This window comes from Pelodiscus sinensis, chromosome 7 (genome assembly GCF_049634645.1).
Source record: "Pelodiscus sinensis isolate JC-2024 chromosome 7, ASM4963464v1, whole genome shotgun sequence".
NCBI lineage: Eukaryota > Metazoa > Chordata > Testudines > Trionychidae > Pelodiscus > Pelodiscus sinensis.
The window spans coordinates 31,586,381-31,730,559 of NC_134717.1; the positions used below are offsets into that span (position 1 = coordinate 31,586,381).

General features: G+C 43.3%; 2 protein-coding genes across 2 annotated transcripts in view; both read right to left on the minus strand.

Moving 5' to 3' along the window:
- Positions 1 to 22,089, minus strand: part of CYTIP (cytohesin 1 interacting protein) — a 23,891-nt gene extending 1,802 nt beyond the window's left edge. Inside the window, exons 1-8 of the mRNA XM_006125667.4 lie at positions 21,820 to 22,089; positions 16,955 to 17,004; positions 16,481 to 16,535; positions 8,477 to 8,579; positions 8,237 to 8,330; positions 7,254 to 7,323; positions 939 to 1,005; positions 1 to 238 (exon numbers count right to left, since the gene is read on the minus strand). The exon at positions 1 to 238 is cut by the window's left edge and continues 1,802 nt beyond it. Of these exons, the coding sequence (XP_006125729.1) occupies positions 1 to 238; positions 939 to 1,005; positions 7,254 to 7,323; positions 8,237 to 8,330; positions 8,477 to 8,579; positions 16,481 to 16,535; positions 16,955 to 17,004; positions 21,820 to 21,990 (848 nt within the window). The 5' untranslated portion in view covers positions 21,991 to 22,089. The remainder of the gene's footprint in view (positions 239 to 938; positions 1,006 to 7,253; positions 7,324 to 8,236; positions 8,331 to 8,476; positions 8,580 to 16,480; positions 16,536 to 16,954; positions 17,005 to 21,819) is intronic.
- Positions 22,090 to 47,151: 25,062 nt separating this feature from the next.
- ACVR1C (activin A receptor type 1C) lies at positions 47,152 to 103,459 on the minus strand. The gene is made up of 9 exons (XM_014574864.3): positions 103,299 to 103,459; positions 84,754 to 84,984; positions 62,000 to 62,245; positions 58,018 to 58,248; positions 56,904 to 57,071; positions 55,934 to 56,090; positions 54,241 to 54,365; positions 53,039 to 53,169; positions 47,152 to 52,162 (listed from the first exon to the last, which is right to left on the minus strand). The coding sequence occupies exons 1-9, from the start codon at positions 103,345 to 103,347 to the stop codon at positions 52,037 to 52,039; spliced, it is 1,464 nt and encodes a 487-aa protein (XP_014430350.2). The 5' UTR covers positions 103,348 to 103,459; the 3' UTR covers positions 47,152 to 52,036.
- Between the last annotated feature and the right edge of the window lie 40,720 nt (positions 103,460 to 144,179).

A 144,179-nucleotide genomic window follows, 5' to 3' on the forward strand; every position in this document is an offset into this window, starting at 1 on the left:
TCGTCATCTGTGCTCGACTGCCGGCTCAGACACTCGTGAGGAGAATCCTCAAATACGCAGGTCTGGTAGAAGCTATCCTCACTGTCCACTGTCATTGAGCTCAGCTGGCTTCTACAGCTGCTTTCGCTGGAGAACCGGGGTTTAAATGGGAAGGCAGGCTTTGGTGAAGCACAGCTACCAAATAAATTGGACTCTTCTGATTCCAGGGCGTCAACAAGAGAATTGTCATTCACCTCCCCTGGAAAAGAGATATAAAAGAAAGTAGCATTAACCAGTGCAAATCACATAAATACTAGAATATGGGAAGTGTGTGTTTCAAAGATAATCTACAATTTTGTAATCTGAACATCCTGAAATATCATTGGAGAGATACATTACTGGTAATTCACACTTATTGAAGAGAGCACATCATCCATTTTATTTTGTCTCTTCTAGATTTCCCAGCCCTTCTCTATTCTTTCTTGCTGGCATAGAAGCCTTTTTCCCAGCCAGGTTGATGGGAAAGAGCCCCATAAATTTATAATGTCAGCTTACAATACTGATCTATCAGGTCCAATATCCTGCCTTAACCAGCGGCCAATAAGGTGTATTAGCTGTGTAACTTCCCACTCAATAAACAGAAAAAAGTTGATCCTTGGGTCAGCCAGTGAGGAAGAGAGGAGAAAAGGATATAACCAATGCCTACTTCTGTTTTCTAGAATTCATACAAATGACCTTTTGTTCTGGGCCAGCCAAGGAGACAGGCATCCCCATTCATTAGTCCTTCAAACTGTTTTCCCAGTTGCCACCCAGTACCTTCATTAATACAGAAAAAGAAGCCAAACAAAATCAGACTCAAGCAAACAGCTGCTTTCAACTGAGCACATAGCATTTCTGCAGAAGAAGCTGTGACAGTCATGAAACGTAGTGCGGTTTTCTAACAGGAAATCAAAACTTACCATGCAGCAAGCGTTGTTCCTGTAATTGCAGAGATCGGAACTCCACCCATTTTTCCTGCAAAGTTTGCTGTGAAGGGTAAATTGTGAATGATGATTAGCACTAACTTGCACAATGTAAACCGTGTTTAGAGAAATAGTATATTCAGAAAAACTGCAGCTTAGTTCTAGGAAGCAGGTATGTTCTCTTACCAGTAGTATTAACAGAGCCTGCTTGAAAATTAGTAAGTTTCTCCCAGAAACAAATTATTCTGTTAATTTTTATTTGACTTTTGCTGATGCACCTAACACATGCTATTATGGAGTGCCAGCTGGTTCTGTAATGTAGACAGAACACAACTAGTTATTGGAAGCCAGGTTCACCTCTATCAAGAAGAGAATGAAAAAGTTCAGAGGCATCTACTATATTTTTTGAGAGAGTTGGTGTGTCTGCTTGTCTGTCTGTATCCATCCATCTATCTGACAGAGTTCATTTGTTCAAGAATTCCTTCTAAATGGTAAGAGCTAGGACCTCCAAATTTGGTATACAGCTTCCTCTTACCCTAACTTAAAGCAAGGAAAGGGTTTGGTTGTGCCAGGACAATGGGATGTGCCTGGAATTCAAATGTATTTCATAAAACGGAAAGGGAGAAATCTGGAAGGAGGGACGGTTACACTCTAGAATGACAATAGAGGGAGGCATCAAGGGTCCAGAGATGGGCACTGCAGTGGAGAGGGGTGGAGAAAGGGACAACTATCTACTATATATTTCAGAGAGTTTGTCTGTTTGTTTGTCTGTCCCCCAGCTGGGTGACATGCACTCCTCTCCTAGCTGTGTCCACTGGAGCTGCATTGGCCATGGAGAGGTGCTTTTCTCCTGGCCCCAAAAGACTGGGCTGAGAGAGGGCTGGGACTGTCCTCTTTCTGCATGGCAGCCTTCATATTTAACACCTCGTCCCCAACCCCATCCCAGAACAATTATTCAAATGAAGAAAAACAAAATGTATTTGAGTTAAAGACTCGAGCAAAGCTAGGTAAATCTTCTGGTGATACTATAATTATGAGTACTGCACCAATATTTGAATACTATCTGCACATCCCTTAGTAGAAGCAAATAGCATCTTTGACAAAAGCCATAACTGTATTGCAATAACTATGTAATAATCACTGGCAAGAGTAATATCAAGTTAAACTTATTTGCCAAAAGAGAGGCTGGGAGATAAAGTAGCTTGTTATTTGGGGTAAGATGATTTGCAGAATTTCCGGAACTGATTGTTGTATTAAAATCACCAGTCATGCCACATCACAAGCTTTTGGGCATTGTTGTCTGAATATTGAAAAATGCCCCCCCCCCCCCCAGTACATCAGAAGCCTAACACATTTAAAAATCTTGTCTTGTTAAGAGACCGAGTAGGAGCCGATCTTGTCTAGAAATCTGTCCCCAGTTGTGCATGCTGACCTCTTGAAAACAAGGCTCACATATTTCTTTGGCTTGTTTTGCAATGACCAATGGTATGGATCTCAACAGCACAACCTGACCATTTTGATGCCTATAATGGCATTACACCCTGATGTTACTCAACATTTCTCTTCCTCACTGATGCATGTTTATCTAGACACAGCTCAAATGCAGATACATGTTTTAATTAAAGCAGTAAAACCTGTAACATTTTCCTATCAGGTGGATGCACAGGGCTAGCTGCAATGATATAAATGAATTTTTAGTGCACCTAAAAACAGGTAGCTAGATACACCATTTCCTGATTTGCAGAAGCTTGATATTGAATACAAATGCAAACTTTTGCCAACACTATGTGTGTGCAGGCATTTGTGTGGATTGTTGCCTCTGCAACTTGTTTCAAGAGCAGTCACATTAGATGACCTCTTCCCTTGTTAATTACTAGAGCTGAGTGGTTAACTCATTTTTTTGATTTCATGGCTTGATCAAAAAAACGAAACAAAATAAAATGAGTTTCAGGTACCTATGAAGCAGAAAATTGTAAGATTTTCTTGCTGCAGTAAAAGAAACTGTGAGAAAAAAGTATTTGGAAATGTTAGCAGCTTCTAACAAGCACTACTGAGCTTTTGCAAATGGTGGTTTTCAGAGGCCAATAATTTGGTCAAATTTGGGAGAATTCTCATAAGAGCAGCAAAAGACACCTTTTGATAGTTATCTCAGATGACCTAAGATTTTCCTTATTCTAATCATCACCATCAGCACACCAGACACCCTCTAATTACAGCTTCTGGCACCTTCTTGAAATGTGAAAGCACTTGTTTGGTATAAAAGATGTGCATCCATCAGTTGTTGCCAAGATGCTAGCTAGACTTCTCTTCAGTTTGTTGGCCCATAGAGTTAGACACATCTGGATGACAATGTATTTACATGTTTGGTCCCTAGTACTGAACAAATAACTTTTTTACAAATGTGGCAGTTTATGTCAAAAACTAAAACAATTCTTAAGCTCTAAATGTGCTGCTTCTGTTTGCAATGTACAGTGAAACCTTTGTTATCCGGCACTCTGTTAACAAGAAAACTTTGTTAACCAGCATTTTCCCCAGCCACAATACTGTCACGTCTTCAAGCGCACAGGCCTGGCTCGATTTACCAAGATTGGCTTAACAGTTTTTTATTTAAGAAGTACTAAAATAGAAATGTGAGACCAACTGCCTCACACTACAAAACTACCAATATTAAAAACTTGGTTTTTACTATTATTGTCCATTGTTTTTCCCTAGGTTGATGGGACCTTCAGATAACTGGAATTTTTAGATAACCGGAACACCCTAATCTCCACGCGTGCAAAATAACACAGGTTTTACTGTAGTTGTGTTGGTCCCAAGATATTAGAAAGAAAAGATGGGTGAGCTGATAAATCATTTTACCTCACCCACTTGTTCTCTCTAATTCTGTTTGTAATTACGCTTTGGAGAGTGATCTTACCATTATAACCACACAGATATGAAAAGAGTGGGCCAGGCCCACGTTCTCACAATACTTTGATCTATGACAACTATTTTGTGAGCTAGCGGTTTTGTACTTCTGGGAAACTAGAGTTGGTACAATTAACTCCCTTCTTCAAAAGAGGGCATACAGTTAGAGATGCACCAATCTTGCTCTACCTGTGACTTAGCTTAGAGATCCTGAGTTTTGTGCTGGGGGGCTTATGGGATATTCAAAATGACCAGAACCACTAGTACCATAATAAAGCACTTCAATATGGTCTGCACTGCAGCAAGAGAATCAGCCATTTTGGAAAGAGAGGACCACTTTAATTGAATTGAGGACAGGGGCAGAAAGAGGGGGATGTGATTAGTTTCTGAATCTGGGGGAGGAAAGAAGAGATAAGAATTTTATATTTAACAAATCCACTTAAGTTTGGCTGCTCAGAAACAAGTTGGAGATGTTTTAAATCCCTCATGGTGAAGTAGCTCTGTTCCACCTGCTATTTGTTGAATCAAAATGTACACAGGTATATTGCAAAGCACATTAACTTTATTATGTTTTCCTTAGGCTCAGATGCTTTTCAAAGCTATTAAAAGAGAGAGTGAGTAAGCGCGTGCAATCATCAGACAGTTTATCCCAATCTGTACAACTAAAAGCAATGAAATCTGTAGTGGTACTAGTGACTGTCAATATAATAACCAAAGACTGCAGTCTCATTTAATCACAGCAATTAAATGTCTGGCTTATTTCTGGACTATATGGCAGTGGCTACTTGCATACTTAGCTAATTTAATCACAGTTGGTGCTGCCATTCTGAGATCTAACTCAGGTGGTAGCTTCATGTGATGTTAGCAGCATGGCTGGGCATGTGTAGTTCCCCCATCTCCTCTACTTGCCTAAATTTCCTAACACTGATGGATGGGGCAAAACATGGAATCTTGCATAAAAGCACCACAATACAGAAAGGAACTTAGTCTCCTAGACAACATTTCAAAAAAGCACCAGATAAATATTATTATTATTATTAGAGTCACTGAATTATAGTAGCATCCTGAGGAGCCAAAGGAGAGTGAGGCACAGTCTCAGCCTTTATAGTCTAATAATGAGAAAGGAGAAATGGAGGTGCAGAGACTTGCGCAAGAACACAAGGCAAACCTGTTGCAGAGCAGGAAACTTCCAGTCTAATATCTTGTTCACTAGACTATCATGCTCTGAGAAACCCAAAGCAAACCCAACTTGCTGTAATTCATTGGGAGGTTAGATGTATTTTAGTAGTTTTATACAGACATTTTCTACAACCCACTTCTGGGATACTTTAAAAACTTTACTAAAACTAACCAGTTTAAATTACAAACACTTTAAAGGCTAAGTACTTTCATTGGCTAGAGTAAGTGGGCACCATCCGGTCTCAGTTACACTACAGTGGGAGGGTCCCACTGAAGTCATTAGTTTCACAGATGTAAGTGAGAGGTGAATCAGGTCCAGCATTATTGAAAAGAAAAGAAAAATAGTAAAGAGAATGGGTCAGATTCTGCTCTCAACTACACCAATCTCAACTTCAGATATGCTGACACGAGTGAATTGTTTGGCTACACCACATAGGTGTCTTAATTGGATCCACTTGATGACTTAACTTGATGCATAGGGTATAGCTACATTGCTGTTAAAAACCTGCCGCTGGCCCATGTCAACTGACTTTCCAGGCTTGGGCTGCAGGTCTGTTTAACTGTGGTGTGAGATGTTCTGACTCAAATTGCAGCCTGAGCTCTGACTCTCCCATATCACAGGGCCCTAGAGCCCAAGCTTCAGCCTGAACTGAAACGTCTATACTGCAGGTAAAGAGCCGCATCACCCAAGAGCCACAACTCCAAATCAACTGGCACAGGCCAATGCTCAACCCTGCCACAGCTCACTCAGCTGGAGTCAGATGTACTCATGTTGGATTAATTCTAACTCACTTTTATAGCACCACATTCTTGTGATGGAGGGTTTGGCAATAGGTTTCATCTAAACAGAGTCACGGTTGTAAAGGGCCCTGAGGCCTTTAGCTATGAAATGACAGCATTGCCACATGGTTGATGCTGGAGCAGCAAAGGGTACTGTGGTGATTAAAGGATCCTACACCTACCTACCAGTTGGTTTCAAAAACTTAATCAAGACCATTTCTCATAGGTGATTATAGATTGTGTCATAATATCTAGCACTTGCCCATTACTGACACAGCAGAGATTATTATAGGTTTGCAGAAATAGACATAATTCTCTCTTCAAGATATTCTAGGGGCTTATATGGCCCTAATCACCCTCGTATTTGAGTGCCTTTACAAAAGCCCTGTGAGGTAGGGAAGTGCTATTAGCTGCATTTTTCAGTTAGGCACCTGTAAGAGTGACTAAGTGACTTGCCTAAGATACACACATGTCTGTGGCAAAGCACTGCATTGAACCCCAGTTCCCCAAGTGGCAGCATTATGCCCAAACCACAGTCAATCCTTCTTATCTATAAATCTTGAAATCATCATTTGACAGCGTTGGGCTATCTTGAGTCAGCAAAAGTTCCTCAATTCTACTCCTTGCACATATTGAGCAAAATCCTGAGCTGGATAACCTGTTGGCAGATGATGGGATGAGACCCTGGGTACTTTGGGGTTCCCCTTGTGAAGAAACACTTTCTTCTCAAAGAGGTTCTCTGACAGCACTCCTGGTACCATTGCTGGCAGTAGAACTAACAAGGTCAAAGACGCAGGAAATGAACTAGGCTCTCAGCACTGGAGGCAGGAAGGTTGGATGCATTTTGGCAGGGCAATGCGAGAGATTGCATTTACATTGCCCTTTCTGCAGGTAAATATATGACATACAGGCTGTGTCTAGACTGGCAAGTTTTTCCGCAAAATCATCTGCTTTTGCAGAAAAACTTGCCAGCTGTCTACATTGGCCGCTTGAATTTCAGGAAAAGCACTGACGATCTCATGTAAGATCATCAGTGCTTTTCCGGAAATACCATGCTGCTCCCGTTCGGGCAAAAGTATTTTTCCAAAAGACTTTTGCGCAAAAGGGCTAGTGTAGACAGCACAGTACTGTTTTCCGAAAAAAAGCCCCGATCGCGAAAATGGCGAACGGGGCTTTTTTGCAGAAAAGCGCGTCTAGATTGGCCACGGACGCTTTTCCGCAAAACGTGCTTTTGCAGAAAAGCATCCTGCCAATCTAGATGTGCTTTTCCGAAAATGCTTTTAATGGAAAACTTTTTCGTTAAAAGCATTTCTGAAAAATCATGCCAGTCTAGATGTAGCCACATTGTCTGGAGGTAAATATGTTACTTCAGTTCAATCTGGCACCCTTTACATACAACATATTTACATGACACATACTGCACTTAATAATCACCTACTCAATTACCTTCAGTAACTGCAGCTTGGTTTCAAGTTCCATTCTCCTGACTATACTGGCTCCATTCACAGTCTCTAATCTGTAAAGAGCAAATGTTTTCATGACTGAAATGTAAGAAGACCATTTAAGCATGTATGAGTGTTACATTATTACTAGTAGTTAATGTTTGTACTGCAGTAACATGCAGAGGAGCAGTAGGTATATTAGGAGCCCTAAAGGGCTTTAAAACCTAAAAAGTAAGTGAAATATAGAGGATGGGCAAGGGAAATGCAAGTTACGATATATTAGCTCTGTTGAATTGGCTATCTTAAAGAGTGATGTGTTTCCTGTGTTACAGAGGAGTTGAACCACTGTGGAAATTTCCAAATACAGGAGTGTGGAGAAGCAGGAGAGGATGAAGAGACAGTACTTGACCAACACCCAAAGAATAGTAAATATAAAATGGTGGACCATAGGCCCAACTAGTCCATGGAAGTAGGTGTAACAGTCTTGACCAGCTGGTGCTCCTATATGCTTTATATCAACAACAAGCAAGAGAACTAACACTACTTACTGCAAAGATCAAAGTGTGTGGAATATAGAGAGATTGAGGGAGGTCTTGTAATAGCCTGAGAATTCTTCCAGTGTATCATCATTCTATAAATGTATTTGACAAACAGCTTTGTGCTGATCTACTGCAAGAACCTGCCTATCTCAATAGTGTTTGCAGGAGCAGAGTTCAATTCTAATTCAGGCAATTGCATTCTGCATATTTGATGGGAGATGGTAACTCTGCACTTTTTATCCTAAACTGTTGAAGTTGCTATTGTGTTCCTGCCTGGAGGCAGAACAGCAGTGAATCTTATTTCATTAGCAGAATTCGATTTAATCTTTTTGCCTTAACATCAGAAACAGCAAACTGCACATTGGAAAACAAGTAAACATTTCTTCTTTTGCTCATAGTGTGATAAAGGATTAAATTAAAATGTTTGAGGGGGAACACTTTTAGTTACCTTAAATAATTCCCTGAAGATTTTATTAAATCCACCATTTGCTTGTGACTGAAACCTTCAGTGCTCACTCCATTGATATTGGCTAGGATATCACCTGGTAAATTTAAATACAAGTAAAATGAACATCTCAGATACACACTATTCTTTGCACCATCTCTAAAACAAAAACTAAATGAGACACAAATAAATGGGAAAATAAACAAACAGAACTACAAATCTTATGAAAACATGAAGAGTTACCTGTTTGAAGGCCTGAAAGGTGGGCAGGACTTTTTTCTTGTATTTTGCAGACAAAAGTGCATACTTCCAAGGAGCAAGCATTTTGGGGTTGTAATTTACGTGTCTATAAATATCAAATTGACAGTGTTACTAATATAAAAACTTCAAAATCAATTTTAAAAAGTTAAACACTGCCTTGCAGCCTTGTCAGTTCCCTATAAATGTTCATCTTATGTTCAGTGTTTTCTTATTTTTGTATTACATATTCCATAATATTTTATTGTTTTTGCTATTATCATGAATTAGAAGTAAGGAAGCCTGTAACTTTAGGAATAGAATATATTGTCCTTAGAACAAAAATGTGTGGAAACAAAAAAAAAAAGGATTAATGAATTATTGTTGTCCATTTTATTTACAACTAACCAATTAGCCCGGTATAAGATGGAATTTTCAGGTCTCTCCTTCACGTCGGTCTTCTCTGTTGAGCCTCCGGTCTCTCACTCCGTCTCTCTCTCTCTCCTCCTCCTACCGCCTCTCCCTCTCTCTCTCTGAGCTCTCCTCAACCTTCTGCCACTCTCTTTCTCTTCTCCTCCCCCTCCTGCCTCTCACTTGGGGGACCACGGAGCCCAAACGGTCACTTGCGCCACTTACTCCTACGCAGCGGCCTGGCTGAGTGGCACAGAAGCCAGCCAAGTGCCACAGCGGGAGGCGAAGGGGGGCGGGGAGATGACATTCATGGCCAGGGGGCGGGGTCTGGAGCTGCTGTCAGGCTTTACATCACTGCCCCCCCCCTCCTCCTGCCATGGTGCTCAGCTGACTTCTGCACCGCTCAGCCAGGCCGCCATAGGGGAGCAGGGGGAGCAAGCAGAGCAAGTGGCCGTTTGGGCCCCGCACTCCCCATGCAGCACAGGATACCTAGAGGGAACATCCAGCATTTCAGCAACAGCGCCACCCAGGGGGAACAGCCAGAATTTAAGCATTACAGACTCACAGACATTGGGCTACTATATATATGATAGGTACTATTCCTATGCCACATAGCCCTAAACCAAGATAGCTATTAAACAGTTAAAAGATTATGAGCCTATTTATACGTTGACAAGAGTAACTTTCTGATTTTAGACAATGTGGACATAGATTATTCTCTTGTTCATACAACAAGCTACCATCTTGCAGGATCCAGTTATAACATGGTAGAGTCAGACACCGCCTGGGAATATGGATTTTAAAAGTTTGGACCCATCTATGCTACCATATTTGAAATGTCATTTTAACCATCAGGTAAAGGGACAAGAGGCTATATCCGCGATGACTGAGAAGCAAAGAAAATTGAACTTACTCTAGTACTAAGTCATTTTTATGATGTAAAACCTTTGAGTCCCAAGGCACAATGTTGTGTCCACACCCGCTCAAGAAAAAAATAGCTGCCTCTATTTTTTGCTTTGAAGTGAATATTTATTACTTCTAAGAAAAAAGCAATCAAAATATATCATCTTCCAAAGACATAAGAAATAACCAATCCTGTTGGTTGCCAGTTAATCTCAACATTTAACAATACCTTCCTACCGCAATTCAGGACTAGGACTGTGCAAAACATTAATAGTGAAACAATGATACTACCACTCACAGTTACCACATCCGTGTAAGGAAAACTATTGACTTTGAAATCTTTAAACATCACATCCACCATAATCTCTTCACTGCTGAGAGGACAACCATACAGTCCCCGAAGTCTTAACCACCAGAGGTTGATCAAAGCAGCAGACAAAGGGGGCACCGACGTAATCCTCAACCATGATGACAACATAAATGAGATCAGTTGACAACTCTCTGGCATTATCTACTATAAAGAACTCAGAGATGACCACCCACCACAATTTACCCATGAACTTAAGGATATCATCAAATCCTACCCCAAACAACTCCACCAGTAACTCTAAAAACTCATTCTCCAAAATCTTATCCCGAAGACCTCCCACATGCTTCCCAAGATATACAAGCAAGGGAGAATAGGCAGAGCTGTCTTACCTGGCCATAGCACTCTTACTGAAGGAATATCAGGACTCAAAAAACTATCTTCAAAACAACTCACCACATGAAGAGCGCAACTGACTTCCTTCACAAACTATGCAACATTAATACCGTCAGAGCAATGTCCTGCCACCACGGATGCCACTCCCCCATACAGCAACATCCCTCCATTTTGTCATCATTGCCTACTTCAAAAATATTTACAAGACAATGGACTACCCTCAGATATCCACCTCAAGGATATCACCAAATTCATCAATTTTATCCTCACCCGTAACAATTTTACATTCAACAACAAACATTTTGTCTCAACCATGGTAATTAGGATAGCTCCCCAATATGCCAACCTCTTAATGGGCCACCTTGAAGAAGAATTTTTGGACAAATGAACCACAAAACCAGTGATATACCTGAAATTCATAGCGGATATTTTCATCTTTTGGACTGACTGTTTAAACTCTCTTATAGATTTCCAGCACAAATTCAACTACCACCACCCATCCACTGCCATCTCTCTGAAACACTCCCACACTAACATCAACTTTCTGGACCACAATCTTCTTCAACCATGGACTCCCATAGACAACCATAGACAAGAAACCCAAGAATCACCACCTCTACTCTCACAGTTACCTTTCCACCTCAAACACATCAAGAAATCTTATCAACAGCCAGGTACTCAGATACAGCAAAGTAGGCTTTGGGGAGAAAGCCCAGGATACTCTTAAGCACTCTTAAAATTGTCTTTACCAAACAAGGACACTCCACCAGGGAAATAGATCATATCATGGAACACACCACCCAAATACCCCAGAGAACTTGCTTCTATACAGAAATAAAAACCCCTCTGACCAAATAGCTCTAGCTGTCACCTGCTAGCCTGTGCTGGAACCCAATCATCAAGCAATTAGTACCCATACACCATGAGGACCCTATCCTGAAAGAAATGTTTCCTGAACATCCACTTCAGTCCTTCAAACAACCCCCAACCTTTCCAAGTTCACCATCAGGAACAATTTCCTCACAGACCAGGATACGCTAACGCAGAGCAGCACCAGACCCTGTTAGAACAACAGATACAAAACCTGCAAACATATCTCCACTGTTGTGATGATCAACAGCCCCCATTCGACACATTTCAAGATTCATGGGCCCTACACATACTTATGACAACACATAGTTTGTTTCACCCAGTGCACTAAATTCCTCAATAACAATATGGATGATGCCAGACAATCAATACTCTCGCAAATGAACTCGTCCAGAAAAATGACAAAATACCCTATCAGCTGTGGGTGAGCACTTTTCACAAAACAATCGCCATTTTTTACCTATCCGTCCTCAATTTCAAAGGAAACCTGCACAACACTTTCAAAGGATGAGTCTGGGACCTTACTTTCATGACCCCTCTAGACACTAGAAATTGACTGAAGAGACATACTGGATTTATGGTTTATTACAACATGTAACCTACTAAGCCACCTTCTGTCTGTATTATGACTGCAGAAGCATTAATAGGCTACTGTCTTGAATGGTCCCTTACAATATGGGTCAACCTCTTATGCAAAACAACCCTCAGTCCTGGCAACCCCCAACACCAAAGTTGGTCCAATAAAAGATATTATCTCCCCTGCTTTGTCTCTCTAATAGTGAAATGAAAACATCCAAAACCCACTCAGTTCTTACTTTCATTACAACCTTAAAATTCTTAGAAGATTCCCAATTTCTAATAACATGGATTTCTTAAGCAAACCTGGCATGAGTTTCTAGCAAACAGGCTGATTTAAGGAAATCATGCAACTCGCTGATTTCAATGCTAGGTACAACTTAATGCTTTCAGCTAAACCCAATATGTGAAATGAAACTCAGGGATTTCAGAATCACACCAACAGATGCTAATTCACACTTCCCTACCAGACTGAAAGTTTATACCAGCCTGAGTAATATTATCTAGATATTTAGGCCTCAATCTTGCACACCTGTATACACACTAGTAACTTGTTAGGCATGTGCATAGATCCATGATAGCAGTATTCGTTGTTGTAACCAATTACAACAGACTGAGGCCATAAATGAGAAGTACTGGTAGAACCAGTAAAATCTTTCTGGTCAGAAACTTAGTGCACCCACTTATTCCCCTGAGTCCCCTGCAAATGGCAGCAGAGAGATTCGCAGAGTCTTATTCAGAGGTGCCTCAACTCATACTGTAATAATGAAATAATTACATTGAATCAATGTAAAGCCTTCAGGCCAGATTTTTGTTTAAGTTGCTTAGGAGTTGCTCCAGGCAGCATTGCAAAGCCTACGAGTAGGTCTACACTGTAGCTGGAGATGTCATTTCCATGTCGGGCAGAAATACCCATGATAGCTCTAATCAAGCGATTGCGCTAAAAATAGAAACATAGCTGCTGTGGTAGGACAGACCAGCCACGCTGAGTACCATAGATCTGAAACCTGGGGTACATACTCGGGGAGGGCGGAGTTAATCTATCCTGCCACTCGTGCCACCATAGCTACACTTCTCTTTTTAGCGTGCTAGTTGAATCAGAACTAGGGCTAGCTTGGCTGTAGCCACCTGCACTGGAGCTCCTTACATCTTCAGTTCCAGTTCAGACATTCCCTAACTAACACAGGAACAGGGGTGCTGGGACGGGGGCTGAGGGGCAAACGGTCCCATCACTTTTCCAGCCAGTAAAAAGTGGCAGGACTTTTAAAGGTGAGCAACCAGGGGGAAAAGGCAGAAAGGAGCAGGCCCACTGACAAGGGATGGCAAAGGGGGCAACTTCCCTGGGGCCTGGCAATACAATGGGGCCTGGAGCTCCTGACCGCCACTACTGCAGCAGCAAGGGCAGCTGGATCCCTGGACCTTTTAAATCGCTGCCAGAGCTCTGCACAGTGCGCTCTGGGCAGCACTGAGGGCTGCCTAGCCCCAGCCCTGCCCCTTGCACTGAAATCTCTGCCCATTCCAGGGATGCAGAGGACAGCTCCTCCACACCTTGCCCTGAGGGCTGGGGAAGCTATCAGCCCCACAGGAGAGGAGCAAGTGGGGGGGGGGGGTCTGTGGTAAGGGTGTTGCAGGGGCAGAACCTCAGGGAAAAGAGACAGCATAGGGGATGGCCACGATTCAGTTGCCATGAACTCCCCCACCATCTTTGCTTAAGCTCCTAAGTCTCACGTGTAGAAGTAATTTAGTCTTTTAGGAGCCTGCATCCTATTGAATGTCAATAGGATTTAGACTTCCTAAGAGCCCAAATCAATTCTTAAAATGGGAGTTGAGTGGTGCAATGGCAAGTGGAGTAACAGCTAAATACCACTGAAATGAAAATCTGGTGCTAAGCCAACCTATTTCCATACCCAACAGATACAGAAACTAGCTTTTCATAGGCCAACCTTTCAAGTGAGATACTCACACACAATGTAGATCAGGAAGAAGCTATGCCAAGAATAATTATTTTTAATCTGAATGCCACAAATAACAAAAAGCTCCCATTGGTTCATAGAAAAGAACAGTAACTGACAATTATCTTCACTTCTAAAGGCTATCTGCTACTCCTGCCTTCAATACTTATTAGTCACAGAACTACATCATGATGCTTCTCCTAATAAACTAATTTGGCTGAAAATATTATTTTATCTGTGTGTCTGGAAATATGGGAAATGCTTCAAAGATGCACAACAGCAGCACTGTTGGTGGTTCCATTTCCATGTATTGCAAGAGGGAAACCAACTCTTTATTTCCTAAAATAAGCTTAAATGTCTTATGCTTCTTTAAGAATATTCCTAAATGTATTATTTATATACTCTGCTAAAAACATCTCTCTCTTATCTCACATCATTAGCATCAATGATATATTTTAAAGTTATAACCATGCCACACATAGTAATTATGCAAAATGATAAATGGGCACAGATAAAGGCTACTAGTATATAAACAAATAGAGTATAAATATGTGCGTGTTTAGAATGGAAATGTAGTATGAGGAAGTATTCTATATTATTTGCGCAATCAGTTTGCATCAGTTTTTTATTCTAGTGATCTGGGTCTAAGCATTAGTCAGCTGAAAAAGAAATAGAAAAGATGTATAACTCCCAAAATACATAAAAGAAAACTGCAAAGGTCTGCTTCTGGAATCCTAGGTTTAAGTGGGACTAATCATGTAAGGATTACCTCTGGGTATGTCTACACTACAGCACTAATTCGAACTAACTTAATTCAAATTAGTTAATTGGAACTAAGCTAATTCAAACTAGTGCATCTAGACCTAAAAACTATTCAAATTAGTCGGCAGACAGGCTACTGGGTTAGATGGGCCTTTGGTCTGACCCAGTACGGCCATTCTTATGTTCTTATGTTCTAAGCTCAGGACTCAGGGTCGGGGGTCTCACTGGACCACCTTGATTTTCATGCAAGCCTGCTCCTGGGTTCGTATGTGGCCTTTGGTGGCCAGGCTGGCAGCTATCCCGCCCTAGATGGCCACTTTCCTATGCCTAGTGCGGAGGTCGTGGACGTTGGAGGCCTCCCCCCAAACCTGGATGAGGTCCACGATCTCCGCACCCGCCTCTTGTGGCCCCAGGCAGATTCCTGGGAGCCGCCAGCCTGGTCCCTGGAAGAGGCAGAGGGCTGGGTGTCAGCGGGTGGCTGGCTCGTGCCGTGCCAGGTGCAGGGTCTGCTGGCTAGGTGCTGGCAGGCTTGCACCTGGCACAAGCACCGTAGCCAGACCGTGCCCCTTTAAGGGCTCCGGGGCCGGGAGCAGGGCAGAAGAGTTTCCCTGGTTTGGTCCAGAGAGGCCACCAGGGCAAGCTGGGAAGGGCTAGCTTCTCACTAGTTCGAACTAAGTGGCTACACAGCCCTTAATTTGAACTACTTAATTCGAACTCGGCATTAGTCCTCATAGAATGAGGTTTACCTAGTTCAAATTAAGTTCGAACTAGCGATTTGTATGTGTAGCGCCTATTAAAGTTAATTCGAACTAACGGCTGTTAGTTAGAATTAACTTTGTAGTGTAGACATATCCTCTGTGACTAAAGGTGGCAGGATCAAGCTCTTGACTTATGAGTCATAAGTCATTTTATTTTATTTTTTTATTATTTGATGTTTCTATATTGACTCCCATATGTATGTCTCGCCCTCTCTATACATATAAACAGAGAGAAAGATATGCACATGCACACATTACAAATATCTATATACACAGAGTTACCTTTTAATGCAATTTACTTAAAAATAAAATCATAAGCTTAAATTCAATTATGATTCTTATTTTTAAATGTCATATTTCCTCTGTACATTTACTTCCAATAATAAATGTACTTAAAGTCTGAAAAAATATTTTTAAAGATAGTACAGTGAAGAGTATGTGTGTGTTATCTTCTAATAATGCACTCAAACATTTATGTTCTATACTTGTTCTTTAATTCTTCCAAGTTTGCACTGAGCTCTGTATAAAGAACTTTTTGCTGTTTCTCCTCAATTTGCATGAAAACATCCCAAACAAGTTAGATACACATATCAAGACTATAGAGAAGTGATCCCTGAATTGGGTAACATGAGTATCTAGTTAGCAGCATTAACCTAAAGTACTTTCAAACCATTAATTCTCATAATATCACTGCGAGTCAGGTAAGTGTCAAATTTACCCATTTTTCAGATGGATAAGCTTTAGGACAATATAAGTTATATGATTTGCCCAAAGTTACTTGAGAATTTAATGATGGGAATTGTTATCAGGAACCTACTTGCTTTCTAGCCCTGTGTTCTAATCAGTTGACAATACCCACTCCTTTTTGCCAACAAGGTGCCTGCAAATTTTGGATCTGGATTCAGATTTAAATCTCTCTGAAGTTTAGAAGATCAGAGGTTTTGGTCGGTGTTTTCCATTTGTAAACCCTTTAAAATCCATTACATTCTGGGCCCATCACTTCAACTCATCACAAACACAGAGCTATCATAGTCAGCGGATTAGATTATCTGTATTCACAGTACTGAACTCTCACCTCAATTTCAAATCCAAATGTTTCATTATCTTCTTTGACAATAGCAAGAAGCCGTCTGTAAAAAAAACAAAAACATAAATCTGCATATAAAGAACACAGCACCACATTTGTGTGGGGCGGGTGGTTATTTATTACTCAGAAATGCAAAATGCTGTTATTTATCCAACTGTGACATACCAGCCCTACCAACAGTCTCGATTCATAGCATGTATATTTACAGAGAGTCATAAATCTCAGGAGCCTTTCTTCTCAGAATTCAAATTACTTCTTAAACACACCTGCTTTACACTGCTCGCTAGCTACTATGTATGAATGACTCACCATTCTCTGCCTGGCATCTGCTTTGTACCTACTCTTGCTGTTAAGATGAAGCTCTTCATGGAGTCATTTTGTGTTTTGTATTTTTACTATTTATACATCTAAAACACAATATAAATCAGAGCAATTATTACAGTAAAGCCCAAATCTCTTTACCTTTGTGCTCCAGAAGAGTCACCGAAGGAACTTGATCTGGTTAAAGCAAGCTGGAAACAGAAATTAAAGATTGCCATTGTCAATAGATCTATACAGTGAACAACATCAACAAGTTAATAGAAAACAACATCAGAGAGACAATTCCTTGAATCTTTATGTCTTAGTGAATTTCTGTTCCCAAGAGAATTATTTTGGCAATGTTGCTGTCACATGAGCATTGTGTGAAAAAAAACAGGTGTGGGGTGGGTAAAAACAGGAACAGAAGAAAGTGAAGTGTTTGCATGACTTTTCAAGTGCATATATCTGCTAAAGGTGTTCTCTTGATGTCTCAGCAAGGGGCAAATTATACCTCCACTTACACCAGCTTGGCACCCTGAGCACTATAGGAGGACAGAAGATGTTACTGCTGCCTGACCATCCTTGGTGTTCCCTCTGGTATAGAAGCAGGTGCAAAGAGCTTAAGGGATGTGGTGAGTCAACTCATTTCACATTCACTCACTCCAGCCATTCCTGACCAATTTGGGGACAGCATTGGCTGCATGTAGGTCCCTTATTAAAGGAGAGAGTTTGCAAGCACGTTGCACCCCTGCCACCTTTCCCAGGCAGTCCTCATTGTATGGGTGCTGCATTTTAGTTGATGCCTTAAAAAGTCAGTATAAGCCTCACATTAGTTTAGTCCTAAAACTATATTGGGTAAGAGGAGACAAAAAAGGGGTAAGATCTAGATTTCCCAGTCAAGGCCTTTTGTACCACCATCCGTCAGTTGGCACTTGGGCGGTCTGCTCTTCGTGTATGAATTCAGCAGCAATGTTCAGCATTCTCCATAGATCTGTTAAAAACATAAATCTCTCTGATCTTCCACACCATTCCCAGTCTCTGTGCCATTTCCAAATGAAATGATGAGAGAAGAAACGAGTCTCAGAGAAATTCGGTAGATTGCATAGTGCTGTACCAGTCAATAGCAAAGACACTTTTGACACTACATCTCCTCACTAATAAACACACAGAGGCAAGTGGGAGCAAATTAGATAGGAGATTTCATTTTGTTAAGTCTCCAGGTCCATAGCAATGGAACTAGATGACAGAAAGGTAAACTATAAACAAACTGGATTTAATTTGAAATAAAAGTTTTAATTAAAACAGTATATGTGGTCCATCTGATAAAAAAGACAACTACAGAACATCAGTTTTAGAAGGTAAATATAAGATTGTAAACCAATTCCCATTCCTCTTCAAATCCATCTTTTCAATGCCAGCTGGCTATGTCTAATCAATATCCATCAGTATATAAACCCGTCTGCTTTCTAGGACTGATTTTCCATTTCACGTGCAACATTCAGTAGTTTTACATGTCATTCATCATACATTGTTTTAATATTGATTTGTCAGAGAAAGTCATTGGTACGGAGCAATATTTCCAAGTGGGAGAGGATCAATGTTCCCTCTAATCTTTTCCATCTATGTGCAGAATAATTTTTTTTATGTGCACCACTAGTAGAAATAAAAAACCTAGAGAGGGTGCTCTGCTAATCAGCTGGGCAGCATTTTTATCTTTCCTGAGTGGATGCATAAGTGCACACCTTTCAGAGAATCCTGGTGTGGTTGTCACTTAGTATGATCTCTTCAGACTGTTTGATACAAAGTGGAAATACTACATAGTTTCTGAGACTACCATGGGAAAACACTGGGGACATTTGGGACCAGATATACCATTATGTGACTCCAATTTGATGACATTGTAAAATATTCAATAGTCCTACACTGGAAAATTGCAATGAATCGAGCAATATTAAAAACAACAACAACAAACACTTTCCAGTATCTGTATAGCCAAATGTCAGGCACGATCCTGCTGCTAATAGGATAAAGATGAACCCCATTAATAAATTGTTACCAATTGCCAGCAAAAGAATGAGGTAACTCACAGCATACTTTTGTACTATGGAAGGGCACCTAAGACCATAGTGTAACTTGGTTAAGCGATGACTATGATACCTGGCAAAGAGTTTGAAGGCTATAAACACAGTGGAAGGCATTGTTTAGGGGAATGAAAGCAGTTGTAATTGAAAGTAACGGGGTGAGTCTATGAAGTGTGAAAATTGAAGCTTAATGTCATTTTGAGAGAGAGACCGGTTTGACTATGGATCCCACATTGCCCTCACCATTCCACCACAGGGCTTTAAACTGGAAAATGTAGTAAGGAAAACCCTGCTCTGGTCAGGTAGCTGAAGTGTGTCCTATGATTCTATAGCATCTTTTGTTAATATAAGAATGTGTATGTTGTGGCACTTTCAGGTGGGAGGAATGACTCTCACTGTTCACTGATATTGTTGAAACTGTCCTGCTGTGTACTATGGAAAATGTACAAGTTGATCGATGTCTGAGATATGCAGGTTTGAACACCCACGCTCTACAGTCAGGCACAATCTAAATCTACGTGTGACCCAAAATCCACAGGCCCCGGACATGCTGTCTTACCCCTAAGAGGCTCAAGGTATGCATCAATGCATTATTTGGGGCAGTGTTGGAAGGCATATAATGCTCATGAATCACTCAGCATGTTTTTCAGAACACTTGGGAACCCTTCGGTCTGAATTAGGAGGCATTCCAAGGGCAGAAAAGGCTACCAGCAGGGCTGGTTCCAGGGTTGGGAGAGCAACTGCCAAGGCATGCTGAACTGCTGTGTCACTCAGTTCTTATTCTCTTTTTCCTGTGGGGGAAGGGAGAGAAGGCTGGTGCTGAAAATATTTTCCATCCTGTCCAGCAAAATGGGTAGGGCTGCTCCTGGGCATAGGTTGTTATAATCAGAGTTAATATTATAATTATTATTTATATAGTGTCAAAAGTCTATTTTAATAGCACTAATACTTTACACCTCAGTGGCTTCTTCCATCTGAGGACATGACAGTTTTTACAAACATTAACACTTAACACCCTGTGAAAAGAAGAGCTCTGTGTGAACTTGGATGTTTTTCTCACCGACATAAGTTGGTCCGCTAAAAGGGGGTGTTAACTCACCCAGAGAGAAACACTAGTTGAACAATCCTTGTTTTACAAATGGGGAAACTGAGGCAGTGATGATTAATTGACCAGGTTCACACAAGAACCAGCTGAATCAGTAGTAGGACTCAAAGGCTACATCTATACTACCAGGTTATTTCAAAATAACTCCCGAAATAACTATTTTGAAATAAGCTTCTTCTTCTTCGCTAGCAGGAGTTATTATTTTGAAATAAGAGATTTGGTAGTGTGGACACTTGCCTTGTTATTTTGAAATAACATGAATAATCTTCATGAACGGTGGATTACAATAGTGTACATGCATTCACAATGCCAGAAAACCATACCTTGATATTCCAGACAGGTAAAAAGTATTTAAGAAATCAGGAAGGATTCTGAAAAGGGCTAACATTAATTTTAAGCAAAAATTCTTGCCAGTATGTAGATTACAAATGAGGAACTACTGACCTGTATCACTAAAATGTCTGTGGATTGCATGTTAATGTAATAAAACCTACCACACAGACTTCAGTGGGATAAAACTGTGTCCCATCATAAAACAACCATCTCCATACAAATCTTATTTCAGAAACATGTATTTGTTTTGGGGAAAGAATGTTAGAGATACTTAAACTGTAGGTTGTTTGTAAGAGTTAAATATGCACATAACTCTAAACTCATCTACTTCTCTAACGTATCCATCAGATATGTAATTCTTTGCATAGGGCGGTTCTCCTAAGATACATGTGTTACAATTTATTTTTAACAATCATTTGTTAAATCGCTTCTCAGCCATTCTTGTAAATGTTATCTCTAAATCACACACAATTGCCATTGAAAACCAGAGGAAACTATGAAGTTGTAACTGAAGAATCAACAATATTTCACAGAAATACATTAATCTGTCTAGTTCTGCTTTATCTTCTCCAGGATTGTGCAAAGAGAAGGATTAAGTGAATGCTTAAGTACACAATCACTATGTACAAATTCTTTGAGAATAATTTTGTGTTAATGCGTCTTATGTACTTTCAATTTAGATTGCTAGCTATCACCTGTAAGTGCTTATTTGCCAGTTCACAACAATAGCGAGACTAGAAATAGGTCTTTGTTAAAAACCAATTGCAAACAACAGAAATCTGTCAAGTTCTGAAGAAAGAAAAGAAAAAACAAAGAATATTGTATTGAGAAAAGTCAAATTAAAATCACTCTGAGCAAAATTCTTCAACCCAGATGAACGCACAACTAACGAGAAGTGCTTTCAATCAGAGATGTAGGAGGCAGTTCACGAGGGAACCAAAAAGCCCAAGCATTCTATTATACCAAAGTAAGATAAAGTAAACTATTTGAAACATCCAGAAATCAAGTCTTCTCAATACAATTGTAAACTGAGAACAATGCCTAATGCAGCTCACTTTATGTTCTGATTAGTGTGGCCAGATGTCCTGATTTTAAAGGGACAGTTCTGTTATTCGGGGATTTGTCTTATACAGGCACCTTATTATTCCCTGTCCTGTTTTTTTAAACATGCTGTCTGGTCACCCTAGTTTTAAGTTGCCCTAGATTTTTAATTCATCCTGTGCATAAATTCAGGGTAGGAAACTTGCCATATTAGTATTTTGCTTTAAAGGTTTTAATCACAACTCAAGGAAAGATGCTGGATCATATTCCCCCTAGCATAATTCCATTGAATGTATTAAAGTTAAACCAAGGTTGAATGTGGCCTGCTATATTCTACAATAAACCTGTACAAATCACATGTTGATAACCTTGTAGCTTTCACTTGAAAACAATAAAAAACACAGAAAAATAATTATCTGTTCTGTGAAAAATTAGTCTTCCCCCAATATTAAAAGCTGAAAACATACCTGTTTACGTCCTCTAGGTAACGTCCCCACTGTGTTCGCCAGAATCTGAACTCTTCTATTATCCATTTGGGGACTGCACATTGGTTCCAAGTGAGGTGTGTAACTTGGACTGACACTGTAGCCCACAAAATTGGCATTGCAATTTTGCTGAATGAGCTTTTTTAAAGACATGTCAGATGAAGGGCACAGAGACTAGCATTTCTAACTAACATTGCTTGGCTGAGGAAACTAAAACTATAACCTCCTCTCCAAGCAATCAAAAGTAACAAACAGAAAGGGAGCCCATGTGACTTGTGGTTTAGGTGCATGTTACATAAATCTCTTGCAGATCACCAACGTTACTCAATTTTTTTTAGCTCATGGGAGAGTTAGGAGGTGTGTTTTGCAATTAAAGAAAGCTGCTTGTTTTCCCACTCCTGGATACAAGCAGAACCCACATCATGCAGCTTTTATGTTCTAAGATGGCTTGTATTTAAAAGATCATCTTGCTTTAAAAACATCCCTAATTTTGATATATTAATTCTTACATTTGCTCTGTCTCCCTTCATATCCTTTAAATTATCGCTGACATAGAAAAAATGTTTTTTGCCTAATAATGACTTCACTGGAGGGTTAGGGATGTCGGCAGGAATTAGAGGGACCAAATGGAAAGTATTACCTGCAAGCTCCCTTGGGAGCTTGCAGGTAATACTGCTTGGGGCTGCTCTTAAAAGACTAAATGCATTTTGCTGTTAATCCATTAATTATCAGCAAATTCTGTTCTGAGAAGAAAAATCAACCTAATTCCAGAGAAGCAGGAAGGTGATACCAGGCAGCTCATAGTCAGCCATGAGGGAAGGCAGAGGATCCCAGGCAGTTCACAGTCAGACCAGGGCCATGGCTGGAGGACAGTTAGGTATTTCACAGCTGCTGGTCAGTGGGGCCTCAGAAAAATGACAACACCAGACTTGTCATTTGTCTTTTAAGCCAACTGTGCCAATTGGTCCTCCAGCATGTGGGCTCAAATGGACCATAGCTGATAAAGGAAGTACGGAGCTACCAAAGGCAGGGGTGTTGGAACAATTTATATAGTGGGGTGCTAAGAGCCACTGAACCATTCTTTAAACCCTTCATAGGATGGAAACCACTAAAAGCCAGGGAGTGTAGCAGCACCCTCAATACCTCTAATTCCAGCACCTCTCAGAAGGCTTCATCACTTACAACATCCACACATCTGTCACTACATACACGGCAGTGTCACAAAATTTCAAACACCATGTTGCAAACAACTGACCAAACTCTCTCCCCTCATCTGACTCCCTTGTGCCTCTCTCGTGAGGTACAAGGGCATGACAGTAGTTATTTGTGGACAGACGAGAATTCTCCTGTTAAAGAGGACCTCCCAGATAATGGGAATTCAGAGCAGACCTGGGAACACCATCCACTTTTACATAGGCCGCCACACAGGGGGCTGGTTTTTGTAAATATCCATAGCTTGAAGATGTAATTTTATAACTGGATCCTTTTCCTTGCACAGTTTTCCTTGTTATTGTTCTAGCAGCAAGTGGAAACATTTGAATAGGTCAAAGTAGATTGGGGTTTTCTGTTTTGATTTTTGTTCTCTTGGGGTTTTTTTAAACTTCCCAGGGCATCTTTTCTGTTTGATTCTCTATTCTATGGATAATCCAATAGCCCACAATGTCTCAGAAGGATGACACAAATAGGCCAGGGACAAGCAATAACATTTCATAAACCCAAATTTGAGATAGGGAAGATTTCACTGGTCTACAGTTAGTTCAAGGGGAAAAAGGGAATAGAATACAGAAACTTTCCAAACAACATAGAAACCAACACACACACACACACAAAATCAGCTCTTTGTGTTTCTTACAGTTCCTGTCTAGAAGTTAACATTACCTCTTTCAGACTTCAGTAAAACAGAAAGATGGAGTGTGAAAATGAAAATACAAGTAAAGCACTTTGTCCTGAGATGCATGCCAGGTCCACCAGCCTCACCTCCTTTGACCCTCAACACTGAAAATGTGTGTGAGAGAGAACAAGGAATTATCCATGCTTCACCAGACTTCAGAAGATGATTATCGCAGGAAATCCTATCTAGCCTGCCAGCCCAGAATTGCTGCTCTGCCAAGAATGCCATTTTCTGATGTCCAAAACCTGTCTCTGGGGGAGCCTAGATGATCTGATGGAAGATCTGATCTGAAATACACTTCATTTTTGATCAGTGTATGAAGATGAATATTTGACTAATCGACAAATGTCAAACAAGCATTAAAGTCATCAGGATTTGGCCTGTATAGTGGTTAATACTAGCATGTTCTTGAGATCTTCAACAGAAGATTCAGGGCTTCACTCCTGCTTTGGGCTGGGGGCTGCATTCAATAACCTCCTGAGGTCTCTTCCAGCTCTAGGATTCTATGATTCACTCTGTGTCAGAATCTCAGAAGTTACATTATTTTTTCCTCAACATGTCCTACCTGTTTGTCTTTAAAAAGCTATATGCACTTTGAAATCACTGACCACCAAAAGGTTTTTAAGGTGGTTTTTTTAACTCCCAAAAGGAAAATCCAGCACATAAAATGACAGGGATCATGGGCCACATAGAAAATGCGTAGTGGTGAGTTTAGTGCAAAAAAGTTTAGAGAACGCTGCCAAAACTTTAAGCTGAGGAAAAAGTTACAGATGCTAATTCCTCTTATCTTCTGCTAGCTACATGTATTTTCAGTGCCCTGGTTAGTGTCTGTATTATGCTGGGGGGATATGATACAGTGTTTTGATTTACATGTGTTTTGTACTTCCCTTTTACTTGTCCAGTTTTAGTAAAATGCTCTGAGGAAGTAGAGTGAGAGCACAATCTCTCAAAAAAGATCACTGACTCTAAAGGGTGCATGGTGGAGATCACAGCAGCCATGTAGTCATTTGTAAGCCGATACTGCTCCCTTTATCATCCCAAAAACTAGAAAGAGAAAACAAAAGTTCAAAGTCAGTAACAATGCATTCAGGAAGTGGTGAACGGGGCCCTCCTTTCTAAAATATAAAGCAAGTACAATGCAATTCCTAGCACAATTCATTTTTCTTTCTTAGCTGCCATTAATCTCTTTTTAGCTGTACTAAGTCCATTTTCCCTGAGTTACTGAACTCAGCCGTTTCAAGTGTCTAGTTAAAGGGGCATGGGGAAAAAGCTTCATGTGCCTTAGCTCTGGTTTCCTGTACAACTGTGAATCAACAGACAACTGGCCACAAACACCAAAGTGTGAAGAGTAATAAGAGCGTCATCACATCTTTGCACGGCAGCATGTATGTGAGTTCTTCAAGCTACTCGAACACAGTGGTTCTCACAACCTGTGGTCTGCAGACCCCACAGACATCCATGAACTTTATCTAAGGTGGGATGAGGAACCTTTTTGGGTTGAGAGCTGTTGACCCACAGAAAAATTAGTCGAGCGGGAGCCAGTGGGGGCTGGAGTTCCAGTGAGCACCCCCCAATGTTGGGGGATGGGGAGAGGAGCCCAGAACCCTGGGGGCTGGAACCAGACAAACTGGGGACTGCATCTGGCCCTTGGGCCTTATGTTCCCTTCTCCTGATCTAAGGAGTCAGTGAAAGAGGGTCCACAAATGGAAGAAAGTTGAGAGGCCCTGCTCTAACAGCTAGTCATGGAAAGAAACATCTATTTCACAGAGTCACAATTAGGGTTGCTAGGGAATATCCTTAGTCTAATTTTTTAAAAATAATATGGGGCTTGATGTCCTATGACTTTAGGACAAGCCCATAGTGCTCTGCAATAGTAGTGCAGAACACGGTGGGTTATAGATGTAAGCAGGCACTGAACTGCTGCTTGCTATCAGCCAGCTAAAAGGAGGGAGCTGCCCTGGGGTAGGTGTGCCCACTACAATTAACTGTTAACTGTTGATATGTAAATACAGCTCATGCCAGGATAGGGAGGGACTACGAGGTGTGGCTATGTAAATCCCATTTAGCCAGGGCTGATGGAGGATCAGTGTTGGAATGGAATGTGTTATATTGTAAATAATTTGGGGCTGTTGTGGGGTCACAAATCATGCTACCCTAAATGTGGGAACTGTAAAACATGCCATCAGTGCTTGCAGCAGAGACACCACCATCATTGAAAGAGGTCTCCGAGGAACAAGTCTCCCCCCTTCCAGAGTTGAGAGGCCTGAGCTGGGGGGAAGGGTTAAAGGGCTTGAGTCAGCCTGCGTCAGGTGTGAGTGTAAGACTGGCCCAATCTGCCCCTTTCCCCCTTTGTTTTAAGGACAGAGCTAAAGCAGACTCTATGAGGAGTCTTTTTGCTGGTCCAGTGGAAGCTGGAATCCTTTGCTAGTCCAGATGGTGGCTAAAGAGTTGAAATCACTGGTTTGGCTGGGAGTGAGACCCATTACAGCTAGTGAAGCAGCGACGGCCACCAGAGTGGCTGGTGGGAATCACTGACCCGTGGTGTGGCGTGGCCGGTAGGAGTGGCGGCAGGTGAGGAGCGGCGACCAGCAGCATGGTGCAGCTGGTAGGAGTGGTGGCAGGCGGTGTGGAGCGGCAGCAGGCGAGGAACGGTGGCAGGCGAGGAGTGGTGACCAGCGGCATGGTGCAGCTGATAGGAGCAGCAGCAGGTGAGGAATGGCGACCAGCAGCGTGGAGTGGTGACCAGCGGCGCAGCGCGGCTGGTGGGAGCGGCGGCAGGCGACCAGCGGAGTGTCCTGTGGCGTGGAATGAAACGGTTGGTGGAGCATGGCGGAGTAGCTCATAAGGTTCCCCCATCTATCCTCCCACCTCCATTTCTACCCAGGTTGGGAGGTGAAACCCTGCGGGTGAACTTTTGGACTCTGGGTGGCACTGACCAGGGACAGAGACTTTTGGGGTGTCAGACTTTGGGACTTCAGGTGATTCTTGGCTGGGAGGGGCAGGGGCTCAGCTCATGTTTGGGCTATAAACTCTGTGGTATTTTCCCAAGATAATGCCATATGACTTCTCTCTCAGTTTCATTAAATGTTTCTTTCCTACACTCAGACTCTGTGCTTGCGAGTGGGGAAGCATTGCCTCTCAGAGGCACCCAGAGGTGTGTGAATTTTCTAGGTTATTGGGTGGGGGCTCGAGCTGGTTCTGTGTGAGATGGACCCCTAAATATTGAACCCGGCCCTGGTTGCTGCCAGGCCTACCCGGCAGAAGGGTTACATAGGTATGTTATTAGATGCTTTTGGACAATCACTCTATAGTTTTAAAAGTTTGCAACAATGTAGAGCACATAATCTTTTGTGCTAGGAAGGAAACCTCAAATGACTTGAAGTATGACCTGAACTATGGAACATTCATTTTACATGCTAGAGATATGAGGCTTCTGCCAGTCACTTCCCGGATGTTATGCTAAAGCCCTTCACATTCACAAATCTTTTCTGTGCTGCTTGTATACTGGTGCTGTTCGAGACAAACACCAGTGAAGGCAAGTTTCAGTAGCATGCACATTTTGAAAGGTCAAATCACCAAAACAAAACATAAAGTCACAAAAATGTGAAAGCAGATTGAAAGTTCATAAAAATTCTCAGACTAGATCAGGTCTGTGGGGTATAGGTGGCCAGTACCCGATGCTTCACAGGAAGATGGAGAAGCCTTGTTAATTTAACCAATGTCCATTTTCTAAAAGAGTGGCAGTTCCCAAGCACTAATGTCTACATAAGACTGCACCATTTGAAGTCCCATGCAGAGTTTTCAAAGCAGTTGGAATGATGCAAAGGAGATGACTACATCGCCCGGAAGAGGTCTTATGCTGGTTCCAAACACTACCTCAAATTAGTTTTTAAATGGTGGCATTATCTTGACCTTTGCTGCCATCACATTGTTCGCTCTATACTCCTTCCCTTGGTCTGTGTCTGTCTGCTATTCTGTGGTTATTTGGGGCCTAGTACAATAGGGTCTAGTTCTTGGTTGGTGCCTAGCACTGCCAAAAGAAAGATAGAAGTAATGATAATGAATTTGATCTTGGTCCAAATTCTCCACATAGGTTTTGCTGTTCCAACTACTAGGTGAAAATAGTGACTATGGAATATCTGTACTGCAGTATCATGATCTGCCCATACATTGAGGCTACGTCTACACTGGCCCCTTTTCCGGAAGGGGCATGTAAATTTCATGAGTCGTAGTAGGGAAATGCACGGGGGATTTAAATATCCCCCGCGGCATTTAAATAAAAATGTCCGCCGCTTTTTTCCGGCTTTTAAAAAAGCCGGAAAAGAGCGTCTACACTGGCCCCGATCCTCCGGAAAAAGTGCCCTTTGAAGTAGGAATAAGATCCTCCGGAAAAGGGCACTTTTTCCGGAGGATCGGGGCCAGTGTAGACGCTCTTTTCCGGCTTTTTTAAAAGCCGGAAAAAAGCGGCGGACATTTTTATTTAAATGCCATGGGGGATATTTAAATCCCCCGTGCATTTCCCTACTACGACTCATGAAATTTACATGCCCCTTCCGGAAAAGGGGCCAGTGTAGACGTAGCCTGAGAGTTTGAACTCCATCATCCCAATCCAACGTCTTTTGAAGTCACTGTGACTCTTTCCACAAACTTTTGCTGACATGGGATCCTGCACAAGGTCAGATGCCGATTCTGCGCAATAGTGAAATCTCACCAATTTGTAGTGAGGTTTGGTTTTGATTTGTAACCAGTTCTACAAAATGTTGCCCAGGGCTGTAGTTTTAATTCAGAAAAAAATGTGTGAAGCAAATAATCTAATCCTCAGGTGCACAATACAACTCATCTGTCCTAGCCACTACGTATTTCCTCTCCTGTACAAGATCCTGCTCTCTCAGCATTAACAAAAAGTGACCATGTTCACCAACATCCTGCCTGCAGATTAGTTTCTTCACAATGTTCTAACATTGGCAATGATGCTGTCACTTTATTGTAATTGACACAGAGGGAGTCTTTTCCCTTCATGTATAATGTGGATAGAATTTTGGGCCCCAAATCACAGCCCAAAGCAGAATACAGGACTTGGATGGGGTCACAAGATGTTTGGATCCAAATTGGACTGAGTCTTGCAGTTAACCCTAATGAGCTGTACTGAGCTCCTGGCTCTAAAAGAAGCAGACAACAATAATAACTATGCTATTCTCGCATCCATTGTCTGGCTTGTATATTTATATTGACAGTTCATGGAAGCTGGACTGCTTCTTATTTGCACAGTGGTTATATCTACACTGGAAAGGTTTGGAGACTAAAGTGCTGTCAATATGCAAAAGTTGCCAAAAGTGAAAACTGGTCAAACCAATTTTTCCTGCCTCCCATTGTCAACGTTTCATGGCCACATTGCTAGCACCATGTCGACACATGAGAGCAAAGCAACGTGGGTAAGCATCTCACAATGCAGTGCTGTGGGAAGGCAGAGCTGATCCCTGTGCTTTTTGGGATTCCCTGATAGCTCTGTGAGCTCTCTCCGCTGAGGAATGTCAAAGCAGCACAGCAGTTCCTCCAGCCCTTCCCCTGCAGCAGCAGTCTATCTGCCGTTACATTTCTAGTGCAGGGCAGAACAGAGGCATTTCAATTATTTGTTCTTTGTTCCCCAAATGGAGCCACTTATTCATCTGTCAGATACTTCCCGGAAGTTGGAAAGAGGAGGGGTGCATGCCTGCCGAATAGCAGAAATCACAAAACACTGAGCATAGCCACCAGGGCAAGCATGGTGGGATACTTGCAGAAGCCAGCTCTCTTGACAAAACAACCAGCAGAGTTGACACTGGCTCTTTGTTGACAATAAAGGGAGGAGAAAAGACAAAAGTTTCTCAGAGGGTAGACTTTTTTTTCTCCAAAACTGAGTGTTTGTCCTGACAAAAATCACACTGTAGTGTAAACCCTCTGACTGTTGTGGCAAAACAAGTCCAGGTCCATGAACAATGGTACCCTAATTTTGATTACACCTGCCAGCCTCTACCATTATACTAGTGCTCAGTAGTGTAGTGGTAAAAAAAAAAGAGAAGTAAACTAATGGAACCTAAATACCCCATCCACCAAATGAGAAATGAGTAAATGCCATTTTCCCGGTTTTACCTCAATACACAACAGCTTTTACAAACCAGAGGAAAATCAGGCTACAATTATTCCATTCAGGACCATTGCTGTTTCCTTCCACATTTAAATAGAGTTGAATCAGCCACCACTTCCTGTCTTCCTCCTCCACACCACATAATTAGATGAATGCAGTTAGACTAAAAGGAAACAAATTACGATAGACCAGAAAAAGCCTGTTTCTCCTAATACAAACTACATAGTTATCTTGGCAATGACATCTCCCTACTTGCTAATGCAAGATGAGTAAACATAGTTACTCAAACTCTCATATTTTTCCTATTTGCCTTATTTTGCTGATTATCTCTGCAAACAAACTGTGTGTTTCAGTTCCTTAAGTGATTTTGTAATATTTTACCTTTTCAAAATAAAGCGACTCATCTCCTGACACACCGGAGAAAAAGATTAAGTTATCCCACTAAAAAATAAATGCATAAATTAGGTCAACTTGCAACTCAGGCAACTGAGTATTAACAGGAGACAACAAAGTGCCCAGTAACTAAGCAACGTAAACATATAGGCATTAAGATTTTCAGATTCATTTTGTTTCATCACTGCCACTGATGTAGGTCGGGATGGATGATGTATCAAACTGGGCATAAGATGACGTAACTAGCGTGGGCATGGCTATGCTAATACATTGGAGTCAGTTCAATGTGCACTAGACTAGATGACTCCAGAAGCATGAGCAGATTGATTTAGCTGAATATTTGTGCACTTAAAAAATATGCTGTTCCTGCTCTGCTCACAAACCTGAGTCCTTGCTAAACAGTACGTCACATTAACAGGCACACCATGCTGTCACTCATGATCTTTATCTATGAGCTCTCATTTCTACACTGCCTCGATGCCCTAGAACCATGGTTAATTTAGGGAACAGCATGACAAGGGAAACAGCAGAAGGCGAGTAGTCAGGAACAGAACCAGTCAGACCCAACAAGTGTCCTGCCAACTAGCTCAACCCAAAATTCACTTCAAGTTCAAGAAACCACAGGCAGATTTGGGTTCCTTGCCAGCTTTCCTGAGGAGCTCTGCCATGTGGACTGCACTGGAGCCAGAAACCCAGGATTTCCAATGGCTATGGCTCCAAGGCAGTTCCACAATGTGGAACCGCCCCAAATCTAGGGACTCCAGGATGTCCAGGCCAGCTGTGCTCAAGAGTCAAACAGCCCAAATACCCAGCTAGCCCAGGAGTCTGGACAGGCACAGCCAAAGAGTTTGCAGGGCCCAAAGCATCATGTTGGGGTGCAGGCAGGCACCAGGCAGCTTGGGGCCCTGGAGGAACAGGGCTCAGGGCAACCGCCTTGCCCTAAGACGAGGCTTGAGTCTGGAAGTCCTGGGGTCTCTGGAAGCTGCTGAGTGAAACTGACTGTCATTTTCACCACTGCACTCAACTGTCAATTTTGGTCAGCAGCAGCCAATCCCAGGAGCATATTTCATTTCAGGAAGACCATTTGTCAGTGTTTCCAGAACAAAAATTAGAGGATTTTGGGTTTGGAAGACATTTTGAAAAGAGTAGTTTTTTGTTCTAAACTGGAATAAAACCGAAATGCCTAAATTTCTCTCAAACTGAAATCCCAAGTTTCAGTCAGCTGGAGTCAGGAACTGCCACAGTGCTAATACTTGCTCCATCATCCTTTTACCCTATGACCTTGGAAAGTCACTTCAAACTTCCCACCTCAGCTCCCCATCAGTAAAATGAAGCTCTTGGGCTCCAGTCTCTCTCTAGATTCTGCCAGTTGAACACAAATGCTAGGTACAGCTGCCCCGCACATAGGACAGACTGGGAAAACAGTCCAGGGCCCTGTGCTTCAAGAACATGTGGAGGAGGAGCACAGGGAGGTCTCAGGAGCTAGTGGCACAGGGGGTGCCAGCAGCAGGGCACCCCCTCTCCCCAGCTTTTTTTTTTCCTACAACACCGTGGGCTCTGACTGCTCATCGGAACTTCTGCTCTTCCAGATGGTGAAGTTGCCTGCTGGCTGCCAGAGTCATAGCGCTCCACTCCACTAGGGCCACTCCAGCAGCCTGTGCAGGGCAGTCAGACCCTGGCTCTGCCTTTCCCTTTCCCAGCACGAGGACCCTTCACCAGCACAGGGGAATCTTTCCTAGCACAGGTGAGTGCCTGTAGCCATCAGGTCCCTTGCCTCTCACCACAAACTTGTGTCCTCCTGTGCCCTGCATCTCCCCCTTCCATTGCCCTTTCTCTCCTCTCCCATCACTATGTGGGGGTTCCTTGCCACCAGGCTCCCGGCCGGGGGGTGGCCAACCTTTATCCCCCAGCCTCAGGCTCCTCCTTGCTTTTTTCAGCTCTTCAGCAGCAGGCTCCAGCATTGGGTTTCCCTCCTCTGCAGTACCACGTTCTAGGGACCCACAACTTCATCACCCCCACCAGGGCTGGCAAATTAACAGCAGAGGGTTTCCATGGACTCCCACCATTTTATGAGCTTTAAAAGTAAGTGCTCTAAAGTCTGAATAGTTACTCTGCTAACTTAGAAACTTGCCTCTGGGGAAGGCAAAGCAACACTAGTGATCCAAGTTTGGGGTCATTTGACCAAGGGACCCCGAGTTACAGGCTGCTCCCCACACCTGTTTCCTTCTGTTCTGTTACACAGAGAGTGATACACATATGTCTGGGTGAATCGCAGCAAGACTTCATGAGATGATGGCTGTGAACTCACCCCAAGGTCAGTTAAGATGACTAAGGATAAGTCAATCAGAACCCCATTAGACAAAATGAGTTTTGGAATAGATGCATGCTGGAGGAGGCTACAATTTGTGAGTCATGGTTGGCAATTGGATTTTGACGAGAATGTAATCAGTCCTGGGGAGGTGAGGGGGAGGATGTGCATTAGATGTGTGACTGCTTCCTGGGCAGAGACCACTATTAGGAGTTATAGGCATGGACATATTAGAGGGAGAGTTGGGTGGGGTGGGATGGGAAAGAGAAGTGGGGACAGGTGGTGGGGGAGGGGAGAAAACAGGGGGGTTCCTGTGAGGAAAGTCTATTTAACCAGCAGCAAACTGCTGCCTTTGAAGTTCACTGTAACTAGATTTCACCTGTATAAAAATGTTAAGGGAGAGTCTCCTGCAGGTGACTTGCCCTGGGCTCTGCATGCCCCTAGGAATGGCCCTGGTTCTAGGCCCTATTCTTTAAAGTAATGGAGTTGCAGTAGCAACCACCATGCTGCACTAGGGCGGGAGTCTGCCTGAGAGGGGCTGGACCAGGACACTGAATCTGTACATCTCCTAGCAGTGTCTCCTGCACAACCTCTGCTCTTTGTCTGCTCTTTAGAGCTGCCCTCTCCTGTAGAATTCCTTCCACATATCCCACCTCTGGCTCAGGCGCAAATGGCTGTGTGCGCATTCAGGATCCAACTGCACCCTTCCCCTCCTCACAGGGCTGATGTGAGGAATAGACTATAAAATGAGTGTGTGAAGTCATGTAGAAGTGCCAAGTAGTGTTAGGTAATGCCCGGTCAGCACTTTGAGAATATAAAACACCATATACATGCTGCTGCTGTCATTATGCAAAGCATGTGGCTAGTGAGTCAATAGTAGATACTGAAAAATTACATTGTATGTGTATCCCTTTAATCCTCTTCTGTGAGCATGTAACAATTAAGCAGTGTGGAAACTGAGACTTGTATGTGTTACCTTTTGCTCAGTGTCTAAGTCTAGGACCAGAGAGAGAAAAACATATATACACACATGGGTGATCAATAACGTAGGCAAGGGAAGGCACAGCTTTCCCAAAATTGCCTACACACCCAGGCTGCTGGAATGCTGGGGCCGTGACATGGCAGCCTGACTTCCCCAGCCACCAAGCAGGGTTGGGGCCGTGGCATGGAAGCCCTGTTCCCTGGTCACCGGGGAGAGTTGGTGCTAGAGCTGTGGCTACAGCACGGCAGCCTTGGCCCTCCAGGTGGCCAGGAAGGATAGGGGTGAGGTAGGCGGGACTTGGCTCCAGGAGCAGGCCTCAAGCGGGAAGGGACAGGGCTGGGACTTACCATCCCCAGCTAGACATTCACCCACCGCCCATGTACGTGTGTGTACACACACACAACCCCACCCACGTGTGTATACACACACACACACGAATTTGACATTTCAGCCCTGGACTAGCTCCAAAATGAGTTTGTGTGGCAGTTTCCAGGTGAAAAAAAATCAAGCCAGTCACAAGCATGTTTGTTTCAGTATTTTTTCCAAGCCTCACCCACAACTTCTCTCTTTCACAGGAATCTGATTCTCCACCTACGCTTGCCTGGGTGCACTAAGCTTGTATGTGCTTTCCTCTTCTTCCAACTTATCTCTTCTCTCCACAGTTCTGGCTGTTGCACACTGTTTCTGCACCACCCTGCTTCTTCATTACGATCTCTGACGCAAAGTGATCTTCTTTATCATCTGAATCTTCCCTCTATTTAAAAAACTACTTGTGGCTTCTGTTATCTGCTGTTCCATCAAGTCCTGCTTATGGCCTTTCCAATTCCTACAGCCATCTACAAGGGCTGCTAGCTCCCTCAGGGCCCCTTAAATTTACTTTTAAATCATTTCCGGCTTCTGACATTTCCTGGGCCCTCCACTTTGTAGCTTTAAACCCTACAGCCTCTGCAGGGCCAGAGGTCAGAAAGTCCAGTTAGTGCTGAGTCCAGCTCTGATTTCTGTAGACAGCCCTATGTTGGGAGCCAAATATAATCCTGGTAAACTATGGAATCTGTGGAAACTTTGAAATAATCTGATACTGATCATTAACCAACTGCAACCAGCTGCTGCCCTATCTCAAGTATGTCTCACAAAAGAACTATTATTTTCTCTCTCAGTATCATTATTTCTATATCAACTGCCTGTATTATCTCATCCATGTTCAATTTTTTGTCATCCTGTTCTCACTGGTGAAATACTTCACTTTCTCACGTGTCATAGAATCATAGAATCATAGGACTGGAAGGGACCTCGAGAGGTCATCGAGACCAGCCACCCACCCTCAAGGCAGGACCAAGCTCCGTCTACACCATCCCTGACAGATGTCTATCTAACTTGTTCTTAAATATCTCCAGAGAGGGAGATTCCACCACCTCCCTTGGCAATTTATTCCAATATTTGACCACCCTGACAGTTAGGAATTTTTTCCTAATGTCCAATCTAAATCTCCCCTGCTGCACTTTAGTGTCCTTGGTCTTATTTACTGAACCCTATTTCTAGTTGTTCCACAACAAAACTGAGAAATATTGGGACATTAGACGCCAGATTCTGCAATAAACTTCTTGGATGCAACTCCCATTGACTTCAGTATTAGCTGGACCTTATAACTGAGAGAAGAGTTCAGCCCCTAAAGTATCTTATTGGAAAGGTAAAATAAAAATGTCCCAATTAGTGGGTTTACTCTGAAAAATTCCATATATTGTGAAACAGTTTAGTTTTGCTTTGGTGGATATATGCTGATATCTTATTGATGTCACACAGCAGTTATCTACCCTCCAGGTACTGTGTTCTAAATCTAGAAAAAAAAACCACAGAATTGTCTTATAACGTAGTGTCTATGCATAAAATCTAAAGTCAGTCACATTTCAGCTTCAGAAACACACTTTACAGAAAGTGGTGTCTCGTCTCTTGGACCACAACATTTTCCATCTGATAAGTAACATGAGCCAGGCAATGACTCAGAATAACGGTTTGAGTACCTAAATGAGTAAGATACATGGCATTCAGTACACTTCCTAGCATGGCAACTAATTCTACCACTCAAATGTAACATATGCAGTTGTATCTACTTTCCCAATCAAGTTTAGAACTTTTATACAGCATATTTTATTGAGACAAATGGCCAGATTTTCAAGAGGCACAAAACGCCCTCAATCTTATTAGCTTAAATGAGAAGTGCAAGTGCTCTGAAAATCAGGTCAATAATCTCTACATAATTCCCATTTATGTTTACATCTCCAATTTGTAAAACCCCACAAAAGTACAGGATGATGTTTTTGTTAGATCTTTTACGGTAAGTGAATTTTAAACAGAGCTTTACATTTAAAAGGAAATAACCACGTCATTTCAAAACAAACTTAATAGTCAGGATTTTTATTGAAGGCTTCAGCAACAATTCACATAACTCATGTAATACAGTTGTAAATAATGCAGTTGTAAACCAATACAAACCAATTCAAGTGTATGACTTGGGGACATAATTAAACTTGTGAGTGTAAATCTTTTACAGGCAAAAGCTGCATCAAAAATCAATCAGCCAAATTCTCTGCTGGTATAAATTTGTGTCACACCATTTAAGTCAATGGATTTATCCCAAATTGAGAATCTAGCCCAATGTTTCTCTCTGGATTAATTCTGAAGAATGAAAGCTCGATCAATGTACCATGATTTCACAATTCATAAATTAAATCCCATTGAAATTGCCAAGCAAAATATGTATAAGGCTAAAGAAAGGCTTCCAAAGTGAAGCAAACTAACACTGTAACAAATCTACAGATACATAGGGACTTCATAACTGTTGTCACTGTGCTGCATGCCATGGTTATATGGAATTTCAACATAAAGAACAATCTTATAGCTACTTGTTAACAGCAGGGAAAGAACTTAGATCCTGGTCTAAAAACACAGACTCTCACCCTCTGTGTTAGCTATTGGCAGTATAGATTTCATGACACATGGTTTATCTATTCTGATTCCATCCAAGAGCAAGCGAGATTGTGTGTGCACATGTACATCCCCCCCCACACAATCAGTTCATTTCAATGTTTACATAAGACTGATGTCATGATTCAGTTTCAGTATTGTTGTCTTATATCAACATATTAATCTTTCAATAGAAATATTTTCCTCTATTGTCAATCTTCTTCTATTTGTTCGTGTGGCGTTGTCACATCCCATATTCATTTTTATGTAAGAATATAATCTAGTGACGCAGCATTGCGACTGAAGGCAAAGCAGGAGAACTGAGTGATGAGGTGGAAATACAGTAAGATGTGGGTCATGAAACTTATGGCCGAAAAAAATCATGAAACTTCTGAAAGATCAACAGATACATATTTAACTCAATATATTTGATTTTTTCCCTACGAGAATCCATCTGAACTTGAATTTCATACCAACCTCAGTAATTTCTCTTGTAACTTTTCTATACCCTATCTTTTACTTCCCATATAACTTTTGTAGCTAGTTTCATCTCCTGTAACTGTATGCACTAGCACCGGTTTCATAACACAGTATTAAGCATAAAAATATGCAGATACTCATTTCTTACTTAGTGAAGCACTTTTCAAAAAGTTACATGCATTTTGTCTCCTAGTCATTTGAAGTTTCACTTCCACAGCAAGAAATGTTCATATTTGTCTCTTAGCAAATACCTACCAGATATTCAAGAAGGGATTTAGTATATAAAACAGCATCTGCAAATTGAAGATTTCATTACATTGTCTAGAGTCAGCTAAAGGAGAAAATAGCTTTGTGTTCATAGGAAATTGCCTTCAAAATGTTTTTCAGGTGATTGTGTTTAGTATTTCCTTCCTTGCTGTAGTATACCCATTAAGCGTTTTTCTTCTACTACTACTGTTAATGAATCAGACTCAGCAATTCTGACGTAGGACCAAAAGGTGTTTGTCCTTTTATACACAATGGACATTGACTTATTCAAGCATTATGTCTATTCTTTCCCTTTTGGGCTGAAATGAAAGACTGCATTACAGTTCAGCCTGATGATGTTATTGTGGGTTACAATGGGGCGAACGAAGCCCTGAGACCAGAGAAAGACCATAGAGAAATCCTCCCCTCAGGCTAGAGTGGCTGTGGAGGAACCAGCCAATCAAAAGCCAGGAGGGACTACAAAAGGAGCTGCAGCAGAACTAGAGGCATCTCAGTTACAGCTCTAGTAACAGAGAAAAGATCTGGGGTGGTTTGCTGGCAGAACCAAGGACAGCTCCAAGGGAGCTCTGTTGAGAGACTGATAGACTTGAAGGTGAAACCCTGAGCTAAGGGCAAAGGAGTTGTCTCCAAGAGGAAAAGTGTACAGTTAGACAACAGAGAACAGCATCGAACTGAGACACACTCTACCGAGGACACTGGGGGTATGTCTAGACTACATGGCTCCAACAAAGGAGCCACGTAGATGAGTTAACTAGACATAGGAAAATGCAGTGTCGATTTAAATAATCGCTGCTTCATTTACATCAAAATGGCCACCGCGCTGTGCCGATCAGCTGTTTGACGGCACAACAGGGCAGTCTGGACACGTTATGGTTGACAAGGGAAGCCTTTGTCGACTGCTCCGGTATGCCTCGTAAAATGAGGTTTACCGGAGCAGTCGACAAAGGCTTCCCTTGTCGACTGTGGCGCGTCCAGACTGCTCCACTGTGCCACCAAACTGCTGATCGGCACAGCGCGGTGGCCATTTTGATGTAAATGAAGCAGCAATTATTTAAATTGCCCCTTCATTTTCCTATGTCTAGTAAACTCATCTACATGGCTCTGTCGAGGGAGCCATGTAGTCTAGACATACCCCTAGAGCCGTGGTCACCAACAGGTCGATCACGAGCTACTGGTCGATCTTGAGGCCTCGACCAGTAGCTCGCGAGGCGTCCTGTCTGCCCCGCCCCCATTTCCCTCCCACCCCCTAGAAGCCCCACTACTTACCTCAAGAGGTAGTATTGGCTTCAGAAGTCCTGCAGCTTAGCGCCACTTCCGGCAATGCCAGAAGTGTGCTAGCTGCTCTGCCAGCCCCCTGCATCGCACAGGAGGGGTGAGTCAGCCCCGCGGGAGGTGCGCAGGGGGTTTCCAGCATGCTCAGGGGGGTTGGCCCCGGGGCAGGTGTTCGTGTGGGGCTTCCCTGCACGGGGTGGGTGTCAGCCCCATGGGCAGGTGCGCGCGCGTGGGGCTTTCCTGCACGGGGGCGGCGGGGGAGTTGGGTCCGGGGCAGGCGCGCGTGCGGGGCTTCTCTGCATGGGGGAGGGGTGCTGGCCCCAGGGCAGGCGCGCCCGGCTTCCCTGCACGGGTGGGAGGGTCGGCTCCCTGGGCAGGCGCGCGTGCGGGGCTTCCCTTCAGGGGAGGGGGGGCTGTCCCTGGGCAGGCGCTCATGGGGCTTCCCTGCAGGGGGGGGAGTTGGCCCCGGGGCAGGCGTGCACTGGTTTCCCTGGGGGGAAGAATGCTGGGAGGAGGGAGATGCAGGGGACTCTCTGCATCCACTGGCACCCCACTCCCCAGCCCCCACTCCTGAGTCACAGAACACTGTCCCCACTCCCCTGTCCCCAGCTACAGAACGCTGTCCCCATTCCTGTCCCCTCTCCCCAAACTCTGTCCCCACTCTCCTGTCCCCAGCTACAGAACTCGGTCCCTATTTCCGTCCCTACTCCCCAACTCTGTCCCCACTGGCACTCTGTCTCCTGCTGCAGAGCCCTGTCCTCTGCCCTCCCAGCACCCTGTTCCCTCTCCCCTGCCCCCAGCCGCAGAACTCTGTCCCCACAAAATGTATAATTATAAATGCTTCATTTTAGATTTAAATAGCATGAATACAAAACAGACCATTTATTTCATAACTATAAACACGTGATTTTAATCGTATGTATGGCATAATTTAAAAATAAACTGTTTATCAGAGTGTGTAAGTAAGGGCTGGGGATCGCAAGTGATGGACAGGAAGAGAAGATAGAGGGCGGGGCTTCAAGGAAGGGGTGGGGCTTCAAGGAAGGGGCGGGGCGGTAGATCTTTGCCTGTTCTGAGATTTAAAAAGTGATCTTGGGTGTAAAAAGGTTGGAGACCACTGCCCTAGAGTCATACCCTGGGGTTTTGTGATTGTACAAGGAATGTGACTCAACTTTTAAGACAGAGTGCAAGAACCTGGGGGTGCTCCTGTGAGGTGAGTGCTGGCCCCATTACATGGGCACTCTAAAAAAGTGTTAATACCATTACAAAATCTATGAGTATGACTTTGCACTAGCCTTGCCTATTTCATCTCACAACTTTCCCTGTTGACGTGAAATTGAGCTAACTCTTCTCACTTCCTTGCATACAAGAACTGCTGCAATGGCTTGGTCAATCCACCCAAGAGCCTGCATCTAACCAATTTTTAATCCTTATGTCTCTACAAATAAATTTCTAACCAGGAAATTTAACATTGTCAGTCCTGTAGCATACCTGAGCCATGAGCGCAGTTTTCATTAGATCATCCCTCAGTTTTTCAGACTGACTTGAACAAAATCCAACTTCAAATACTGACCCATTCCCACATGTTGAGTAGCCCTGCTTTAGGCTAGTTTTTATTTCTTCTGGACACTATGGGTCAAATCCTGCTCTTATTTATACTGATGTAAGTGAGCACAGGATCGGGTCCCCGGCCTTGAACTCTGTTAGTGACAGAATTTTAAAATGTAGTCATCCACTTCTAGCATCCAAATGCATGGGAGAGTGCATAGGCTAAGAGACAAATTCATGAGCTGCTCTCGTGATTTACACTATTGGGATACGTTAAATTCAGCAAAGGTTACAGAGGTATTTAGAGAGACCATAGTGAAATGCTACAGTTAATTCAAAAGCAGGTGAAATAAATGTTGATGGAAGAAATTGACTCTATATCCAGAGCATGATAAAAATATTGTATAGGCTCATTGATTCTGGATAAACCTTGTTTTTATTTTGCTCTTTTGTTCCTTTTTATTTTCTTTGGAGGCTTTTACTTCTTTCTTTCACTGGGATTGTTAAGCTCACACACTTCCTTAAATCCACTATCCATCAGCCCTTGAAAAATCCAGATAAATAAAACATAACACAAACACAAAAATGGCATTAACAAGAGTCAAGTTTAAAAACTGAGTCACTGACATATACATTCCAGATTTGTGGTTGAAAACATGAGAACTGCATACATTATTTAGGGCACATAATTGTACACAGCCCGTTGGCCTCTTAAAAAACCTCTCTTCAATGTCCTAATTTCTCTAACATCTTTCATCACCAGCATTTCACACATTATTTGCAGAACCATTAAGGCCAGACTATATACTTCAAACTTTTGCTGGTATAGTAATGTCTATAGGTATATGATGTTTATGATATTTTTTATATGGGCAAAAGCCCTCATTGTAGATTCAACTATCCCACCAAAAAAGGTTTTTCCTCCAGTATAAATTTTGTTTGAAGAGCAATACTCATCAAAAACATTCTGTCCATACATACAACAACATTGGGGATTGTTTAACCAACTAACAAAGCTGCTATTTTTTCGTCATGGTAAAAAAAAAAAATCTAAAAGAAAAAGAATTTACACACACTGCTAAAGGGCAAAACTTGATTTCCTCTACACACACGATTTTTTTCATCCATCACTAACCCCAAAGCAGTCTGAAAACAGATGGGATGACACATCTTATATACTCCAGCAGATGGCAGACTGCTCTAACAAGCCACGTACAGTGTCTTGCTACCAAAGCAACTATAGGCAGGTTAAAGGCTGTTCAGAACTTCTAGTTTAATTTAAGAACTTAAAAGACTGTTTTTAAAACAGAGGCATGTGTGGCAAGCAAAGAGCTCCCTCAAATATGTACGGTAATTATCATGATGATTGTGGAATGTGTGCAGAGAGTGTCCTGTCTTAGTTTTGATGTATGTACAGCTACATACATTAAAAAGCCCTCATTCAAATTCATAGAGCTAGTTATTTTTTAATATATAGATATATTTTACAAGCTCTACAAATTTGAATGAAGGCTTTTCAAAATAATGGATAATTGCACAACAGTTATTTAGGGTAAAATCTTCAAAAGTATCGAAGGGGTGGAGGAGCACAACTCCTATTGAAAGTCAATTAGACTTGTGCTCCTAAATCCCGTGGCTATTTCTGAAAATCTTTGCCTTAAATGTTCTGACACCAGTTTCCTCTAATGTAGCTTAGTTCATGTTTGTAAGCAATACTAAGTTCTATCATATGAAGTTGTCCCTTGGGAACTGAGAGTATTGTGCCTAGTTTCAGAAGAATGAAAGGAAGGATGATGATTTCACCGAATGTCATGCTAAACATTCAGTCTTTTGTTTTGGGTGATTTCATGCTCTATCAGTGTCACACACCCATAAGCACAGCCATTACCTGCAGGACAACAGTTCCCTTCTTTAATCTTTTCTACTGCTGGTCCTCGTCTTTCCCAACCATGGCCCTCTTCCATGCTCCTTCATAGTCCAAACTGTTTTGTCAGTCCCTTATGCTGATAATATAAATTTCTATACATATTTAAATGTGCTAATTATATCCAGAGACAATAGTGACAGAGTCTAAAAGCAACTCATATGCATAAACATTAAAAAATGCCACTAAGTTCAGGCTAATTTCCACTAAACAGACTCAGGCCAGACCAACACCAGTGAAATCAACTGAGTACTGCAGACTTACACTGCTACAACTGAAAAGAGAATTTGGCTTATCAACTTCATACTGAAGCCCCAACAAGTCAGAGTGCAGAACTCATGGATGATGCTTTGGAAAGTAGATCATGTTGGCTAAAACAAGACATACCTAATGCAAGCCATATTTTCCCCTCTACGTAAAACATACAGAAAGGAACAAAGAGCCCTAATCACAAAAAATATCCGAGAGGCAGATGCTGCATTGGAAAAGAAGCAAATACATGCTTTGTTCTCTCAAATGTGGAGTTGCCTGTCCTCTTGGTGGCCCATATGCAAGTTTCCTGATGAGAGCAGAGTGGGAAAGGAGTGACAGAATCCAGGAACATCCATTCCGTCTTCCCTTCCTCTTTCCCCAGGTCTCAGGAACTGAGGAATCAAAATAAGTTACTTATGCTCTGAGCATCAGAAACCCTCACAATCCTGACCAAGCTTTCAAAGACCACAAAGTATATGGGGGCAGAAAGAGTGGCAACTTGGCAGCCTTTTTAGTCATTCTGCCACCAAAGCCTGCAAAAAAGCCATGTGTCCCTATTTATAGCCTAAAATCTATGGGTGTACACACAGCATCAGCTTTAAGAAACACCAGAGTGAGATGTGTAGCAGAGCCTGCTACACAGTATCTCCTATTAGAGAGGAAGTTGTGGAAGAAAGACAAGTGGCATTGTGTCTTATGCATACATTTTAAGTTTTCTATGCCAGGGAAGATGTGACCCAGTATGCTCACACTCCTAAGACCTTTATCTGCTGAGTAAAAGAAGGCTTCCAGGCAGGGCCGATTTATCCAGTAGGCACAGTGCCTAGGGCCCACGATACTTTTAGGGGCCCACGAAAATGTTTTAATATCTTTTAAAATCAGAAGAAAAAAATGAACTTTTAGGGTCGAAGAAAATGTTTTAATTTTTTTCTCACATCAGGAAAAAAACTTTTTAGGGCCCATGAAAATCTATTAAATTTTGCTTGAAACAGGGGAAAAAAATGTTGAAGTATTTAAAGTTATATTAAAAACAATTTTTAATATTGATATTATTATGATGGGAGGGGCCCACGAAGGCAAAAGTGCCTAGGACCCACAAAAGTCATAATGTGACCCTGCTTCCAGGACCTATTTTAGAAACAGAGTACAACAATGCAGAAAGCATTATCCAAGCTATAGACAATACAACTCATTTTAAAATCAATTTAAAATAGAATGTTATGCTTCACAAACAATAGCAAAGAGTATTTAATTTATTACAATTGCCACTTCTATTATGCAAATTATGCATATAAAATACAACATTTAAACAAATTATTTACATCCATAGACAGCTGCAATATTAAGCAATAACATTAACTATTTTTTAAAAAAATAAATATTTTTACTTGACACAGTATATGCTAGGTTAAATATTTTACAGCATGAATGATTTAATCTCTAACTACTATGCTAAATTCTAAAATATTCTGTTTCTCCTAGATAAAATGTTAATATGTCAATAAAATGCACAGCTTATACAAATATTTGTACATTGACAAATACTGGACATTTGTCTTTGGGGACTGTGTCACTAAAACTCAAGAATTATGTTTAAAATACATTCAGTCTATTTATCCACAAAATACATTCAGAGCCTTTGGATACAATTTATTGCACATGTATTATACTGTAAAAATATTCTGTACTTTTTAATGCTTATTTTTTGGTACATTCATAACTTGTGCAGTCTAATAAAAGGAACATTTGCATTCCTTCCTAAACATTTCATGAAAACAAATGTGTCCCAACAGATTATCCTTACCACAGTATTTCAAATCAGAAATACATAGCTTACAATGTGCAGTTAAGTTTGTTTGTTTTTTTATTTTCTGCAAGGCAACTAATAATTAGTTCTATTTCTTATATGGAACATACCATAGGTGGCATGGTGCTTCAGAAACCAGAAAAATATCTTTAAATAACTAGTACCCGAACAATTTTTGAGCCACAATCTTCACATACATAGAGAGAGGAACATTCTGCCAGATCATTCTCACAGTAACTTCTATTTTATGTACATTGTATTCCTGAACTTTCTACTCAAAAAGTTCTGACTCTCATCCCATATGACACTTTCACTGCTGAGGAATTGCTCCTGATGTATGCTGGTGTTATTGAGCTAGATGATCAGTCCTACTAACCACAGTGAAAGATTTGCCTGAAGAGAACTCAGGTCTTTGGGACAAACCTTGCTCCCTGCTCAGTTACCCAAATGATCCCTGCCTTGCTGAAATCAATGACAAAACTCTTAGGGTATGTCCAGGGGCTGATTGAGGCTGGCTGCGGCAGCTGGCACCCCAGGAGGAACGCGCGATCGGCGTCCCCGCCTGCATGGCCATCAATGATGTGACATCATCATGGAGTGCCCCGGTCGCCCCATTCACAGCAGCACCCTAGGGGACAGCCGAGTCGGCCTATACTCACGGGCCACCTCTGGGTATGTCTACACAGCAGGACAAAACTCGAAATAAGCTATGCAACTTCAGCTACATCAATTGTGTAGCTGAAGTCAAAATACCTTAATTTGGCTTTTGATGCTGTCACACAGCAAGAAGTCAAAGGAAGAACTTCCTTCAGCCTCCCTTACTCCTCGTGAAATGAGGGTTACAGGAGTCAGAGTAAGAAGTCCTTCAGCTCGCCATTATTTTGAAATAAGGGTTTGTAGTGTAGCTGCGCACTATGTTATTTCAGAATAATGTAATAATGCTGCTGTGTAGACATATCCTTAAAAAATTCAATAGAACTGGGATCTGGCCCCAAGTGGGTAGGAGTAAACCTTGTATTTGAAAAGTTGTAAACATCTATAAAGTTAAATGGCACAAGTTTTAAGGCAAGTCTGAGACTTTGTTTCAAACGCTGATGACAATGGGGCCAGATTTTGTCCAATCTGCAATTTGAAGATCTATTGTATATGCTACATTTTTCACCTGTGGAGTGATGCAGACCTTTACTATGCATGCACACTGTACAGAAGACTTCCACGCTACTATTGTAAAACCTGTTTTGATACTATTTCTGTAGTCCATATTACTAGGTTATTTATAAGTACAGATGTGAGATAATAAAGACTCATAGCAGAGAATAGTGAAGTAACAATGGGAAGGCTAGCATTAAATAAGGACTAAATATAGGTTCAACAGAACATTAATTCAGAAAAATTTGGTTTAGACATACCAAAGAGAAAAAAACATACCAAACATACCAAAGAGAAAAAAAAGACCTACATTAAAACAATGTCAGGATGTTAGTTTGGGGCAGAGTTAATATTCACTGTGGAAACATTTTTTTTTAAGTCAGATTTAAAGTTAAGATTTAAACCATGAAACTTTTATGTTGCATTAATGTATGTTTTACATTTCACTTTCTGGGTTTTATCCAAAAGAAAAATAGTTCCTGAGTCCACATACAGGCAGCATCAATTAGTAAATTGTGCTTCTTTAAAGTGGCTACACTTAAAAAACAAATCAGTTGTGAAATATTCCACTAGTTTCAGATAGTTGCTGTGCCAGAAATGAGCAATACCAGGAGAATCAATCATTTCTCACAAGTGAGTAGAGTTTTCCCCGCTGGTTCAATACACAATCTGTGAAGATTTTGGGGCAGAGATAAAAAAAAAGAAGGTCTCCTCTTGATCTGGAAATTTAGGAAAGTTGTCTGCTTTATGCGCTTTAATGGAAATGTTTTAACAACAATACTAAAGCTAGCAGCATAACAATAATTACGATGGTTGGCTCAAGCCCAGTTTACCCAGAATATACAATCAAAATAAATGTGATGCAGAAAACAATAAAGTGTTTGAGCCCAAGGGATGAAAGCCATGACCTCACCAGCAGTGGAATCTTCACAGGAAATGCCTATAAGAATATACCAGGGGTGAAATCAACAGGGGAATTGATTAAAGTTACATTTAAATAGGAATGGATTTCATTGAAAATATCATCCATTTGAAGCAACACATAAAATTCAATATGAAAAATATAAAATTCAAATTCAAGGATGGCCCAATAATGTTATAGTAAAGTTTTAAATGCTCCATTAAATTCTATAGAATTTTCCTTAAAGAGTAATGGAAACTCCAATAAAAAAAAGAGAGAAAAATAATATAAAAAGAGGAAAAATGACAAACTGATAGGAGAAAATTGTATGGGAACAAATAGAGAAACATTAAAAAGGCCTTAAGAAAAGAGATAAACATATAATTTTACACAGAGTGAGAGAGCGCAAAAAAAATGGTGACATGACTTGGAAAAACAATTTTGAATAAAATGAGATGGTAAGTGGCAGAACAATTAATTCTGCACATTGAAAGATGAAAGCTAATGTGGGAAATGCTGGATTATATAATTATTTGTTTTCCTTTGTAGTAAGAAATTTTCCTATCAAATTCACACAATCTTTGTTTCCTTTATTTTACTGTGTCTTGATGAATTGATTGTGGCTATTTTCCCTAGGATACCACAGAATCCTGCAAGTGCTTGGCTCCATCTGTAATCTTAGGCTATGTCTACACTGGCCCCTTTTCCGGAAGGGGCATGTTAATTTCAGAGATCGTAATAGGGAAATCCGCGGGGGATTTAAATATCCCCCGCGGCATTTAAATAAAAATGTCCGCCGCTTTTTTCCGGCTTTTAGAAAAGCCGGAAAAGAGCGTCTACACTGGCCCCGATCCTCCGGAAAAAGCGCCCTTTTCCGGAGGATCTTATTCCTACTTCGAAGTAGGAATAAGATCCTCCGGAAAAGGGCGCTTTTTCCGGAGGATCGGGGCCAGTGTAGACGCTCTTTTCCGGCTTTTCTAAAAGCCGGAAAAAAGCGGCGGACATTTTTATTTAAATGCCGCGGGGGATATTTAAATCCCCCGCGGATTTCCCTATTACGATCTCTGAAATTAACATGCCCCTTCCGGAAAAGGGGCCAGTGTAGATGAGCCCTTATTGTATGAACTGCTGTAATTAGTGTAGTCTAAATGTTAGGATTTTGTGGGGGTAACAATTAGATTGGAACAGGTAAGATTTTCTAGTAATTAGTAGTTAACCTGAGGTACAGGATTAAAAAGCACATAATATTTATAATAAAAATCTAAAATGGGAGTCATGCTTGTGTAGAAAGGACAGTTACTTAGAGTAGAAAATCTTTAGCAGACATATAAGCTTTATTTATCCGTAAGCCTCAATGCAAATCCAGGCTATGCTACAAAAAATAGCAGCAGCAGCCTTACTACTTTAATATTATCTCTGTGCACGATTTAATTCCAATAGATTAAATAAAAGTGCTGTCTAGCAGCCCAACAGGGTCTAGCCCAACTTCATGTTAAAAAAAGAAAATTGCAAGATCAAAACTTATGGGAAAGGCAGTTGTGGGTTCAGTTTTTATTTTTAGTATCAGATACTGTATACAAGAGTGTAATATTAGTACGAAATGAAAAGAAGAAATCTAAAATGTCATTGGAGTAATTTTTTAAAGTTATTTAAAACTAATTGGGTTTACACTGGATTTCAAAATACCCAAGTGATTTTGAATAAGAATATTAGACCTCTTTTAAACACATTTTAATACATTGTTTTATGCTATAGACCATTTTTTAAATTCTCTTTTTGTGTCAAGTGTGTTGCTGAGTAAATGCACATGAATTCTGTTTCTCTTTTATGTAGGTAAAACTTAAGGGAATTGTGAGACTAATAAATAGGAGATGCTGGATGCTCAGCATTTTGGCAAATCTAGCCCCAATTGGAGGAACTAATCAATGTTGAAATTACAGCCTCATATAGAATCTTAGCACAGGAAGGGCTGCACCTCTACAGCTTATCAAGTCCACTCACGGCTGGTCCAAGCCCATCTGACAGGAGTTTATCTAACATGCTTTTAAAAAGCTCCATGATAGTGATTCCACAGCCTCACTAGGTAATTTATTCTAATGCTTAACCACCCGGTGTCTTAGGCAGGTTTTCCTAATACCCAACCTAAACCTCCCTTGCTGAAATTTGAATCCATTGTTTCTTATCCTATCCCCAGAGGTTAAGGAGAATAACTTTTCAGCCTCCTCCATGTAAAATCTTATTAGATACAGGTTGAAACTCTCTAGTCCAGCGCTCTCTGGTCCAGCAACAATGGTTGACATGATTTTAGTTAGCCAGATGTCCACTTATTGATACGGCCAAGTTTCCCATGGTTCCATAAAGTTTATTTACAGCCACTAATCTCAGCTCCCCATGTTCTGTGCTGTTATTTAGCTCTAACTTATCCCTAACTGTCTTCTAGGAGACCAGTAAGCAGTGGAAGTGTTGGTAATGCTGCTAGACAATATTGACCTCCCATGGTCTGGCACCATGGTCTGGCACCGAGGGTTCCGGACTAGAGAGGTTCAACCTATACTTGAAAACTAGTCCAAGGGCGTCTCAGACTTCACTTTCTAAACTAAACAAATCCAATTTTATCTTCACAGGTCATGTTTTTTAGATCTTTAATAATTTTTGTTGTTCTTTATATTAAAAAAAAACAGATCAGAAAAGTAATTGAAGTACTGTAAGCTTGATCTAGCTCCACAGAAGTCAATGGGAGCCTTTCCGTTGACTTTAGTGGGAGATGGATCAGGCCCTTTCACAGATAATTTTTTTTTGTTTGTTTTTAAATACGAGCTGGTTTTGAAGCAACTCAAGATCCCATTCATCTTTAATTTATAAACAGAAAAAACACGAGCCTAAAAAATGTCTGTTGTAGTGGTTAGCTCCTTTTCATTTAATTTTCAAATAAATATGGTAGATTAGAAAGTGTGCATGTGACAAAACAGCCTGGTATAATTTACACACATGGAACTTATAAAAATATATGGAAATAAAATTTACTAGCTATTCATTAAATACAGGTTTAGATATTTACAGTTATTTAGACACTTTTCTCCTGAGCACCACAATACCTAACTGATTTAGGACTAAGTCAGTTATTAAAATGAGATATATGGCTTATCTGCATGGCCAGTTAATGCGCAGCAAACCTAGGTTTAAATCTACAATGGTCTGGCTTGGCATGAACTCTCTCACCATGATACTGCTACCTCATGCTAAAAATTCTTATTTTAAAACTCTTAAGTACCTTTGCCTAAGATAAGGCATTGCTATGCTGAGTAAAGCAATACTGAAATATTTTTACATATCTAGACTTTATCCTACAGTCTAATTACAGGAGCATAAATAACTAAGTCTTCAGCTCAACTTAGCCAGTGTAAAATGACTATAAATTCTATAAATATGTATGCTATAGTTCACTAGTATCAATTTAAAGAACAAACAACAGCTCCGCACTAGAATTCCAACATGTTAGGATAAAACAAGTATCGCTGACACTCCTAAACTGAAGGCTAAATTCCTGATTTTCCATCTAAACAAAAGGCAAAAGACCTAATGATAGGGATTAGCCACACTCACAAAAACTATCAAGTATATATAGCATGCAACATTTCCCACTCTCGTAAAGTTTTCCTCCTCTCTCTACACCCATAATAAAGAATTGCCTCCAAATCAGTGATGTTGAAGGGAGATTTGTAGATCTAATTTTGTATTTCCTGGATTTTGAGGATTTAAAATATATTTTTAAACTGTGGTTATAGTGGATATAAGAAATCATTTTTTAAATAAAACAAAATCAAAGACGTATGAACAGAATCTTCCCCCGAAGTGTCTGAGAGTTACTTATCCACATGTCTTTTGATCCATTACAAGAAATCATGAAATACTAGAATATTTAGGAACTTTTGAAAATGCCTACTGATACTACTCTTTTGTAAGCTAACATTATTGTGAAATACATCTATTTAGAGATTGTTTTGATGTCCTGTTATTTATCTGATACCTCCTTGGAGTTATTCATGAGATGCATATTTGATCGCTCTGAAGAAACCAATATGGCCTCATGTCAATGACTTTGCCCAATTACTATAATTGAGGAGGGAGAACCTATAATCCTCACTTTTTTATATGGGCATAATTTGGAAAGCAGAGGTGGTGTTGGCCCCTCCCCACCTGCAAGCCTTGGACATGCATTGAGAAGCTGGGAGAAGCTGCACTTCATGGCAGGGGAATGATCAACAACCCTGCTGTGAACCCCTACTGGTACCATTCCACACCTGCCAAGGCTTGCAGTTAGGAGGGGCAATGTCACCGTAAAGCACAGCCCCCTGCCAGCACTTCTCTACACTTTCCACAGGCTTGCAGTTTGGGAGGGGGAAATATTCAGGTTCGGAGTCCAGGGGCATGGTCCACTGACCCTTCTAGTTACTGTGCCAGTCCTCCTCACCCCCAATCCTAAATCCTCAAAGGTTCTGGCACCCTGCCTTTAGCCCTTTAAATGTGCAGGTGTTCTTACACTGGTGAACATGTGTATTGCTTTCCTGTGCTAGGAGCACTAAGTTCTTGTGTCTACAGAGTAGATTGGAATTTTTTAAAAATAATTAAAGCATGGAAGAAAATGGTTGATAGAAGGAAATACATCTCCCAAAGCCAGGTCAGAACACAGGGACTGCAGTACAGCCATTCACGAGTACTACTGCTCCAATCCTGAGCACTCAGAGCTGGACTAGGCATAAGCAGAGAAAACAATTGCTTAGGGCCCTGAGCAGATCAAAGAGTCCCCTCTTCACTTCTTATTATTTGTTATGTGCAGGAGGGCCAAGATATTCCTGTTTAGGGCACCAATGACCTAGCACCACCTCTCTGAGGCCTTTCTATACCACTCACTCAGTGTGGGAGGTGCTGGTTCTGCACAATTACATATATATCTTGTGGATGTTGCCCTGCTCCTCTCAAACACAACTATCTGTGCTATTGTATTCAGGGTACAGGTTAGCGTGAATGAGTTTCTGCATCTGAAGCAATTTCACACGTACATTGTATTTTGCAGCAAACAACTGTATTAGACCTTCTCACTCCCCCAAATACCAAAAGACACTAAAACTTTGGGTATTGGTCTATAGAAAATTTAGTTAAAATACATTATTTTTGGATTACACTGTACAATTCTCATAATTTTTTCACAATTTGATTTTAAAAAAATTGGTCCTTGATTGAGACTTTGGAACAGTTAGCTCAGAGTTGGTGTTTATGACTGTCTGATCCCTGAAATAGGGATACTTAACAAAAATACTGCCAAACCTTAACTTTGGATAGAGCTGTAGTAACATTAAAAAAAGAGAGAGAGAAACACTCACGTGTTTACTTTAGCTTCACAGTATACATATTGAGGGGTATAATCTTCTTATTTGTTTGGCTGCTAATTTATATATAGAATATAAAAACATATAAATGCACTTTACTGTAATATATTCTACAGGATTCTATGGGAAAACACCCAAGAAGCTTGATGAATTTGGTCTGATTTTAGTTTGAAGATAAAATGTGTGTGGTTTCTTTTGCATACCTGTTTTACACAAATACATCCCTTCAACAACGTATTTTGGTTTTAACTAGAATAAAAAACTTACAAATAATAAAATAGTCTAAAGGAATAATGTTTTGTAACTCAGTACTGCTGTTTTCCTAATATCGACTTTCATTAAAAAAAAAATAGCATGAGTTGGTGATTTGCTTTATAAAGACAGCAACACCAACCAAAAGCTGCAGCTGGTTGTAGCCAACTATGAAATTATTTTTCAGTGCTGTGGTTTGGGCACTTAAATACTGTACTGTATATATGTGAGGTAGACAGAAAACAAATCACATGTAAAGAGATGGAGAATGATTTCTTCCTCCTTCCCCTAAATGACCCATTTAGGCTTTGGAATCTTCATGTACACAGAGTTGTGAAATGGTCTTCTTAATGCGGAGCGCAGTCAGTCGAGCTGCGCCATTAGCATACCAGCACTCGCGCATTATTCTACCCATGATTCGGAGTGCCTTAAAACAAACAAACAAACAAAAAGAGGTTTTGGATTACAAAAATCCACTGCTTTAGTGCAATAAGTTAAAAATACCCCAATGCAAGGTACAAAAGAATACTCTGAAATACTATTTCAGCAAAAATGACAGAAACTTTGTTTTGTTTTGGTTTAGTCAAAGAGAAAGAATACTTTGCTATTCAGTGCTGTCAGGCTCTTTTCAACATATTTACCTTAAAATGCTCTTTTCTTGAACTTAGCAGGAGAGAGGTTTTGTATGAGGTCCAGGGGATGCAACATAGTGCCAAGCAAGGGATGTTTGTGTGGGGAATGGGAGAAGGGGTAAAAGAATCCAGGGCTGGCCTTATTACGAGGCAAAATGAGGCATCTAAGACCCAGAGTGTAGAAAATTGTGTCTGCTGCTGGTGCATATGTATTTTCTCTGCTCTAGATGCACAGACATGGTGGAGTGCTGTGCTGGAGGAAGGAGGGAACAAGACATATAATAGGCAGGCAGGAGAAAAGGTGGCATGGGAGCATCATTTGAGCTCCCTGCCCCAGGTGCCAAAATGTCGTGGGCTGGCCCTGAAAGAATCCATATCTCCCTAAGACTGCTGCCTTCCCATATACTTGAAAGATGGACTCAGGTTAACGACTGGCTTCCGCATGATCCAACCTATATATTTAAGCTCTTCCAAGCTTTTTAAAAGCTCCTTGCTTCTGCCAGCTAAAAAGCTAGACATCCAAATCCTACTGAAATATAATAGAAGTCTGGCACCTAACTCCCTTGGGCTCCTTTGAAAATCCCAGTCTTAAAGATTTAAATGTATAAATATATACATTTATATATAAATTTACAAAATATATATTTCTAAAAATGGGAGAAAAAACTCACCTCACAACTTTGCCACTGGTTTGGGATATTTGGTCTAAGTTTCTGTTCACAAACTACCCTTCTCATATCTTCTATTGAGGGATCTGAAGGCACAACATCATAATAAGGCAACTGGTACTCCTCAATGAGTCCTAAAAGAAGAAGAAAAAAAATCCCTAACGAGATTCCATATAAACATTGCGATCTTTGTGCTTACTCATTTAGATACTCCTGTTGAGTCCTGGGATGGAAGGTCCTTACCCCTCCTTCATGAGAAAACCCTTTGAATTGCAGCAGTGGATAAGGCTACAAGACCTGGGTAGAGAGCGCTCTGGGAAGAACCTCACTAACTGTAACAAAGATAAGGTGAGTGATACTGGTTTTGTTTTGTTTTGTTTGTTTTTTGAGAAGAGGGTTAGAAGTAAAAAGTATCTTGCTGAAGTGGGGAGACTGTAGAGTTCAATCTTGCTGGTTCTGACCAATGTAAAATCCAAACCAGTAGAGTCTTTGTTGCCAACTGTTGCGACCCAAACTCTCCAGCTCGTGAGCAGGTTTACTGCATTTCCTGACAATATGGACCCCTTATTTTCATACTGCCAGTGTAACACCAACAAACAGAATCAAACCGAGGATCTCTGGAACTTAGAACATGAGCCTCTACCACATGAGCTAAAAGCCAGCTGGCTCTCAACTAAGGCTGTGGAGCAGACTCATTATTCTCTCTGAAAGTGATTTCAGTTCCAGTAGGTGGGACAGTGCACCACATAGAAGGTGTGTGAGTTACACCAGCACACCATCATCTGAGATTAGTTTTATGGATTTTTTTCTGACCAAAATTTTGAAATATTAACTTCCTGCAGATTAGAAACCAATCAGGAGGGAAGCTACGTGGGAAGAACTGATTTTCTTATGAATTCTGCAATATAAATTAGTTTATTTGACAAGGGAAAGTGAAAAATAATTTACATATCTGTTCTGTTGCTTTTGATATTTCAGAATACTTAAATCAGACAGGCATTAGCTGCTATTTGTTTACTTGTTAACTCTTTCAAATTTACTGTTGAGCCATTATTAATATGAAAGTCTGGTAATTCTTTCTCCATCCACACACTATCTGGAAAACTCAGTTAAAACAATACATACATCATATTAATGTATTTCTTTTAAATTCACATTATTGCTATCAATTCTGAAATGCAACATAAAACAGTCAGAAATTTTACCTCCAATTGAGCATCTTCGTGATATCTCCCAGTACACCAAGCCAAGAGAGTATATGTCTGCACGTTTGAAGGACTCAAAGATGCTTATGTTCATTACATCATCAAGTATTTCAGGAGCCATGTACCTTTTTAAAAAAAAGGTCACACACACTTTATAAAAGTTCTAACAAAGATTCTAATATTTCACATGGAGAGGGTTAGGAACAATATGTTGGAAAGCCATCCTCAATTACCATCAGTTTTTCTGAACTTCGGTTCAGCCACATTGCTGCTAATGTAAATGAATGTAGATAAATTATTTTTCCCGCACTCATAAAAAAATGACAGAAGCATAATTTTGACTGTTCCAGAGGTCTATTGTACCAATCGCACCAGGGTTTCTCCCTCCCCAAAATACAAGAATCCCATCCTAGATGGACTATACTCTCTGACCCAACCTCAGAAAGAATACTTGTCATGGCTGTCTTGAACATATTTTTATTAAAAAACAAAAATACACAAAAATGTATTCTTTAAAATATTTTTTCTAAACGCTAGATGTTCCATGTGACCATTATCAGTTTAGTGTTAACAGTAAACTTAGCTCTGTATAACAGCCATGGTACATTACGGCCCCCCTTTAAAGGGAAATAAGGCACTAAATGCACTGGAAGATACCAACGCGAATGTTAGCAGGTCAAGACAGCAATATATATTTAAAGCTTTCTATTAATCTTCTGAAATTGTGTGAATTTTCTCTCTGCTAAAAGGGTCATCAAGGGATTAATACAGGGCTATCTAAAAAAGATAGTTACAAACCATACCAATATTACGCTAAAGCATTCCTAACTGGAGTAGTTTGCATAAAGAGTATGCAATGATAATGGCATAAAGAGTATGATTATAAAGTCTGTAAATACTAAGCTGGGAGGAATTGCAAGTGCACTGGAGTAGAGGATTAAAATTCAAAATGATCTGGACAAACTAGATATATCATCTGAAGTAAATAGAATGAAATTCAGTAAGGACAAATGCAAACTACTCCAGTTAGGAAGGCACTTCCTTCCCAGACCTTCCATGATCCCCTAACAGCTCTCCTTTATACCTGATTCCCACTTAGCAGCTCTGATTCGCCAGGTCTCTTTTCTCCTTGCTCTAGGCCCAGCTGCCATCTTTGCCCTGGTAAGTGACCAAATTGCAGTGTGTTGATAAAGTGCCAGTGTCACTATGGGATCTCTTTTCTCCTTGCTCTAGGCCCAGCTGCCATAAGGAATAAGAGATCCTCTGGAAAAGGGCTTTATTCCGGAGGATCGCGCCAGTCTGGACGCTCTTTTCCGGCTTTTCCCCAAGCCGGAAAAAAAGCGGCGGCCATGTTTATTTAAATCCCGCTGGGGATATTTAAATCCCCTGCGGATTTCCCTATTCCAAAGTTAGAAATTAGCATGCCTCTTCCGGAGAAGGGGCCAGTGTAGACGTAGCCATTGTGTTCTCTATCCCAAAACATGGATATCATAGATAAAGGGTTAATACCTGCCCCAATTGACAAAATGTTGCAAGCACAGTTCAAAAAAGACAGGAGGAGGAATTTGGAAAAGAAGGAGCAGACCTGCTTCTTGCAGTGCTCAGAAATTGCACAGAAATGGAAATCAAGCTGAACGGATCTTCCCTAATATTTAAGGAAAAATACTTATCTTGTCTATTTAAAAGGTCTTACCTCTTGGTTCCCACTCTAGGATTCTGAGGTATGTCAATTGTGTTCAATACAGCATCATGTCTCACAGCAAGTCCTAAATCTGCAATGGCACAGGTTTCATTTCTTTTTACTAAGATATTCTTAGATTTTAGGTCCCTATGTGCAATAGCTGGTTTGCCTGTGAAGACAAAAAAGCAATTAGAAGCACTATTGTGGATAATTACAATACAGTTTGTTTATTGACCTCTCCCATCTCAATATAGAAAAATTAGAGCTGTAATAGAACTATTCAACACTGAAGGCAGATGGGCTTCTCTAACAATATTCAAAAAACCTCAAATAGCTGACTTCTACAGCAAAATCTCTTGGATTCTACAGCATTCTAGTGGAGCAGACTAGAGAACTTGTGGCGATTTTAGATAAATAAAAGCCTCCACTGTATAATTTAATTAAAATTATAATGAATACAAACAGCATGATATATCTTGCATTATTTTAAATTTTTATGCTACTCCAAAATTTTCTATTTTCTGTATGCTATGGAATTAGTATTGCTAGATGTTGTGGCAGCTATGTAGACTGCAAGCACTTCTAAAAACATAATGCATCTCACTCTTGTCCTTGGCCTCTGTTTGTCAGAGGCTGGAGAGGGATGGCAGGAGACGAATCGCTTGATCACTGTCTTCGGTCCACCCTCTCTGGGGAACCTGGTGCTGACCACTGTCGGCAGACAGGATACTGGGCTAGATAGACCTTTGGTCTGACCCAGTACTGCCGTTCTTATGTACTCTCTATTTATAAAGCAGTCTGTACATATAGGATTCCATTTACTTTTTTTTACTATTTAAAAAAAAACCCAGCTAAGACGCTGTTTGTAAAAGAAGTCTTTATCATTCCTTGTGTCTAATAAACTAACAAACTAATAAACTAACACATTTTTGTAAATGCCAAAGTTTCCATTCATAGTTCCAAAAAAGAGAAATACAAATACCTTGTGTACCAACTATCTCCATATGAAGGTGTGCAAGGCCACTGGCTATTGAAAGTGCCAGCTTAATCAGACTAGCAATGGTCACAGCATTTCTGTTTAAATAATCAAATAAGGAGCCTTGCTCGTGGTATTCAGATACAAGCCACAGTTGAGTCCAAGTTCCATTATCTATCAAGAGAAATCAATCTTATTTAACATTGTAAAGAACTGGCCAAATATATTTTATACATACACACACAAAGGAACCAAATTTTCAAGGTTTTTTTTTAAAGGGCCTCTGCCACAGGAGTGGCTACATGCTACACTGTGCATCTAGTATGTTACACAGTGCAGAGAGCCCAACGGATTAATGGCCAGCGTTCAGATGTGCTTAGCACTAGTCTTCCCACTGAGAACAATGGGAGCTTCTGGAAGTTGAGCACTTTTGCACATATGGCAATCAAAAATGAGGGGTTCTCCGTTTACTCTCATAAGAGCTGGTGACATAATTCAGTTCATTGTTTTGCAGCAATAGCAAAGTCTCCATTAACTCTTGTAGCTCTCAAAATGTAAGAAATATTAGTTAATCTTTAAAGGTTTTGGTACAGCAATCCTGAATTTCAAGATCTATTTCTACAATTAATTATTTTCCTGCTGGATTGTTATCTATATAAAGTAATCTATTTTTATAGCATTGGCTGTACATGCATGGCTTAAAGTAGAGGGTATAAAGCATTCATGCAGCTTGATTAAATTGATAGCATAAATTCATAATCAATCTTTCAGTAATGTTTTCAATATTATTCTAATTAATCAACTAGCTGATATAAATAAGACTCATTTAAACTTTCACTTAAGTCAGCGAGGCCCTTATTCCACAATGAACTCCACTCAAGCAGACCCCTGCATTTGTGCAGGGCCTCATGGCTCCATACTGACACAGACATCTGCTTAACATAGGACTGAAGCCTAAAAATTGTAAAATTAATTTTCCTAATCAACTCCTCAAATCATTAAACACACGGCCCCATGTTTTAGCAAAGCAGAGCAAGGGTTGTGGAAAAATCAGTTTCATTGGAGCTGCCATGGTGCACAGAACAAACATTGTGAAATTATGTTTGGAAATACTATATACCCTTGTTATCAGCAGCAATAAACCCCAGGATGTTTTCATGTCTCAGCATAATTGTCTGATAGATTTCTGCCTCACGAAACCAAGACCTTTCATCCCTTGAGGAGAAAATTTTCACAGCTACATCTTCTCCACACCATTTTCCACGCCAGACTTCACCAAAGCGGCCTTTTCCTACTATTTCCTGAAGAACAATAGTTCTTGCAATTGTTCTTTGGACCAATAGAGGTAAACCTAAAGATAGAATGAGGATACTTACAAAAGAGTGCATTAGCAATTATTATTAAATTCAAATTAAAAACATATTAGAATATATGTTGAAATTACCACACACACACACACACACACTTTCCTCCTCACCCCCCAGTTCTGACTAATATAAATGGATAAACATATAAAGCATGAATTATGTACCATCCTTATCAGAGTAAGGGAGTGTAAGGCTTTGTCTACATAGATGAGTATAAAGTACTGCCGCAACAGTGTGGTTACAGCACCAGCAATGCCAATGCTATCCCCAAGGGAACATGTGGCCCGAGGCAACAACCCCTGCTGCAGGCCTTGGCCGGTCTCACCCCCACTCTACCCCTTCCACGAAGCCCCGGCTCTGCTCCACACTGCCCCACCATTGCACCCCATGTACAAAGCTCCCTCCCTGAGTGAGGTGAGCCAGGGATCACAGGGGGCCTGGAGCAGGGCGTGAACCTTGGTTGTCTTCCAATTTCCCCCCACCCCAGCACTCACCATGGCGACAGGAGCCGGAGCGACCTGGCAACAAGCACTGCTCAATCCTGCGGCCCATTCCCTAGTCGCTGCACTTCGTTTCCTGCCAACGCAGAAAAGGAGTGAAGTGGGCTGGGAGATGGGTGGTGGAGTGGAGCAGGCTGCCGCATTGCTTTAGCTCCCGTCACCGCAGGAAGTGTGCATTGGGGGTAACTCCTGCTGCCATCCTGTGTAGGCCTCCTCCTTACCCCACCCCCTCCCCAGATAAACCCACAGGCCATCCTGGGCCTTGAGGGTCCCGTAGATAGGATGGCTGAAGTGGTCGCCATGGGGCTCCCAAAGCACAGGGCCTGGGGTGGCTGCTCTGAATCACTGTATGGACAGGACAGCTATGACCAATTTTGTAGGTAAACCATCTTCACAAAGGGAGTAGCTAAGTGTGCTGGGAGCCTGTTTACACTGGCACTTTAAAGGGCTGAAACCTGCTGCATTTAGGGGGTGGGGTGTTTTTTCCCTTCCATGACAGAGAAAGTTACAGTACAGTAAAACAGAAAGATAGACAAGCCCCATGTCTCTCTCTGAAACATTCCTTGAACTGTACGTAAACTGTCATGATTTTTGTGTTTATGATTTTTCAGTTGAATCTTTAGTATAAAAATGTGGACAACCTTCCACATAGGGATAAACATGACTTCTTGCTCCAAACTATTCTAGAGATGTTACTAAATCCAGACGTTCACATGCAGAAGCAGCAGTGCAATAAATCATTTGGCTCAAAAATAAATAAAGTTGGTCAGTAATATTTCAATCAAAAGGCTTTGCAGCAGAAAACACTGATTTAATGATAGCTTTCAAAGGTCATACCAGCTGCATTTACAGTGGGAACCTGATTCTGCTTTTTCAACACGCCCAGTGGGTGCTCTAACCACCAACCTGTTGACTATTCTGGAGATGGGATTTGTCTGCCTGCCTGTCTCATTTTTCACAAAAATCTTCAAAAAGATTTTTAATTGTGTCCAGGTGTAGAAAAGGAAACATTTTCTCTCTCCACCAGCCTTCAGTGTCAGTCTCCCCTACAAGACTTCATGTCCCAATCTTTCTCCCCATCATTCTCTCATGCCTAGCTTGCCTCCCCCCTCTGTATTGAAGTCAGGCAGCCTGGGTTACTTAGGGAAGCCCTTGAGAACAAAACAAAACAAAAAAAAGAGAGAGAGTCTACCTGCTTTCAATATAGGTATCCAAATCCAGTATGGCCTGCAACATATTCCACAACTCCAACTGCAGGGAAAGTCCTGCTTGATCACAGAGGCTAGCATACTCAGTGAGACAAAATCTTTTGGAAATGTAGTAGCTAAAACCTAAGAAGTCTCTCTACTGAGTATGTGCAAATTGCAATTTTAACTTAACTAAATGATGGTTTTTAAAGGGGGATGGCAAACGACATGTCCCACACAGAAAGACCATGTCCCTGCCACATTTTAAGTCCCCTCCAAACTGTGGATTGGGAAGAAGGGAAGGGGTAGAGCTTTTTTTTTTTTAAAGTGATTTTTTAAAAAAAAGAAAAATATGGGCATAACAATGTTTTTTCCCCAACTGCCTTCTTGGAGATGGCTGAACTATTTTAGCTACAATTAAAAAAAAATGGCCTGATGCAGATACCCAGCATGGAAAATTTCAGTCTAAAACGATTAAAATTGAGCAAAAGCTACAAAAGCAACCAAAATCTGGTTCATAAAAAGGAACAATTAGGCTTCCTTAACAACAGGAGTGCTATGTGCCTATGATAAAAAGAACAACAAACTGGTCTTATTTTGGAGCTAGAATTAAACATTTATAGTAATCTAAAAGCCCCAAAATCACCATCTTGAGACTGACCTTTGAATTTAAACAACAAATGGTCTGGTAGCACTTTATAGACTAACAAAACATGTAGATGGTATCATGAGCTTTCGTGTGCCCACGAAAGCTCATGATACATGTTTTGTTAGTCTATAAAGTGCTACCAGATCATCTGTTGTTGTTTTTCTGTAACAGACTAACTCGGCTATCCCCTGAAGCTTTGAATTTAAGACATTTATCCTTCATAATCATAAGCATGCATACAAAAAAGAATCAGCTTACAAAGTAACTTTAAATACTATTTTTGTTTGGCTCTTCTAACAGTAACTCCTGCTTCATTTGGTTTATTATCAGATTTATCGTGGATAATCAAAAATCCACTCTCTTCTGTTAGCATTAATACAGCTAACTTTAATGAAGGACTGTATTTTCGTAGGGGTACACGTGATAATGCTTCTAATGTGTTAATACATTTTTTACCAAATATTCTAAATCTTTCAATAGCAACATTATCAAAGGCTTGTTTTCAGAAACAGAATCAGTGACGTTTAGGTTTAAACAGCTGTAATTTTTAGCTTGATTGAGATTCTCTTTATTCCAGCTCTTCCTGGTTACCCCAGCATCCCACTTTCATGCTGTAATTGCTATGGCCTCACCTACACTCAAGAATTGCCCCCGTTACAGCCATGATTGGGCAGCAAATGGAGAAAATCCTATCATGTGGATAAGTAAAGCCACTATTGTTTGAAACTATGGTAAGCTGCACCAGTGTATTTTGTGGATTTCTCTATGTTAGGGGTTTGCAATAATACAGTTACACCACTGGCTAGCAAAAATGGCTCTAACTGTGACAAATCCCCAATGTAGACAAGGCCTTAAGTCTATGAACTGCACTAAAAGAGCAGTCTAAAATATGTTTTCTGGTTTTCTAAATAAACAATTCTAGTTACAGAAATCTGGCCCATAAAGACAACAGCCCAATATGGTAGCATTGTGGCATCTTTTCATATCACTTTAATTGCCAAGACTCCTCCATATTAGTTGACTCCTCATACCATGCAATTACTCATGAATATTAAAATCTCTATAGGTAATACTTTATCGTGACAAATTCTTAAGGCTATGACACCTATTTCTTTCTATAAGGCAACACACTTCATGCAGCGGGCAAAATTTTTAACCGCTGTCATAAAGACAATATAGATTCTAGTAGTACTTCCCATTTAAAGTGTCAGGAATAGACTAACAAATACACACCAAAAGTACTGTAACATGACAGTAGAAACTTTAACTGCCTTCTCTTTGTCTATTGAACTAAATAACTAAAAAAGGAACTAAAAAACACTTAATATTGTGATTCTGTTCTCCTGGCTATTTATTAATAAAGACAGAAGTTTTAATGTGCTTATTAGTACATACATACCTGATCCAGACCCAGATGTTGTCATATCATAAATAAGATCTTTAAGAGTTTTCCCAGAGTTTACTAGGTTGCACTCAGATAGAGGTTCTTCAATATTTTGTCGCTTCTTCTTTCTGAATGTACAGTGACGGCCTTGACATGTATATACAATCAGCATTACAGATAAAGACAAGATGCATACTGGCACGGTAACTATCACTGTCAATGCCACAGGCCCAAGGTTTGGTCTGCTTGAAGATTCTGAAGCTTAAAAAATTACATTACAATGAATCAACAGATAATGTATTGTAAATGCTTTAACATTTTCATTATCACAATTTGACTCCTAAAGCATGATCCAAAATACACTGAAGTCAATAGGAGTGTCTTTTCACTGCATTCAATGGAGTAGAAGCCCTTACTTTCTATGGGTATCGTATATGTATACTGCAATGGAAACCCAGGGTACAAACTCAGATTCAGACTAACCCTTCTTCTGTCTACACAGAAATCATGCTAATTCCGTGCTCAGACCCAGGCTCTTGAGACCCATGAGGGTAGAGAGTCTGAGCCTGAGTCAAGCTGGGCCTCAGGGTTCAAGTTCTATTGCTTTATAGTGTAGATGCAGACCCACAGGACTCTGGGGGTATGACTACATTTGTCCCCTAGTTTGAACGAGGGAGGCAAATGAAGCATACCGAAGTTGCTAATGAAGCACGCGATTTAAATATCCCGCGCTTGATTAGCATATTCCCGGCCAGTCGCCATTTTAAAATGCCGGTAGCCCGAATTAACTTGCCGCATGTAGATGTAGCAGTCTGATCCAAAACCCTTCCCTTGAATTAACTGTTACTTCTCGTGCAATGAGGAATAACAGGTAATTCGAGTTAATGGTTTTGGATTGGACTGCCGCGTCTACACGCAGCAAGTTAATTTGGTCTACCGGCATTTTAAAACAGCGACCGGCCACGAATATGCTAATCAAGTGCGGGATATTTAAATCCTGTGCTTCATTAGCACTTTCAGTATGCTTCATTTGCCTCCCTAGTTCGAATAGGGGGCAAATGTAGACATATTCTGAGAGTCTACCAAAAGTATCCCAGAATCACTGGCTGACTTTCTTGGTCCTGTGGACACTCAAGTTTAGTGGACAATCACGTTCTCCTACACTGTATCACCAAAAAAGGGCTAAAGCAGTCATATTTTGAGGGCATTAAAAGGCTTGGATATGAGTGGCTGGTCTCAAGGCCTGCATAATGCAGCATAAATGTTGTAGCCCTAGTTTGGGACTCAGGTTCAACAATTCCTAATATGGGATTACAAATGAGTATAAATATTCAAGACCTATCTTAACAAACCTAGGGTATACTAACTTGAATTCTACTAACCTGGGATTTATATTGCAGTGTAGACCTATATCCTGTAATTACATTGTCACAGGTTAACATACATGCACAGGTAAAGTTGCAGAAATGTTTAGATTATATTACTATCACCCACTAGATAAAAATACAGTAAAAGTTAATCTGTTTTGCCATCTCCTGTTTGGATGAGTGTATTAATTATTTTCACTCCTGAAAAATATGCATCCATTCTCTAACTTACTCAGAATCAGTGCAAACACTAGTCTGGTTTTTAATCCAGCTTCAAATATAAGGTAAATGTCACAATAGCACACCTTCATAAATTGTAGCTGTAACTCTTGAATTATATAAACTCTGGTAACCAGACACTGAAAAATCATTAGAGTATATGTGGGTGCAAACCAGCTGTATAGCAAAATTCTCACTGATCACCCCAGAACCCTTTAATGCAGTGGCTAATTCTGCCCCGAGATGTATTTATTGCCTTCCAAATCAGTGAGAGATGGACCAAGAAGTAGAATGTGTCACACAAAGTATGTCTACGCTGTAAATACCTTGCAGGATTCTGGAGGCTAGGCTCCCTCCAGAGTCAGAATATCTACACTGCAATTAAATAGCTCCTTAGCCCAAGCCCTAGTTAGCTGGCATGGTTCAGTTGCAGGGGTCTATTTGCAGTGTAGACATACCCTAAGTATTCAGACACTGTGAAATTTCTCAGAGAAAAGACTGCACCAAGAGCCTATGCATTATGTAAGCCTTTAATATTGGTCTTAAGTAGTGCCTAAAGCAATTCTGCACTTGGGTGAACTGAACTCAATGAAAGATGCAATTTACAGGCTGCTGTTATGTACTCTAGCTAATTAGGCAGTTCTTATAACTTCTAAGATTGGTATGCATGATGCTTTTTTTATACTTAACTTGCACCTTTATAAATTCCTTACAATAGTCATAGAAAAAAAACCTCACCAATATGAAATTTCCAGATATTGCATCTATGAAATCTTTTAGACTTGCACATAATTTTGTACATGAGAGAAAAAGCAGTCCTATCATGAGAAGCTGCAAACACAAAGTATGTGCTCACATGGAAAAAATGTTATACATGTCACTGTAGTGCATATATCACCTTAATAATGATTAGAATACAGCTAAACTTATAAAATGCATGTTTTCATGGCTGCAACACAAATATTGAGAGATCAAAGTGTTATAGGTCAACTTACTTTTCAAACTATAACAAGTCTCGAAAATACATTGCAACAGTAACACCCAGTACCCTAACTCTAGCAAATTACTTGTAGTAGAGTTTTGTCAAGAGCTCAGCTTCTGTAAACAATGTCATCACAGATAAACTAATCTAAGCAAGCTAAGCCTAAATGCAGAACCAAAGCATTGACCAAGTGGAATATGACACTGAATGAATAGGAATCTTAAGGCCTTACCAAGTTAATGAATGAACACCATTTAAGGTTATACTGACAAATGTAAAGACAAAAGTCTTGATCTCTGTTTATGAAAATGTTAAGGTATGCATTCAGTACAGGCCAAATTATACTTCAGGACTTTAGGGTACAGTAAATCCAAAATCTTGGGGTAATGGGGGAAGAGAAGACAACAGAATGAGAAGTCAACTGGACCACTCTGAAAAATATATAATCTCTATATTGTATATAACTACGAGAGAGACAAAGATAAGTTTGAAGTTTTAACTTTTTGAATCTTAACATCTGTCATTAAATAATTCTCTGACCACCCATATTCCCACAACTGTGAAAACTGAAAAATAGAAAACATATTTTAAACCCATAATTTTACAGGACTGAAAATTTAAAGAGATATTGTAAATGATTAATAGATATCTGTTTTATCAGTCAAAATTATTAAAAAATGCTGAAGTTTGCCAATGCCACATAATTGCATCTACACTGGTAGGGAAAGGGAAGCTTACTAGAATAGTTAAAGTGATGACATTTTCTAATGAGGACAAACCCTTATTCTCTTCTGGCTGTTGCATCGGAAAGAAGCCAAATTTAGTCTCTGCCTCCAATCAAGAAACAGAAGATGGGAAGTACAACATTCTGTCTGCTATTAACTTCATGGCTGGTTAATTATTTTAACCAATGTAAGCCCAACTCACAAGGAGTCTATTAGACAAGTCCCTAAGACAAAGTCCATACCGAATATGAACTACCACAAATAGGACCAAAAAAATTATAAAAATACTCAATACGTGAAAAAAAGATACAATCTGCAATTCTAACATAGGTAGACAAAATAAACATGGCAGTTGTTTATTGCTCATTTCTACAAGAACATAAGAAAAGAATTTTCTTAACCGTTTAAAGTCTTTAAGTGAACATTCATTGAAAATGCAGTAAATACAGGTTCACATTGCTGGAATTTCATACTTCATTGGGATCATCCATACATCAGCATAGAATTCTCTACGGTATTCCATTAAGGACAGACTATTAGAAAATTAAACTAATGGCACATCTACCCTGCAATAAAACACCAGCAGCATGGCAGGCCACTGTCAGCTGGGTCAGGATCTCAAGATTTGAGCTATGGGTCTAAGAATTCCATATATTTTTTTGATTTTCCAGAAACCCAAGGACAAAGAAAGGGATTTTGCTATAGAAAAGCTGTGTTAAAACTAAAACAAGGCCTCCCTTTTAATTCTGGTCAAAAGGGGGTTCCTACTCTTTGCCAAAAGGTTGGAAACATTTTGACGTAGTAGGGCCTCATAAGACTGATGGGTAACTCTGGGTATGTTTCGTGTGTGTATGTGTTTAAAACTGTTTATTATTTTATTGTGTATGCTCTGAAATAATTTTACTTTAAGAATAAGTGTGCTTGCTTACCAAGAGCTATGTGGTAACGTGTAACTGCTGGTAAGACATTGCTCACAGACCACGGATAGAAACTGCACATGGGCTCCAGCTCAGACTGGTTTGCTAGGGATAAAACCTCTGGTGAGAAAGTAGTGGAACAAGGGTTCCTACCTAGAGCCAGGTGATGGCAGGAATGCTGAGATCTATCTGGGTGCTGATGGAATGGACCAACAAGAAGGTAAATACAGGCACCGTTACCCTGAAACTGAGACACTATGGTTACTTTAATTTTATTCAATAAATCCTTATTCCATTTCTGGATTGTAATACCAGAGACACAGGGGAGAAATGTAATTTCTCCAAAAAGTCTAGCCCAAGCACAAAGTCTAGAAAGATATGTTGTTTCCTTTCATACTCTAATGTCAGATGATACAAAACCACTCAAGATAGTTAAGGTCACAGACAGATTAGGAAGAGCTACAAAAGGATCTCTCAAAACTGGGTGACTGAGCAACAGATCAAATTTAATGTTGATAAATGAGAAGTAATGCACATTAGGAAACAATCACAGCTATACATATAAAATGATGGTATCTAAATAAACTTATCATTCAAGAAAGCAATCTGAGACTCATTGTGGTTAGTTCTCTGAAAACATTTCCTTAACTTGCAGCAGCAGTCAAAAAGCAGACAGAGTATCTGAAATCATTAAGAAAATTATAGATAAGACAGAAAATATCTTATTGCTTCTATGCAAATCCATCTTGAATACTGTGTGCAGATGTGGTTGCCCTATCTCAAAAAAAATGTTGGAATTGGAAAAGGTGCAGAAAAAGGCATCAGAAATTATTAGGGGATATTATTAGGGCTTCCATATGAGGAGAGATTAGTAAAACTGAGACTTTTAAGCTTGGAAAAGTGGTGACTATGGGGGGATATGATCATGGTCTACAAAATCATGACTGGTGTGGAGAACATAAATAAGGAAGTGCCATTTACACAATAACTACAGGTCACCAAATTAAATTAATAGGCAGCAGGTTTAAAAAAAATAAAAGGAAGTATTTCTTCACACAATGCAGAGTCAACCTGTGGAACTCTTTGCCAGAGGATGTTGTGAAGGCCAAGACTATCATTGGGTTAAAAAAAGAACTAGATAAATTCATGGAAGATGTGTCCATTAATGTCTATTAGCCAAGATGGGCAGGGATGGCGTCCCTAGCGTTTGTTTGCCAGAAACTGGGACTGGGTGATAGAGATTACCTTGATGATTACAGGTTCTGTTCATTCCCTTTGGGGCACTTGGCATTGTCCACCATCAGAAGAAAGAATACTGGGCTAGATGGACCTTTGGTATGACCCAGTATGGCCATTCTTACATCAAGCAATAAAATGCACGAAGAAGTTGTCAATTCTTTATGCCCACTTCCTTCAAGCTCTTTCTCCACCCGCTTTTTGAAGATGGAATCCCAGGAACACAACTAAGAAAGAACTAATCAATTTCTAACAGTAAAAGAGTCTGTAGAATAGCATACCTCATGTATGAGTCTGTCACCAAATCATAAATAGACAGCATTACAAACTGCATGTATTGCATAAGACCTATCTACCCTTTTACTATGAACATATGCACATTAATTTAGGAAACCTTTTAGATTACCCTGTCAATAAAGTTACTGAATTTTTCTTTAATCGTCATGGAACAGGGAAAGTGAGTAGATTTTGCACCTGGGCAGATAAAGTTTCATTACAATTTTGCAAGCCTGTACACAACCTTCTCTGCATGAGTTTATCCACCTGTAAACTTGGGATAATGATATTTATCCACCTTTGTTTAGTCCTTTGAAATCTGCAGGTTAAAGCAATATTAAAGTATTAAGAATTAATTCCACAGTGGCAGGTTTTGCCTCAACAGTTTCAATCCTTCTTGAACTGGGCAGTTTCCCTGTTACTGTAGGGTATGGAAAAACCCTAGCAAAATCAGCTGAGCAATTCAATTTCATTCTCTGCCTAGTCCAGCAAAGTTTTTGTGAGAGATCTCCCTTATTATAGGTACTTCAGTTTATCTGTCTGATAATATTCTGTCACACTGTATGGAGTATTAAAAAAGCCCCAGTGACAGAAATAAGGTATTTGCAGAGAAAAATATCAAGATATACCTCTGAGACAGCTGGGTTCACTAAAGCTTTGAGAGAGGTAAGGAGCTGTAGGTACCACCTAGATGTGCAGAGCTTTTGTGGGTTTTACTCATTCCTCTGTAGGGGTATGTCTACACTACAGCGCTAATTCGAACTAACTTAGTTCGAATTAGTTAATTCGAACTAAGCTAATTCGAACTAACGCATCTAGAACTAAAAACTACTTCGAATTAGCGTTTTGCTAATTCGAACTAGCGCGTCCACACTGATTGGACGCAGGGGGGCATTTAAGGGCAGCTGAAACCGGTTCTGGCAGGACATCAGGTCAGTAGTTGCTTTGTGTGGCTGCTGTCTGAGGCTATCTGAGGCTCGAGCTTAAAGGGACCCCCCTGGACAGCCGGTTCTCAGCTTTTCCTGCTTGCTTGCCAACCTCGCCGAGGGACAGCAAAGCGTTGGTCTCTGTGCCCGTCTGTGTCGGTGCTTCCCTTCGGGGGGGCCGCCGCAGGTGGCAACATGGAGCCACAGCTCGCCCTGCACCTTCTGGTGCACTTTCTGGACTTGCTGCTGCAAGCCTGCCAGCAATGGCTCGAGGCTGCCTGGCACCACCTGGTGAACGTCAGCCCCCTGCCTCTCCACCTGGCCACCCTGGGGGCTGTGGAGGAGCCGCAGCAGCACCCCGGCACCAGCGTGCCCCGCCGCGTCTGGACACCAGCACCGACTGGTGGGACCGCATCATCCTGGAGCGCTGGGAGGACCAACAGTGGACCCAGAACTTCAGGATGAGGAGGGACACCTTCCTGGAGCTCTGCGAGTGGCTCACCCCTGCCCTGCGCAGAAGGGACACTCGCATGAGGTCCGCCATCCCCCTCCAGAAGAGGGTGGCCATCGCCCTATGGAAGCTCTCCACGCCGGACAGCTACCGATCCGTCGGGAACCAGTTCGGTGTGGGGATATCCACCGTCGGAGCAGTGCTCATGCAAGTACGGCACTCGTCGGCCACCGAGCCGGGGGGAGGGGGGCTGCGAGGAGGGGATGGGCCGCCCCAGGGACAAAGGGGGGGGCGGGAGGAGGCGAAAGCGCCCCGCACCGGAGGGGTCAGGCTGTCCCGGCCGTACTACACGCCGCCAGGGGGGTTGCTTCCGGGAGTGGGGCGCGGGGCACTGCCAGGGCACGAACGCTCCCAGCCACCCGGGCGCCCCACTGATTGGCTTTGCTGTGTTTCTCTCCGCAGGTGGTCAAGGCCATCAACCGGGTGCTGCTCCGCAGGGTGGTCCGCCTCGCCGACCCGGACGCTGTCATCCGGGGCTTCGGCGCCCTCGGCTTCCCCAACTGCGGTGGGGCCATCGACGAGACGCACATCCCCATCCGTGCCCTGGAACACCAGGCGTCCCGGTACGTGAACCGCAAGGGGTACTTCTCCGTGATCCTGCAGGCCGTGTGTGACCACCGGGGACAGTTCACGGACATTAATGTGGGCTGGTCCGGCAAAGCACACGACGCCCAGGTGTACCGCAACTCCTCCGTGTGCCAGCGGCTGCAGGCCGGGACCTTCTTCCCCGACCGCCACATCAGGGTCAGGGACGTGGACATGCCCGTGTGCCTGGTGGGGGATGCCGCCTACCCACTGCAGCCCTGGCTTATGAAGCCCTACACGGGGCACCTCAATCCCTCCCGCCAGGCCTTCAATGCCAGGCTGACCAGGGCCCGCATCGTGGTGGAGGGGGCCTTCGGGCGACTGAAAGCCCGCTTTCGATGCCTCCTCACCCGTCTGGACCTGGCAGAGCACAACATCCCTCCCGTGGTGGCAGCATGTTGTGTGCTCCACAATTTGTGTGAGCGGAAGGGGGAGACTTTCCTGCCAGCCTGGATGGCTGAGGCTGACCGCATGGCTGGACACTACGGTCAGCCCCGCACCGCCGCCATCCAGGAAGCCCAGCGGGGGGCCGTCCGGATCCGGGAAGCCCTGCGGGAGAGCTTCCTGGTGGTGGAGGAGGACTGACCTCTCCCTGCATGCCCCACTGGGGCCTTCTTCCACCCTACCCTCCTTCCCCTTTCCCCTCCCTACCTACTGTCAAATAAAGACACCTGTTTTTGAAACCAAAATGTCTGTTTATTTCACATAACTGGGTGGTGGAAGGGAGGAATGAGGGTGGGAGAGGGGAGGGGGAAACCTGGGACGAGGGAGCTGGAAGGGGAGGGAAGGGAGGAAGGGAAAGGAAAGCTCAGGGGTGGGAGTCCAGCTGCCTCTCCCGTCTCGCCACACTGCGGGTCCGGGGGCGTCGGTGGGAAATGGTTGTGGGGGGGGGGCAGGAGGGACAGGGGGTGTGGAGGAAGCAGGAGCAGGAGGGAGAGCAGGGGGAGGAGGAAATGGGAAGCGGTCAAGCAGGCTCTGGAGGTGGCCTCACAGGGCACGGCCCTGCTCTTCCAGGGCCTCCAGACTCCTCCGGTGCAGCCTCAGGTCCTCCTGGACCCAGTGGTCCTGGGTGCGGAGCTAGTGGTCCATGAACCGGAGGTGCCGCCTTTGGTACTCCTCCTCGTTCCTGGCTCTCCTGCTTGCCCGGGCACGGGCAGCTGCTGCAGGCAGTGTGGTGCGCCCTGCAGGCCCAGGTGCTGCAGCTGTGGTGCAACAAGACCAGCAGTCAATTACCCCAGGCGCTCAGGTGTGTGAAACCCAGCTCCCCTCTGCAAGGCCAGGGCCCCTGCAGGATCCCCAGCTGCTGCTCCTTGGTGGGCAAGGCCCAGGCGCACGGTCCCGGGGCTCCCTCTCGCCCCAGCCCCCCGTACACATAAGGGGAACACGATGGTACTCACAGGTGGACGCCTCCCCGGCCTCAGACGACACAGGCGAGCGGCTCTGTGGGGTGCCTCGGGGGTCCCGGGCAGGCTGGCGGCAGGCTCCTGGCTCTCAGATCCCTCCTCCTCCTCCTCCGTCTCCAGGAGCGGGCCCTCTGCCCCGGGGTCAATCACGTCCCGGGGGGCAGGGACGGCATAAGCCCCCAGGAGGCGGTCCAGGGCATGGAAGAGGGGGCAGGCCTCCGGGTCGGCCCCTGGCTGGCAGGCCTGGGAGTAGGACTGCCGCAGGTCTTTGACCTTGCAGCGGACCTGCTCCCGGCTGCGCTGGTGGCCCCTGGCGGCCAGGCTGGCAGCCATGCGGCCGTAGACGGCCGCGTTCCTGTGGCTAGTGCGGAGATCGTGGACATTGGAGGCTTCCCCCCAAACCTTGAGGTCCATGATCTCCGCACTTGACCAAGCGGGCGCCCGCCTTTTGCACCCCCGGGCAGGCTCCTGGGAGCCGCCAGGCTGGTCCTGGGGAGCAGTGGAGGGCTGGGAGTCCTCGGGTGGCTGGCTCATCATGTGGCAGGTGCAGGGTCTGCTGGCACGGGTGCTTGCAGCCTTGCAACTGGCACAAACTGTGTAGCCAGCCCGTGGCCCTTTAAGGGCTCCGGGGCCGGGAGGGGGGCAATAGAGTTTCCCTGGTGTTGGCCAGAGTGGCCACCAGGGAAACCTGGGAAGCCTTAGCCTCCCACTAGTTCGAATTAAGGGTCTACACAGCCCTTAATTCGAACTAGCTAGTTCGAACTAGGCTTAATCCTCGTAAAATGAGGTTTACCTAGTTCGAACTAAGCGCTCCGTTAGTTCGAATTAAGTTCGAACTAACGGAGCGCTAGTGTAGCGCCTAGGAAAGTTAGTTCGAACTACGTCCGTTAGTTCGAATTAACTTTGTAGTGTAGACATACCCTAGGTGAATAGCTGATTCGTCTGTGTGGAAGGAGCTGTTTGGAGTAGCTTTAGCCAGGTGCTGGTTACAAGCACTCAGAGAAGTGTTGTTCAGGTACCAACTGCAGTTGACCTACCATGTTAACATGTTATTCATGTTAACACAGTTAGAAAGGCGGAGGAGTTGCCATCCCAAGATGCAGGCTCAGAATGCTGGAACTAAGGGATTTCATTTGGAAAGAAGTGAAGATAGAGAAACCTGTCACAGGAGGGATGCTCTCATAAAAGATGGAAAGGGGTACAAAGCACTACTTGCATGACAGGACAAGGGAGCAGCAGCTGCTGCTGCAGCCAGGTGAGCTAGTCTAAAGTGGGGTGAACCATGGAACTCCACTCTGGGAAGAGAGCAGGTAGAAACTTGTTACTTGGAATCAGTGACCACTGGATAACGCGGCGAGGGGGGAAGTAGGAATAAGACCCTCCGGAAAAGGGCACTTTTTCCGGAGGATCGGGGCCAGTGTAGACGCTCTTTTCCGGCTTTTTTAAAAGCCGGAAAAAAGCGGCGGACATTTTTATTTAAATGCCGCGGGGGATATTTAAATCCCCCGCGGATTTCCCTACGACAACTGGTGAAATTTACATGCCCCTTCCGGAAAAGGGGCCAGTGTAGACGTAGCCTATGTGGTTTCTCTTTCCTTCCTCCTATGTCACAGATTTTTTTCCTCCTCAATATTATATCAATCTGGCCAACAGTCTCTCCAAATTATACAGTAGCTGGTAGCTGCACATCAGCTATTTCAAAGTTGGAATACAAACGGATAATTAATAGGTGACTGACGTTCCTAGTTTGAGTTTGCAACCTGAAAAAAACCCTCACGGATCTTATTAGCAACTCTACAAAATAACCAGTTACACTCTGGAAGAGCATAAAGTTATTTTCTCTGTTAGATATGTAACTAGTCAGACACTACCCCCTTCCTCCTCTCCACTGGAGTCTAGCTAACTGGACATACTCCTCTGCTTTTCCCTTCTTCCCTGACTTTGGTTTACTTAGTTATAATTTTTTAAGCTTTTTATCATGACTTTGGTATGTTATCTGTAGTACAATGTGATTTCTTGTACTCAAGGCCATGAGACCCCACTTTGTTTAGAAATCATATTGCTTATGAATATGTATGTAATCTGTGGAATATGTGTGAGGTATGAATGAGAAATACCCAACCAAAAAGGCAGTTTAGGATCCATGACCATGTAAGGCAGACAAAGACCCTGCAAGCAGATAAATTAACTGGGAATCGGCCAGAAAATCTCTCTCTTGGACAAGATGTAACATCAGAGCAGAAACCTGGGACCAGCCCAGAGGAAGTAAAGCCTCCTGCAGATCCGAAGGGATCTCCCAAGGAACATCATGGGCGAGTCTCCAGCAATCTGACTCCTGACCAGCACTCCAGCCATCAGCAAAATCAAAAGTAATCTACACCGCACTTGCAACCTGCCTCCAAACTGCCAGCATGAGTGAGTGAGGGTGTGTGTGTGTCCTCACGCTTAAGAATCTGCGCCAATAAACAACCCCAAAAGCAATACTGCTGCAGCCCACCCTTTGTCCAGGTTTGTTCCTCAGCAGGTCTGAGGAAGTGCAACAAGATATAGAAGCAATTTAGACTCATCAGAAAGCAGTGTACCATTCATCCTAGCAAGATTTGTTTGAACTCTACCTATTGGCATAAAAAAGTCAACTCAAGTCACAGATTTATGCAGGATACACTTTAATTAGAAATATTAAGCGGAAGTAAAAAAAACTCCAAACATGAAAAGCTGGATGGTACTGATCAATGCAAATTAATTTTTCACTGTATTAATATTAACCTAGAGTAAACTTTATAAATAGATATAAATCAAGTCACTGACAGGAAGTGTTATCCTGTCAAAATATAGCTATCCAAACTGTTATTGCTTGCATATTTTATTGTCACACCTCTCCACCGTCTCATATGCAAAATAAAAATGATTAGTTTTGACTCACACAAGAAAATCAAGTTGTCTCAGTGAGAAGGAAAAGCAATGAAATAATTGTAAGAAAGTGTTGTTGAACAGTACATGCTGTCATCTATGCCTTTACTTCATGAACAGGCTAATTGCACAGACACAAAATGTCTTGCAGTATTCTGCAGTAAGAATCTTGCAGTAAGAATCTCTCCTGACACAGTAGCAAGGGGGCAAAAAGACTTGCCAGGCCCCTGGGGAAGGGTGGACTCTGCATTCCCGGAAAGAGAAGGGGCCTCAAGCGGAAGTGGCAGCACTGGGCAGCCAGTCCTCAGTGCCACCCAGAGCATGCCATTCCCGACCCCACTTCCAAACCAGCACTGAGAGTTTCCCAAAGCGCACCGCATGGCACTCCAGTGGTGATTTAAGGGGCCTCAGTCTCTGGCTACTACCATTCCTAAAGTAGTAGTGGAGGCTGCGACTGGGAGCCCTAGGTGCAACAGATTTCAATCAAAATTTGTCCTGCCTCCTGAACTAGGTTTTCATGTGTGGGAACGTTTAGGCATTTCTTGTGCTCTACCTTTAAAACTTTTGCATGATGAGAAGTTGATCTCTACATCCACTTCAATCTGAACGCACACTCATCTATGGGTTTGTGACATTGCATGGTTACAAAAAGGGCTATAATTTCAAAGAATACATTTTAAATTTTCAATGAAGTATAATTAGGCATAAAATTGTGCAAACAAATATTTGCATGCAGTAAATGCAAAATGTCAACGGAAAGGTCTTGTGGATACTAAGTTGGGCACTAAATCAGATGGCAAACCATTAATCTGTAAAAAGAACTTTTAAAACATCGGTAGTCCTTTGGCATCATAGGGTATGTCTACACTTCAGCGTTATTTCAAAACACCTTATTTCAAAATCATTAATTCAAAATAAGTTATTTTGAAATAATGTGTCTACACACAAAATGCATTTCAAAATAGCGTGTCCACACTGAGTGGACGCTGAATCGCATTTAAGGCCAGCCGGAACCAGGTCCAGCAGGGCAGAGGTCAGGAGTTAGCCTCAGGCAGCAGCCACACAAAGTATCTGAGGCCTGTGCTTAAAGGGAGCCCTCTCTCCAGACAGCCGGTTCTCAGGTTCCCCTGCTTGCTTGTCTCTGCTTTTTCTGGTTGCCTTCACTTGGGACATCTCAACACTCTACAACATGGAGCCAGAACTGCCCCAGGGCACTCTGGTGCTTCTCTTGGATGTGTTGTTGCGAGCCTGGCTGCACTTTCTGCAGGCTGCCATCCGTGAGGTCCATCGGGGGGCTGTCAGTATCCAGAAGGCCCTGAGGGAGAGCTTCCAACCTGAGGAGCACTAAGAGCCTCCCTGGTCTGCCCCACTGGGGGCTTGTGCCTCATTCCTCCCTCTGGGTACGTCTACACTACAGCGCTAGTTCGAACTAACTTAGTTCGAATTAGTTAATTCGAACTAAGCTAGTTCGAACTAGCGCATCTAGAACTAAAAACTAGTTCGAACTAGCGTTTTGCTAGTTCGAACTAGCGCGTCCACACTGATTGGACGCAGGGGGGCATTTAAGGGCAGCTGAAACCGGTTCTGGCAGGGCATCAGGTCAGCAGTTGCTTTGTGTGGCTGCTGTCTGAGGCTATCTGAGGCTCGTGCTTAAAGGGACCCCCCCTGGACAGCCGGTTCTCAGCTTTTCCTGCTTGCTTGCCAACCTCGCCGAGGGACAGCAAAGCGTCGGTCTCTGTGCCCGTCTGTGTCGGTGCTTCCCTTCGGGGGGGCCGCCGCAGGTGGCAACATGGAGCCACGGCTCGCCCTGCACCTTCTGGTGCACGTTCTGGACTTGCTGCTGCAAGCCTGCCAGCAATGGCTCGAGGCTGCCTGGCACCACCTGGGGAACGTCAGCCCCCTGCCTCTCCGCCTGGCCGCCCTGGGGGCCGTGGAGGAGCCGCGGCGGCGCCCCGGCACCGGTGTGCCCCGCCGCATCTGGCGTCTGGACACCAGCAGCGACTGGTGGGACCGCATCGTCCTGGAGCGCTGGGACGACCGACAGTGGACCCAGAACTTTAGGATGAGGAGGGACACCTTCCTGGAGCTCTGCGAGTGGCTCGCCCCTGCCCTGCAAAGAAGGGACACTCGCATGAGGCCCGCCATCCCCCTCCAGAAGCGGGTGGCCATCGCCCTCTGGAAGCTCTCCACGCCGGACAGCTACCGATCCGTCGGGAACCAGTTCGGCGTGGGGAGATCCACTGTCGGAGCAGTGCTCATGCAGGTACGGCGCTCGTCGGCCACCGAGCCGGGGGGGAGGGGGGCTGCGAGGAGGGGATGGGCCGCCCCAGGGACAAAGGGGGGGGCGGGAGGAGGCGAAAGCGCCCCGCACCGGAGGGGTCGGGCTGTCCCGGCCGTACTACACGCCGCCAGGGGGGTTGCTTCCGGGAGTGGGGCGCGGGGCACTGCCAGGGCACGCACGCTCCCAGCCACCCGGGCGCCCCACTGATTGACGCTTTGCTGTGTCTCTCTCCGCAGGTGGTCAAGGCCATCAACCGGGTGCTGCTCCGCAGGGTGGTCCGCCTCGCCGACCCGGATGCCGTCATCCGGGGATTCGGCGCCCTCGGCTTCCCCAACTGCGGGGGGGCCATCGACGGGACGCACATCCCCATCCGTGCCCCGGAACACCAGGCGTCCCGGTACGTGAACCGCAAGGGGTACTTCTCCGTCATCCTGCAGGCCGTATGTGACCACCGGGGACAGTTGACGGACATAAATGTGGGCTGGTCCGGCAAAGCACACGACGCCCGGGTGTACCGGAACTCCTCCGTGTGCCAGCGGCTGCAGGACGGGACCTTCTTCCCCGACCGCCACATCAGGGTCGGGGACGTGGACATGCCCGTCTGCCTGGTGGGGGATGCCGCCTACCCACTGCAGCCCTGGCTCATGAAGCCCTACACGGGACACCTCAATCCCTCCCGCCAGGCCTTCAATAACAGGCTGAGCAGGGCCCGCATCGTGGTGGAGGGGGCCTTCGGGCGACTGAAAGCCCGCTTTCGATGCCTCCTCACCCGTCTGGACCTGGCCGAGCACAACATCCCTCCCGTGGTGGCGGCATGTTGTGTGCTCCACAATTTGTGTGAGCGGAAGGGGGAGGCTTTCTTGCCAGCCTGGATGGCTGAGGCTGACCGCATGGCTGGACACTACGGTCAGCCCCGCACCGCCGCCGTCCGGGAAGCCCAGCGGGGGGCCATCCGGATCCGGGAAGCCCTGCGGGAGAGCTTCCAGGTGGAGGAGGAGGAGGACTGACCTCTCCCTGCATGCCCCACCGGGGCCTTCTTCCACCCTACCCCCCCCTTCCCCTTTCCCCTCCCTACCTACTGTCAAATAAAGACACCTGTTTTTCCAACAAAAACGTCTGTTTATTTCACAGAACTGGGGTGGGGGAGGGAGGAATGAAGGTGGGAGAAGGGAGGGGGAAACCTGGGACGAGGGAGCTGGAAGGGGAGGGGAGGGAAGGGAGGAAGGGAAAGGAAAGCTCAGGGGTGGGAGTCTGGGTGCCTCTCCCGTCTCGCCACACTGCGGGTCCGGGGGCGTCGGTGGGGAATGGTTGTGGAGGGGGGTGCAGAGAGGACAGGGGGTGTGGAGGAAGCAGGAGCGGAAGCAGGAGGAGCAGGAGGAGCAGGAGGAGCAAGAGGGGGAGCAGGAGGAGCAAGAGGGGGAGCAGGAGGAGCAAGAGGGGGAGCAAGAGGGGGAGCAGGGGGAGGAGGAAATGGAAAGCGGTCTAGCAGGCTCTGGAGGTGGCCTCGCAGGGCACGGCCCTGCTCCTCCAGGGCCTCCAGACTCCTCTGGCGCAGCCTGAGGTCCTCCTGGACCCAGTGGTCCTGGAGACGGAGCTGTCGGTCCAGGAACCGGAGATGCCGCCTCTGGTAGTCCTCCTGGTTCCTGGCTGTCCTGCTTGCCCGGGCGCGGGCGGCTGCTGCAGGCGGTGTGGTGCGCCCTGCAGTCCCCGGTGCTGCAGCTGTGGTGCAAGAAGACCAGCGGTCAATGACCCCAGGGGCCCAGGTGTGTGAAACCCAGCTCCCCTCTGCAAGGCCAGGGCCCCTGCAGGATCCCCAGCTGCTGCTCCGTGGTGGGCAAGGCCCAGGCGCACGGTCCCGGGGCTCCCTCTCGCCCCAGCCCCCCGTACACATAAGGGGAACACGAGGGTACTCACAGGTGGACGCCTCCCCGGCCTCTGATGATGCAGGCGAGCGGCTCTGTGGGGTGCCTCGGGGGTCCCGGGTCCTGGGAAGGCTGGCAGCAGGCTCCTGGCTCTCAGAGCCCTCTTGCTCCTCCTCGGTGTCCAGGAGCGGTCCCTCTGCCCCGGGGTCAATCACGTCCCGGGGGGCAGGGACGGCATGAGCCCCCAGGAGGCGGTCCAGGGCATGGAAGTGGGGGCAGGCCTCCGGGTCAGCCCCTGGCAGGCAGGCCCGGGAGTAGGACTGCCGCAAGTCTTTAATCTTGCAGCGCACCTGCTCCCGGCTGCGCTGGTGGCCCCTGGCGGCCAGGCTGGCAGCCATGCGTCCATAGACGGCCGCATTCCGGTGGCTAGTGCGGAGATCGTGGACATTGGAGGCTTCCCCCCAAACCTCGATGAGGTCCACGATCTCCGCACTTGACCAGGCGGGCGCCCGCCTTTTGCGCCCCCGGGCAGGCTCCTGGGAGCCGCCAGGCTGGTCGTGGGGAGCAGTGGAGGGCTGGGAGCCCTCGGATGGCTGGCTCATTGTGTGGCAGGTGCAGGCTGTGCAGGCACGGGTGCTTGCAGCCTTGCAACTGGCACAAAGTGAGTAGCCAGCCCGTGGCCCTTTAAGGGCTCCGGGGCCGGGAGGGGGGCAATAGAGTTTCCCTGGTGTTGGCCAGAGTGGCCACCAGGGAAACCTGGGAAGCCTTAGCCTCCCACTAGTTCGAACTAAAGGGCTACACAGCCCTTAGTTCGAACTAGCTAGTTCGAACTAGGCGTTAGTCCTCGTAAAATGAGGTTTACCTAGTTCGAACTAAGCGCTCCGTTAGTTCGAATTAAGTTCGAACTAACGGAGCGCTAGTGTAGCGCATAGGAAAGTTAGTTCGAACTAACGTCCGTTAGTTCGAACTAACTTTCTAGTGTAGACATACCCTCATATCCTTCCACTTACCCCTCCCTAACCTCACTTCCTGATGTCACATAAAATACACCTATTTTCATGAACACAAACTCTCTTTATTTAACAAAACTGGGGCGGGGGGAATGAAACTCTGGTAAGACTGGGGAAAGGAGGCGGAAGAGGGAAGAAGAGAGGGTGGGAGAGGGGAGGGGGAAACCTGGGAGAAGGGAGCTGGAAGGGGGAAGCAAGGGGAAGAAGGGGGAGGGGAAGCTCAGGGCTCAGAGGTGGGAGTCTCACCAGATCAACTTGATTTTCATGCAGACCTGCTCCTGGGCTCGCATGTGGCCTTTGGTGGCCACGCTGGAAGCTATCCTGCCATAGACAGCTGTGTTCCTCCATCTAGTACAGAGATCATGGACGTTGGGGGCATCCCCCCCAAACCTGAGTAAGGTCCCTGATCTCCACCCAGGACCAGGAAGGCGCCCACCTTCTCTGGGCCCTGGCAAGCTCCTGGGAGCTGGCAGACTGCTCCTGGGGAGCGGTGGAGGGCTGGCTGCCCGTGGCTTGCTGGCTCATGTTTTGAGGCCACTGGGTCAGGGGCAGTGACTGCTGGCTCTGGGCTGGCAGGCTTGGAGTTGGCACAGGCACTGTGGCCAGAGTCAACCCCTTTAAGGGCTCTGGGTAAGGGGGAAGGCTGGAGGCTCCCTATTTCAAAATAAGTGTCTACACAGCACTTATTTTGAAACAGCTATTTCGAATTTGACGTTATTCCTCATGGAATGAGGTTTACCAAATTCAAAATAAGTGCTCCACTATTTTGAATGTATTTCGAAATAGCGGTTTGGCTGTGTAAACGCCAGTAAACTTATTTTGAAATAATGGCTGTTATTTCGAAATAACTTTGCTGTGTGGACATACCTTTAGGCTACGTCTAGACTGGCATGATTTTCCGTAAATGCTTTTAACGGAAAAGTTTTTCCATTAAAAGCATTTGCGGAAAAGAGCATCTAAATTGGCACGGACGCTTTTGCGCAAAAGCACTTTTTACGGAAAAGCGTCCGTGCTAATCTAGACGTGGTTTTGTGTAAGAAAGCCCCAATAGCCATTTTCGCGATCAAGGCTTTTTTGCGCAAAACAGTCCTGAGCTGTCTACACTGGCTCTTTTGCGCAAAAACATTTCCAGAAAAGGGCTTCTTCCCGAACGGGAACATCAAAGCATTTGCACAAGAAGCACTGATTTCGGACAGTAGAACGTCAGTGCTTTTGCGCAAATTCAAGTGGCTAGTGTAGACAGCTGGCAAGTTTTTCCGCAAAAGCAGCTGCTTTTGCGGAAAAACTTGCCAGTCTAGACGCAGCCAATAGCTTCCAGTGTTCTCATTATGCCATTATAGCAGTTGGAAATAGCCAGGATTCAGGGAACCTGCAGCAACATCCTTTCCCTGGATACACTTCTTATGCCAACTGCAGGGATATGGTTAGCACAGAAGCCATTATCCTGGCTTTTAGGCAAGACTGGCAGCATAACTCTGCTAGACACTAAAAATTATGGTCTTAATAAAAACACTGGTTTTATTGCTTATATAACAATCTGTAAACCCCTAATCCTCTTTTTCATCCTATGATTGCTACAAAGGTATCAACAGGCCACTTCATCTTAAAAGGTCCCTCCAGATATGTCTACACAACAAAGAAAAACCTGTGGCCTGCCTGAGCCAGTAGATCAATGCTCACAGTACTTGGACTGTAGCACTGTCCTGAGCTCAGAAGCCTACACAGCAATGAAAAGCTCCACAGTTTAGCCCTGCAAGCACAAGTCAACTGACACAGGCTGGGTGTGGATTTAAGCTTTGTTGTATAGACACAACTTTAGAACACATGCTAACTAATTATGTCAAACTATCTGCTCCATCTCATATTTAGCTGTGACATTCTAAGGACATTTCCCAGACCTGAGGGAAAAAAGGCTGTAGCTCAAATGCTTGTCTATCACCAACAAAAATCAGTCCAATAAGAGATATTACCTCACCCACCTTGTTTCCCTAATATTCCCAGGGTCAGACATACCAGCTTTGGGGACACTTTGCACCAGAAATATGAGGCAAGGCAGCCATAAGGGATTCAGGGTCTGGGGCCCACAAATCGAGTCATTTCCAAGAAACCTGCTTTCACTTGGACCTAGACGATGTCTGTCCTGTAATATGAATAATATGCAAAAGGGCTGACAGAAAAGATTAGCAATCAAGTAACCTTGGCATTTATTCCATTGCATCTAGCATGAACTCTCCCAAATGTGTAGGGCAAAGGGCTTAGTTTTTAGCCCAAGTAGGTTACCCTCACAGCTAACAGTAATAAGAAACAAAATGTTTTGCAACTACCCATTCAAATGTTAGAAAAACAGACTACAAAAGGTACATCTATCAATATATTGTTAAATTTGTTCTTTTTTGCAATAGCTACATATTTTATTACATCAGGAACATTTTGATTTTCTGTGCTGCGTATCATATGTATGTAGTAAAGTTGCTGATAAGAACGTAATTACTACTACTATCTATCTGCAAGCATCAATGGAAAAATGATCATTTCTGCAACATGCTGGTATTTAAAGACTGCAAACGTTTATGTAAATTTAAGTAGATTTATCTTAGACTCCCAAGAATATACTCTTCCTTGAGGCTCTAATTTGAGTGATTGGCTGTGAGCTGAGAAAACTCTGTACCCACCTATTGCTTCCCCTCAGGCACCAGCCAGTCTCACCTCCCTCTCCCAGGGTATGTCTACACTGCACCCAGAATGCAAAATGAGCTATGAAATTAGAGCTACGCAAATTGTGTAGCTTATTTCAAGTAAATTTCAAAATAGCTTATTTCAAAATTTGGCGCTGTCTACACAGCACTTATTTCGAAATAAATCGCCATTCGGAAACACCCCTTATTTCTCATGGAATGAGGTTTACAGGGACATCAGTATAGTGAACCATTATATTTCGAAATAACAGGCGTGCTCAAAACACGCAGAATAGCTATTTTAGGATACCTCCGGTATCCTAAAATAGCATAGATGTAGCCCCAGAGTCCCAAGCCTTTTGTACTTCCATCAGCTCCAAGTGAGACATCTCCCCCTAAACTATTAGGTAAGGCAGCATCTCCTCTTGCAAGCCTTCTGCTTCTCTCCTGAATTTTCTGCAGAATCCTACTCCATCTTTCTTTCACGCAGAGTGCAAACTTCAGCCACAGCATCTACTTTCATTGTTTGACAGTCCCTGTCAAAAGATGACCCACTGGCCCACACAAAATGGGTGAAATATTTTATAGGAGATATCCCCCAAGCATAGAGACTACAGCTGTGAGACAGAAACATGGCAATAGTTGAAAGAACAGTGGGGTAGATGTTGGCATGGTAAGAGGTGAGATATGCTGATTATCTCCTCACAGATTTTTGGGCAAGAAAACCATGAAATATTCACCCTCACCTCAAACCTGTCCAAAATACTCAAGTTATCACACCCTCCCCTTTGGATTCTGCGTTAGCCTCATTTTACTGAAACAAATTCAAGCTCTTTATCCTCATTTAGAAAAAGGCCTTGCTTAGAAGTGTTCCACTTGCTCCCTACATTCCTCCTATTCTGCTCTCCTTACAACTCCCTTCTTTGTCTCACACTTTCATATTTGTCTTGTTATTATGCTGACCCCCATACGTGGAACTCCCATTTCTCATTTACCAAGCCTCATACCATCCCACCTGGCTTATTTCCTTCATACTAGCTCAGAGTCAAAATACAGCACCAATTTTATGGCATAGAGTTCCTAGAAGAGCAAACTCCTATCTCACACTGGCCTCTGATTGGAACCTAGAGTCCATATTTACTGGGAAAAGTTCCAAGACACCAATTTAACACTGACTAAAAATTGTTCAGTCAAATGCTACAACCCTGTTGCAGAATTTGAAAGCTCAAGACATATACATTTGCAAATGCTATAGAAAGAAATTATGCCACTCTAGAATGCTATAGTATGCACTTAACCATGAGATTTTAAAATATAATATGATCCCATTGTCCCAAATAAACATGATATTCAAGACTGGCCCTGAACTATACGGAAAGCTGTACTTTCTTTCTCCTGCTTTGCTTCTGATCTTTATATTAACAGGCTTTGAGAAAATAGTAAATATTTATATTTTGCAACCACATATCTCAAAAATGACATTTCACTTAAAACTGCAAGACTCTGGGAGTAATTAGTCAAAATGTCTAAAAATGGTACAAGTCATGACAGCTGTCTGCATCAATTGTCAGAATAAAAAACCAAATGCAGCTATCCTCCTGTCCACAGGTGGGAGGAGAGTTTCACTCACAGAATTAACAACTAGCAAGATAAAAATGTGTATTTAGTTATCCCCCTAATTGGAAGTGTACTCACATTTGCAAACTGTTTGCATATCCAGGACATTTAATTCCAAACCTCAAGTTTTAAATATTTGAAATAGCCTAGTTTAGACTGCAAAATCCTTGGGACAGGAATCATGTCTTACCATTTATGTATTTATTAAGCATTGTCACATGTGACAGTATCAAATGAAATTTCTGCATGGCTCATTCCCTTGGTAACACACACACACACACACACACACCCCTACCTCTCTGTAACCAATCTTTAATTCAGAGACAAAATTTATATTTCTCTGCAGCTACACAGTATAATGTCTCCATTATACTGGCTACAATTATATGAAAGGTGTATATAAGACACCAATAAATCAGTTTGAATTATAAACTAAGGGCACGTCTACACAGCAGGGCGAAAGTCGAACTAAGCTAAGCAACTTCAGCTATGTCAATTGCATAGCTGAAATTGAAATAGCTTAATTGGGCTTTTGGTGTTGTCTACACAGCAGGAAGTCAGAAGAACACCACTTCCCTTACTCCTTGTGAAATAATGGTTACAGGAGTCAGAGTAAGTAGTCCTCCAGCTCGACATTATTTCAAAATAATGGCTTGCCGTGGAGGGGTACGTCTACCCTAGATGCTTATTTCAAAATAAGATATTCTGGAAGAAATACTCTGAAATAGCTTCTTTCAAAATAGCACATCGACAGTACAGTGAAGCCTCAAAATTAGGCTTCCCTATTCTGCACCTGCTACCTCAATTTAGAGCCCCAGGAGGCACTGGAGAGTAATTAGTTTGAATGGCCCTGGGGAGGAGCTATTTCGAAATAGCAGAAGTGAAGTGTCCACACTACAGCTATTTCAAAATAGCTATTTCGGAATAGGCATTATGCTTCATGGAATGAGGTTTATGGAAGCTGGAATAAGTTGTCCATTATTTCAAATTTATTTTGAAATAACTGAATTGCTGTGTAGACACGCGAATTATCACATCGCGGCTGTGTAGACATAGCCTAAGATACTCCATCATAGAAAGATTTAAGCAAATTTCTTTTACTTTCTTCACCAACATTCCAGTGTCAGCAGTGCACACAACTCCCACTGACTAAAGTGAGAGCTACATGAATGTCCAAGGGAAGACTGTGTACTTATTTAAAACTTCATTATATCTTTGCTCCTGTCACAATAATCCAAGCATAGCCTAATTCTGAAATACTGCTTACCTACAGGCAGACGGAGTGTTATATTGTTGCAGAAGTCTGTGTAGCAGCATTCTGTTTTTGTGATGTTTTTAGAGCTATGGCAGAAGACCTGTGCATTCAGCTCTGGAATGGATACACATGACTTTATCACTTCTTCTTTGCCATTAGTTAGCATGACAGAAGCCCAGCATGCTCCTTCAGTTTGGCAGGTGAAATTCGTATGCTCACACAACTGACACACACACTTTAGACCTGAAAAATATTTTAAAGTATTATTTTTCACCACAAACAGCAGAGCTTCATCACATACAATGTACACATATTTAGTAATTCAGAGCAAGGAAGATTGCTTTTTGTTTAGATAAGGAGACTGGGACTCATGACTCCTAAAATCTAGTCTCAGTTGTGCCATGGATTCATTGCAATATCTCTGCCAAGTCTTCTAAGTCATTACTGAGCAGACCACTTAAGCACATGTGTAAAGTACAGCCACATTCAGCAAGGGAATGTGTATAAATGACTGTGCCGCTTCATACTGGGGTTGGGGGTACAAGCTAAAGGGGGGCACATGACCACCCCTCATCTTTACCCCGTCCCCAGCCCGAGTCCCCTGCACTTTCTCTGACACCTCTCTGCATCACATTCCATGCTGGGGAGGCTCTGTCCTATTGCCCCAGCATATTTGACTACTCTCCCTGGCTGCTGGAGCACGGGATGGAACTGCTCCCAATCACTGCTGTGTGCAGCACAACCAACTGCCTAGGAGAGAACCTAGCTGGGGAGGGGCAGCAGTGGCTTCTCGCTCCCTGCCAGGGATCGGTTTCTGGGGACAGGGGCTGAGTATGCGAGAAGGAACAGGGAGCTTATTTGCTCAGCCACTGTCCCGAGAAGCAGAGGTTAGGTGGAAGGTAGCCCACCTCGGCCAGCATTCTCCCAGGCAGCTGGTGTGCTGCACCAAGCAGCATCCCTACAGCCAAAGAGGCTCTGGCTCAGCCCTGCTCCTTCCACTTCTCATCCAGGCCATTTGCTGCAGGAGGCACTTGACCCTGCATGACCCCCCCTGACACGTTGCTTCTGAGCCCGTGCTGAATTTTAAGCATGTGAGTGATCCCACTGACATGCAACAGTGATTTCTTGAACGCAGCATGTACGTACAATAGTGCATCTATGATGCCAATAGACCCCAGTCATCGTGAGCCAAGATCAAACCTGGGACCCCTGGAGCTTAAGACATGCACTTCTGCTGCATGAGCTAAAAGACCCATCTCAAGGTTGTAGCAGGTTCAATCGTCACGTGGTCTAGATCCCATTAAGGGGAGGCCGAACAGCATACCAAGCAGGCACTGGTTACATTCCATCTACAGAATGGTTATGACAAAAACCTACATTGCTGGGAGGTTGTAAGGCTTAAATTAATTTCTGTTAAAAACATGGATACTGTGAATGGAAGTTTCGTAAGAATACATGGCTTCAAAGGAAAATATTTCTAAACTACAACCTAATTATAATAATGTGCATTCATCCCTGTAGACCAAATACAAGTCAGGGATACTTTTGAAATAGGTGCATTTGCTGCCTTTTACCTCAGGCCTGGGCATTTCAGAAATAATTCTACCCCAAAAATCAAGCAGTCACATGTGCGTTAGTTTACAAAGTCATATAGTATAGTTTCAATTTCCTAATTTGACATAATTAACTGACTCAATAGGTAACATTTCACTAAGCAAAAATGTACAATTTGAAGTTTGCTTTCTTCTACATACTGACATTTGAAATTAGTGAAGTTTTACCTACTGAGTCAGTTAATTATGTCTAATTAAGAAATTGAAACAATACCATATGCCTTTTCTCTTGTATTCTGTCTAATGATGCTCTGCAGCTCATGTCTGTGACAGATAAATGTGACAATCATGAATTAAACAGAATTTTTTTAATTTGAAAAAATATTTGCAAAAAAAAAAAAGAAAAAGACTGTAATATGATTCACTCAGCTCTGCTATTTATGCTTTATACTGGAGTCTGATCAATAGACCAGCAGAAAAGGGGGGAAATTACTGCACTGCATAATGGGCAAGTGAGAGGGACAGGAAAGTGTATTTATGTTTCTATTAAAGTTTCCTTTAAATATGGTCCACAGGTCCATTACAATGAGTTCTTCAGCTTGCCTGCAGCTGGTGGACAGAAGCAAGCCTGGCAGTCACTGTCTGAAGAGGAGTAGCTCGCACCCTGAAGTTCCCTCCCACTGAGAATTTCTACAGCCAGTATAATTCATTTTTATTTTCTTTAATTATGGATTCTGTTTAATACACAAAAACAATACTTTCTCCTTCTTCAGAGCATAGGAAATTAACCCTAACAAACAATCGCAAATCTTTGGATGTCAATTTCCTTCTCTACTCTGTATGATCCATTTGTTTTCTGGGAGAGCCAGATCTGTGGAACTTACTACTTGAAAACAAATTTAAGGCAAGCACATACATTTCCCTATTCTTCACTGTGCTAAGATTTATGGATCATTACAGTGGAATTTCCATGGAAGAGTATCTTGAGGGTGGGCAGCAAGATTATCCTTTAAATACAAATGTTTAAAAATGAGATATATTACATGCCCTCCATCTTTCTCTGGGCACAGAGACATTAAGAAGAATTGTGCCAAAAATGACATTGAGTGAAGACTGGATGACCAATATGCAGAACTGATGAATGTATGCATTAGTAGCCATGTGGCCACTTACCAGATCTTAGCACAAGAGATACAACTATTCTGCCCTGAGATTATCAGTGCTCTGAACAATTTGAGTTTGACATGCCTAAGCGAAGGAAGAATATTTTTGAATTTATTTTGAGGAATGCATGTTATGATAACTGTGAGGACTAATTCTCTGAATACCAAGCTCAATGCTAGCTCTCATCTGAGAAACTTGCCTGACTGGAGATGGTAGCTAGCAGGAGGTTTACTTCAATGAAGAGGATGTCTGACACCTCCTGCAGTGGTGCAATCTGGGTAGTGCTCTAAGGAGTAGAATGAAATTTCAAGGTTATGCTGTATCACCTTGTGCAGGGCTGGGCAAGATCTTCATACTGGGAATGGGACAAAGCTGTTTCTGTCATTCTTGCATAGCTCCCTTTCCCTTTCCAGTGTCCTCATTTTGACCAAAGACCTGGCACCAGTCAGGGTTTGACTCCAAATGTGGCTGGTTAGAAATCATGCAGTTAATGATCTTGCATCACCGACTGTTCTAGCTTCCACTTGCAAAGTGGCATTTTCTACTGCTGTCCTTCAGGCACTGTTCCAGATGACATAAACAGTTTTCCCATTCTGCATACATTTCCAAGATTCCAAATATTTTTCCATTCTACACAGACATGAACCAGAGACTTCCCAAATGTCTTGCAAAAAAAAAATTAGTCAATACTCGCCCCAAAATAGTCAATAGCCTGGTGGTTAGACACTCACATTACGATGTGGGAGATGTAAGTTAATAACCTGTTCTGAAACAGGCAGCTATCTGTCTTCTGATTTGCCCCACCTCCATTTCCCCCACACACACTGGTTCCTAGTCCCAGCCTCTTCCCTTCTACTTCTTCCATTGAATCACAACAATCTCACCCCAGCCAAAAGGATCCCAAGCCATCCTCCCCGATTTGTTTCCCTCACTAGCTCTTGTCTTAATCTCTGCACCAGGATACAATTTCAATATCTTTGCCAACCAGGGCCAGATTAACCATTAGGCTAGTAAGGCTATAGCCTTAGACCTTCCCATTGTTGAGGCCCTCCTGCTCAGGTAAGAGGCAGGGACGATTGAGGGAGAAGGAGTGAGCTTGCTCACATAGCTCTGCTGGAGTCTGAACACTCCTTCCAGCAAGAAATACAAGACAAAGCAGCCCCCTGTGGCTTAGAAAGAGCTCCCTCTTGTTCCCTGACAGTGATGGAAGGGGAACAGCAACAGGCTGCATTGGTAGGAATCGGAGGAAGGCATCAGCCCCTTCAGCCTATCCTAAATACAGATGTGTGGGGCACAGCTCAGTCAGTCCTAGAACAGTGTGGGGCGCACCCCCAGCCAGCCCTTTCACCAGCCTGCTGTTTAACACAACACCTTACAAGTTCTAGGAGCCTGGCTGGGAGTATTGTGTCCAGTTCTGGGCACTACATTTCAGGAAAGATGTGGCAAAATTGGAGAAGGTCCAGAGATGAGCAACAAAAATAATTAAAGGTTTAGAAAACATGAGCTATGAAGGGAGACTGAAAGAAATGGGTTTATTTAATTTGGGAGAGAAGACAGAGGGAACATGATAGCAACTTTCAAGTACCTAAAAAGTTAAAGGAGAAGGGAGTCAAATTATTCTTCTTAACCTCTGCTGATAGGACAAGACCATGATCTTAAATTGCAGCAAGGGAGGTTTAGGTTGGACATTAGGAAAAACTTTCTAATTGTCAGGGTGATTAAACACTGAAATTATTTACCTAGGCAGGTTCGGAATCTCCATCACTGGAGATATTTAAGAACAGGTTAGATAGATACCAATCAGGGATGATCTACACAGTGCTTGTGCCTGCCATGAGGAGAGGGGACTGGACTTGATCATCTTGCGAGGTCCCTTCCAGTTCTAGCATTCTATGATTCTATGAAATACATCTTGCCTATTTCCTCACTGCTAGCATCAGCTATATTTAGCAAACTTTGCACAATCATCCCAAGCACCCACATGAAGGCATAACATTCCCCATAACACAGCTGTTTTCTCATAGCTACTGACATGCATATTGATGATGATGGGGCACTGATGGAAATGTCAGAAAAGGAACTTTCACAGAATTAGAGCCAATAGAGCAAAATAAGATATTTGTGAATTCGAAAACCATAAAATAATCCAAAGAGAGAAAATGATATATTTAAGCTTTGATAGAAAATATTATGAAATAGTAAAAATTCCTTTCCCATTAATGTTTGATTAAAGTGAGAAAGAAAGCAAAACAATACGTCTTTAAAACTTTACATTCTCTTGTTCTTGGGAAATCAGGAGAAAAGCAAAAAGACTGAAATATTTCCTGACATCAAGCAGCTGTGTTTGGCATCCAAACCTGACTGCCCAATTCTTTAAGGATGCAATTCTCTAGCAGCTCTTATCTACCAAGTCCAAAATCTCTATGCAAATAAGGAAGTGCAAATGTCATCTAAAGTGCCTGGGCATCTCCATACACACCACATGCAGATTGGTACTATAGTCCTGCATAGTCTGGCGGACAAGGCCACAATGGGGACAGGCCAGAGAAGCATTAAATTAATAATTACTCTCTACAAAACCACAAAGAAGTTAGTTTTCAGTCATAATATATTTGTTTTGCAGCACAGAGTTACTGATTTTATGCTTCTAGTTCATGGAGATTAAAAGAACCACCATCAACTTGAACTCTTGCTAATTCAGAAAAAATAAGTACAGGTTGAACCTCTCTAATCCGGCACTCTCTGGTCTGGCAAGATTTTAGTTAGCTAGCTGTCCACTTATTACGCATGTGGCCAAGTTTCCCATAGTCCCATAACATTTGTTTAGAGCCACTAGTTCTGGCTCTCAGTGTACTGTGCTCTTATTTAGTTCTAATTTACCCCTAAATATCTTCTAAGAATCTAATAAGCAGTGGAAGCGTTGGTAATGCTGCTAGAAAATACTGACCTCCTGTGGGTCGGCAAATTCTCTGGTTTGGCACTGGTCAGGAGCTGGGGAGCCAGCTGATGGCTCTGTATCAGCAGCAGCAGTGTGGGGCAGCCGCCAAAATGTGCTGGGAGCCAGCTTCCTCCCACACTGTGGGTGCATGTAACCATTGAAAATTTTTTCAGCGGTTACAATTAGCCAGTTACCTGCATTTTAACATCCCTACTTTTAACAACAGCAGGGAATATTTTCAGATAGAAGTATAATCTTTAAGGCCATTGTGTCCCTTTAATTTTAATGAGAGTTGAGGACACAGTTATTTGTAGGCAAGGCAGTGTTGTGGCTAAACACAAGGATGATTTCCCTTTCAGAATAGCAAGTCATCTTCTCAGTTTACACACACAAATAAAACCTTCAGTGCGACTAATGGCAATGCTGGGAGTAGCATGCAACATAGCCTAGTGAAATGAACACACACACAGGTGCATGGACAACTGGGACCAGGGAACTACAGCCTTCCCCTCCACACCAGTGCTCACTCTAATGTTTTAGCAAAGGAGTGTGGGGCTTGCTGGGATGGGATCAAGGTGCAGGTGGTTGGGACTCAGTAGGTTGGTGTGTGGGGGGGGGGGGGGTTAAAGATGCAGGGTGAGTCTTAGTGGGAGAGTTTTGGGGGTGCAGGTGGAGGTAGGGTGTGTCTGTACAGAGAGCTGCTTCCTTTTTCCTACAAGCTTCATGTATCCAGACCTCTCCTGAATGCATCCCCTGCCACTGAGCTCCAACTCCCTGTACCTGAAATCCCCACCATGACTGCCCCCCACTCCCTGCACCCAAACACCACTTCCATCAGCCACCCTCTACAGTGCAGAGCTTCCTGAAGTCAGAGGGAGTTTCTGGGGCTTGATCTGCCCCCAGTCCTGACTACTCTGAGTAGAAAAGGGGAAGAGCAACTCCATCTCTATCATCCTCCTCTCCCCCACCACTACCAGCCAGGGTATCCTCAGATCCCCTCTCAGGCCATGTCTACACTACCGAAAAGATTAAAGCTGCCACAGTCAATCTTCCAGGGTTTGAACTGGTGGGTCTAGTGAAGATATGCTAATTTGAACTGAGAGAGCATTCCATCGACGCTGATGGTCCTGCTTCTACGAAAAGAAAGGGAAGTCGAAAGGAGAGTGTGCTCCTGTCGCCCTCCTGCTGTGTGGATGTCACCAGAATTCGATTTAAGATACTTCAACTTATCTTAATTTGAATTTAGACTTAGTGATTTGCACATCTAGGCTGCCAAGATGTGGTGAGCGAATACTGTGCATCTTCTCTTTACTTCCTTGCAAAAACCATTTTCCGCAAGGAAGCAAAGATAATCTGTGGAGGAGGGGCATTTTTCTGCTGCACTGCAATGGCACAAAATTTCCTCAGGAGTAATAAAGGCCAACACATGGAAGATTTAATTATTTGGGACTGGGGTAGGTTTAAAAATATATTTTAAAGTATTTAATTGCTACAAGTATATAGGACAACTCTAGAAAGAAAAGAAAAATAAAAGCAAGAGTATATTCTGCATATGCTAACTAAGAGTCTAGCACAAACTGGAAATAAATTTAAAACTGAGGGAATAAAACTGTTTACAGTTTATGAACCATAGAAGATTATGCACTTCTCTTCTGAGCCATTTTCACTACAAAGATACAGATTACCAAGGTATTAACCATCCTATAAATCATAATCCCAGTGCTATCTATAATACCCAGTAGCTTCTTATTGTGGCTGTAGGGCAACAGACTGCATCACAATAAAACTGAAATTAGGTTATAAAATAAATACTTAATTCTTATTACTGTAATCATAATCTCTGTCCTCAATCCCAGTGAGAGGGAAAGATAAATCCTGATAAAATGTTTCTATTTGTAATAACTTAATGCACTGTGAACTAAAACTTTGGCTATCACATTTGCTCATAGCTATTTAAAATTTAAAAAAACAATGTATTTTACCCCCAAAATTAAGGACACTCTGGTCTCATTTAGCACAACTGCCTGGATTTCCTGTTCACTGTCATTTTGTGACACACATGTTGACAGTGAGGGTGATTAACCAAACTAGCAAAAGAAGTGGATTCTTAATCTCTTGATATCTTCATATTAAGACTGGATGCCTTCCTAGAAGAGGGACAACCATGTGAAATGTAACAGCATATGACTAGATCCAGTTAAACTAGACGAGCTTAAAGTCCCTATATATCCATGAAAAGAGACCTACTGAACGAAGAAGAGAAGACACTTTAGAAATGGAGGATTAAAACAAGATGCTGCCAGGTAAGCAGCTAATTTTTTATTGAGCCAATAAAATTTAAAATGGCTTATATAAAAAGATGTGTAATATAGCGTATTCATCATTCATTGTGCCTATTTGAGTTTTTGTATTAACTTGAAAAACTGAAAGTTAAAAAACACCTGTGCCATAATTCAATGCATTTTAATGGCAAATGGGCTTTTTTCCCTTCCAAAATTGCTGTTTTCTAAGAAAAATTGTTCTCTGGTTTGCCAAATTTTGCATAAAAAAAATATGAAGGCTCCAAGATAATCTAAAATGAAGCAGCAGAAATCACTTTGGAAAAATTACCAATAGTGCACCCCTAGTTGTACATCCCAAAAATGAACACACAAAGGAATTGACCAGGACACGAATTCTTGCAAGCACTTCCTTAGAAAAATCAGCTCTCTCATAGAAAATAGACAAGAAATATTGGTGATTATAATAAAAGTCTCAACTATACACATCAGAAAATTGAACTGAAAATGAATTTCTGTAAAGCCAATGTTTATTGTTTACACATAAAAAACAGTATTTACATTTATTTTTATCCTGCAGAATCCTGACGTGTTTTACAAGCTACATCCATGACTGAAATGCAGCTAACTCTGGATGGAGAGCAGTACAAGCATAAAAAATATAGCGCATCCTAGACAGAAGTATAAATGGGTATTATTTTCATTAAGGTTAAGACCTCTGGCAGTAGTTTACATCAAAGACAGAAATAGTCAAGAAAAAAGTCAGCCTAGAGGTGTATATGGAAAAGATTTTTTTTTAAATCAAAGAAATACTTGTCCCCAGAAGCAAAAGTAAACAACAACTGAACCAAAGTACATGCAAGCAGATATCTGCAAGAGTTTTTAAAATAGTGGACTAGTGCCTTTTTATGCTTCTTTAAAAGCATGCAAGATACCAATTTTTTGGGCTTCCTTGGCTCTGAGGAAAGATTTGTTGGGAGATCACAGTGGATGTATATTAATTCTCACAGCTCAGTTCAAAGAGGGAAGGATCCTTAAAGTTTTTGTTCTTTTAAACTGGTGCTAAACAAAAGCAAAGAAATCTCAATAAATGTGGCTCGGATTTTTAAAGGTATTTAGGCATTGCTGGGCTGAGCACTCTAGCAGCTAAGTGGTTTAGGAACCAAAGTCTCATTAGCAAAAAAAAAAAAAAAAAATCTATTGACAGTCAATAAATGCCTAAATTAAAAATGAAAGGTAGGTTCCTAAATCAGGCAGGAGTTGCAAACGCTGGGCACAGCAATGTAAAAGCACACTTTTAAAAATCAGGGCCTGTGCCTATGAACCTCTTCCCTTTTCAGTTGCTCAGCTCTAATTCTCATTGCTTTCTTGTCATCATTTCAATAGCTCTCTAATTATCAGTCTTACAGACTAGATAGGATCTAATTTCTAATGTACAAAACAAGCTGAAAATGAAATCTTAACACATACATTTCAGGTCTTTTTTTTAACTACACAATGAAAAAACAAAGAAATGATACTTTTCCCTTCCCCATACAAGTTACCTTTAAACTAAGGAAGAATTTTTATTAGCTGGCAATAGTAGCAGCTTACCCCCTGATTGGCCAACAGCAAGCATGAGTAAAGTCATTAAAAAAACAAGTAGTCCAGTGTCACTTTAAAGACTAACAAATGTATTAGGGTATTAAATCATAAACTTTCATGAGCTACAACTCAATTCCTCAGATGCTGAAGAGAAAAAGACAAAGAAAAAGACAGATACAGGATTATGACATCTGTGCTAATTAAATCAGAATGGGTGTGGCTCCTCTCCAACAGTAGCAAGAAAGGGAGTAGCTGAATGGGAAATTGCCTATTTTAATGGGAAACCACTCCTTGGGTATGTCAGACTACATGCCTCTGCCGATAGAGGCATGTAAACTAGGCTACCCGACATAGTCAAAGAAGCCAGGATTTAAATATCCCCGGCTTCATTAAAATAAACATGGCTGCCACACTGTGCTGGCTCAGCTGATTGTCAGCACAGCAATCAAGTCAAGACACAGATCGGTCGACAGGGGAAGCCTTTGTCAACCGCTCTTGTAAACCTGGTTTCATGAGGCATAAGGGAGCAGTCGACAAAGGCTTCCTCTGTCAACTGATCCACCTCTTGACTCGCTCGCTGTGCCGACGATCAGCTGAGCCAGCACAGCGTGGCAGCCATGGTTTTTTTTAATGAAGCCGGGGATATTTAAATCCTGGCTTCTTTGACTATGTCGGGTAGCCTAGTTTACATGCCTCTGTCATGCCTAGTCTGACAGAGGCATGTAGTCTAGACATACCCCTTGGCTATGTCTACATTGGCATCCCTTCCGGAAAAGGGATGCTAATGAGACACATCGCAATTGCAAATCCACGGGGGATTTAAATATCCCCCGCGGCATTTGCATTTACATGGCTGCCGCTTTTTTCCGGCTTGGGGATAAGCCGGAGAAAAGCGCCAGTCTAGACGTGATTCTCCAGAAAATAAGCACTTGAAGGTAGGAATAAGAGATCCTCCGGAAAAGGGCTTATTTTCCAGAGAATCACGTCTAGACTGGCGCTTTTCTCCGGCTTATCCCCAAGCCGGAAAAAAGCGGCAGCGATGTAAATGCAAATGCCGCGGGGGATATTTAAATCCCCCACAGATTTGCAATTCCGACTGGTCTAATCTGCATCCCTTTTCTGGAAAAGGGGTGCAGTGTAGACACAGCCCTTGTGTTTATTTAGACCAGGGGTGGGAAACCTCAAGCCACCGAGGCTCAGCATTGGGAAGCACATGCTGATGCTCCAGCTCCCCACCACACACCTGCACACAAAATCTTGCTCTGGTGTGCAATGTGGGGAGTGTCTTTTTCCTTCTCAGTCAGGGGCTTCTCACTTGTGTGCAGCCCTCAACTGATTTTTCTGTAGGTCAGCAAATGCCTGACTCAAAAAAGATTCCCCACCCTAGACCTTGATTCACAGTGTCAGATCTGCACATGAATTCCATCTCAGCAGTTTCTCTGTACAGTCTGCTTTTAAAGTTTTTCTGTTTGAGAATCATAGAATACTGGGACTGGAAGGGACCTCGATAGGTCATCAAGTCCAGTCCCCTGCCCTCATGGCAGGACCCAGTACTGTCCAGACCATCCCTGATAGACATTTATCTAAATACCTACTCTTAAATATCTCCACAGATGGAGATTCCACAACCTTCCTGGGCAATTTATTCCAGTGTTTAACCACCCTGACAGTTAGGAAATTTTTCCTAGTGTTCAACCTACACCTCCCTTGCTGCAGTTTAAGCCCATTGATTCTTGTTCTATCCTCAGAGGCCAGGAAGAACAAGTTTTCTCCCTCCTCCTTGTGACACCCTTTTCGATACCTGAAAACTGCTATCATGTCCCCTCTCAATCTTCTCTTTTCCAAACTAAACAAGCCCAATTATTTCAGTCTTCCTTCATAGGTCATGTTCTCTAGACTTTTAATCATTCTTGTTGCTCTTCTCTGGACCTTCTCCAATTTCTCCACATCTTTCTTGAAATGTGATACCCAGAACTGGATACAATACTCCAACTGAGGCCTAATCAGCACAGAATAGAGCGGAAGAATGACTTCTCATGTGTTGCTCACAACACACCTGTTAATGCATCCCAGAATCATGTTTGCTTTTCTTGCAACAGCATCACACTGTTGACTCATATTTAGCTTGTGGTCCACTATAACTCCTAGATCCCTTTCTGTGGTACTCCTTCCTAGACAGTCGCTTCCCATTCTGTATGGGTGAAACTGATTGTTTCTTCCTAAGTGGAGCACTTTGCATTTGTCCTTATTAAACTTCATCCTGTTTACCTCAGACCATTTTCTCCAATTTGTCCAGATCATTTTGAATTATGACCTGATCCTCCAATGCAATTGCAACCCCTCCCAGCTTCGTATCATCTGCAAACTTAATAAGTGTACTCTCTATGCCGATATCTAAATAGTTGATGAAGATATTGAACAGAACCAGTCCCAAAACAGACCCCGGTGGAACCCCACTTGTTATACCTTTCCAGCAAGATTGTGAACCATTAATAACTACTCTCTGAGAACGGTTATCCAGCCAGTTATGCACCCACCTTATAGTAGCCCCATCTATGTTGTATTTGCCTAGTTTATTGATAAGAATATCATGCGAGACCGTATCAAATGCCTTACTAAAGTCTACATATACCACGTCCACCGCTTCTCCCTTATCCACAAGACTTGTTATCCTATCAAAGAAAGCTGTCAGATTGGTTTGACAGGATTTGTTCTTTACAAATCCATGCTGGCTGTTCCCTATCACCTTATGGCAACTTGCAAGTCCAAAACTACGTGCCCGGGGAGGTTAAAGTGCTCCCCACTGGCTTTTGGATGTTGCCATTCTTAATGTCTGATTTGTGTCCATTTATTCTTTTGCATAACCATAGTCTGATGTATTCAGCAGAGAGGCATTGTTGGCACATGATGGTATATCTCACATAAGTAGATGTGCACGTGAATGAACCTTTGATTGGTATAGCTGATATGGTTAGGTCTCACGATGGTGTCACTAGAGTAGATGTGTGGAGAGAGTTGGTAACAAGGTTTGTTGCAGGGATGGGTTCCCAGATTATTGTTTTTGTTGCAAAGTGTGAAGTTGGTAGTGAGCCTCTGGTTGGGGGCTGTCTGTAAGCAAGGAATGGCTTGACTCCCACAGTCTGTCAAGTGTCTAGACTACATGGCTCCGTCAGCAGAGCCATGTAGATGAAGCAGGATGACAAAGGGAAATGAAGCAGCGATTTAAATAATAGCCGTTTCATTTAAACCAAAATGGTCGCCGCGCCGTGCTGATCAGCTATTTGTCGGCACAGCATGGCACTCTAGATGGAGATCTAGATATGACTTATGAAGAGAGGCTGAGGGACTTCGGTCTGTTTAGTCTGCAGAAGCAAAGAGTGAGGGGGGATTTGATAGCAGCCTTCAACTTCCTGAAGGGAGGTTCCAAAGAGGATGAAGAGAGGCTGTTCTCAGTAGTGACAGACGGAAGAACAAGGAGCAATGGTCTCAAGTTGTGGTGGGAGAGGTCCAGGTTGGATATTAGGAAAAACTATTTCACTAGGAGGGTGGTGAAGCACTGGAATGGGTTACCTAGGGAAGTAGTGGAGTCTCCATCCCTAGAGGTGTTTAAGTCTCGGCGTGAGAAAGCCCTGGCCGGGTTGATTTAGTTGGAATTGGTCCTGCTTAGAGCAGGGGGCTGGACTTGATGACCTTCTGAGGTCTCTTCCAGTTCTATGATTCTATGATCTGCCAACAAAGCGTTCTGGGGTCGGTAGATCCCCGTCTAGACTGCCGCGCTGTGCCGACAAACAGCTGAAAGGCACAGCGCGGCGGCTGTTTTGGTTTAAATGAAACGGCTATTATTTATATCGCCGCTTCATTTTCCTTTGTCGTCCTGCCTCATCTACATGGCTTTGTCGACGGAGCCATGTAGTCTAGACGTACCCTGAGAGCAAGGGATCATCATCTATGATAGGTTGTAGATCCTTGAGGATGTGCAGGAGAGGTTTTTGTTTCAGCCTGTAAGTGATGGCTAGAGGCATTCTGTTACTTTCTTTGTTAGGTCTGTCCTGTAATACTTGACTTCTAGGTATCCGCCTGGTTTTATCAATCTATTTTTTCCCACTTCTCCAGGTGAGTATTGTAGTTTTAAGAATGCTTAATAGAGATCCTGTAGGTATTTGTCTCTGTGTTGAGGGTTTGGGTATCTTAGGGCTTGACTTTTCAAATGTACAGACCCCTTTTCAATCTATTAAAGTTTTAAGAACCCCCAAACAATATAGCTGTTTTCAAACATTCCATTACTTGATAATCATTTGAAATGTATAAAAGTTAATGTTATCTAAACAAATATAGTAGTATTGAGAGATAATACAGCATGTCCACATTGAAATGTAATAACTTTGAGGTGACATATATTTTTATTGGCTCCACCGATCCATATTTGCTAGTGGCCCAACTAAACCCCTCCCACCACCATTCTAAGCTTTTGAATGGTTAGAGCAGGGTGACATATTCAAAAGAGAGAAAAAAATGGTAAAAAGTGACTGACCTGTTTACAAGCCGACACCAAATTACAGTCGCCATTTGTCAGCTTCAACGTGGGCTGAGGGACGTGCAGACTGCATGGCAGAGAGCTTCTCAGCTCCTATTGGCTGATGTTCACCTGCACTGCTTCCTCAGCTCCTGTCCCCTCAGTCCTCTGCCCATCCACAAAGTGAGGTGGCTCTTGTGGCCAAAGGGAGCTCTGGATCTGCTAGCTCCTCAAAGGTGGAACATCAGGAGGGTTGGGGGCAAGAATAGAACTTTGGGAGCATGAGAGGAGTGGAGAGGAAGCAGCCGTGCGCACTGAGTCATGGCTTGCTTTGATCCCGTTCCCTGGATTCTAAGGGAGCAAGGGGAAAGTGCTTGCATCCTGTGTACGCCTCTTACACACCAGCCAGGCATGAGAGGCATGCACAGCATGCAAGCACTTTCCCATCGCCCCATTAACATCTGGAGAATGGGATAAAAAGCAAGCCGCAACCTGGCACACATGGCTGCTGCCCCGCCTCCTACCATGTGCTCTGGGAGGGATGGGGAGAACCCTTTCTAAAACTTTATGCAGACCTCCTGCAGTGCTCTCATAGACCACAGGCTGGGAACCACTGGTGTAGAGAGCTTCTACATCCATAGTGACTAGGAATTTTTTTCAGGATGATTACCAATGGATTGTAGTTTTTTCAGGAAGTCTGTGGTGTTTTGAAGATAGCTGGGAGCATTAGTAACATAAGGCCAGAGGAGGGAGTCAATATAGCCAGCAGTATTGCTGTAGGAGAGCCACTGCCTGAGATGATGGGTCATCCTGATTCCCAGAATTACAGATTTTGGGTAGCAGATAGAATATCCCTGGGTCTAGGCTCTAGGGATACGGCTATGAGAATTTATTCCTGTACTTTTCCCAGTAGTTGCTTGGGTAGATGGTGTCGTTCCTTCTGGCAAACTCAAGTGTTGAAGTGTCTTGTTAAAGAAGGTCTAGAGCTGTCCTAACTAGTTCTAAATTGGTCCTCAGGGTATTACACAGTGTTGCCAACTTTTGCACAAAAATCACACAAAACCGAACATCCTTTATCCGACCATTTAAAACAGCTTTTTATTCCATGGCAGATCTACGTCTTACTCTGTAGTATTAAGGCTACTTCTGTATTACAAACCCTGTCGTGGCACAGCTGTACCACTGCAACATTGTAAGATCTCTGGTAGCTGCTCTAGAGACCTCACCCATCAGCAAAAGAAAATCATCCCCAATAAGCAGCAATAGCTGTCATCGGAAGACTCTCTCTCAACAACTCAGTGCTGTCCATGCCGACACTTCTGTCAGCAAAGCTTAGGTCACTTGGGGTGAGGAGGGTTTCATGTCCCGACTGACAAAAGTTTTACTCAAAAAGTGCTAGTGCAGACATAGCCTAAGTCTTAGCGCACAGAGTTTTTGCACTTGTATAATTATTTCAGTCAGGGCTGTGATTTTTTTAAAAGCTATGTAGTTGTAACAGTACAACCCACAGTGCTATCTCTTATTTCTCTTTCCATACAAACTCAACTCTTTATAGTCCCAGACTTAGCATAGCTACGATTATTAAGATTGTCTCCATACTAACCACTTTTAAGGCTCTCAAGGTAGTAATTCATTTTAATAGTACATTGCTTTGTGTGAATAGCTCAGTACTTAGTTCTTTGGTTTCTTTCCCTTTCTTTAAATACATAAAGAAGAGTACAGGAAAAAATATTAAACAAGAATATGTAAGGTAAACCTTTCTAGCCAGGCACTCTTGGGACCTGACTAGTGCCAAAGCAGAAAATTTCTTGAACCAATATTGCCTATCAGCATTACTAACACTTCCACTGCTTACTGGGTTCTTAAACATTTGAGGAAAATTAGAGCTAAATAACAGCACAGAACATTGGGAGCCAGCCAGGTCTGGTGGCTGTAAACACATCCATGATAAGCAGACATCTAGCTAACTAAAATTATGCCGGACCATGGATTTTGCTGGACCAGAGTGTGCCAAATTAAATAGGTTCAACCTGTATAAGCTATATTTGTGCATATATCTATATCTATATACACAGATATATCTATATACACCCAGGCTGTGTCTAGACTGGCAAGTTTTTCCGCAAAATCATTTGCTTTTGCGGAAAAACTTGCCAGCTGTCTACACTGGCCGCTTGAATTTCCGCAAAAGCACTGACGATCTCATGTAAGATTGTCAGTGCTTTTGTGGAAATACTATGCTGCTCCCGTTCAGGCAAAAGTCTTTTTCCGAAAGACTTTTGCGCAAAAGGGCCAGTGTAGACAGCAGAGATTTCTTTTCCGCAAAAAAGGCCCTATCGCGAAAATGGCGATCGCGGCTTTTTTGCGAAAAAGCGCGTCTAGATTGGCCACGGACACTTTTTTGCATTCTGTTAAAAGCATTTCCGGAAAATCATGCCAGTGTAGACGTAGACCCCGAAAGACATACACATTATACACACACCTACACACCCACTTTCACATCCCTAGTTTGAACAGATCAGTATATGTATGTACAATGTATGAAGAACACTTTCATTCTTATTGTTAAGTACCTTGCACAATTAGTAATTTATAACTTGTATTATGCATAAATATATGTGGTAGTGTAACTTCCGGTTACATGCAGGCTCCTGGTTATGCGTGGAGAGCTGGCTTAAAAGCTGGCTTCACACATGCACCGGCTCCCAGGGAGCCAACTGCCACCTAAGTCTTAGTGTACGTATAATTATTTCAGTCACGGCTGTAATTTTTTTTAATTCAATGTAGTTGTAACAGTACAACCTCTAGCATGAATGCAGATATATGTATACAAAGGTGCCCACAGTGCTATGGCTCATTTCTGTTTCCATACAGGCTCAATTCTTTTCAGCGATTAGTTACACAATTACTTGCATTTTAACACCCCTAGTTCAAACTACATATTTTCTCCTTGTTCGGTATTTTAAAATTATTATCATTCAGCTTATTGATAACACTCTGCAGTACAGAAAAAGAGTGAGAAAATTCAACCTCAAGATTCATTATGTTTGTGGCTCCCTATAGGCACATCTACACAGCAAGGCTAAAGTTGAATTAAGCAACGAAACTTCAGCTACATCAACTGCGCAGCTGAGGTCGAATAGCTTAATTCGGCTTTTGGCGCTGTTTACACAGCAGGAAGTCAAAGGGAGAAGACTCTTCCTTCAACTTTCCTTACGTGAAATGAGGGTTCTATGAGTTGGAGTAAGAAGTCCTCCAACTCGATATTATTTTGAAATAACAGCTTGTAGTGTAGATGCACACTATGTTATTTTGGAATAATGTTAGTTATTCCAATATAACACTGCTGTGTAGATATGCCCTCTGATTGCAGTCCTGGGGCACAGAAAGATTGTCATGTGATTAGCTATGTTGAAGCACTCTTTCATAATAAACAGATTTTTTCTTTAGGTATTTTGATACGTGTATCTTATTTGACTATTCTCAAGAGCTCTTATTTCACTCTCTCTCAAGAGTGGCTTGTCCTGCCTCTCACACAGAAAGCTAATAAATACCTATTCTGAAGAAAAAGCTATTTGGGACAATTATTGTGCACCTTTTCCCAACTGCGTAAACTCAGGTGACTCCACTCCACCAACTGAAGATCTATCTGCTCCTGTATGTTTATTTTACACACATTTTCTCATATATACTCACAGAGAACAGCATCCACAAAAACACCCATGCCTTTCATAATAGCAGCAGGAGTGATCTTGTAGGTTTCACTTTTTATAATTAATTCCCATAAAGACAAAAACTTGATTAAAAAACCCCAATTAATGTTGCTCATGAGACACATACCCTCACTCTCTTAAAAGCAAGAAAATATCTAGGGGAGGGATCATTTTTTAATAAATACATGATATTCACTTCTAGTCACCCCAAATTCCCAAGTTGCTTTGGAAACATGGTGCAGTGCAATATACATACATTCACACCTAAGCCAGCCTGCAACTTCAGCTCTAAAGTATCCCAACTTGGCACACACCCATGGATCACAAGCCTGTGATGTCCACATTTTTCAGTGTAAGTCTGAAATTTTGCGGCAGGCAGCCAGCCAAACACACACACGCGCACACTTCGCTTCAAACCACCTTTTGCAAACCAGGCGGGCTGGCATGTGCAAACCCTTGCTGCATGCAGCAGGCAATTGTTCTTAAGGGCACAAACTTCCCTGGTACTACCCAGTTGTGGGCCCAACACGGCAGGCTAATCGCTCTGGGCTGGCTATTCCGTATACATCCGAACGGCCCTATCTCTGCTGCACGCAAGCTGATAACGAAATGCTCCTTACACGCCCGCCACACAGGGGCTGTCGGCGCGAGGCTTTGCACAGACAGCGGAACCAGCAGCGCGAGGCGAGCCCTGCCCCGGGGGCGCGCGAGGCCCGGGCTGAGCCTGCAGCAGACCCGGGCAGCGCCCGCGAGCTCTGCGCGCACCCAGCCCGCCGGGCAGGTGCAGCAGCGCCCGGGCTCGCCCCCACGTACCTGAGCAGAGCAAGGCGGCGGCGGACAGGAGCAGCAGCGCCCGCCTCATGGCCGCGATGCGGGGCTGAGGGCGCGCAGCGGCCAGGTGCAGCGGGGCTCCCGGCGGTGGCTGCCCCCCGCCCCTGCTGCCAGCTGTGCGCCTAGCGCTCCGCGGTCTCCACTGGTCGCAACATCCCGAGCCGGGGGAGGGCTTCCCCGCCAGCTCCTCCCCGCCCCGGCACACCTTCCCGCCCTGCCCGCTACCAGCACAGAGCATCTGTGTCACCGCCTGCCATGCGCAGGGGCGGGGGACGGGGAATTGTCCGGGCCGGGGGGTGGAGGGGGGAAGCTCGCTGCCCTCCAGAGCCGTGTCGCTCTGCACGCTCCGTGCGGCTGCTGGTAGGCGGCTCCCCGGCGCTAGCGCGCGGTGCTCGGGGCGCCCCTCTCCCTGGCTGTAAAACACGGTTCTAGGCTTTGCAGAGTGACACCCCCTCCCGCGTAAGAATCTGGGGACTTGGCTTCAAAACAAGTAGCGCTAGAGATCGGGCAGCCCCTTTCCTACCGCAGCAGCCAACTTCTCCCGCGCCCGGCGCTGGGCCCCCTGCTGCTGGCTCCTCAACTCAAGCTGGGCGCCCGCTCCCCAGGGACCGGTGGGGAAACCAGAGAGCGGCCCTGCCCCTGCATGCGGTGTCTGCGACCAGGCGCAGCGGTAGTTGATTCAGCGCGGCTGCGGGGCAGGTGTTAGAGCAGCCGCAGCACTGGACGCTTGTCCGCTGTGTTCGTAGCACCCCCTAGGTCGAGCCCTTAGCCACTGAACCTGCCATTGCTGGCTCCCGCGAGTGGCAAAGAGACACTTCCCCACCCCCTTCCCCCTAAAGTCCTCTACCCACAAAGGCCCGGTTGTTATTTAACCGCGCTTTGACAATCACGTTAGTTTTAGTGTGTATAGGACTCCGGCCTAATTTTGCTGGGGGGCAGCAGTCAGGCGGCCTAGGCCGTACTTACTCCTCCTGTGAATTAATAGCCATTCCAAATGTGATGGGTTCTTAATCCGTGGAAGGCCAGGACCATCCTTGGCATGCACAAAAACATGTCAGAGTCTAAGTACCAGCTCCTAATCTAACCCACCCATCCGCCTCTCTGGCAGCATAGCACCCTTGGACCTGCCTTATCAAGGACTCTTCCTTGTAAGCAGCAAGGGCTGGAAGTAATTCCATGGGAAAGACAGCCACTGCTTTGCTGTCAGTGTCTCATCCACAGCAGGTGAGTAGGTTAAAATTAAATGGAAAGATAATCAAAACCAGGTCATCAGCTATGGCTTGAGACTCAGGGAAATGTAAGGAATTAGTTAAGTCAACAGACTGAGGAACTTAAAGACTTAATTGTGGAGGGAGAGGGAGGAGTTGGAATTTCCTTCAACGAGTTGTACAAAATGTATCCACAATTTGCATTCCAAGCAAGAAGAAAAATCATGTATGGAAAGGCTTCAGCCCCATTTGGGTAAATAACCATCCCAAAAAGATTATTAGGAATAAAGCCTCCTGTAGGCCAGTGCTTACAGATTGTGATTGACTGGTCCATCCTGGTAAGTTTCCTCTGGCATTTGTGATCTCCAGTCGTGGAGCAGAGTTGCTGCCTGGGCAGGAGGTGTAAGTAGAGCTGGGAGAGCCAAGCTCCCCTTTCCTACCTTTTGGGATGTGGCCCAAGCCTCCCAGCCCCAGAGCACAGTAAAGGAGGGCACTAGGGGTCTATAAGTCTCCACCGCAAGTACCCCTACAATAGGTGTTCTGGAGGTAGACTGGCTGGGAGCAGGCTGGCCGTTTGGGAAGGCAATACCTTCCCCTACCTGAGATACCCACTAACCCCAGGCTGCTGCTAAGTCTAGCTCCCAGCCTGCTACAGCCCCATGCCGCTGGCCCACTCCTGGAAGTGGCCAGCATGGCCCTCCATGGGTGGGTGTGGAGTGGAAGCATGAGTCTTGGAGCTCAAACACATCCACCCCACATCTGTCATTGGCCAGTAATGGAATTGTGACCAATGGGAACTGAAAGCGTGGTGCCAGTAGAAAGGGGTGCAAAGCCATAAGCCCCCTTCACCTCTGGGACCACTGGAGCACATTGGCTCCTTCTGGAAGCAACACCAACCCAGGGCAGGCAGGGAACCTGCCTCAGCCTTTCTGCACTGCAAACTGTAGTAAGTGATGCCTGGCAGGAAACAGCATGCCCCCTCCTATAGCCACACTCCATACCTCCTCCTGGATCCTGAGCTCCCTGTCCCAGCCCGACCTCACTCCTAGAGCAAGCACCTCATACCCCCCTTCTGTATCCCCAAGCTTCCTGCCAGTCCTGAATCCTGTCCCATACCCCAACCTAATGAAAGTGAGGAAGGGAGAGTGGATGAAGTTAGTGGGGAAGGGGCAGGGCTCAGAAAGGGGCATGGTAGATTTTGGGTTGCTCATATTCAGAAAGTGATTTGGGGCATAGAAAGGTTTGCTATAGGGAATGGGAAAAGGCAGTGATCAGCAAAGGAAGCTATCTGGAGTAGGTCAGAACATGTAAGAATAAAGTCAGAATTGCTAAAAGTCAAGCTGCATCTTGCTATTGCAAACAGCAGCTTAGTCTCCTGTGGGTTGTAATATTTCGTTCTAAATTTGGTTGTTGGACTTAGTGCGGACAGGGGGTCAGACTAGATCTGTTGATGCCTTCTAGCCTTGAACTCAATGAATCTATATGCAATCTTTGCCTTAGGCCACCTACTCCTCTCACTCTGTCCTACAGCATGGACCTTCTAGCAGCAGCACACCTGCTGCACAGTGAAGACACACACTTAGCACTGACATGAATCACCTCTACCTTACTGGGGAGTCTGAACAGTTAGCTCCTCCATGCATGGATCACAAGGCGACAATGTAGGCCTATGATGTTTAATTTTGTGCAGATACTTATCTCCCAGTCATATTGCATTGACTTGTAATCATATTTTTAGGTCATCATAATCATTGCCACAGCAACTATTAAGAAGCCAAACACTGGCATAAGATATCTACATTAGAGTGATCAGTAGGAAGTTACACTCACCAGTGGGACCTCCTCTAGTAAAACAGCCAGCAAGATGTAAGCTACAAAGACAAGAAAAGAAGGGGAAAAACACATTTTAAAGCAAAGCTTGACCGAGTAATACTGTATTTTAGGCTTAAATATTCCCTTTCATAACACAGGATCCCCAAAACATCATATAAATAAAATATATGCACATTATGCATAACATTTCTAACACAGGCTAAAGCAATAGGTAGCAGGTTCAGAACAAACAAAATAAAGTACTACTTCACACAACACACAGTCAACCTGTGGAACTCCTTGCCAGAGGATGTTGTGAAGGCCAGGATCTTAACTGAGTTCAATAAAGAGCTAGATAAATTCATGGAGGATAGAGCCATCAATGGCTATTAGCCAGGATGGGTAGGAATGGTTTCCTTAGCCACTGTTTGCCAGGAGCTGGGAATGGGTAATAGGGGTGGGATCACTTGATGATTACCTGTTCTGTTCATTCCCTCTGGAGGCACCTAGCACTGGCCACTTTGAAGTAGGAATAAGAGCCTCCGGAAAAGGGCGCTTTTTCCGGAGGATCGGGGCCAGTGTAGACGCTCTTTTCCGGCTTTTTTAAAAGCCGGAAAAAAGCGGCGGACATTTTTATTTAAATCCCCCGCGGATTTCCCTACTACGATAGGTGAAATTAACATGCCCCTTCCGGAAAAGGGGCCAGTGTAGACGAGCCCCACAAGTTTACAGAAGTGTACACAATACTGGAAAGAAATAGCAAAGAGGAAGCTATGAAAACTGAATAGTTTTTTTTAAAAAAAAACATTTGAATTTGTACAGATTACTGGAGAAAAGGATCTTAGGTTAGTTAGTGGACATAATTGTAAGGAACCTTTGTTTTGTGTCTCTTTAATAAGACTTTGCTTCTGGCATCACAGTACCCTTAACACTATACAGTATTAGCTCAACTGGAAAAAGGACTACCTACCTACTGAATCACCAGCAGCTACAACATCCCACTCTCCCTACCTTTAATATCATCAATTCACAGACACTTACCTTCCCTCCTCCCCCTCCCCCCCCCCCTCCTCCCCCTTCTGTTCTGCAATGTGATTTGTCCTTTTCATATTTGTTCATTTTTTTAATTGTATCCTTTGGTATATATGGTTGTGACTACTTTCTTCCACTATTTGATCTGAGGAAGTGGGTCTTGCCCACGAAAGCTCATCATCTAATAAACCATCTTGTTAGTCTTTAAAGTGCTACATTGTCCTGCATTTTGCTTCAACTACCCCAGACTAACACGGCTACATTTCTATCACTATCCTACAACACTGTGATTTAGGAGGATCACATAGGAGGAACCCAGCCCAGCTTATCAAACTTAACTAACAAAGATCCTAGGCCAAGGTGACATATCTTACATGCTACATAATCTGTTGCAACTGGTGTAGTGTTCTGAAATATGCTTAGCCACCAAGTTTTGTGCAGCTCCATCTGTTGCTTTAAGCAAATTTAGAGTTAATTTGTATACATTTGCACAAAAACTTCCATTTATAGCCAGCACACATTGCTTCAAGGGATATGCCATGAAGCTGTATAAGCTATGACTGGAGTAACTCAAAGGAAACGTGTAGCTGATGTAGGAAGGCAATAGCAGGATAGATGGGGGACACTTTGTGACAGTGATGGTGTAAGCTGGCAGTGGAGGAGTTCCTTGAGCTGTAGGGCTGGATGTCTGTTGAATGCTTGTAGCTACTGGATTGCTTCAGATGGTTTCCTAGCTAGTGAGTGGGATTCAGAGGTTTTGGGTGGGTCTGCTGGAGAATGATGGTGGTAAACTGCTGGGGCTACTGCAAATAAGATATTCTGGGTTACCGAGTAGGTCACCGGGTGCCACTATCAAGAGTTGGCTGGATGCTGGGGATGCAGCCAGTGTCTTTTGATGTGTTTGCTTAGGGACAGCTTGGTAAACCGTGATGCAGGAGAGGTGAGGAAACCTGATACCAGCGCTGAGTCCAATGTTCCCTGTAAGCTAGGCACTTGTGCAGCTGCTTAGCTGATATGCAGAGCACCCACAGCTAGGCTTTGTGTTTCTATTGGTGGTGCACCTTTGCAAATGCCTCAGTGCACATAAAATGTATTCTGCATGTGGATGTGAAAAGTCCACATATGGATCAAAAAGATTAGAGGGCACATTGGTTGAGTCCCTTGGGTGGTGCTGCTACTGACACCCTTCCTCTGGCCACTGTCACATGTGAGTTCCTTGGATCCAGCAACTAAACAGCATGAAAAAAAAGTCTCCTTGCTGCCTACTCAGCACATGGTGGTGCAGATTCAATCTGATTTACAGAAAGGCATAACATGGCTTTCAGATCTGCCAGTGTCATAGTGGTGCATGTTGTTCCTTGTCTTGGTTAGCTTTATTGGGTCCATATGCATGGAGCACAACCCAGATTAAGCTAGTCATCCACTCTGAACCTCATGTTCAGAAGAGTAGGCGTATTATAAAACAGGAATTTCCATAAAATATAACTTTAAATCGATTCCTTTGTGTAACTGGTATTATACATTAGCTTCAGCTAAATCTCCTCAGAAAAAAGAAGGGTGGTAGCAGTGGAATGACAGTATAACTTCAGAACAATAAATGCTAGTAGGCATGTGAGCTACACACATGTAGTCCTGTTCAGACAAAAAATGTTTGAAAAAAGAGTTAGCTGCTTTACTGAAAGCAGAGGGTCAAAGTACAGAAGACAATTTAGACTGAAAAGAGCATGACTGAGTCTAGTATTTAAACAAAAATCTCATAACAGAGTAACAAAATAATAAAATGGCTTTTGGGTTCAAACTTTGGCCAACTGAAATGCAAAAGTGAGGTTGTGGCATCTGATAACTCCAAATGTTGGAAGGACAGTCTTAAAGTATGAATATTATTTCCATGCTATTTTCATTTCAGGCTCTTGGTATTGCTGAAATCTGAGATTGTTCAGACCCAAATCCAAAATTTCTAATTTCACCACATCCTACCAAGATGTAATTGTATCTTATTTCATGCAGCACTGGACAAAGAATAGTGAAGATCTTTGACTGAAAAAAGGAGAGATTTAAAAAAAAAAGGAAGTAAAATTTTTTGATTCAGAGTTTTTTAAATTAAACATTTCCTCTTTTGTTTTAAAATAATATTTTGGTTTACATCTTTCAGCTATATATTAATATTTTTCATACCCTCCATTTAATCACAGTGTCTTATGCAATTTAGCATCCCTAAAGTGTTATCTACAACTAACATCTTTCAGATCATTAATAGAAGTGCCTAATTAAACCAGGCCTTACACCGTGCCTGTAGCACTTCACTGTACATCCCTTCTTAAATCAATACAGGTTGAAACTCCCTTGTCCTGCACCCTTGGGACCTGACTTAGTCCTGAACTAGGGAATGTGCTGGACCAGTGGAGGTCAATGCCAAAAAATATTGAAAATTTTCATTTTGTGAGAAATTTAACATTTAATTTTTATTCAGAATACAAACAGATTCTCTGCAAAATGGAAATTTCAGTGCACATACAATTCTACCCCCGTCAAATCTCCTTGTCATCATCCCATATCTCTTGACATCTCAGATATACCTTGTAAAAGGAATGGTAATGTTCTTTCATACTACATGAGTATATGTGCATCTGCACAAGTTTATAAGTAGAGCTGATCAGCATGGAATTTCCATTCTGTAGAAAATTCTGACATTTCAGAACATAATCCATTTCATGTCAAAGAAAAAATTTCAAATCTTCTCACGATATGAAATTCCAGAAAAATATTTCATTACAATACAAATATTACAATAAAAATTTTGCTATGTGAAGTAAAAAAATAATAATAATCCAAATAACACTGCTGAAACTAAACATTTCATTTTCCCATAAATAATAGGTTACAAAGAAACATTTCAATTTAAATGAACCTGCCTTCCCCTTTTGTAAAAAAATATAAATATTCAACACTAGCTGTACTTCTGAGTTATTGGTCTGTTTCAATTGCCTACTTTGTGCTGGTAAACTAGGTCACTTAGGCATTCATACTTATCAACAGCCCTATTTTGGATCAGCCCAGACATTCCTTACCTATTCTCAAGGACCTGGGAATGAAACCAAACAATGCACAACACAAGTACAGGCAGTCCCCGGGTTACATGGATCCGACTTACATTGGATCCCTACTTACAAACGGGGTGAGGCAACCCCGCACTAGCTGCTTCCCCCCAGCAGACAATGGAGACGTGAAACTAGCGCCCCTTCCCCCCTCCCCCACCCAGCAGACCAGGGAGACGCGGAGCGGCTTTTCTCAGAAGACACCTCAGCTTGAGAATAAAGGACTGAGGGAAGTGAGGTGTGGGAGAATAAAACTGAGCTCTGGAGAAATGTTTGGCTAGAGTTTCCCCTACAATATGTACCAGTTCCGACTTACATACAAATTCAACTTAAGAACAAACCTACAGTCCCTATCTTGTACGTAACCCGGGGACTGCCTGTAATTGGAACATAATACATTTCAAATAATGAATTATGTGCATATCAATTGAAAAACTGATCTTCCCACTGATCAATTGATTACTTATGAATGAAAATTAAAGATGGGCCTGCAACAAAATTCTTAAGCTAAAATTTCCCCTAAATTTAGACATGAATTTTGCAGATCTGGCTCTACTCTCATAACTATGAAGCAAGATAAAAGGTGATAATGTAGTTATGAACCAACAAGGTCAACTCACCCTCTTGGTCAGCCAGAGAACCACAGATTATTTTAATTAACATGGCGTGGGGGTAGGAGGAGAAAATGTGTCTCAACCTATAATATGATGAATGGAGGCTAAATATAAGACCACTTCAGTGTGTGTATCTATCTGTTTTTCTTATGCCTTTTCCTATTAGTTGTTTGTGTATATCAGTATATAATACATTCATTATAAATAAATTAAGCTAGAAAATTCACTGATTTGACTATGCTGATCCTCATTAAGTAGTCTTGATCAAAGTCCACTATCTGGAGAGAGTTATTGAGTATGTAATTTAAAGGTCACACAGTACTAAGAATCAAAGCACCCTAATGGGAGCTGATGGTTTCTGTCAACAAACCCATAGTACGGCATTGGCTTTCAGCCATTTTGTTATGAGTTATACATAGTATTTTTATTAGCAAAAGGACTTGAAAACATGCTGCATTTTACAGGTTAAGGTCTTAAATGCACAAACTTTCATGTGTAATTTATGATATTTTTTGCTTCTTTAAATAAACATCTAAATATTTTAATTGAAAGCATAGCATTTTAGATGGTGAAAGTAATAAAATGTTTTCATTGAATCTTCAGAAAAAGAAATTTCAGTAGACATGAAGAAGTAAACAAGTATAATGAAAGAGTCATTCCTAGACCATTACTGTAAGGTCAGTGGACTTGTTTGTTTGATCATCATTGTTGTTTGAAATAATTAAAGAATGTTAGGTTAAACAGATCCTTATTGAGTTTTTGATTCTGATAAGTGGTAACTATGAAGTAAAATATTCCCTTTTTCAGGCTGATATAGGATAGTACTACCATGAAGAAATCTATATTCTTTAACTAACATACATTAATTTGAACCATGCTGGTTTAATTCTTGCATGTGATTATTTTTTACACAAGCAAATGTTAAAAGTTAGACAAATTAGAAAGCTAGAAACTTGGTTAATACTATAGCAGAAGACAACTAAAATATAAACATAACCCAAAAGTACTTCAATTTAACATTTAAGTTTAAATACAAGATAGATGCCCCAACTGCCATTGTACAGTTGATTAACGTGAAATAAGATATGTAAAGTAGCAAGACAGCTTCCATGTCAGCCCCTGCATAAATTAGAAAATGATTAAGGAGTACACACTTGAAAGTGTGTTCACTGTTTGATAGAAAGGCCTGCGTGTACTCAAAGTATCATGCAAGCCATCTTATACTTTTTCCTCACACAATATACTGCATCTTATATATTTGGTTTAGTATAATGTTGTTTTGCAGTTATGTAGGGATGAGAATTTGGGGGCAGGGGTTGTTTTTGTATTTTTAAACAGGTCAAATCTTCCCCCAATCAAGGAAATGTATGTCAAAAGCTAATTAAAAACAAAATTAAAACCAATTTACAAATCTAGACACAAAGGAAACAAAAGCAATTAATTCTTGAGGACAAGACTGCCATGCCATTCTTAATTAACTTTGGTGTGCCCTAGAATTACTAGTCAGATGGTCCTTAATCGGGTTCTGAGGGCAGTGGGTCATTTTGCACACATTATGTTGCCAAAAGCAGAACAAAGGGTTAGGCTTAACCTATAATTTCATTTCTTTTTGTGGGGGTCAGTTTTGCCTTTTTCCAGTACTTTATAGGAAATTTTAAGGTTTGCTTTATTTATGTTGAGAAGCTAAGACTGAAAGGACAGCAAAATAAAAATTGGGTCAGTGTTCAGCTTTGCCTCTGCCCTCCGCGTACAATGACTCTAGCCTAAGGAACCTATTACAAAGGCTTAGTTGCACATGAACTATTGTACTGTCAAAGTCTTTTGTCTGTGGATGTGTATCTACAATAGTGCAGGCTGAGTGCTAGTCAGCTGGACAATTCCACTTGATTGCTAGAGTTTCTGAAACAAAAGAACCTCTAATCAGTCCACACAAGCTGCTGTTAACTTTAATCCAGGGATGAAAGGAATTTAAATTTCTTACAGGTACTGTCCTATTGCAACCCATGTCCCTGCCAGCTCTTTAAATAGTTCTTTGCTGGCTTCTGCTGCAGCTCAGCCAGGTCTTGCCAGAGCAGTGCATCGGATCGCACTTGCTTACTTTCACCTCGCTTTCATCTCAGGGGCACAATGGGAAAATGCTTCCCTCATTAATTTCTTCTTATTCATAGCTGCCTTCTATTCTTTTTATACATGGAATAAGAGTTACAAGTTTTTCCTTCAATCCTTGAAGAACTGGTCTGCAAATATTCTAATGCATAAAGCACGGAACTAGCCCAGATCTTTCATACTTTGACTGCCAAACTGGAAAGCTTAATGAGATCTTCTTCCAGGAGTGTTTTTCAATCAATCATGATATCCATTCCTAAACTGTTCCACTTATTTTTTGGGATTGGTCGTGTCATCCTGAGAATTGTGATGAGATGCAGTGATACTGTTCTGTTATTACCCTGTAACTAACAATTTCAAACAATAAAAATCTTGACATGCACACGGTGGCAAATATTGACATGATACGCCTGCATATGGAGGGAGCAACTGGCCAAAACCCAAAGCTAAAATACTTTAATTTAAAATAGCATGATGATGCCTTATATTCCCATCCTCCTCAATGGGCTGTGGTCTCTGGCTGTACTACATCTTCCTATGATGCACCAAGACCAAGAAGATCAACACTTCCCAAATAAGGAAAATGTGATGCATCACAGAAGATTCAGATTAGAGAGCAGGGCTATCAAGAACTGCAGGCAGGATAGAACCAATTATCAGAAACAATTTATAGAACATGCCTCTATAAACATACCATGTTTTTTTATAAACTACACTTTTTTTATAAGATTTTTAGAAGCTACACTGTGTACTTGTTTTTAAAAAACTACAATAGGCAATACCAGATTGTATTGGTTCCTGCCAGCAAAGCACTTCTTGCTTATTGTATTCTTAGCATTCCACAATCTCTGATAGCAGCAGGATAATACAGTTATACAGTGGAATGACACACTCATGTATACTCAGTCTGATTTTTAGACAGTATTGAATGCTTACAAGTAAATTATCTTATATTCTTTTGATCTCAGAGAGAGAACCATGAATTGGTCTTCCTAGTAAAACATCTATGTAGACATTTAATGCATCTATGATAGTTAGTAGAACTGGTCAAAAAAAAACAGAATTCCTGTTCCATAGTAAATTCCAAAATGTAGAAGTTTATTTTCCTAGAACTAAAAGCCAAATTCTCATAACTCACTACAAATGAACATTCTGAACAACTGATTTGGGACCATTAAATTCTTCCATTTGAATAAAAGTAAAACATTGTTTTGATAAATACAAAATATTATAGTAAATAATACAAATATCAAAATCCATATATTCCCATTAAACTTTTCAATTTTAATAATATTACATTTGGTGAAAAACTGGTCCATTTAAAAAAGAAAAAAACAGCTCTAATTGTTAATTGTTTAGAATTATCTGCTGTTCCCCTGCCTAGCTAAATCAGAACCTGAAACAAAATAATGTGATAGTTTTTCCTATTTTCCTTAGTGACTCACTGACATTGTTTTTATTTAGGCATCAGGAGACGGTGTTACCTCTGAATAGCCTTCTTCACTGTTCCTTTTAAACTGGATAAGCAGGAATCATTGCACAATTTTCTATATTCTCTCATCTGGTTCATGAGAGCTGGTAACAACGTAAATAAGCGATCCATTAAATATTCAAATAGAAAGTGTCAATCTCAAGTGTACCAATAAGTGGTCAAAACTTCAAGATACCCAACACATCTAATTTTACAAATACAGGCAGTCCCCGGGTTACGTACAAGATAGGGACTGTAGGTTTGTTCTTAAGTTGAATTTGTATGTAAGTCGGAACTGGTACATATTGTAGGGGAAACTCTAGCCAAACATTTCTCCAGAGCTCAGTTTTATTCTTCCACACCTCACTTCCCTCAGTCCTTTATTCTCAAGCTGAGGTGTCTGCTGAGAAAAGCCGCTCCGCGTCTCCCTGGTCTGCTGGGGGGAAGCAGCTAGTGCGGGGTTGCCTCACCCTGTTTGTAAGTAGGGATCTGATGTAAGTCGGAACCATGTAACCCGGGGACTGCCTGTATAAACATCAGATGTAGATAATCAACATTATGGATAAGATGCAAGGACATTTGTGTCTAAAGTACATTAGCCCAGCAGAACTTTCTTGAAAATTCATCAGCCCAGCCACAAAACATTCTTGTAAAGAGTGGACAAGAATAAAAAACTAGTATTACTTGGTTCTCAAAAGTAACTCACCCAAGATAAGTTTACAATACATGCACATACACAAAAATAAGTCTAAAAAGTTATAGGAAGCACCACAAAGATCCTGACTTCGACATACATATTTGTTGTCCATTGTTTTTAGTGTAATAGCTCCCAAACATGTGTAAAACATGGATAAGAGACAAAGTTCCTGTCCTGAGATGTTCACAAATGTTTTTCCAACATGGCTCAATGACAGTGCTAACCAGACAGAGGGTACAGCAAGAAGAGCTCTGCTGTCTTCACCTTCTCCCCTCCTCTAGCACATCCCCACTGAAGCAGGCATAATTTAGCCCTATAAACATAATTCACTGCATCATCATCATCTCGCTGCCATTGAAAGGCACAAAGCTGTGAAGCTATGAACTAGCTTCAGCAGGGCATGGCACCACATTAATCTCACTCCTAATCGATAGGTAGGAGCACCAAGATTCCAACTGGACTCTGAGGGAGGGAGCGAGCTGAAAGGATTTTCTTGTATAAATTACATTATAGATACTCAAAGCAGTTACACAATGGAATGACACAGATCATAGGCATAATGTTATTGTTGAACAGTTGAATTTTCCTTGGGTAAGGTATGAAATTGCTGCTAAATGCAACTCCATAGTTTAGGAAATTGTCCTAACGCTGTAATTTTAATGACAAACATTCACATAGAGTGTCAAGTCTAGAACAATGAAATTTTCAGTCAATTTTTATACATCCATATTCCCTTTAAGGTAGTTGTGATCAAGTTATTGAATTATAATTGTAGCATTACTTTCTTTCATGTCTTGCTTTGGAAAATCTTTTAACTTAATACCACTACTCTCCCCAGTTCACACTCCTCTGTCCAACCATTGTATTTCTCCTCAAATCTATATAAACACCTAAGCTGACTGAAATATCTGTCTCCCAAGATAAGTCTTCCATCATAATTAGACATTGGGATATCGATCTTTCCCCCCCTCCCCAACATTCTATCACTTATTCACATATAAACTTTAATTTGGTTTCCTCTAACTGCAATACAGTTGAAGCCAGAGTTACCAACATCTTCAGAACTAGGCCCACAGTCACAAGCTGCCACTCTCCAACCACCCAGCTCTGAAAGCAGCAGCATGGAAGTAAAGGTGACATGGTATGGTATTTACACCCTTATTTCTGCACTGCTACTGGTAAGGCACTGCATTCAGAGCTGGATGCCCAGCTAACAGCCACCAGTCTACAGCCACCCAAATCTCTGTAAACTGCTTAGATGTAAAAGTGGCAATGCCACAACACACCCCAAACAACCTCGTGACCCCTTCCTTGCAACTCCCTTTTGGTTCAGGAACCTCAATTTGAGCCATGCTGGTCTCCCCCTGTGAAATCTGTAGAGTATATGGTAAAAGAACACAGACCAGATTTCACAGGGGGAGACAAGGTTTCATTGTCCATGCCACATTTCTCATGGCCGTGAATTTGTTAGGGCCCTAACTATGAAGAAGAAAATTCCTGCTTTTTAAAACGTCTTAGTTTAAATGAAACAAGCACAGAAACAGTTTCCTTACCTTAACAAATGTTTTTTAAACTTACCCTTTTTAGTAGTTTAATGTGTAATACAGCACTACACTGTATTTTATTTTTTCTTGTCTCTTCTGCTGCCTAATTGCATACTTCCTGTTCCAAATGAAGTATATGTTTGACTGGTCAATTTGTCAACCTCTAGTATTCAGTTTGTCAACTTCTGGTCAATTTGTCAACCTCTAGTATTCATAATTCTGAGTTTCCACTGTATCAGTAACAATTTGTAGTCAAGAAGGGTATGTCTACACTACAGAGTTTTGTCGGAAAAATGGCCGTTTTTCTGACAAAACTTGAGGAATGGCCCTATTGCAATCGCATTCTTTTGAAACTAAATTGAAAGAACAGAGGGGTTTTTCTGAAGTTGGTAATGCTCATTCTACAAAGCAGCAGCCTTTTTCTGAAAGAACTCTTTCAGAAAAAGGCGTGTGGGGACGGAGGTGAGTTTTTTTTTTTCCAAAAGAGGCTACTTCCAGGAAATAGCACAGGTGCCCTGGTGGTCACTCCATACAAAATAAACACAACTCCATAGTTCCTGTCTCCTGGTCCCTCTTAACTCTGCAGGCACCCTTGGATAAGCCTTGTGGCAGGAAGCTGGCTTCAGAGCAGCACCTCACCATGCAGCGCTCCCTGCCACAGGTATTGCCAGGCATGGCTGAGCCCCAAACCCCCCCCATGACCCTCCCGGCCCTCGCAGGGAGCAGCCCTAGGGGTCCCAGGACCAACCCAGGGGGAGCAAGAGGAGCACACCATCCTGGTCCGGGCCAGTGATCCTGACCCTCCTTGAACTGTGGGGCGAGGAGACCACCTTGCAGGATCTCTGGTCCAAGCACAGAAAGATGGATGTTTATGGCTAGATGGCCAACTCCCTGGCAGAGTGCAAACACCCAGCCCAGATCTTGGAACAGGTCCAGAATAAAGTCAAGGAGCTCCGCCAGAGATATGTTTGGGCCGCAGAGCGCAGCTCATGCTCAGGGGCAGGACCCCACACCTGTCCCTAGTACAAGGAGCTTCACCGGATCCTGGTGGACTGACCTGGAGACCCCCATTATCACCCAGCCGGAGGTCTTAATGGAGAAGCAGCAGAATGGCCAGACGGAGGAGGAGGAGGAGAAGACAGGCACCATCACCCTATCCCTTGAAGTGGTGCCGGTGACCCAGGACGTCTCCCAGGCCTCCTCGGACGCCTTTGGGGGGGGGGGTCTTCAGGTGAGAGGTTTAACTATCACACAAACAGGGTGGGGGGGCAGTGTCACTCGGGCTGGACATCGTGCTGTGGTCCATGAATGTGCAACCATGTGCCACGTCAGTGTGCAGCATGTGGATGCAGCAGGCAGCCCCTGAGTATGCGTGGGATCCTGCTACCAGGCTCAGGGGAGGCCACAAACGTCCTGCCATGGGTGGGAGGGCGGCGGCCCAGGTCAAAGCAGGCTAGCCACAAGGGCACAGGCATGACCCCACACAGACCGAGGAGTGCCGCACACATGCGAGGCAGCAGCCGGTCCCGTAGACAGCGCTGAGAGCCGCACCTATGCGCGCGGACCCCAGGGAGGCCCAGGCTGCTCCCGGCTCCTTTGCCACCCATGAGGGGAATCCCACTGTGGCTGGACACTTCCCTTGCCTGCTTGTCTGTGGGCCGGAGGGGTGGGGGTCAGAAGAGGGCAGCATGGTACCCTGGGCATGTCGGGGGCCCTGTGAGGTGGGGCCCTGCTGTGAAAGCCACACGTGGCCTAGCTCCCAGGACATCCCTGTCCTCTGGGCCACGGACTCTTGGTCGCTGCTCAGAGGAAGGCACGGCCTCAGGGACAGCGTCTGCAGAGATGACTGACCACCTCTCCCTCTGTGTGTTCTCCACAGCCGGGACTGAGGGCCAAGGCAAACCACCACAGCCACCTTCCAGAGCCTGGGGGACCCAAAGGCGCACCAGGGTCCACGACGACCTCATGTGCCAGCACATCAGTGTCCTACACAATATCCACCAGACCCGGTGCACAAGGTCCGCAAGGACTTGGAGTGGTGGAACTGCTCAAGGGACCAGTTGATGCAGCGGTTTGACAACATGTGCCATCATGTTGCGCATGATGGTACAGCCGCCTAATGCTGCTGCTCCTGGCTTCCACTCTCCTGCCCCCCTTTCACCAGGTGATGTCAGCCCTGACCTTGCTCCCTGGTGGATGGCAACTGTCCTCAGCTGCTTGTTGCTGGTGTCTGCCCCACACTCCAGGAGGAAGGCCTCTCCCCTTCCTCTCCACAATGTTGTGGAGGACACAACATGCCGCAACTACCTCAGGGATGTTGTGCTCCCCCACATTGAGGCAGGTCAGCAGGCATTGGAAACATGCCTTGAAACTGCCAAAGGCGCACTCCACTTGGATTCAGGTCCAGTTCAGGTGGGCATTAAATTGGTCCCTGCTGGGATCCAGGTGGCTGGTGTATGGCTTCACCAGCCACAGCATGAGGGGGTAGGCCCTATCCCCCACGATGCACAGTGGCATCTGCACATCCGCAATGGAAAAGTCCCGGCAGGAGAAGAAAGAGCCCGCCTCTAACTTGCAATACAGGCTACGGTTTCCGAACACTCAAGCAACCAACAAAAATGTCTGTAAAGTGTCCTCAGGAGTCAACCAGGGCCTGCAGCACCATCAAAAAGTAGCCCTTTAGATTTATGTAATGGACTGCTTGATGGTCTGGTGCACAGGTTGAGTTATGGATCTCATCAATGGTTCTGCCACAGTTCAGGACCCCAGGGCAGCAAATCTGGCCACAGTCAAGTCCAAGTCTCCCAGACGGACGACCCTCTGCAGCAGGATCAAGTTGATGGCTCTCACCACCTGCAGAGGGACACAAAGAAAAACACAAAACATAGAATGAGAGAGGGAGTGCCTGAGCCCTTGGGAGGTGCCCACCCTGCTCCCCTATCCCCCCAAACATCCCAGGAGACACCTCCTATGAGGCGGCTCCTCCCCAGAAGCAGGACTGTGTGAGGGCAGGACAGCACAACCCCCCAGGACTGGGCCTCCCCCCCCGACTCCCACAGCCCCCGACCCTCCTTTCCTGAGGGTCCCCCTTATCCTACACTCATCCCCCTATCTCCCCGCAGGGACTGCAGCCCCAGAGTGTCTTACCTCCATGAGGAGAGCCCTGGCAGCCAAGTTCCCCACCGAACTGGCTGCCCACCAACTGGTAGCTGTCAGGGGTGGCAAGCTTCCAGAAGACTATTGCGACCTGCTTCTCCACGGGGATGGTGGGCTGCAGTGTTGTATCTCCAGAGGGCAGGGGTGAGCCAGGTATATAGCTCCAAAAAGGTGGCCTTCCTCATGGAGAAGTTTTGGAGCCACTGCTGGTCATCCCACCGCTCCATGATCAGCTGGTGCCACCAGTTGGAACTTGCGTTGAGCCTCCAGAAATGCCCCTCCACAGTGGGGTACAGTTGCCAGAGTGTAGCAGCCACACCCACAGAGAGGGTCCCCAGAAGAATTTTGGGGTCCAGCTTGTAGAGAACCAGGAAGGCAGCTGGAACAAAGTGCTGCAAAACCTGCAGCATGGCCATGTAGTGCCATCGCATGCCCAGAGGCAGCTCTAGCTCCATGGCTCAAAGGAAAAATCCAAGGCATTCAAAAACCCAAGGGCAACCACAGCAGGTACTGCGAGAGCTTTGCTGTCCCTCGAAGAGGTAGCAAGCATTCAGTAGAAGCAGAGAAATGGCTGTCTGTGGGATCCCTTTAAGCGTGTGTCTCTGCAAGTCTCCGGCACCTGCACTCAGAAGCAACTAGGTACCTAAAGCCCTGCCTGAACTGGTTCTGGGTGGCCTTTTATGTGAGAAAGCATCCAACCAGTCTGGGCATTCTCTTTTGAAAATGTGCATCGCTTTTTCAATGTGCTTGTGTGTGTGGACGCTCTCTTTTGGAAGTTTTTTCAGAAGATCTCTTCGAAAAAAAGCTTCTTCCGAAAGAAGCCTATAGTCTAGACGTAGCTGAAGAGAAGATTGCATAAAGCTACATTTGATGAAATTGAGTACCTTCAAAAGCTCTTTTTATGAGATGCATAAATCCAGCCTTTTCAATTTACTAATATATTACTCAACTAATTTTAAAAAATTAAGTATGTATTCAAATACTGCAATGACGACCAGATAAATAAATTCTATTATATATTATTATATAATATATATTGAGTGACATTTTTAATCCAATTTGGTCAACAAATATGTCAAATTCATTAGCTTTTCCCCTGGGTGTATGTACCATTGTGGTTCAATGGATAAAGATTAGAGATTCAACTTGCTTATTAGCTGCATTGTACAATATAACTTGTCCTATTAATTATTGATGGTAACCTAGTGTCCCCAAATGTATGTGTGTGCAACAAAGCTAACTGCAACTTGTTTTGTGTGTGCAAGGATTCCAAAACTGAGCCCTAAATAACATTGGTAAGTTAATACTATATTGCTTAATTACTGTGGAAAATAAAACAGCATCATTTACCTGGCATGTCTTTGCTTTTCTATTAGATTAGTCACATTCCACTGTCCAATCATAAATCTGAAAATTCACAGAATAAAATAGTTTGATACAGGCAGTCCCCGGGTTACATGGATCCGACTTACATCAGATCCCTACTTACAAACGGGGTGAGGCAACCCCGCACTAGCTGCTTCCCCCCAGCAGACCAAGGAGACGCAAAGCTAGCGCCCCTCCTCCCCCCAGCAGACCAGGGAGACGCAGAGAGGCTTTTCTCAGCAGACACCTCAGCTTGAGAATAAAGGACTGAGGGAAGTGAGGTGTGGGAGAATAAAACTGAGCTCTGGAGAAATGTTTGGCTAGAGTTTCCCCTACAATATGTACCAGTTCCGACTTACATACAAATTCAACTTAAGAACAAACCTACAGTCCCTATCTTGTACGTAACCCGGGGACTGCCTGTAGTCACTGAAAACTCTTTAAAACTAGGTAGCACAGACTATGGATCATATTCACTGACTTCCAAGCCATCTGAGAAACATTCTAGGCAAACGTTTTACAGCCATTTAGTTAACAATACGGTTTTCCTTATTCTAATAAGGTCTCTTTTTCAAGGTTGGAGGAAAGACTTTCCATGATTTTTTTACTATTGTCAGGTGACACACTCTCAGTTCAATTCAATATTATGCTGATTTCCAACAGTATTTATTCTGCCATAGATTTCTGATCTACCACCCAGTAGAGTATATAAAATAAACCCAGATAGTTTCAAAGAGGGCTTCAATACACTGAGGTGGGACAATTTGGTGCTGCTGGTGTTTCTCATAGAAATTATGTAAAGTGGTTTTTTTTTTTAAATTTTTAGCTGAAACCTTATTCAAAGTTTCATCTGTTCTAAATGGACATTCGAAATCTCAGAAATGCAGTCCCTTAATTCTGATAGTCCTCTTCAGTTTTCTATATAAACCAACTCAAGCTTCATTTTCCCCTCTGCCTCCCCCCGGCAGATGGCTCTGTAGTGCTCTCTCACTTTGTCACTTTATTCTCGTAGGCCAGTTTCTAGAACCATGGCTCATTCTTCCAAGTCAGTAATGTCCTTTAGTTGTAGAAGCTTGGTTTTCAGATCTCTCATGACCTTCAATTCAGTGATCAGCACCAAAACGTCTACTTTGGTAGCCATTTGATTTTCTTCAGGCCTGACTTTTCTGCCTGATTTGCCTGCCACATGTTCACTTGGCATCTGAGAAGACTCTCTGTGCTGGGAGCAGAAAATACTCTTCTTGGTATCTCTTTACATTTCAGATTTTTAAAACAAATTCATCCTGTACAACTCTGCTATGATTGGGGTGGGAGAGGGAGGAATTTCAGAAATGGAAAGAGATTCAATGCTGGCTGTCCTATCACATGGAAAGGCTATGTGACTTTCCTATCACATCAGAGCTTAGGCTTTAGACGGCCATATTATTTTATTAGTTCCCCAATATCAGAATTAAAGGGCTGTCTGAAAACGCTGAAGGAGCAAACTCAGTCTGGCATTTGCAGTTGTTACTGCTGAATTGTATGGAAGTGGTAAAAATTGATAGAAAGCATCGAATGCTGCTCCTTCTACCAAAGCCTACCAATAGACCCAGAGACCAAACTGTGACATTTCATGATTATCAGTAGAAAATGTTAGTTACGTGAAAGCTGGAGAACATTCAATGTTCATAGTAAAAGGCTGCAAGCTGCAATTTTATTGTACTGTAGAAATTGTACTGTGCTTTGCCCTAATTTTTTTTTTTTTTTTAAGAGCACAAGAAGAAGATTATGGGCAGCACTCAGGAGAGCAAATATCAGCTATAGATGGAGCACCTCATTCAAACTCGCCTTTTGTTTTAAAAAAATCAGTATCATCCCATGCAATGATAAACATGGAAAACGTACACACCAGTGGATTGGGATAGAAACCAAAAACTCAGCCATACAAGTGGATATTCCAGAGGTCATAACTAAAGCTAAGCTCCTGTAGAAGTCTTGACAGACAGAGAATGAATCCCTGTGAGTGCAAGAGAAATCATCCAAGTATTAATAGAAGGAGCAGAGAATTAGGGTTCAGTAGTTATTTTGGGACTGATTTACGTGCCACGTTAGGTATTTTCATTTTGGATTTAAATGAAGGGGAATGGAGAGGAGTGAGAGAACATGGAAGGCAGAGAGAGAGAGAGAGAGAGAGAGAGAGATGAAAATAACTAATTTCTTACAGGTACTGGTGTATCTCATTGTGGGGCTCAGGCCAGGGGTTCCATAGTCAGGGCAGAGTGTTGGGTGTGTGTAGTGGGAAAGTATATTGAGGGGCATATGGTGGGAGGCTTGGGGCTGGTTCATCTTGGTCACAGTTTATTACCCTGCCCTGCCCTTGTTCCTGGCCAAATGAGAGCTGTGGCTATGGGAGAGGGCGCACGCACGCACGCACGCACGCACACACACTTTTGTGATAATCCAAGATAAAACTAAGAACAATACAGATTATTCCATATAATTTCTAATGATATTATCACCTCCACCCAAAATTAAGTGTAGATACTTGTATGGACCCATTGATCAGGATGGGCTAACTATGCCAAACATTTTATGGTACTATCAAGCCAACCAATTGAAAGCCGGGCGGCTCTAATCCAACCAACAACTCTGTCTTCAATTAACAAGAAAATTGTACTAATGAATATTAGGAGGCCGCCATTAAATAATTAAAAAAAATCATGCTCTCCAGAAATTTATGCACATCCTTTAGTAAAGGCTACTCTAGAGGAGTTGGGATATAACTAAAGGCAAGTTATTTTCCTCCACCAGGGACACCTGTTGCAAATAATTAAAGCTATGTCTACACCGCAGCGTTATTTCAGACTAACTGGTGTTATTCCGCAATAAAGAATGTCTACACTGCAAGCCATTATTTTGAAATAATGTCAAGTTAGAGGATTTCTTACTCCAACTCTTGTAACCCTCATTTTATGAGGAGTAAGGGAAGTTGAAGGAAGAATGCTCTTCCTTTGACTTCCTGCTGTGTAGACAGCACCAAAAGCTGAACTAAGCTAATTCAACGTAACCTGCGCAGTTGACATAGGTCAAGTTGTATAGTTTAATTCAACTTTTGCCCTGCTGTGTAGATGTGCCTTCAGATATTAACCTAAATCATGAACCACAGAGATTTAAAGATTAGGAGAGCCATGAAATACAGATGGTTGGCCTGCTATTCAGTAGAGAAATTTGTCTAGCTTAGTTGGATATCAAAACTGCCTAATTAGTCCACTCTCTCATGGCACCAATCCTTCCAAGTTAGGTATTATGTCTGTCAACTTTTTCTAGAAAAACTGTTTTATACAGAAGGTGAACTTCAATAGAAGAGATGGCATCTGATCAATTAGGAAAAAATATAAATAATATCTCTCAGCAAATAATATTCCTAACAAAAATATGTCCCTATATGACACACTGGAAAAATGACCTGGATAAGGAAGTTAATGAAGAGGAATAGGGTTTGATTGGGGGAGAGGGAGTGGAGAGAACCAGGAACCTCATTCTATAGTACAATAAAAGAAAATGTCCTTAAGATGCTGTTTCAGAGACCTCACACCAATCAAATTTAAAAAAAACAAAACTATCAATTGAATAAGGGTGAATTCTGGAAAAATGGTGGTGGAAGAGGAGATTTTAGGATATATGGTGAGTATGTGCTGTCAGAGTGTATCGGGATGCAATCCATAGCCAAATGTACCAAGTTGTTGGATATGTATTACCAGACAATCCATTCATAATGCCCCTAGTCTAGGGGCTTCCTAGTGGAAATTAATCTCTCTCTCATCTGCAGGTAGCTTCTCAGCCTCTGTGGGTTTTTTGTTGGGTTTTTTTTGCTGGCATTTTATAGACATGCCTGGTCCATTGAATGTGTCAGAGATTTCACTTAATTAAATGAAACCACATTGGGTGGTGTAACTATGTGCATCCTATGGTAGCACCCTGCTAAAAATAGAGAGATTGGGTTACTAGAATTCCTTTAGAATGTTTGTAAACAAAAAGCTCAGGGTTTTGGTTGTTTTCTTTCTGATATTTGCATAGCAAGGACTTGTAAACCTGTTTCTACTACTTTCAGATAACCATTAAGAATCCCATGCACATGACATGTAGAGGATCTTTAACCTATTTTTCCCCTTTCTCCATTCTTGTGCTACATGTTGTACACCTGGTTACTGTTCTTGTCTACTTTGCAGTGCTCAGCAAAAGGTTTTGTTTTATCAAGAGCCTACCAATATGTGATTTTTCACTAGAGGAGAGACAAGTGGGCAATAATTGGAATCAAATGGCCTGTCTTTCTTGATTTTCTGTCATAATGTGGCTTACGGGAAAAGTCTGCTGGAAGGTGATAAGCTGCAAATAGATTAAGGTAAAATGTATGTATAAGTACATTGCTTTTAAGTGCAAACTCTCCATCTAAAACATCATTTACCACAGGAAAACATTTATCCACACAACTGAGCTGTGAAAATTAACATTGAACTTTGAGATGCTAAATGGGAACTGTGCTTCCTGTTCCAAGATAATTTTAATGGTAGCTATTTCAAGTAGTTTTGTATCGTGAATTCAGTATAGCGGTGGTTGGGAACAGATGGTCCAAATATTCCTTCTCACCTGAAGGTAGTACCTTTCACAAGGATTTTATCTTTATGTTTTGAGCTACAATTGAGTGGACAGGTTAGTGTCAGGAGTATTCAGCATCAGGACCAAATGAACAACTGAATGGTAAAATTGTTTGAAAAGGAATCTCTAGTTGAAGAAAGCCAACCTACAGCCCAGTCAAGTGATAATGCAGAACACTAAAAGGGAATTAAGACAACTGCTATGAATCACTTAAAAAAAAAGGATAACAAATTTATCCCACTAGATCCTGTGGACATAGATATTTAGTAATTTTTTAGGTATTAATACCACACATCAATAAAGTGCCTTACAAAAAGAGGATATACCGAAGAAATAATCCCTTTTACACTCCTACCTCTGTCTTCCACCTAAGCCCGTGTTTCTCGAACTGTGGGTCCCGACCCTCCCAGGGGTTCGCAAGCAACTTAATGGGGGGGGGGGGGTGTCACGGCATCAAAGTTTGAGAACCCCTGCCCTAAGCATTCATTTGTCTGTGTGCTTTGAAAAGGCCTGCATTCTAAGAGTTAAATGAAAGCCACACATTTCATTCCACAGAGTGCTGAGAAATCTCGAGAATGAAAATCGCATCTCACCATGTTCAAGAACTGAAATTAAAGTGTTGGAGAACCTGATATAAATAAAAGCCTTTAATTAGATGGGAATCTTGGAATCCACTTAGGTAGTCCCGCTGTTCCAAAAGGTTACACTTTATGTTACGAGAAGAAAAGTTACATGAAAAATACTGTTAATATCACATTTTCTGATTGTGCTAAGCAACCGTAGACTGTTTCTTTTGAGTGGAGTTCAGTTTAGCGAACTAATTGCAAGGAAGATTTAGTTAACGCACCAGGTGTAATACTGACCCATGACAATCAAGAACAAAATTCCTATTGACTTTACTGGGGCCAGGATTTCACCTCTTTTCTATTTTAAATTAGGTCTGAATGGCTACTGAATTTTTTTCAGTTGTAACATTACTTGAACATAGAATGTATATTATGCAATAAAATGTAGTATAGATTACAGTATGTAAAACCATAAGGCATTGTTGGGATTCTGTTTGCATATGTATACTACAAGAAGAGAAAATTGTGACAAGATTGATTTCTTTATATCCTGAGGACATGCACCCTGCAATCTGTGAGTAATAGTTTGTAGAGTACTTTGAGACACACCATGAATTGTGCAACATAAACCCCCCCAAACATCTCTATAATACTTAAAACAACAGGAACCTGCCTGCACTCTTCCACTCCCCAGTCCAATGTATATTTGGAGTAACAGAATGCAAACAGGTTTCTATTCCCCCCCCCCCACTCAGCATTAATGATAGCATACTACATTTATAGGATTCAATTCATCACAAGTTTATCTCCAACGTGGATACATACATTCTACACCCTAATGACATAAAAAGCTGAGCACTGGGTACTTTCTTCTCACCCTTCACATCCCCTCTCTTTTTCTGTTATTTATTTGTGCTCTGTACCCCTTACTCCATTCATCTGAAAAAGTGGGTTGTAGCCACAAAAGCTCATGATACCATCTACATTTTTGTTAGTCTTTAAGGTGCAGCAGGACTATTTGTTGTTTTATTATTTTTCAGTTACAAACACTGAAACCCCTCAAACTAGAAATGGCCTTCTTTTCAAGAGACCTTGATCAAAACATTAAATCAATAACTAATTATTCTGAAAATCCACTTTTGCATCAATCCACAGACCCTTCTGAAATGTTAGCCTCATTGTAGAAGTGGCATTAAAGACTAGAATGTGGGAGAAGCTCATAACATGCTGCAGCCTAGACAGTACTGTAGTTCCATAGTCTATTTCAGTGTTTCCCAATTTTATTTGGCCGAGGAACTCTTTCCAGAATTTCAAGGGGGGGGGGGGGAGTGGAGAGAGGGACCCACCAATTCATAAAAATCCCCACCAATGCACGAAAGTCATATTCCTTCCCCAAGATCTCCACCCCCCTTCCTGGAGGCCTCATCCGCTCTGTTCCCCTCCTCTCCATCACTTGTTATCCCCAGCCCTTATACACTCTCACTAGGTTGAGAGAAGTGGGGTGGGGTGGGAATGAGGGATTTGGGTGTGGGAAGGGGTGAGAAGTACAAGCTCTGGGAAGGAATTTGGATGCAGAAGGGGATGTTGGCTCCGGGAGGGGGCTCTAGGCTCAGGAGTGTTGGGCTCAGGTGGAAGGTTGGGGTGCTGAGCAAGCCAGGGGCTTGTGGATGTGAGGGTGCAAGAGCTTGGGCTGGAAACATGAGGGACTCAGGGCAAGGAGGTTGTGAGTATGATGGGCTAAGGACACAGATTTGTCATGTGTGGATGGTGCAGGAGTGTTGTGGCAGAAGACAGAGGATGTGGAGATGCAGGAGTTTGGGGATGTAAGAGGCTCAGGAAGGGGGTTCCAGTGTATGATAGGCTCAGATTTGGGGTCAGGTGGTGCAGGAGTGTTATGATGCTGCAGTGAGATGAGGGTTTGGCTTCAATTGGGGGCTTGTTGGCCAGGCTTCACTTTTAAATAAAATATTATGTCAAACTCAAAGGCTGTGTCTAGACTGCATCCCTTTTCCGTAAAAGGGATGTAAATTAGACACAGCGCAATTGCAAATAAAGTGGGGATTTAAATACCCCCCAATTCATTTGCATAAACATGGCTGCTGCTTTTTTCCGGCTCGGAGCTTTGCTGGAAAAAAGCGCCAGTCTAGAGGAATAAGGGATCTTTCGGAAAAGGCTTTATTTTCCGAAAGATCCGTGTCTAGACTGGCACTTCTTTCCGGCAAAGCTCCGAGCTGGAAAAAGCGGCAGCCATGTTTATGCAAATGAATCGGGAGGGATTTAAATCCCCGCTTCATTTGCAATTGCACTGTGTCTAATTTGCATCCCTTTTACGGAAAAGGGATGCAGTCTAGACACAGCCAAAAGTTTTTAGCATTGTCTTTAGCATTGTCACTGACCCACAGAAAAGTCAGTTGAGGCCACACAAGTGAGATGCAAAAAAACCACCACCACCCTTCAAAACCCCCCAAGCCTCACTAACATGGTCCCAAATGTGCTGGTGGGGGCAGGGGACAGAGTGAAAGTGGGGGCTGGGGAGACGGTGCTGCTGGGTGGAAGGATGCTGGCTCAGGTGGCAGGGTGCTGTGGCAGGCAGGTAGCAGGGTGCCGGGGTCAGGGACATGGTCCTGCTGGGCAGTAGGGTGACTGGCAGGGTGCTGGGACAAGGAACAGGGTTCTGCTGGGTGCTAGCGTAGATGGCAGGGCGCTGGGGCCAGGGCGGTGCTGAATGTTGGGGTGTGAGGCAGGGTGCTGGGGCCAGAGACAGGGTGGTGCTAGGGTGGATGGCAGGGCTATCAAGGAGCAGGATAGGGATGGGGTGCAAGATCTGGGAGGGAGGTGGGGGGAAGAGGGGACAAGGTCTGGGTGGTAGGTAGGCTGCAGAAGCAGGTTGGATGTAGGGTGTCTGGGCAGGGGGAGGGAGCAGGAGCAGATTGTGGGTAGGGTGTCTGGCTACAAGGGAGGGTGCAAGGAGGGGACTTGGGTAGGAGTTGGACTTCCCTGATCTGGCACCCTCTGGACCTGACTGGTCCCAGATGAGGGATTTTTGGGCCAAGGGAGATCATTTCAGGGCTCCTGGTTGCCCTCTCTTCCCGCTAGGCTTCTCTGTCCCTCTATCCCCTGCAGTCCAACTGAGATGTCCACCCCTGCTGGTTCCCTGTACCTCCCCGAAAATCATCCCCACAATCCAAGGGAGTGCAGCACCAGTTCTCTGCAGCCCCTCACAGCCCAGCTCAGCTGCTTGTCTGTTATGTATGCCCTCCCCCATTCACCTCAGCCCAGCTGAGCCCTGCACTGATTCCCTGCATGCCTCCCCCACAGCACAACTGAGCCCCGTTTCCCTGCACCTCCTCCAAGCCCCACAAAACTGCTGAGCCAAGCACCGATTTCCTGCCCTTCCCTTCTCTTGAGTCTAGCCCCGGATCCCAGCACCTTCCTCCTCCTGCAGCCAAACTGAGCTTTGAGCTCCACACACATACCCCCATCCTGCAGCCCAACCCAGCTCAGCTCCCCAGACCTCCCCACTCTGCAACCCAGCTGAGCTCAATTTCCCTGCAACTTCCCCCAAACCATGCAGATATGCTGAGCCAGCGCTGATTCCCTGCTCCTGCCTTCCTCCCTCCCCTTGGCTGTGTCTATACTGGCACGATCTTGTGCCAAAGCAGCCGCTCTTGCGCAAAAACCTGATGCCTGTCTACACTGGCCTTGTGTTCTTACGCAAGAACACTGACATTCTCATGTATGAAATCAGGGCTTCTTGCGCAAGAACTATGATGTGCCCGCTCAGGAATAAGCCCTTTTGCACAACTGTTCTTGCGCAAGAGGCCAGTGTGGACAGGCAACATGAATTTCTTGTGCAGGAAAGCCCGATGGCTAAAATGGCCACCAGCACTTTCTTGGGCAAAGAGCATCCACACTGCCATAGATGCTCTTGTGCAAAAGCCCAGCTCACACATGGCAGTGTGGACGTGGTCTTGCACAAGAACTCTTGCACAAGATGTTCTTGAGCAAGAAACTGCCAGTGTAGACATAGCCTAAGAGTTTCCTCACATGAGCAAAATGAATTGTGTTGTGCACCAGTACTGAGTTCATGTGGATTGTTTGGATGTGCCACTGTGGCACCCAAGTTAATAAATATTTTTAAACCTCTACTTTTTCTCTCTGCTGCCACGTCCCCTTCCCTTGTTCCATAAGCTCCCCTGGTGCCTGCTGCCTCCCTACTCCTCACCCTCCTCTGCTGTTCTGACTCCTACCCTTCTCACTGCCCTCAGCTCTCCTGCAACCTGCCTCCCTCCACCAGTCCTTCTCTCCTCCCTGAGCCCACTCCTCCAGTAGCCCCACTCTGATCATGTGAGCTACCCCTTCTCATTCCCTCTTCTAACACCTCCCTCTACAAACCTGCCGTGCGTCTCTCCTCTGGTGCTGGTCCCTCCCCTGCAGGTGTCTGCCCTTCTGCTTCACCCCCAGAATCCCCTGGCACTTGCACCTTCTCTTAATTCTGTACCCTCCTGTTGCCTCCCCCTTCCCTCACTGCCCCTACCCCCTTTGCCCTCTTTTTCTCTGATGCCCAACCCCTCACCACCCTCTGCCCCCATTCCCCTCATGCCCCTGTGCCCTCTCACATGACTTGCTCCATTCCAGCTTTCTTCATACCCACCCCTTCTTTCAAGCCTTCTCCCAGCACCTCCCACTCCCCCTTCTAGCCTCCAATGCCCTTACCCTCTCCCCTCCCAGCATCACCCTGTCCCCCTCCCACTGACACCTCCCCTCCTGCCTTTTTCCTCATTGTCTGCATTTGGCCCCCTGACATTTGTCTCTCCTCTACCCTGTCTCTTTGGTGCCTTCCCTTCTCCCTTCCGCACAAGCCCCTTCCTCTCCCAGCCCTTCTTCCTTCCAATTTTCGAGGGCTGGAGTCTGCACTCTGTCCCCAGACTCCAAACCTGCAACTCAGCTGTGCAGTGAAACACAGTGCCCAGCAGTTTTAAAATCCCAGGCCATGACGTTACGTCACGCCCAGGCATCTCCCCGCCCACTGGTTTGAGCACGCTGCGCAGGGCAGCCAGCAAGGAGAAGCTCAGTGAAGGTTGCGCATGGCAGGGATGGGCCAGGGGAGAGATGCTCTGGGGCCGGGGTGGGAGGATGCGCCGGGGCCCACTCCAGCTCCAAATATTGGTGAAGCATGGGCACCATGAGCCCATACAACTCGCTGCCCATGCCGGCCAGCCACCCCCCCCACACACACTCGCCCAGGGCAGTGCTGGCTCCTCGCGGAACCCCTATGCTTCCAGGGTTCCGTGGAGCACCAATTGGGAAACACTGGTATATTTTAATCCTATCCTGTTCATTTGGACAAAGAATTTTTCAGTAACATTTTAAAATAAATATTCACTAGTAAGATATACTACCTTTGCTTCAACAACTATATTTTCAGATAAGATCCAAGTGTATAGATGGGGGGGGGGGGGGGGAGGGAGAACACACTTCCTTAGCATATGGTTTACAAAAGTAAACATTCAAAAAATTTTGAATCTTTACAGAACCTCATTAAGAGTGGTTAAGAATTAAAAAACCCAAAGTATTATTAGCTTGCTTATTATGAGCACTGTTTATTTAGATCCCAAACACAGACTATTTTATCTAAGAACTGAAGATAAAAAAGCAGCAATATGAAACAATGTTAACACTGAGCAATCCTCACCACTTAAAACATATGGTTGAGTAGCATATTTAACTACCTGACAAGCTTTTCTGAATATTTGGACATATCCTGCCTGTAGGCTAGACTTTAACATCATACTGTTATGGTAAATGAAAGTGTCATGTCAGCAAGTTGTTTGTTAATCATACCTAACAGGAAAGAGGTTCTCATCTGCTTTTAACTTACCACAGCACATACTGCAAAGTGTTATATTTTTAATAAGGCTCCCATTGAATGATTTAACATAGATGGTAGCAATCACTGGTCTTCAAAGTGCTGCTTTCCAAATTAGGTTACTCCATTTGTAGTCTATTTTAATATGATTTTTAACATCTTTGGAACTGACCTTCTAAATTAAGAAGAAATTGCTTAGCCAGGGTCCCCTCCCCCTTTCAAGTGATTTCATATCAATAGGGCAAACAGGATTTAGGCATTAACAATATCCCTGACCAATAAAGACATGATCTGAAGCTCACCTACAGACAGCTCATACACGGTATAAAATTTGAGTAAACCACAAAGCTCTTCTGCATCCTCACACTTATCCTTTTGGGTCTCTTTAATTACTGGTCTGCTTTCAGTCTAACCTAAGTAACTCTTTAGAATGAGATATAGGTTTGTTAGGTTATGTAGTTGAGTCCCTTCCCAAAGCAGTTACAAGTGTCTTTACAAAGTTCACCTCATGGACATTGTCCTTTTTTTGTTTTCAAAGAAGAGATTAGAACATCATTGCTTGCCAAATTGCATTTTAAACTTGGGCTGTTTTGAGCTTGTGAGCTCTAACTAAAGTAAAAACTATACTGAGTTGAGAGGATCGGATTACACCAGGGTTTCTCAACCAGTGGTATGAGTAACCTAAGGGGTACTTGAGAGAAGTCTGGGGGATATATCAACAACTGAAATTTGGAGAAAACAATTTGTTTTAAGTTTTACAGTGCTTTATTATTTTTGTACTTTTTACATCCCAAAATTTCATCGCCCGCCCTGCTATGAATAAATTGTTCAAACAAATGTGTTGCAATGGTAGAAAAAAAATGTTGTGTCTGAAAACCGTAGGTGGTGGGGGTTCTTTTTTTTTTTTTTAAGTGGTACTATATTAAAAAAAAAGGTTGAGAAACACTGGATTACACTGCTGTCAGTCTGGAAACAGCAGGGTAGTTTTCTAAATGTTTTTATTAAAAGCAGAATTAACCATTATAGACCCATTCTCTTACCCCACTTGCCCCAAATCCTGCATCAGGATCCATTACAATGGACGCTAGTGGCCACACACAGTTCTACTGAAGTCAAGGGGATTCTAGATGGGAGCGGAGGTTCACCTTAACTGACACTACTGCAGGATCCAGGCCATGTGTCACTCAACAGGGGAAGAAAAAGGTACAAAATTAAGAACACCAGACTACATCACCCGGAAGCACTCTGGCACATGATCCCATTGAGTAATGAGTACCCCTCTGTAACAGGCCCAGACCAGCTGGTTGCTGCACTCTAATGGAGGGCAGGTATACTAGGTGCTGGATAAATAGTTTTCTATTCCCTCAAACTCCCAGAGTCTGCTGCCACATACTTAAGGCAGGCATACACCTGAGGCTAGTTAATAGCTGGCCTGAAGGAGCCAACTAAACAGACAACTACAGCCAATTAAAGCCTGTAGCACTGCTTTAAAAGGCTTCCCCCAGGTAAGGAATGGGAAAGGAGGGACAGACAGAGGTGGAAGTGTGTTGCAGAGAGCTGAGAAAGGAAAAAATTAATTCAGGTACCAAAGAGAAGGTACTAGGGGAGTGTTTGGGGGGAAGTGCCCTAGAGAAAATGCTGCTGAGTTGGGGCTAGGGGGAAAAGAACCCAGTTGCTGCTGCCTAGGGTCCCTGGGCCAGAACCCGGAGTAATGGGTGGGCCTGGGTTGCCCCCAAACTTCCCTGCACCACAAAAAGACCAGATGCTGGGAAAAGGAGGTCCAGGATTACAGAGGGATCTTCCCCTCCCCAGTTATTGACTTTGCCAATGATGAAAATGGCTCAATAAGCTGTAACCATGGCCTCTAGAAAAATGTAAGAGGCAGCATGGCAGGCCACAGTGAACCTCTGAGGCATAGAACAACTGCCTAAGCAGCACAGGACCCATGGAGTGCAGCCAGAACTTTGCCACATCCTCAAATCCCATTATCAGCCCCTTGTAGTATTAGGTTCTGAATGATCCTTAATCTTGCTTCTCCTAATTTCAGCAGGCCTTGGGCATGCCAATTGCCAGATTTCTTGTCACTTGGAGGCCATTAAAACAAATTCGTTCCCAAGCTAGAAATATGCATGACCTGAGTCATATTAGTAGAGCTCTGAATATCTGCAGATATTAGAGCAGACACCTGCACAGGGCTCGTGGCCTCCTTCATCCTGCCCAGCTGCCAGGTGTGTGGGGGTGGGGGAGGGGAGCAGCATTAGGCCAGGCTCTTGCACTGATGGTAGGGAAAGGATGCAACTCTGCATCTGGATCACAGATCAGATGATGACTTGAGCCAGGTGGATACTGCAGAGCGCGCTACATATTAAGCCTAAAAACAGTGAGTCCTGGGGATCTAAAAGATTATGGAAACAGGAACAATGATGGAAAAATCATTTGCCAAATGAGTGAATAAAACCAAAATAGGAAAAACTATTAAAAAATCTGTGCCCCAACAAACTAAGCAGCCAGCAAAAGGCCAATTACATACTCTACTGAATCAAATATTCTTATCCTAGCACAATCTAGGACCAGACCAAGTCTGGGGACAAACAACTTTAATTGCACTGAGTTATTTGAATGGGTGAAGGACGAAAGCCTCATTTTCAGCCTCCTGGAGATCTCTGCAACATTGGATCCTGTTGGGGTAGCAGGAATAGAGTGAAAGGCTCTCAAGTGCCTTTACTGGAAGGACTACACTCCTGAGGCACAATTGCAATGACTACTGCAAGGCTAAAAGCTCCTCTGTGTAAGTCAGCTCACTCAGCAACCAATCCCAAATGAACTCAGAGGAAGCTGAGGACAGTCAAACTCACCACCTTCCACTCCATGTGAGATCTTTTTTGATCTTCCCTTTTCCAGCCTAAACCCATAGAAGCATGCATATATTAACCCTGTCAAAACCCAATACATTACACTGAATGCCTAATACCCAGCCCCTATGGCGCAGGCAGGTAAATGAATGAACAAACCACACAGAAGATCTAATCGTGTCACTTAAAGCGCTACTGGAAGGCGCTCAGGGAGAACGTCATGAGAAAAAGAACAGAAATAGAGTAAAACAGCTGTGAGGGGGTGGGAAGAAACTTACAGCAGACACCCGATAGTAAAACCACTATTCAGGGCTACTAATTTTTGACAGAGCCATTTAGATTCTCCCATCCAGCTCCATCAGAAAACGATGCTTTTAGCATCTCTATATCCATTGCATGAATCCACTTTAAATGTGTGCTGAACTAAGTTGAAATCTCCTCTAACAATAGGAATTGTATAGAAAGATTTAAACGTTATTTGAGACAGAGGTGTCCAAGAAGGGCAATTAATATCAGAAAAAGGGCAAAATCCAACGGAAGAGATTGTAAAGATAGGGACTGATAAAAGGGGACAGAGGAGAATAAAACAGCAGCTGGCATATGAGTATGCCTGACTGAACTCCTAATTCAAGAAGGGGACATTCAATGAAATAGAAAAGCCACAAAGTTTAAAACTGATAGAAGACGGAAGTTCATACAGGATTAGCTATCCATTAGACAACTTTTAAAATGAAGTGATAAGCTCACATTTTGAACATAAAGCACTTAGCATATTAAGTGATCGGATTAAGTATAAAAGTTTCCCCTAATAGTTTTCCCATAATGTTCCACTGCAATGTTTCCTGAACCAGCTAGTATTGACCACCAGACAAAGAATATTGAACCAAGACTGCTGCAGCATAGAGGTACGTCTCCACACCAGAGCTAAACCTTGTACAATGAGGTTTATAGAAGTTGGAGTAAGAAGCCCATTATTTCGAATGTATTCTGAAATAATGCTGCTGTGTAGATGTACCCTAGCTGTTCAGGGAGGTGTTTTTGAAATGCTGACTCCTAATCAGCTACGTACAAACAGGGAAGCATGTAAAGATATGCTGTGATCTGCATCTCAGTTTGGTTTATGGGAATTACCTTGAATGTTGGAATATATTATGATAAACTAGTTCCAAAAAGTATAATGAATGCACAGAAGACAGTATTATATTTATTGTTCTTGCTATGAGACGTTTATCAGTGTATTTATTTGGGGAGCTCCTGATAGGGTGCTCTCAAAAATTAAAATAGCTTTCTGGAAAAAGATGGCATTTACCAGCAAAACTGCCATTGAAAAAGTAACAGCCAGAAGTATACAAAGATACTAAATAGATAGTGAAGGGGAGGGCCCAAGTAGTTTCGATTTTAATCCAACAGCCTTCTAAAACACAGCAGAATAGCAGAAAACCCTTTAAATACTAACGCCTCTGAAAGGTTCTTTAAACAGTTCTCCATAAGAAAATGGAATTTATTCAAATAAATTGAAGACTACATACCTTTGACCTGGTTTTAAAGTTACCATTCTATTAGTTTTAGATTGTACCAATTTAAAATTAGTAATTACTAAACGTGAACCCAAGCTTCATCATAATTTCAACATCAGAATCCTTATTTGCAATATGAACATCTGCTCTTTAGCCAAAGCAGTAGTGAATTACTACATTGGGGAATATTTTGTTTAAAACTTATCTTTGGTGGCTACAGCAGTTGGCAAGAAGTATTTAGTGTTGTGCCCCCTGCCTTCCTATTTGAAGGATAAACAAGGCCTAGCAAGAGGATAAATATTAAACCATTTAACAATCTGTTTTGCAATATTAAAGATTGCAAGATCCATGCAGAGCAAATAGTACAAGAAAAACCAAGCATTCTGTCAAAAAGCAATTATTTTCCCCTCCCCCTCATTTTGCAACTTTGAACATTGTACCATGGCAGGGCTCTTGGCTTTTAATCTCTCCAGTTCAGAGAGGCTGCCTCTTACAGCTTTCACTTTCTTCTTGTCTGACATTTTCCAATATTAAAAAAAAAAATGACCTAATGTAGGCAAATCAAGCAGCGCTTAGTGAGGTCTTTAGCCAGAGGAGGACTCCAGGTGTCCCAGTCCATTCCTTGTTCTGTATCATCTTCTATAAACTGTGTCTTGCGTTATTATCCAATTGCCACTAATGAAGTTCCATTTGTCTAACATGAAAATGCTTTTACATCAGTCTAAAGCCTGCTGTTCTTCAGTTCCCGCTTTTAGGAGATTCTTGATATACATTTATACTGAAGATAATAAATGCCCCTGTTCACTCAGATTGGGGGGAAGAGGGGAGAGACTTGGACACATTACACCAGTTCCCGTTTGGTAATCTCAATGTGCAGGAAGCACTGAACAAACTCAGTGCAGGTCTGAGCGCTATTTTTTTTCTCCCCACATATGAGATGGGGCAAGACAAAGAATTAAGGGCTGATCCTGAACACACTCAAGTCCATGCTAAGTTTCCCATCAGTGATGTATTAAATCATTGGCTCATAGAGCCATGCCAGGTGCCCGATCAATTTGGGTGCCCCAGGAGTGGGCAGCCCAAATGTTCTGTTTGTTCAGGGCTCCAATAAAGCTTAGTATGCCTCTGCTTCCCACGGTCGTCAGTGGACTTTGGATCAAGCCTCAGCCTATGAGAATCTCACCCTTGCTTCCCAACAACAGCAACCAGGAAGGGGTTGGGTAGGATGCATGGAGTGAGAGAAGCTGCATCTTCAAGAAAGTAGAGGAATTAGAATATCCTCCTCCAGAGCCATGAGGCAAGGGAAAGGAGAGTCCACCTCTCTTCATCTCCCGTATGCCAGCCCACAGTAAGAATGAACCAAACAGGCATTTCATCATTGAATGGACTTAGTGTTGCAATGCAATTATGTATTGGCGCAACAACACATCAGTGCTTAAAACCATTAGGGAGTTAGGATGCTACAAAAAAAAATTAATTAATCCACCTGGGAATTGACCAGGAGGGTAACAAACCTCTCCTCTGCTTCCCTCAAAAAGCCTAAAAAAAAACCTCTTGAAATTTGCTTATATGAAGGTCAGAAGTACAACACTTTGGTTGCGCAAAGTTGAGAGATTTATCAAGCTCCTAGAGCCAACAGTCCAAGAACTAAAGAAATAAAATTCCATAATTACATGGGTGGATTTTGCAGCTGTGCAAGAGGGATAAGAGTTTCTAGCCTTGCATTTCTCAGGCTCCACTTTGGCTCACATATCCTGAATTGCTCCCCAACTGTTTATATCACACAAAGCAGATTTCATCACAATATACTGTTCTTTCTACTAAGACAACTTGGTTTTTCCTAGTATTTCTCTGGTCTCTTTACAGTTTGTTTTTGGTTGATTTTTGAAAGGTTTTTTTAGCTGTGGGTAAGACAGACAATATTCCAAAACAAGAGCGGACACCATGCATGTACCTTACATTTTATACTTTGTAATTGCACTTTAACCCAAACCAAAATGCTAGGGGTAAATTAGTCTGTGCATGGATGCATAAACATCGGACCACATTGTCCCCTCTCTTCCCTCCCCCCCCCCTTCAGTAGAGGACTATAAGCAGGCTAAGTTTGAATTTCATGTTATTTCATATTTTGAGAAAAAAATCTGGTGTTGAAATCTTAATTCTTATATGTATCTCAAATGGCTCTTTTCATGTTCTTCAGTCTTCCCACATCAATTCAGTTAAGTGGACACTAAGCATAGGAAGTTTCAACCCAAATGGACAATGAAGAAAGTTATAAAAAAAATGGATTTCAACAGTAATACCTTCTCAGTCCTGTTATTCTCAAAGCTTATCTTTCTTAATCTTTATGCTATTAACTTAAAAGGGAAGATGGAACAAATACAAATTTGTTTCCATTGATAAGTTAATTGAATATCTACAGTACTCTTCATGTTTACTTGGTTCTTTTTTATTCAAACACAAATTGCATTCTCTTATTGAAATTTGGTATCGTGTCCTGTTTCTATTTGAAAGAAAATCCCACACAGAACACACATTTGGGACTAAAATAATGCCACTTCACCTAGGAGCGGCTAATGCCATCTCCATAGTAGTAAAAATATAATACTGCCAATTCTTTACAATGACGAAGTTAAAGAACACAGATTCAGTAAACATAATCTGCATTTGTTTGGAATTGGATGTCTTGTTACCACTGTGCCAGGTTTGATCACAGACAGGGCTGGCTTTACCATGAGGTAAACTGAGGCGGCCGCCTCAGGTGCCACACTGTCGGGGGCAGGGGGGGGGGGGAAGAAGAGAGGGGTGCGCCACTAGGACCCAGAGTGTAGAAAATTGTGTCTGCTGATGCATATGTATTCTCTCGATTCTAGATGCAGAGATAGTTGAGTGCCATGGTGAGTAGAAGAACAGGAAGAAGGCAGAATTGAGATCTTTCAAAGTTTTGGCCCAAGCGAGGGGGCATGGGGGCGTCATTTGAGCTCCCTGGCTCAGGTGCCAAAATGTTGTGGGCCGGCCCTGATCACAGATGTCCCCTTAAGGCTACTACCCAGCGTGCTGATCCTACTACTGAGCCAACCTGTCTGTCCTCTGGAGTGCCTCACCACCCTGTTGAGCCAGAAGCTGTGGTCTCCCCAAGCTAAGGTACAGAGTTGGGGCAACTATCCCCCCAGCAGATTAACACATGCTGATAACAGCTCAGGGAGGGCTCAGCTACAGACTTGACGGAATCCAGCACGCCCCTCGAAAGGGACCAAAACCCCAAGTAAATCCATATTTCACTGACATTACCGGATTTCAATATGACCACGCAGATTATTGCACCTACTGTTGTGTTTGCCCCCAAATTCTGTGCCAAGTGGGCTTAGTGAGGTGTTTATTGAAAGCGTATGCTTTGCTGATTATGTTCATATTGTTCACCTGTATGTATGATTTTTGTATGTGAAGTTACAAGTGTTGGCTCTGTACTTGTATTTTAAATGTTTGTGTCTGGGGGACAGCAGCAGGCATCGGCCACTTATTGTGAGGGATGGGGACTCAGTGAATAGCTGTGCTTCGTGGACAATTGGCCCTTAAGTGTTGTCAATAAACACCTGAGGAATTCTGCTGCAAACTAGCAGGTTCCTAAAAAGGACATGAGCAAATTACTTGCTCATGTAACATACTCCATGTTGGCAGGTATCACATAGGAGAAAAATGGAATTCCTTCCACATGGACAACTGTATAAAAGGATCCTCAGGGTTCCTCCATTTTTGTTTTCTATCCTGTTCTCACTTCAGAAGCATCTTTGCTATGGATAAAGGGTTCGGAAGATTTGTTGACCCATCCTAACAGAATGTAATCCAGAGATTTTTAAGATAACAGTTTATTACATCTACTAAGAGTCTGTATCAAGAACTGGTGACTGATGTATGTAATGTGATTTCTTTAAAAAATTCTACTCAATTTTTACTCTCAATAAATCTTATAGATTCTAAAGGATTGGCACAGCATGATCTTTTGAGTAAAATCCAAGGTATACATTGACCTGGGAATGTGGCTGGGCCTTTAGGATTGGTGAGATCAGTTTTCATAATCTCTCATCTGTGTAAGGAGCAGTGCTGGTTGTGGCACAGGTAAAGCTGGTGTGTCTAAGGGGATTGCTTGTGAGACTCCTTGCCGGCCAGAGTGGCAGCTAAAATGCTCTTTGTCACTGATTTGGTGCCTTATAGGACCGCTCCCTGTCTTGGGATGTAAGTAGCCCTGTTTCCAAGTGATTCACCCTGATTTGACTATTTTTTAAGTCTTTTAGCCAGGCTTACTGGTGCATGTTTGCATGATTATGGAAGGTGTTACACTGAAATAGTGGTGCCCCCAGACTCTTGTCTTATTACACTGTCTAAAAATTTTAGAGAGAGAAAACTCAGTTTGTTCTCTATCAAGGAAGGAGATAGCTGTGCCTAACAGTATTTAGACAAGGCTTGATAAATACTAAAAACGTTTTTATTAAGTAGTAAGTGATTGCAAGTGAAAACAGATCAAAGTTACTAAGCTAAACCAAAACACATCAGCTAAATCTAACAGTCTAATCACCCTACTCCTAATTTCAGACAAAGTCCTTCAAGTCAGAGCTGAGCTCTTTCTTCAGCCTGGGTCAAACAGCTTCTTGTGTCTTCTGAGTGCTTTGTTTTCGGGTTTCTTCATGTGTCCTCTCTTAGGTTGGGGGATGGCGGTTTCATAAGCCAGCTGAAGACCATCATTGACTACTTTCCATTCCTTAAATGGGATTTCCTGAGGGTGAAAATCCATTCTTTTACTCTCCCCATCCCAATGGATTCCAGCACCAGGTGGAATGGTCATGTCTTTGTAGGACCAACCACAGTTTGAGCTGACAGGAGAAACAAAAGCACTTACCAATTGTTGCCTTAAGCACTGTCTATTAAGCACTACTAATGGCTCCCACCAGAAATTCTAGATTTATACAGTAAAACTCCATTGGTCTGGCACTCCTGATGGTCCGGCACCATCAGGAACCAGGAAGTGCTCCAGGCAGCCAGACCATTGGCGCTGCTCTGCCCCCGGCTTCCCCGATTCAGCCACTGCTGAAACTGACCAGCAGCTGAATCGGGAAAGCTGGGGGCACAGCAGCTGGAGTGCTGCCGGTAGGTCCCATAGCGCTGCCCCTCGGTGCTGTAGGACCAACCCAGCAGCACCCCAGCTGTCCCCGATTCAGCCGCCATTGAAACTGACCAGCGGCTGACTCCAGGAAGCCCGAGGCAGAGCTTCTCTGCCCCGGGCTTTCTGGAGTCAGCCGCTGGTCAGTTTCAGCAGCAGCTGCCTTGGGGATGCCTGAGGCAGAGCAGCTGGGGTGCTGCCGGGTTGGTCAGTAGCGCCGAGGAGCAATGCTACCGGACAAATTCGGCAGCGCCCCAGCTGCTCTGCCCCCAGTGTCCCCGAGTCAGCCGCTGCTGTAACTGACCAGCGGCTGAATCGGGAAAGCTGGGGGCAGAGCAGCTGGAGTGCTGCTGGTAGGTCCCATAGCGCTGCCCCTCGGTGCTGCGGGACCAACCCGGCAGCACCCCAGCTGTCCCCGATTCAGCCGCCACTGAAACTGACCAGCGGCTGACTCCGGGAAGCCCGAGGCAGAGCGTCTCTGCCCCGGGCTTCCCGGAGTCAGCCGCTGGTCAGTTTCAGCAGCAGCTGACTCGGGGACGCCTGGGGCAGAGCAGCTGGGGTGCTGCGGGGTTGGTCCGGTAGCGCCGCCCCTTGGCACTGCGGGACCAACCTGGCAGCACCCCAGCTGCTCTGCCCCAGGCATCCCCAAGAGTAGCTGGGGTGCTGCCGAGTTGATCTCACAGCGCCAAGGGGCAGAACTACAGGACCAACCCGGCAGCACCCCAGGTGCTCTGCCGCAGGTGTCCCGATTCAGCTCCTGCTGAAACTGGCCAGCAGCGACTGAATTGGGGACGCCTGGGGCAGAACTGGACTATCAGAAGGGGGGGCTATGAGGGGTCTGGGATGGCATCCCCCCATCCCACCCCAGACCCCTCATAGCCCCCCTTACAATAGTCCGGCATATCTGATAATCCGGCACCCTCTGGGTCCTAAAGGTGCCGGATTATTGGAAGTTTACTGTAATCAGGTTTATGCCTTCGTATTTCTAACTATACATAGAAGGAGGATACTTGCACAATAGAACACTCATTCATGGGATCACAGGCTCTTGAATGGTAAGTTACTTGACATTTTGTATAAGCATATTCAAGTTATGCACATTCATATTAATGTATTTCCATAAAAATATGGGGGTGTACTTAAATATTAAATACACATCTGTAGTCAAGAAAACCTTGACATCTTGGGGAAAATAGTTATAGATTTAAGTGTGCCACCCTCCATAATCATGCAGACAGGCATGAGCTTGACCAATTAATGTTGAATATTTTTCCAGTACAGTTCTCTTGATTTGAGTTTACAGCATCTACAAAACTGATGCATTTGTGAAAATTGCATAAATACTCAGTGAAAATCTGCACACTTTCATAATCAAGATGTCAATGCAAAATTCTAAGGCCATAGAACATCATCCTTTCACTGTTTAGAACAATAGGGAGTATGTAACCCATTCAGTGCTTAATAGAGTAGGAACTCATTCCTTGAGACTACCTTGCCCACTGAAAAAAGTCTCCGCAGCATGGAGCCTGGCATATTTGAGATGCCTTTACTATTGAAGTTCTTGCCAGGAGGTTTGCCAGGTGTCCAGTTGTTGACTAGAATACCTGGTTGAAATGGGGAGCAGAGGCTTAGGCAGGTTTCTTATCTGCTGTGGCTCCTGGATGCAGTTATTTAGGAATGAATGAATGTGATAGACCCCATAAACAGTCCAATAGAATGAATGCACCCAGGGTTCTCCTGTTGTTGGAATCATGAAGTCCAGCAAGGGTCACCAGGAAGCAGGTGGAATTGTTTCTAGATTATCTTCAGTGAGTTGAGGGCCCTCACAGGGTATGGAAATAGGAGAAAGTAGAAAGGATGGGGGATGAAATCACTGCCTTCCCTCAGTATCAGAAACTCATGTCAACCTGGGAAGCTCAGGCATCAAACAACTACAGGCAGTAATATGGAAATTTTTCCAACCAGTTCAACATGATGGGAAGTCTCAGCAGCAGATCTAGCCGAACCTGTTTGAGACTATTTGCTAACTGGGAATTGGAAGTGAATCAGTCAGTAGATTACTACTGTCCATTGGAGCAGGGTACCTGCTATCAATGGGCAACAAAAGCTGAGCCTTAACAGCAAAGGCCCAGCTGGGGAAACAGGGACAAGGCCTGCCACATGACCTGG

Coding starts and splice junctions, on each gene's coding strand:
- ACVR1C (XM_014574864.3), bottom strand. CDS start 103,347: ATGAGGCGGGCGCTGCTGCTCCTGTCCGCCGCCGCCTTGCTCTGCTCA. Junction 58,249..61,999: donor AACATCTGGGTCTGGATCAG/GTATGTATGTAC, acceptor TTCTATCTTTAG/GTTTACCTCTATTGGTCCAA. Junction 57,072..58,017: donor TATTGCTGCTGATAACAAGG/GTATATAGTATT, acceptor TTCTCTTGATAG/ATAATGGAACTTGGACTCAA.